This window comes from Copadichromis virginalis, linkage group LG3 (assembly GCF_057382275.1).
Source record: "Copadichromis virginalis isolate Kocher_CV1m ecotype Utaka linkage group LG3, C_Virginalis_male_GT1.1, whole genome shotgun sequence".
NCBI classification, from domain to species: domain Eukaryota; kingdom Metazoa; phylum Chordata; class Actinopteri; order Cichliformes; family Cichlidae; genus Copadichromis; species Copadichromis virginalis.
The window spans coordinates 31,464,940-31,571,673 of NC_140620.1; the positions used below are offsets into that span (position 1 = coordinate 31,464,940).

The window sequence follows — 106,734 nt, forward strand, 5'->3', positions numbered from 1 at the left end:
ACGCAAGTGAGGATGCATATGGCTCAGTCAGCTACCTACTCATGCGTAACACGAGCAATGAGACACAATGTGCATTTATGATGGGCAAGTCCAGAGTGGCGCCTCTCAGGCCTCCTACCATACCCCGTCTGGAATTGACTGCTGCTACAGTAGCCATTAGGATGGATAGTGTCCTGAGAAGAGAGCTACAACTGAACCTTGCAGAATCAGTTTTTTGGACAGACAGTACGGTGGTGCTCCAGTATCTCCGGAATGAGACCACGCGTTTTCGTACGTTTGTGGCAAACAGAGTTGCAGCTATTCTGAAAGGCTCTGATGTGGAACAGTGGAAACACATCAGCACAGACAAGAATCCTGCTGACTGCGCCTCAAGAGGGCAAAGAATAGATGAATTTATGAAGAACAGAACATGGATGTCTGGGCCAGATTTTCTTCGCAGTCCAGTAGAGTTTTGGCCTAACACTCCATTGAATTGTTCGGAAATCACTTCTGGTGATCCTGAGATCAAGAGAGCCACAGTAAACAAGATAGAGGTGGAAGAAAATGTTGCTCCATTCAAGAGACTGATAAATTACTTCTCAGCATTAGACACAGATTCATGCATAAATGCAATCTGGCACTTCATAGCACGGAGAGGACAAGTGAAGGAGATTCGCTCAGATAATGGGACAAATTTTGTTGCTGCCAATCGTGAACTGAAGGAAGCAGTCACTGACTGGAACACTTCACCATTTCAGCATCTATTTCAACAGCATGGAATTTAGTGGACATTTAACCCTCCCACTGCTTCACATCATGGCGGAGCATGGGAGAGGTTGATAAGATCAATACGAAAAGTGCTGAATTCTACTATGAGAGGACAAGTTCTGGAAGAAGAATGCCTTCATACAGTCTTATGTGAGGCAGAGTCGATCATCAACAGCTGACCAATCACCAGGGCATCAAGCGACCCAAATGATTTGGAGGCTCTGACACCTAATCATCTTTTGTTGTTGAAAACAAAACCTTCATTGCCTCCAGGATTGTTTGACCAGAATGACCTCTACTCACGAAGTAGATGGAAACAGGTGCAATATATGTCCAATCTATTTTGGAAGAGATGGACTAAAGAATACCTACCTCAACTTCAGGAACGTCAGCGGTGGGCCACAGCATCAAGAAACTTTGCAGAAGGAGATGTCATTCTTCTTGTGGACGACTGTGCACCACGAAATTCATGGATTATGGGAAAGATCATCTCTTTCCTTCTTTTCTTTCTTATTCTTTTTCATCTGTTCTTTTGGAAATGGACAGAAACCAGACTTAATATACTTTGCAAAGCTGATTGGCAAAGTATTGGACAATTCATTTGTCTATAAATAATATTTTGTCATGTGTTTAAACATTGGATATGTCTAACGTGGTTCATATTAAGTTTGTAAAGTTAAAAAACGTGGTAATTGTTCCAAGGCAATACATTATTAGAACAATTAGGGGCCGGTAATGTAAGCGCCAGACGTCTGCTTTATATTTTTATTTACGATTGAGTTCATGTTTGTTTTATAATTCATAGATTCATTACATAAGTCATCTTTTCAGGATTAATAAATGTGAAAATTTATGTGTTTACATAAAGTAATTTTAAGTCACTGTTTTGGGATTGGAACCTAAAAGGGGGTACCTCTCACTTTAAGTATGTAAGTGCAATAGTAGCATGAAACCCTGTGTGAGAAGGGGAGGAGCATGGACAGAGAGGTTAGGAGTCTCACGGTTTTCTGACCGTGTGCACAGGTAGTTCTGGATAACTGCTATTTTTTGGGACTTTCATGCTTTTTTAGGAAGGAGTTCATTGTTACATCTTCAGTTTGTAATAAATAAACAGTCTTCAAATCATAATGCAACTGGAAGCATTTCTTTTGGAAACCAGGAACACGCGTCAGCCATAGACTCTCCTTTTTTGAACTTGGTTTATTGGAAATTACCCTACACATATCATAATTTGATTGGTAGCAACTTTTGCCACTACAGTGTGCCAATCACTCATAATTCCTAAACATGTCAATCAGGCAGGAATGAAGTAAGACATTAATAGAAATAAAGAGTTGTATGTTGACATGTAGCCCTTTCCTTGCTTAAATCATTGTTAATATTTTTGACAAATTAACCTGTGATAAGACAGCATATCAAGATAAGATAAGATAAGATAAGATAACCTTTATTAGTCCCACACGTGGGAAATTTGTTTTGTCACAGCAGGAAGTGGACAGTGCAAAAGTTATGACGCAAAAATTAGAATACAATAAGAATAAATACAGTACACAACTGTACAGAATAGAATAAAATAATATACTATATACAGTAGAATAAAATAGAATAAAAATATACAATAAGATAAAAATAGAATACGAATGCTATATACAACTGAGTAAAAATACAACGATGCCAGAAAAGATTATTGCACTTAGTGTTATTGCACATGTGTGGATGTGTGTGTTTGTTCAGTTAAAGTCTTTGTTGTGGAGTCTGACAGCAGTGGGGAGGAAAGACCTGCGAAATCTCTCCGTCCCACACCGTGGGTGCCGCAGTCTCCCACTGAAGGAGCTGCTCAGTGCTGTCACAGTCTGCTGCATGGGGTGGGAGACGTTGTCCAACAGGGATGACAGCTTAGCCGCCATTCTCCTGTCACTCACCACCTCCACTGGGTCCAGAGGGCATCCTAGGACAGAGCTGGCCCTTCGGATCACCCTGTTCAGTCTCTTCCTGTCCCCAGCAGAGATGCTGCCGCCCCAGCAGACCACACCATAAAAGATAGCAGAAGCCACCACAGAGTCATAGAAGGTCTTCAGGAGTGGGCCCTCCACTCCAAACGACCTGAGTCTCCGCAGCAGGTACAGCCTGCTCTGCCCTTTCCTGTAGAGGGCGTCTGAGTTATGAGTCCAGTCCAGTCTGTTGTTCAGATGAACACCAAGGTACCTGTAGCTGTCCACAGCCTCAATGTCCATACCCTGGATGTTCAGTGGTTGCAGTGGAGAATGCTTGTGCCTGCGGAAGTCTACCACCAGCTCCTTGGTTTTACTGGCGTTGATCTGGAGGTAGTTCAGCTGGCACCAGTCCACAAAGTCTTGAGTCAGTCCTCTGTACTCCTTGTCGTCCCCATCAGTGATGAGGCCGACTATTGCAGAGTCATCAGAGAACTTCTGCAGGGTGGAATTGTGGGAGAAGTCTGCAGTGTAGATGGTGAAGAGGAACGGAGCCAGAACCGTTCCCTGTGGGGCCCCCGTACTGCAGACGACCCTGTCCGACACACAGCCCTGAGTCCTCACATACTGTGGTCGGTCGGTGAGGTAGTCCAAAATCCAGGTAGTGAGGTGGTGGTCCACTCCAGAGTTCTCCAGCTTGTCCTTCAGGACCGTGGGAAGAATAGTGTTGAAGGCACTGGAGAAATCAAAGAACATGATTCTCACAGTGCTTCCAGCGGTCTCCAGGTGAGCGAGGGAACGATGTAGGAGGTGAATGACGGCATCATCTGCTCCAATGCCAGGCTGGTAGGCAAACTGAAGTGGGTCCAGTGATGAGCTTGTTAGGCGCCGAAGCTTAGCCAGGACCAACCGCTCCAGGGTCTTCATCAGGTGGGATGTCAGAGCCACCGGCCTGTAGCTGTTGAGGTCCTTGGGGCGTGAAGTCTTTGGCACTGGTACAACACAGGAGGTTTTCCAGAGCTGTGGGACTCTTCCCAACCTCAGGCTCAGGTTGAAGAGATGGAATATGCTAGATAGAACCATATAACTAAAGATGAACCAAACTGTTTACAGTTTTATCTAACTCTCAGTTTTAATAAAGGCTGGTGACCCCTGTTATAGAGTCTGACAGCTGCAGGGATTATATACAAATATACTATACCAGAATATACTATACTATAGGCGAAGACGGCGATATCGCTGAAATCGGGCGTTTTCGTTCGCGTCTATCGCGTTCGGTGTGAACACACCGTAAGAATGACAGTTGTAGCCCTTACGGTTAGGTAATTATGGCCATTTGTTTGAGGAGAATCCTCACTATGAGAAATGGACGGCAAAATCCTGTTTCTCTGTGCTGCGTGTGTGTGTAAAAGCCTTGGTGCACCAGTTTTGGCAGGAAAGACCACACAGCCTCTCTGATTGGTGGAGTCAAATTGAGAAGCTCACAGCTGTTTGACTGACCTACAAACATGATGTCAACAGCCCCTGTTCACTTGCTGCTTCTGTTGTGTGTGTGTGTGTGTGTGTGTGTGTGTGTGTGTGTGTGTGTGAGAGAGAGAGAGAGAGAAAGAGAAAGACCCTTTTTAGGGCAGCATCTCGTTGTTGGATAAAAATATAATATATTCAGACTGGTTGACTGGCATAGACCCTGTGTGTGTGTCTCTTTCTGTGCATTTGTGTATCCATATTTGATTTTGTGTGTATCTGTTGGCTGTTCCTTCTTGCTTTTTTAATTTATTTTTATTTCTTTATTTTTTTTTCACAGGTGAATCATGTTCTGTTTTCTTTTTCATCTTGTCATTTTACTTTTCCAATATTTCTACTTCAGTTATTGCTATTCTGCTAAATCATAGTATTTCTGCTACTTTTTAGTATTTGTGCTAAACACAGCATTTCTGCTAAATCATACTATTTCTGCTATTTTATAGGATTTGTGCTAAATATTGCATTTCTGCCAAATTATAGTATTTCTACTAAATATAGTATTTCTGCTAAGTTTTCGTGTCTCTCTTTAATCACAGTATTTTTACTAAGATGTCATGTTAACATTCCAAATCATAGTATCTCTGTAATGTTTACGTATTTCTGGCTAAACATATTCTTTCTGTTATCTTGTACTATTTCTCCCAAATTCTTGTATTTTTTAAAACTTTTTTGGGTTTATGTGTGGACGAGGAATACGGAGTTCGTCATGCAAAGTGTGCCACGTCACGCTGTGCGCCACGTTATTGTTTACATGAGATGAATTGCAGAATGGCAGATAGTCAGATTAACAGTATTTTGTCTCTATCTTCAGGTTTTACATGCTTACATATACACACGCAGCCCTCTATTTAGAAAGGCAGAGGCGTCACGGTGTGATTATTTTACATGTAGTTGTTTTTTTCCTGTGTAATAATATTCAACATCGCTATCAATACATTTTTCAAAAAATGCCTCTCTGTGCAAAATAGGTTTAAAAACATAAACAGCTGTGGGATACTGTTTGTCTGTGATTTGAACCGGGAGAACAAATCGTGGCAGGATCAGCCTGATGTTATTTGTATCCCGCTGTAACTTTACTGTATAAAGAGCTAACATCTCCAAAATGTCAGGAGTAGTTAGTCATTACAACAAGTTTTTGTGAACTAAAAATCAAGAATGTGGGATACTGTTTGTCCGTGACAAGCCAGTGCTGCTCCCGACTAAAGGGAAAACCAATTCTGCAGGAGAGACCTATCTTGGCACTTGTGCAGGTGAAACCAAAGGGCAGATATGCTTCACCATATTTTCTAGTCTTTGGGTTAGAATGAAGTTGGTTTGGAAACATATTCAGCTATGCTTCATCTCCTGCTTTGCGTTTGTGTGGGCACCCCATGCTAGCAGTGTCCAAGCGTTGGGTTTTTTTTTTTTCCCCTTTTCATGCTGCGCCCCCCCCCCCCTGCAATGGCTCTGTGCCCCCCCTAGGGGGCGGGCCCGACACTTTGGGAAGGTCTGGGTTAGGGCAACTTACCCATTTTGAGTACACTGTACAACCTTGTTAGTTCCTAGAACTCAAAAAAACTATGTAAACTCGTTGCCTCAAAAAATTGAGATGACTGTTAGGACAACTTATTCATTGCAAGTCTGCAGTATTAAGAATAACTTGTTATTTCTGACTGTACAGTACTAATTGTTTACCTACTGACAAACATTTCAAGTTGAACTAAATTAAAAACAATTTGTGGTAACCTGAATATGATTAAAAATAATTAACAACACTTTTTGTAATGATGTTAAAATGAGCCCAACTTTTATTTTCAAAGACAACAAAGTATAACAGCCAACATACTGGACACTGTTCTGCTGAACAACAAACAATTATATTGCCATCACTGTTATAATCTTACAATGAAACAAAGTCTCAGATGTAATTATTCTGAAAATAAGTTTAGGCCTACCACAACTTTGTTTTGTACTTACTTATATAATCAAAATAAAATATTTGTTGTTCTGTCACAAGTGCAGTCTCTAATTTAAACAACACATTTGTTTTTCATTCCAACACAGGAGCTGGAATGTTGTAATATTTTAAGGATGGCTTGTTTCCAGTCCAGGCATTACTGCCTGAATGACTATCATGGATCGAGGTGATCCAAATGCAGGTGCAGAAGAAAGTCTTTAACTTCCCTTAAGTACAGCGGCAGTGGATGTGGGTTGGAGATGCAATGAGCTTGAACCTGCAGGCGACCATCTTCACTGACCACACCATCTGTGACGGAGGACTCATCTCTCCTGGTGTCCTGCAAGCAAACAATAAGAAATTAAATTAATAAAATTGGAACATGAACTTAATTGCTTTCTTAAAACAATTTTTTCTGCATTTGGTATAGAACAGACTTCAATTTAGACAATCTCAGGCTCCCTCCCCACCGGAGAGGTGACATTCAATGTCCCACTTGTCAGTCTGGACAGCCGTGACCACCACCCAACACACAATAATGTCATGAAAGCATCATTTTAAAAAGGGCTATGCAAACATGGCCAATGACTTTCATTCTAATGATGTGCAAAATGATTTGGGCACAAAACAAATTTTGCTGTTAGAAAACTTGCAGACTTCACTATAACTAAGATTGGGGGATGTGATCTTTCAAGAAATGCAGACCAAACTGTTGTTGTTTGTTTACTTACACAGCATGTCTTAACTGGAGTCACCAGCAACAGCATAGTGCAGTCATATCTCAAGTCTAATAACAGAAGACAGAAAAAGATCAGTACAGAAACAACTTCCCCAAACCAAAGCACAAATAAAACAATAAGGAAAACTGGCTGATTAAAGTATGATTAAAGTTCAGCCTGATTAATATAAATGTCACTGACAGTTGCTAATATATTGGAAAACCAAAATACTTACTGATGTCTTTCTGTCCAACAGCAGGAGTGCTGGTCCCGAGCCTCAAAGACAGTAAGAAGCAAGCAGAGGGAGAAAAAAAAGAAGATTTTTCAGAAGTTGATTTGATCCTCAATGGCTGTGCAGTCATTGTAACATAGAGTTTGTTTATGTTGTTAAATAAAGGTTAGATTTGACATTAGATATAGATGCCAAAAATGCCACAAAGCATGAAAAAAAAAAAAAAATAGACGTCTCCGAAAACGTTTGAGCATTTTTGCAAATATGTGATGTCTTGAAAAATCGAGCAGATACTTGAACTTTACACAGCTACATTCTCGCCTGAAAATATCTTAAAAGTTTATTTTGTGACCCAGAAAAAGTAATACAGGGAGTGCAGAATTATTAGGCAAATGAGTATTTTGTCCACATCATCCACTTCATGCATGTTGTCTTACTCCAAGCTGTATAGGCTCGAAAGCCTACTACCAATTAAGCATATTAGGTGATGTGCATCTCTGTAATGAGAAGGGGTGTGGTCTAATGACATCAACACCCTATATCAGGTGTGCATAATTATTAGGCAACGTCCTTTCCTTTGGCAAAATGGGTCAAAAGAAGGACTTGACAGGCTCAGAAAAGTCAAAAATAGTGAGATATCTTGCAGAGGGATGCAGCGGTCTCAAAATTGCAAAGCTTCTGAAGCGTGATCATCGAACAATCAAGCGTTTCATTCAAAATAGTCAACAGGGTCGCAAGAAGCGTGTGGAAAGACCAAGGCGCAAAATAACTGCCCATGAACTGAGAAAAGTCAAGCGTGCAGCTGCCAAGATGCCACTTGCCACCAGTTTGGCCATATTTCAGAGCTGCAACATCACTGGAGTGCCCAAAAGCACAAGGTGTGCAATACTCAGAGACATGGCCAAGGTAAGAAAGGCTGAAAGACGACCACCACTGAACAAGACACACAAGCTGAAACGTCAAGACTGGGCCAAGAAATATCTCAAGACTGGTTTTTCTAAGGTTTTATGGACTGATGAAATGAGAGTGAGTCTTGATGGGCCAGATGGGTGGGCCCGTGGCTGGATTGGTAAAGGGCAGAGAGCTCCAGTCCGACTCAGACGCCAGCAAGGTGGAGGTGGAGTACTCCAGGTCTACAATACTTTTCCTGCTGTCCTTCGAAAGCTCTTTGGTCTTGGCCATGGCGGAGTTTGGAGTCTGACTGTTTGAGGCTGTGGACAGGTGTCTTTTATACAGATGATGAGTTCAAACAGGTGCCATTCATACAGGTAACGAGTGGGGGACAGAAAAGCGTCTTACAGAAGACGTTACAGGTCTGTGAGAGCCAGAGATTTTCCATGTTTGAGGTGACCAAATACTTATTTTCCACCCTGATTTACGAATAAATTCTTTACAAATCCTACCATGTGAATTCATGGATTTTTTTTTTTCACATTCTGTCTCTCACAGTTGAAGTGTACCTCTGGTGCAAATTACTGACCTCTGTCATCATTTTAAGTGGGGGAACTTGACTGTCTCCTCTGTTTGTTTGTTTTTTTTTTTTTCTCCATACAGGTGACCCAGGAGTTTTTTTTTTCTTTTTTTTTTCTTTTTCTTTTTCTCTCTTCCCCCCCTTCTCACCATCTCTTCTCCCCTTTGGTTTTCTTTCATTCTTTCCCCCTGTCCTATCCCACAGTTATGTCTGTCCCGTTTGCAACTGAAAATAAAATAAATTCATAATTATAAAAAAAAAAAACTAGTTTATAGTTGTAAAATAGTTAAAAGAAAATGGTAAAAACTGGTTTTAATGCTACCTGTTTTTCATTGGGAGTGGGGGGGAAATACAGCTTTTATAGTTAACCTAGGCTCAGGTGTTAATAGTATTGGTTCTAAATGTTGTCAGATTGTATAAAAAAAGTGTGTTTATTATTTGTCAAACAAGATATTTCATTTAAAAATGTTATAACTATTAACGTCAGTGGCCATGATCGAATTGCACCACCAGATTTCCTGTTGCAATATTTTACACTCCCTTGTCTAATCTACCCTCACTTCACACAGATAATCATCGGAGAGTGGAAGGTTTGCTGCTCAGCTGCAATTCAGTTAAAAAAGGAGGCAGAAACTTCATCATGAACGCATCAAATGTCACTACAGGGGACAGGGTTTACGCTGGGGTCTTTGGCTGCATTATGGTGATAGGTCTGCCTCTCAACGCAGTCGCACTGTGGATTCTTCTTCGCCACCACAGCCTCCAATCGCCCAACGCTGTCTTCATGGTCAACCTGGCAGTATCAGACCTGCTGGTCATCATCTCTTTGCCCATGAGGATCTACTTTCACGCCACCCACAGATGGCCTCTGAGCAATATGGCGTGCCAATTCATCACAATGCTTTTTCGCAACAACATCCGCTCCAGCGCCTTCTTCATTACTTTCATCAGCGTGGACAGACTTCTGGCTGTGGTTTATCCTCTGAGGTCACGCCATCTTCGAACTTCATCCAATGCCTGGAAAGGAGCAGCAGTGGTCTGGCTATTTGTGCTGGTATTGAATGTTCCAGAGACTTTGGACTTTCTAAAAAATGAGAACCACAGTGGATGTTTTGATTTCAGTCGTGACAGGAAACCAGGTTTAACTAAAGATATAGCAAATGTACATCTTGTGTTAATAGTCACAATGCTAGCAGTCAACATTGTGTGCACCGTTATGGTGTCTTGCGTACTGCACAGACATCTCAGTGACTCTGCGATCAACAACAAGATGAATGTAATGCTGATATTTGTCATGAACTTGGTTTTGTTTACTATCTGTTTCCTACCTTTGTCAGTAGGTGTAGTTACAGTTAAACCTACTGAATTAAAGCCATTGATATGTCTTAGTGCTGTGAACTGTTGTCTAGATCCATTCTTATATTACTTTTCCTTTGATGGCTTCTGGAAGAAAAAAGAAGATGCGGATCTGCCAAGAGAGCAGTAACCTTAGGACATGCTATTTCAATGTATAATTCCAGTCATGTTATGATTTTCCTATTTTCCAAAAAAAAAAGTGATTGTGTAGCAATGGGACAGGTATTTTGTTCAACTGTATTGTTTGTTTTTTTTAAATTGTTTTTCAGTAATTGTTTAATAAAATGCTTCGCAAGCTTCGAACAGCAAAAAAAAAAAAAAAGTGGGGGAACTTGCACAATCGGTGGCTGACTAAATACTTTTTTGCCCCACTGTATGAATGTGGAGATATTATATTGGTTTCACTGGTAAAAATAAATAATTGAAATGGGTATATATTTGTTTTTTGTTAAGTTGCCTAATAATTGTGCACAGTAATAGTCACCTGCACACACAGATATCCCCCTAAAATAGCTAAAACTAAAAACAACCTAAAAACTACTTCCAAAGACATTCAGCTTTGATATTAATGAGTTTTTTGGGTTCATTGAGAACATGGTTGTTGTTCAATAATAAAATTATTCGTCAAAAATACAACTTGCCTAATAATTCTGCACTCCCTGTACATTTTTTAGCCGCGCTCCTCCGCCATTGCCGCGCTTACAAGTATGCACAGGCTCCGACAACCGTGGCCGACAAATGCAATCCTCCTTTTCCCCAGACTACCCTTTCTGGGTCACAAAATAACCTTTTAAGATATTTTCAGGTGAGAATGTAGCTGTGTAATGCTCAAATATCTACTTAATTTTTCAAAATACCACATATTTGCAAAAGTGCTTCCACGTTTTCGGAGACCTCTGTTATCCACCAGCGCCATAGCTGACGGGGAGGTCAAGGCTCGGTAGGCGAGCACAGCTAACTGCCAGCGTATTGTTTTCAGCCCCCCTGTGGTCTTTTGCTACTCAGGTTAAACATGATATATATATATTAGGAGTGCAACGATACTCGTATCAATATTGAACCGTTCGATACAGTGCTTTCGGTTCGGTACGTATATGTATCGAACAATACTAAAATTGTAATTTATTTTATCAACTTTTCTTCTCACGATGCTGTCTGTGTTGAGAGCTCAGTGGATCTGCGTTTGAGTACGCCGCCTAGGCTGCACTGTCGAGCGCAGATCCACTGAGCGCAGCGCAAGCTAGCAAGACAGAAGTTAAGCTCTTTGCAACATGGCAACTGCCTCAACCCTAGCCGAAATTGAACCTCCCCCACCCTCATTCAGATCTGGCGTTTTGAACTATTTTGGTTTTCATGTGAAGCATGACCCTGATGGTAAGTGCGTCATGGACAAAAGTAAAATATTATGTCGGATGTGACACGCAATGCTCAATTGGTGGGAAGTAGTGTGTTAGTGCAGTTAGCTCGTTAACGTGTTGACGCTGTCCAGCCCCACGGACGGGGCGATCCGCGGTAAGTCGATAACAGAGATTTGCAGCGTTATGGCATTAATGTCATTTTTCGCTCCTTTGGTCAACGCTCCTGTTGTAATTAAATGTGCTATATAAATAATTAAACTATTTTAACGAGATTAACGCTGACAGCACTAGTGGGAACACAACGAATATGACTGCACATTTACGCCGACATCATCCTCGTGCAAAGACAAGTGGAAGCAGACAAAAACAACAAGCACGCATGCTACAAACTTTACCCGAGTCATTTAGACAGCCATTAGCACATGATTCTCCTTATGGGGACCTGATATGTTTAATATGCTGCTGAGAATATAGCCCAGAAGAATCGTTTGGTATAACTTTTATTTTGGTAAGAGCCATTTCTCTGTAATAAACTCTCTTTTCCAAAGATGAGTGATTTCTCGATCAGATAGATTTATTTTTTTATTACTTTGTTGTTTCAGCAACATTACATTTAAAAACTGTACTTTTGAGTTAAAATATACATTTATAATTTTAATAAATGACAAATTAAAAAGGCATGAACATCTTTTGTATCGAAAAAATATCGAACTGTGACACCAAAGTATCGAACCGAACCGTGAATTTTGTGTATCGTTGCACCCCTAATAGTTAGTTAGTTATGGCTATAGATTGAAAATACCCCCCACACCCCTAACTGCTGCACCTCCAGAAGAATTTTGTCTGGGCTCTTATCTCACTTTTTTATTTCAAGCAATCAACAGAAGATTTCACAGACATATTTTTATACAAGGTTTTTAAGTCTGTGGTGTTAATTTTTAAGTAACATGAGCCCAGCGGCAACAGCAATACTAGGCTAACATTAACTAGCTAGCAAAATTATAAACCTGGTGCTAAACTAAGAGAAGCCACAAAATCAGTTTGAATAAGAGTAAACATTTACTCACCAAGTCAGTGTATCAGGTAAAGATCCACAGCAATGCCAACAATAATATCTTGAGCTGAAGCTTCTCCAGGTTTGCTCAACATATTCCATAAAAAATGCTGGCACCATGAACATGCGGACTGATCCGAGAGGGAGGAGGACGGTAGTGGCGTGGCATTTTCAAAACACATCTTTCATCCTTCCGCACTGAGAAGCAAAACTTCCAGCTTACTTAGTTTTTCTAAGTTAAGAAAACTCAAATAAATTGAGTTTATCAGCGTTTTTGCATAAAAAGTACTGGTAACTTATTTTATTACTAATTTTCTTTACTGTACCTTTCCAATGTGACGGTGTTGTCTCTTGTTTTTGCTCCCGGCTGTCTTTCTTTCCCTCTCCCTCCTGCTCTTGTTGTGTGCTACTGCTGTTGAGAGTGGGGGGGAGGGGCGCAAACGCAAGGCTCTGTTTGCCGTCTCTGCTCAGCGCAAACACAAGGGTGACTTGCTGCGTGAAGCGAAAAAAAGTGAAAGAGAGGGCAAGAGAAAGAAAGAAAAAACAAAAAACCCACAGCTCCCAATAAGGAGCCGGCTCGCATCGTTCACTTCAAAGATCCGGCTCTAAGAGCCATTTCTACTACATCACTACTACACTCAGGCTTCTCCCTACAGAGCCTACATAGTTCATGTGGAAGATTTGGAGCATGCACACCTTCAATGAACTGATCCCAAAGTGTGTTGGGTACTACATTAGGAGAGTGCTATATTGCAGCGTTGAGCAACTGAGAGAGTGCATGTGAATAATCTTGTAGGTCTTCCCCATCTAGTTGGCGCCGTGCATAAAAAGCATGCAAGAGCTGTGATGTGGTGTGCTTCTAAATGCCCCCCTCAAATGTGAAAAAAGATCACTAGGTTGCTGTCCCAGAAGGTGTTGGACAGGTGCTGGACTTGTCTCCACTGATGCTTGTAGAGGTCAGAGGCTCCAAACTCTCCTGGAGGAGCAGGAACACAGTTTACCTTCTGTGTTAGAAGAGCAGCTGGCGTAAGAATGAACGAGTTGTCGGGGTCAGTTGTTACAGGAACAAGAGGCCGGGCATTAATGATGCCTGCTACTTCTGCCATGAAAGTTACCAACACTTCATGGGTCAGCTTCCCCTTGAGCTGGAGGAACATGGAGTCAAGAATCCTTCTAGCCAGACCAATCATCCTTTCCCACGTTCCACCAAAGTGGGAGGCATGTGGAGGGTTGAATGTCCAAGAGCATCCTTGGGCTGACAGGTAAGACTTGACACCATTGTAAATGGTAAATGGTAAATGGCCTGTATTTGTATAGCGCTTTTCTAGTCCCTAAGGACCCCAAAGCGCTTTACACAACCTGTCATCCACCCATTCACACACACATTCACACACTGGTGATGGCAGCTACATTGTAGCCACAGCCACCCTGGGGCGCACTGACAGAGGCGAGGCTGCCGAACACTGGCGCCACCGGGCCCTCTGACCACCACCAGTAGGCAACGGGTGAAGTGTCTTGCCCAAGGACACAACGACCGAGACTGTCCAAGCCGGGGCTCGAACCGGCAACCTTCCGATTACAAGGCGAACTCCCAACTCTTGAGCCACGATCGCCATGTGGTCAACATTGTGGTCAATGTTAGAAGGTATCTTCAAGGACTGACAAGCACCCACAAAGTTAGTGCCTCTGTCTAATCGAATACTTTTGACCGGCCCTCTAACTGCTAGAAACCGCCTTAATGCGTTGATAAAGCTGGATGTGTCGAGGGATTCTATGACTTCAATATGTACGGCTCTTACGCTCATACATGTAAAAATCACGGCCCACCTTTTGCTGTGTGAGAAGCCTCCTCTAGTCCGGCATGCAGAAACACTCCAAGGACCAAACACATCAAGGCCAACATTTGTGAAGGGAGGGTCTGTTGAGAGACGATCTACCGGAAGGCTGGCCATTTTTTGGCAGCTTACTGGAGCTCTAAGTCTTCTGCATGTCACACATCGGTAGATGATGCTGCTCACTTTTCTCTTTCCACCAACTATCCAAAATCCAGCTGCACGGACGGCCCCTTCCGTAAAGAGACGCCCTTGATGGTGAACGTGTTCGTGGTACTGTCTAATGAGCAGGGTTGCAATATGATGATTACCTGGAATAATCACAGGAGTCTTCTCACTCTGAGCAAGACTCGAATAGTGAAGACGACCTCCGACTCTTAGTAGGCCATGTGCATCAATAAAGGGATCGAGACTTTTCAGAGGACTACTTCTGGGAACCTCTTTGCGTATTATGATACATTTGATCTCCTCGCCATAAACCTCATCTTGGACTGTTCGAATGATGATGTCTGAGGCTTGGGTGGATTCCTCAACACTAAATCCTGTCTTATAAAGATGCCAGCCCTTACAAGGTGTCAGGGGTAGACATTTGTTCAAACACAAATAAGAGAAATAAGACACTGCAGACCGACTCAGAAAGTTTTAAAGACGTGCGCACGGGTGAATGTCTCTGAGAAGACACACACACCGAGTGCAGGCTTGCTTGGTTTATTTATAGGGCAAAGCTGGTTACATAGTGTTGTGATATTTTGATACCATGGTAGCATTTACAGGATATTGTTTTTGATGATATTATACAAAGGACCCTGTTTCTGCAATGCCCTTTGTTTCAACCTCATCTCCTCTTGCTGTGTCAACTGAGGATTTTATGGTGTGAAACTAGATACTAAGGTTGGAGGGAAAACACCAACAAATCACTCTTTTACTTATCACTCCCTTGCAGATGTTTCTGGGTTGTGTCAGAATTCACGGATGTAGAAGACTTCTGTGTAAGATTTATAGGCCTTGTGAATGCATTTTTATTGCCCTTGCTGAACAAAGGATTCCAACTGTCGAAGGACACCACCCCACCCAGTGGGCAGGGTTTGAACTAAAACTTGTTGTCTGCCTATAAAAACTGCTGCACAAAGAATAAACTTTGAGTTAGTTTGGGATGACAATCTAGAACAGTCTTGTTCTTCCAAACTGCTTCCGGTACTCTGGCCGGTGCCGTAATTAACCGTTGATCATACTTGAGAATATTTTAATTGTTATAGGTTAAAGGATGAACTCTGATGATGAAAGCCCACGCCTCAGAGAAACCCGGAATGGAGTTTCTTACAATTTGGTGTCAGAGGTGGGATACGCTGACGAAGGTAAATACGTGTCTTTTTATTTTATAAGACTGTATTATACCTTTCTCAGTGACCGATATATTAAGAAATGGGATATGCTGACGAGCTTTCCTTAGTGGCCCAAATTATAAATGGGATACACTGACGAATCTTCCTTAGTCCCCGTATAAAGCCTGTTACTAAGTAAATTAAAATAGAAAGACACAGGAAGTTGCCTGTTGTTTTGAAACGCATGCTAAAAAAGTGAGAAGTTGCTCACTCAGAGAGCTAGCAAATAATTAGATTAACCTCAGATGTGCCATCCTTCAAGTGTGTAAACTCTACGTAGATGAAAAAGTGAGTGTGAATGTGTCTGACGTCACAGTGTTTTTGTGCGCTGTGTAAAAATAATTGTTTTTGATTGTGAGAGCGGTGATTCTGCAGATCACCAGCTATTTAAAAAAAAAAAAAAGTACAAACAAAAAAGAGTGAAAAAGAGACAAAATTTACATTGTAGATGAAAAATAATTATAGGAAAAAGGTTTTGTGTTGATCAACCAAGAACAACTACAATCTTGTTTTCTGCTTTTAAGAAAAGACAGTTCACAAAAACAGAGAGAGAGAGATGTGTGTTGATTAAGCAGTGATGATAATAATGAAAGTCTCTCAGTCTGTCGTTTACAGGTGGGGAACGGACCTGAATCAATTCTCCATGGGCAGTGTGTTGTGTCGGAAGAAAATTATAGGTTGAAATCATTAGAAAAAATAGAAAACACCCAGCCAGAATTTTTTGGCTGAATTGTTTTGCAGCTTCCCGTCCTCATCCCGAACAAGCAAGCTCCAAGGAAACGAATCTCTCCCTGAAGACACCGAGTGCAGTTTCAGAAGCACGAGCATGAACATCAACAGTGGACAGGAGTCCAAGAGACAATCTGAGCAGAGAGGTCCAGCAGCGCTGTGGGCAAACGGCATCAGAAAGAGAAGAACCACCATCTAGATTGGATGGATGGAGATGCGTTTCCAGCCAGCTGCAACCTCACTGTGTGTGAAGGACTTTTGAGAAGACTGTCTGAGTTTGACATTTGCCATGTTTGGAGTGAGATGGCAATAAAAGAGACAGTGGGACAAAGAGAGACACGGGACAAAGCTGAAAAAACTGACTGCCATTGGACTGAAAAGTGGGAGAGAAGGAAAGGAGCAGAAGAGGGCTGAGGCTGCTGTTTTAGTGTGGGGAGTCAAATTAGGTTAAGGAATCCGGGGAGACAAGCGACTGCCTGGAAGTGGAGGATTGACACAGTGTCCAGACCACCACAAAAGGGGGAGGAAGACAAGCACTGAGGTATGCAAGTGTACTGCTAGAAAAATGGAAAGTGACACGACACATACAGATAATATGCACCAGAGATAAAAAAAAAATCATACATAAAGTGTTACACATTAAGAGAGGGCATTTGTAGAAGGGGTTAACAACACACAGTGTGGTTGCCGATGGTAAATTGAAGTAAGCCTGTAGACACAAGTTCACGGCGTGCAAGATATCTCACAAAATCATTTGGGTTGGGACTGCCATAGTTGGCGTTAGGAGATATGGGATAGGCTGAGGGAAATGCACCACTATAGTCATTTTGAGATCTGAGATTCTGGGTTGGAGTAGCAGAACTGTGTTCAAATCTTACTTGTCGTGGCTCGTGAACATCTTCTTCCTTACAGATCTGGACTCCATGTGAGCTGGGGAACAGCTGTGATTTTGTTGGCGTAACACTTTCATGCCGCTGATGCTCTGTCTCTGATACTTTGCCTTGGTCCGCAACATACTGTTGTGTTCGTTGAACAGTTTCTAGACGGTCAGAATCTAGTACAAGGTCACAACTACGTCTTTCACTATTGATATCAGCTGCAGCTTCTAGCACTTCTGCCTCAGCAATGGCTGCAGCAGTTTCTTTCTTATATTCTAGCATTTGCATTGAGGCTTCCAATTTAGCCTTTTCTAGTTTTAGGTTTATTTCCTCCTCAGCATAAGAAAGACGAGCCTTTGCTGCTTCTGCACGTGCTCGTGCCTTGGCTGCAGCAGACCCAGTTGATGATGCATAGGAGTGCACAGAAGGAGTGTGCGAATGCGTTTTTGACATGGTTGTTTCTTCTGACTGGGACTGAACAATTTCTCAGCGAATCTCTGCTTAGATGTGCTAATTGTCCATTAGTTGATTGTGATGATGGTCTCCCTACCTATCTGTCGGCGTTTCCACGTTATCTTGCCCGTTAGGAAGTGTGGTTTCACTGTACTGCCTCTGCTATGGTTGGGCAGTCAGCTAAACCCCCTTCCCCACATCAAGACTCTGATGACATGATTCCCGGTTCACAGGTTTATTGACACAGGGAAAGGTGAAACTGTAACAAACAGTACAAGGCATAATCATTGTACTTATTCACCATGTACATATATAACGATGAAAATATATTAACCCAGTTTTTTAATATGTCAACATGCAATGTTCATATGAATTGCTTCCCTTTTTAAGTCAAATACAAACATCAAATTATGATTTTAACAAGTCTTACTATAATGAATGCCTCCAATTCGTTTGTCATTCCCCTTTAACTAGCTCCATAAGCAATTGCTAGCTTAAACTGCATAAGATTGGTTTTATCATTAAACTTACAGAAAAAATGAACTTATTTGAAAGAAAGTGGTCTATACATGCACATAAAATATAAAACAAGTCTATACATACCCACAATGCTACCAAAGGCATAGGATGTATGTGGATACCACTGGATTTATCTGGCTAAGGCCACCATGCTGCACATGCCTTCTCCTTAATTCACAGACTTACTTCCTGTTTACCGACAACATCATGTCCTATTACAGACTACGGGTTTTAAGGTGGCACCAGAGAGTTACAATTGCATATTTAAACATTTACCAAATCCAAGAAAACAGTCTACCTTAAAAACTTTTGATATCAGAACAGGAATTTACTGTCCTTGCTGCCACCTCCCCAGCAGATGACTGCACAAAGATTGCGGAGGCCATCACAGTGTCATAGAAGGTCCTTTGTAGTATTTAGCTCCCCCTCAAAAGACCTCAGCCTGCCCAGCAGATGGAGCCGACTTTGGCCCTTCTTGTACAGAGTGTTCTGTGACCAGTCCAGTTTATTGTTAAGGTGAACAGCCAGGATTTATACATGTCGACCACATGGATGTCCAAACTGTGGATGTTCCATTCCAGTCAGGTGACCATCAACTCCTTCCAGCTCTTCCCTCAGCAGGGCAAATACACTTCACTTCTGTTAGGGTTCTGTAGTTCCTGCTGCTTTCTATTGGCTGCTGTTTCTGCCAAATAGTTTTTTAAGCTCTTACATGCTTCTCATAGCTGATCATAGCTACAGCAGTGAGGACTTTATTTCTAGTTCTGGGTATTATTAATCTGTATCAGAGCTTTCTGTCTGTGCTGGTGGGTATAACTGCTCATTACAGCTTCCAGCTGCATCTGTTTCTCATTCTAATATATATGAGGATCTCCAAAAACACTTTAATTAGCCCCTGATTTGTTATGATAGTTTCATTTGTTCTCACGAAATTATCAAGTACCTGTTATAATCAGAATCAGAATCAGAATCAGAATCGTGTTTATTGGCCAAGTATATGTGCAGACACATACAGGGAATTTGGTTCTGGTAGATGGTGGCTCTCAAGCACAGCAATGTAAATCACACACACACACACACACACACACACATACACACACACACACACACGTGTCTATATATACACATTACACATACATACACAAAGCTGTGTAAACCAACTATAAGTAACGAATCTAAACTTATATACATAAAATACAGAAATGAATGAGGTGGAATAAATACTATAAAATGTACATAAGGTGCAGCTGCAGTCTGGCAGTGTGACAGGTCAACTGTTAAGAAGGGAGATGGCGAGGGGAAAGAAACTGTTCCTTTGTCGGGTGGTCCTGGTCTGCAGGCTTCTGTACCATCTGCCAGAGGGCAGCAGATCAAAAAGTCTGTGTCCAGGGTGTGAGGGGTCTGCGATGATTTTCCCTGCCCGTTTCCTGGTTCTTGAGAGGTACAGATCCTGGATGGAGGGCAGGAGGGCGCCTATGATCCTTTCTGCTGCCCGTACAGTCCCCTGCAGTCTGCTCCTGTCCTGTTTAGTGGCTGCACCGTACCAGACTGTGATGGAGAAGCACAGGACAGACTCAATGACCGCAGTGTAGAACTGGATCAGCAGCTCCTGTGGAAGACTGTACTTCTCCAGTTGTCTCAGGAAGTACACCCTCTGCTGGGTCTTTTTGAGGATGGAGTTGATGTTGGTCTCCCACTTCAGGTCCTGGGAGATGGTTGTACCCAGGAACTTGAAGGTCTTCACAGTTGACATAGGGTTGTCTGATAGGGTGAGGGGGAGCAGAGTTGAGGGATGTCTCCTGAAGTCCACTGTCATCTCTACAGTGTTCAGCTCCAGATTGTGCTGACTGCACCAGAGTACCAGCCGCTCAACTTCTTGCCGGTATGCAGACTCATCACCATCTTGAATGAGGCCAATGACAGTGGTGTCATCTGCAAACTTTAGGAGTTTGACAGCCGAGTTCTTGGAGGTGCAGTCGTTGGTGTAGAGGGAGAACGGTAGTGGTGAGAGGACACATCCTTGAGGGGCACCAATACTGAGGGACCGGGTTTCAGAGGTGATCTCCCCCAGCCTCACTTGCTGCTGTCTGTCTGTCAGGAAGCTGGTGATCCACTGACAGGTAGCTGGTGACACAGTGATGTGGGAGAGTTTGGAGGAAAGAAGTTCAGGCACAATGGCGTTCAAAGCCGAACTAAAGTCCACAAACAGGACCCTGGCATACGTTCCCGGGCGGTCAAAGTGTTGCAGGATGTAATGCAGCCCCATGTTCACTGCATCATCCACCGACCTGTTTGCCCGGTAGGCAAACTGCAGAGGGTCCAGCTGGTGGCCTGTAATGTCTTTCAGATGGGCTAACACCAGTCGTTCGAAGGATTTCATGACCACAGACGTCAAGGCGACAGGTCTGTAGTCATTCAGTCCTGTGATGGTGGGTTTCTTGGGAACAGGGATGATGGTGGAGTGTTTGAAGCAGGAGGGAACTTCACACAGCTCCAGGGATCTGTTGAAGATGCGGGTAAAGATGGGAGCCAGCTGTTCAGCACAGGTTTTGAGGCAGGAGGGTGAGACGCCGTCTGGTCCGGGGGCTTTCCTGGGCTTCTGTTTCTGGAATAGTCGGCTCACATCCTCGGTGTGTATTCTGAGTTTCAGGGAGGAGGAAAGGGGGGTGAGAGGTGTGGTGGTGGTCGTTGAGTCTGGATTGGGGAGGGTGGGGGTGGTCGTTGAGTCTTGATTGGGGAGGGGCAGGGTGAAGGGGGGAGAGGTGGAAGGTGTGTTGGGGGTCAATGTCTGAAGCAATGTCCCTGGGGAGGGGAGGGTGGGGCGTGGGAGTCTGTCCGTCTCAAACCTGCAGTAGAAAGTGTTTAACTCGTTGGCCAGGTCTTTGTTTGCTTCTATAGGGCTTTGGAGCGTGATGTCATGGGGGTGGGCGTGGAAAGGATTTTGGCCCGATCCGCCATTTTGGGGGTCTAAGTAAGGAGCGAAAGCATAGCCATGGTTCATACTTGCTGTGTGGTCGGCTGCAATGTTCGATCTTACGACCGGCACGGGAATAAGTTTGGATTGTCTTTTTATGCTTTCCCAACCTGGAAGCAACATGAAGGAGCTCATGCATCGGATATTACCGAACGAAGGCGTCTAGCCTGGATAGCAGCCGTGAGACGAGCTGATATCAAGTTCTGTTACGTCTCCAGATATCAGTTGGTGTGCTCAAGACATTTTCATTCCGGTAAGTTCTAAATATGTTCACATCACACTTTATAGCTGAATAATATCATCGTTGGTGGTCTCGGAAGTTATAAAATTTGCGATCAAACATCAAATGGAGTAACTTGATTGGTTGATGTAAAGACAATAAATGAAATGAGACAGGAAGGACACAAATTGGCGTTAATAATTTGCCCGATTATCAACATGTTAATTTGCATCTACTTTACAATTATGGGCATATAATATGATAACGATATTTTAGCAGTTCAATGATAAATGTATAACATTAATTATGGTGGGGGGTGGAAAATGGCTATTTCACTCGATGCACTCCAGCTGACTTACTTTGGTATTAATGACGACGTACTCAGAGTTTGGCGGCTTGAAAATAGCCAAATCTTGCACCCAGCCATTTGTAAATTTGATGTGCGCCTCCAGTGACTTGTAATTACGAAACTGGTTTGCTGTGTAAGCGCTTACTCCACAAACAAGATACGTGAAGATATCGAGGTAGGACAGTGGCGGTAAGTCGTCTGGGTCTTTACTCCACTGCCGTATTTCAAATGGGTCCAGATTTGCGATGCACTCTATTTTTTTCAAGTACCGCTGCTTCACCTCTGGTCTCGGTCTCTATACCGTCCGTTTTCTTTTGAGCTGCTTTTAAGCATGTTTCTTGTCGTCGTCGTTCCAACACAGTGTGTTTGTTTTGATTCGTAGACCCCGAAAATGGAGCTGCGCTCCCACAATGCATTGCGGCGTGACGTCAATCCAAAGTCCTATAGTGGGTGGGGGGCGTCTGTAGCTGGTGATTTCCTGCAGGCCCCTCCACACTGACGCAGGGTCGTTGGCTGAGAGCCGTTCTTCCAGCTTCTGGGAGTAGATGCTTTTAGCTGCTTTGATAATGTGATTAATGTAATTATGTAGCAGATTATATTTTAATATTTCATTTTTAATCAGTGGTTAGTTGTTAGTCACACTATATGGTGCTAGTAGTGGCAATCTGAGCAACCCTCACTCACCTACTATAGCTATATATAGGGTTACATACATGTATGAAAGTCTGTACAAGTCTTTGCATTACTGTCATGGTCCTGGGTCTTTGAGCCAGATTATAAATTTGTGTTGTGACTAGGGATGGGTACCGGTGTCCGGTGCCATGATGGCACCGGTTCTGACATAAACGGTAGTAACCAGACCGAAAAGCAGCGCACATTTCGGTGCTTTATTTCGGTGCTTTTTTTCCTGAGCTGTGATACACTTCTAGCCAATCATTTTACGTTTCCCAGGATAGTAGGCGGGGCCAGGTACGTACGTTCAGTTAGAGCAGAGCTACAGATTAAAAATGTCCAAGGCGAAGCGGTCAAAAGTCTGGCTGTACTTCACAGCAAAAGATGCAAACTCAGCAGCCTGCAACAAGTGCTTTAAGCTGATACTGTGATACTGTCAAAGGAGGTAACACCTCGAATCTGATGAAACACCTGGCGACGCATAGCGGTTTTTTTAAAAGCCGAGAAATGCGCCGTATTTGATAGCTTGCTGCGAGACCTCACACTGTGCACGTTGGGTGGGTTGCCAGTTATCGGACCCGGAGCAACATCCCCCAAAAACCTGAAGAATAGAGTCCTGGCCCCTAGCCCTGCCAGTGTAGCAGAAATGATGAGGATGATGATGCAGCAGCAGCCGTTCTTCTCTGCGTGAGTCTCTTAGTGTTGTTCGAGTGTAATTTACCTTGAGTAGGCTAACCACGTTATTACATTAATGCATGTAAGGTGAACTAGCAAACATCATCATAGTTACATGCGGCTGTCTTCTTGTTTGATGGCAGATGCTCCCTTCACCCTGGCCAAAAAGGCTAAAATGACCAAAGAAAAAGTGGGAAACAGTTAAACATGAGAGATTTTTGGACAAAGTTTGTGTTTTTTTTCCATTGTTTAAGCACTGCTTCCAACCAAGAGTGATACCATATATGCCCTATAGCTGCAGAAAAGGCTAACATTGTTATCTTTTTACAAAAAAAAATAAAACAGCTGAACATGAGAGGTTTTTGGACAAAGTTTGTGTTCTCCATTCTTTAAGCACCGTTTAAGCACCGGCACCGTTTCAAAAGTACCGATTTGGCACCGGTATCGGATAAAACCTAAACGATACCCATCCCTAGTTGTGACTCATTCTTTTGGATTCAAGTGATTTTCATATTCCTTTATTAGTCAGTCTTTAGTTTTGTATTTACTGTATCTCATTTTAATTCTTGTTGTCCTTACTTTTCACTATGAACAAAACAAACTTCACCTCACACCGCCAAACCAACCGTACCCCTCCCCTCCTACTGACCCCCCTCAATTCGTTGCATTTTCTATTTGTATTTCTCTTGAGTTTCGGTTTTAGAAATACTAAATTAATCTAAGAAAGAATTATTGGATATGTTTTTTGACTCAAGTACAGGATACCAAATTTCAGTTTAAAAAGGGAAATTGTATGCTTATTTAAACTAAACAAATGATAAAAAAACCCTCCACAGTTAAAAATGTTGTGTTGTTTCGTTTTATTTTATTTTTTTGGAAGAACTTTCCAAAACACTAGGCCATGCTTTTCAATTCTACACACCGCAGGATAGAGTTGTCTGTGTGATATGTAACAGAGAAAACATTTGCCTAGCTTCTGGGCGTTGCCCTGCCTGTCCGGTCAGACAACATACCTTTGATACAAGTTTTCTTTCATTTCTTAAAAAGCTAAACCAAATGCAATGACATGGAAATGAAGAATTTAAACACTCAGCTGAGATATAAAATGCCAATTCAAATGCAAATTCATTCAGGGTGGCACAACCTACTGTACACCTAGTTTGAGTCACAAGATTAATGTCCAAGACAGAGTCTGCATGTAGGTCTGTGAAAGCAACATAATGAACTTTCAGTGCTCGGAGCTCCACACCCACTTTAGAGATTAGCTGACCTTTTTGTTTCAACGCACCAAAAACAAAACATGCTGCAAAGTATGATGTCATCTCTCATTCAAAACTAACTCAATTTGAATGACATTTTCATAACGACCTTTTTGCCCCACCTCTCAAACAAGTTTCCACACGTTAAACACAGCAGCACGATAAAGTGGAAACGGCTGAGCAGCGAAACATCAGAGACAGAAAATTACACATCAGCTGCCCGTAAAAGACAGACATGGCCAGCAAATACACTCGCCTTGGTGAGTACATTTAAAAAGACTAATCTGTAACATAAATTTTATGTAAAGGGTAATAAAACTTGACACATGGTTCACAAATTGCCCAATATGAACTTCAGTTCTCAAAAGTTGAGTAAAAACTAGCACAGGCCAACAGATCTCTCTCTCTCTTTCATTAAAGCCTAGAGTCAGAAAGAACCTAGGGAAAGAAAATTAAAATAATTTATTAGGAAAATAATTGCTTTTGAATCAATGTCATCAACAGTTTCAAAGGCGTTTTGCTGTTTATCTGCTCAACGTTTGTTCCATTTACCAATAAACATTTAGCGCTCTGCAAGAGGAAGTGTAAGGAAACAAATACGTGTAAAACAATTATGAGTTGTTTTATTATTGCAATTTGCAATATGTATATATTGCTGCAATAAAGTATGTATCTATTTGAGAATTTCCCCTGTGGTTTGTGCAGCTTTCACACATTTAGCTTCTCGAATCACCAGCAGATTAATGCTCCATCCACTAAATCAACAAACCAAATTCCAAAAACGTTTGAAAATCGAACTAAAACCAGAATGCAATAATAAGCAATTCTCATGCAACAGGATTTTATTCACAGAACATAGAAATTTACAATATCTGTTTGCATTTTTTTTAATGGGAAAGTGGTGACAGTAGTCAAAGGGAAGATGGTGTGGAGTAGAGAGAGATAGGACCCAAATGCAGACGATAGAGACAAAGTGATGATGATAACAAAAGCCTTTATTCAGGGCTGTAAAAATGTTACAAATAAAAGTCAAGGACAGCTAGAAAGGAGCAAACAAAATCTATACTAGGAAAACTAAACATAAAACCTGAAACATAACTAGAAAGCCTGAGACATGGAAACACGGGGGGAAAGACCAGCAGAGAAAACATAGGGGAAGACACACAGCAGAACATGCAGGTGATCCAATACAGAACAAAGGGAAGCACACACTTTATGCACACACAGGGAAAGGAGGAAATGGTGGAGATGCAGGGAACGCAGCTGAGACTAATCAGATGAGACAAGACAGGGAGGAAACAAAACAGAATACACTGCTACAGGGCGTGGGACTGTCAAAGTAAAACAGGAAATAACACAAACATTGAACTAGGGGCACTAGATACAGCACAAGGAACACAAGGGAGGCACAGAAAACACCAAAACTATCAGGATCCTGGGTCTCTTGACTCAGTGTTATGAGTTCCTTGTGTCTTTATAATTTTGTATTGTGATTCATGTTTAAGATTCTCTTCGTTCATCTTAGTTTATTCCATAGTGTCTAGTGTTCTAGTTTAGAGTATTCAATAGGTCCCCCTTATATAGTTGCCCTCTGTGTGCCTGTGTTTATATTGTGGTGTTAGTTCTTGTGCCATGTTCCCAGTCCTTGTGTTCTGTGTTTTCTAATCCCGTCATGTGCTCCTCCATGTTCTCTTTCTCCCTCCATACTGTCTCGGTGTACTTCCTGTTTTATTTTGAAGGTCTGTGTCCTCTGTTAGTGTAGTCTGCTTTTGCGTCCTTGTCTCGTCAGGTCTGATTTCTCCCAGCTGTGTTCCCCTCCTGTGTTCCATTCCCTGATTGCACCTGTGTATCTTTAAGCCCTGTGTTCTCTCCTTCTTGTGGCTGGTCCGTCTATGTCGTCTCCCTAAGTGTCTTTCTAAACTTAAACAATTTTCTGGACTGCTGTGTTTCCCTTTATTTACTCAGTGATTTAATGTTTGGCCTGCACATGACAGAACAGAAAGTACACCTTCTATCTTCAGAATTTGAAATATGAAAGTATTAGCTTTAGTGAAAGGAAATGGTAAAATGTAACTTCATACACTTATTCTTCTTTTTTATACTAAGTTAATATACTGTGTTGTGTTGTTTGTTGCGTTGTGATGTGTCATATCGTGTCGTGTTGTGTTTTATGTAGTGCCGACGTAGGACAGTTTTTCCAATTTCATTGTACTACTGTACTATGTATGACTGTGCAATGACAATAAAGAGTTATTTTATCTTATCTTATGTTATCTTATGTTATCTTATCTTATACAATCATAAATAAAAGATGTTTTATATTTTTCAGCAGAGCAAGAGGTACCAGAGAAGGCAGAACTCAGGATTTTGCTTCTTGGAAAAACTGGAGTTGGAAAGAGTGCTTCAGGAAATACCATCTTAGGAAAAGGGAATGCTTTTAAATTGACATCATCAGAGTGTCAGAAGGAAACGGGAGAGTTTGGAGGTCAAAAACTGTCTGTAATTGATACTCCAGGTTTGTTTGACACCCATAAACCTGAAGAGGAGTTAACAGCAGAGATGGAGAGATCCATCTGCTTTGCTGCTCCTGGTCCTAATGTGTTCCTGGTTGTTATTCAGGCCAACAGATTCACAGAAGAACATCAAGAAACATTGAAAATAATGCAGAAGATGTTTGGAAAAAGGTCAGTATGTTCCACATTAGTCTTGTTCACCCATGGAGATGAGCTGAAGTCAAATGAAGACACCATAAAAGAATTAATCAGTAAAAATCCAGCTCTCAGTGACTTCATCAGTCAGTGTGGTGGAGGATACCATGTCTTTAACAACAGAGAAAAGGATCCCTCTCAGGTCAGAGAGCTGCTGGAGAAGATTAACACCATGGTTCAAAGAAATGCAGGAATATACTACACCATTGAAATGTTCAGAGAGGCTGACCTTAGGATTGTTCTTATTGGGAAAACTGGAGTTGGGAAGAGTGCATCAGGAAACACCATCTTAGGAGAAAAAGCTTTTAAATCCGCAGCAGGTTTTTCTGTAGTAACGTTAAAGTGTGAGAAGAAACCAGGTCTGTTTGATGGTCAAAAACTTGCTGTAATTGATACTCCAGGTTTATTTGACACCAGAAAAACTGATGAGGAGGTGAAGAGAGAGATCAGTAGCTGCATCCCCCTTTCTGCTCCTGGTCCTCATGTGTTCCTGGTTGTAATTCAGGCCAACAGATTCACAGAAGAAGAACAAGAAACTGTCAAAATCATCAAGAACATGTTTGGAGATCAGTCAGCAAGTTACACTATGGCCTTGTTCACCTGTGGAGACAATCTTGAGGCAGATGGAGTCACCATAAAAAAAATGATCAATAATAATCCAGTCATCTCTGACTTCATCAGTCAGTGTGGTGGAGGATATCATGTCTTTAACAACAGAGACAAGGATCCCTCTCAGGTCAGAGAGCTGCTGAAGAAAATCAACACAATGATTGAGAGAAATGGAGGAAGATACTACACTAATGAAATGTTCAGAGAAGCTCAGAGAGCCATGAACAAATCAGAAGCTGACATCAGGATTGTTCTTGTGGGGAAAACCAGAGTTGGGAAGAGTGCAGCAGGAAACATCATCTTAAAGGGAAAAGTATTTAGATCAACAGACTTCTCTTCCTCTGTAACATCAGTGTGTCAGAAGGAAACATGTCAGTTTGAAGGTAAAACAGTGGCTGTAGTTGATACTCCAGGTCTGTACAAAACTAAACTAACTAAAGAGGAGGTGAAGAGAGAGATTGTTAGATGCATGTCCTTTGCTGCTCCTGGTCTTCATGTGTTCCTGGTTGTGATCCAACCAAACAGATTCACCAAAGAAGAACAAAAAACTGTGAAAATCATTCAGAAGATCTTTGGTGAACAAGCAGCTGATTACACGATGGCCTTGGTAATCCATGAAGATGATGAGAATAAAGACACCATAGAAGAAGCAATCAAACATCCAGATCTCAAAGACTTTATCAGTCAGTGCCGTGGAGGATATCATGTTTTTAACAGCAGAAACAAGGATCCCTCTCAGGTCAGAGAGCTGCTGAAGAAAATCAAGACAATGACTGAGAGAAATGGAGGATTCTGCTTCACCACCAAAATGTTTGAAGAGGCAGAGAAAGCCATAAAAACAGAGATGGAACGACTTCAGAAAGAAAATCCAGAGATGACGGCCAAAGAAGCAAGATACAAAGCAGAAAGAAGGAATGAGTTTACCCTGGGGAACTGGGATGCTTTTTTTGCTGAAGCTGATACTGGTGCTAATGTTGGAGTTGCTGCTGGTGCTGGAGCTGGGGCTGGAGTTGCTGCTGGTATTGGTGCTGGAATTAGCATTGAAGTTGCATTTGGAGCTGGTGTTGGAGCTATAGGGGGTCCAGTGGGGGCTGCAGTAGGAGCGTTATTTGGAGCTTTAGTGGGACTTGCAGCTGGTTTCACAGTAAAATCTGTAACTTCGAAAAGAAAATTAAATGATTGTGTTACACAGTAACATTAAATGAAAAATTACATTTATCAGCAGCTTGTCAATTCTCCATTTACAAGAAAATAGATTTTTAAAAAAGTAATAGTAATAATTTTTGAGTATGTGCTGTTTAGATAGATGGACTAAAGCAGCGGTCCCCAACTCCCGGGCCTCGGGCCGGTACCGGTCCGTGAGTCGTTTGGTACCGGGCCGCAAGAGTTGAGGCTCAGGTGTGAAATGTATAGTTTTCAGGGTTTTTATCGGTTTTCAGCGTTATTTTGTTATCGCTTTTATCGTTAACTCAGTTTTTCTGGGTCTTTTCACGTGTGTTATGGATCGGTACCGGTACTAGTTTTATTTTGTTGTATTTATCCGCGACACCTTAAAGGCCGGTCCGTGAAAATATTGTCGGGCATAAACTGGTCCGCGGCGCAAAAAAGGTTGGGGACCGCTGGACTAAAGAACATAATATATGAGATGTAAAGAAGAAAGAAAGAAAGTTAAAGAAACAATATGTTTCTTTAGGACAGTTGAGTTGTTGTTGCAGTTGCTGCTCCACCTGCCACTGAAGCTGGTGTTGGAGTTGCAGTGAATCTTATTGCCACCGCTACAGTGACAAAGCCAGCATTTATTAAACACCGATGTTCACTATTTAGCAGTAACTTATAAAAGTCACATTATCATGAAGACAGAGTGTAATTGTAGTGTAACTATCTTTGCAATTCTTATTATTGTTAGTGATTTTTTAAATTAAATAATACATTTAATAACATCATGGTTTTTTATTAATTAATTGAATAGGACCATATTAATCACTACTGATTATTAGCTTGCTTATAATGATTGAAGTATATTAAATTCAACTCTAAACCAATCAGCTTGTCAGATTGTGTACAATGTATTTTGAAGCTGTGGTCTCACATATACTTTTATCTCTTAAATCATTAATTATGAATTAAATTAAATTTATTGATAACAGTTGTTTTTATTCTTGTCTTTTCTAACAAAAAAAAAAAACTGGAACAAACCAGTTTCCCATGAAAAGATTCACTGACATGTTTGAGCTGAGCAAATTGTGAAAGAACAGCAAACATTTATTTCATGTTTTCTCCACTGTGTCAAAAACATTTTTATTTGGTGATTATGGAACAAATTAAAAGGTTAACAGTCAAGTGAAAACAATCTGCACAGGCATTGTAAAACTGCATCAGCCATCATTATGAATCAGTTTGTTTGGTTTCATGCAGCACCACCTGCTGGATAAACTCTGACCTCCAGTTAAACTTCAAACGAAGTCAAAATATTTCTTTCAGCTCACACACTAAGTGTGTGATCATCTCTGCTGCTGAGTGATGTGAAATGGAAGACACTGAACGTGGATGGATTTTTTTAATCAACTGCTGCGGTTAAAATCAGCTCAAAAGTAATAAATTAATCAGAAACAATCTCAATGTTTTTGTGGGATTGTGTCATAAAAAAATCAGAGAAACTTGTTAATATGAGAATAAAGTGCAAAAAGACCTGAAGTTAAGGCTGGAACTGAAAACACACATTTATTAAAGAGAACTACAGCAATGTTTCAATCAGGGGTCTCAAACTCACATGAGCCGTGGGCCACTTCTGGCATCGTCATCTCATTGGAGGGCCACTTTACTGTTCAAGTAGTACAAACAAACAAACAAGAAAACACCCACTAATATTTCCTAAAATGTAGTATGTTCTTTTGTTTTTAAATGTCAAATATTGTACAACAAAACAAAACTGTAAACGTGAACGCATTTTTTTTTCTTAACTAACTGAAGCCTTTCACTGAACTACCAAATAAACTAACTGTTCCTCTCTTTCTGGCCAGACACGTGACAGCACTTCTGCTTTAATTTTGTTCATATTTAACTAAATAAAAATGCAGACATAAGTGTACACATTAGTTTTTACCTGCTAGTGAAAATTGTTTTCTTTCCAAATAAATCTGTCACTGAACTAACACAGCCGATCCCTCAACATGTTTGTACTCTCTTGTTACCTCCGACAGGTCCAAACCGTAGTAAAGGGACCTCTGGCTAATACTTTGGGTTCCGTGTTGGGCTCCTAGGCCGGAACTAGCTTTACTGTCTGGGTCAACTTTGCTAGCGAGAGACAGAGAAAGGGGGTTCCAACAGAACTTTACTGTTTCGGAGGAAAACACGAACACAATGTACAGTCGAGTCTTAACAGCTTACTTACAACTGGGCTCGTCAAGCACTTTTTTTGGCAGCAGTGGTTATTATTATATTTACATGCTTCCAGCTCCTGTTTCTGGTCAGTGACAACTCGTACTTTTTGACCTTCTTCCCTTCCTCCCTGACACTCACACAGACACACAACAGGTATGGCAGTCCATTCTCCCTGCAGCACGGACGACACTGCCCATGAGGCTACATTCATTACATCAGGGCTATAACAGATATATTTTTCACAGGCTGTTCTCCTTTACATCGCCTATATATAACAGAACCTGCTGTGCTGAATTAGGAGCGTAGTCCCTTTCCTTCATGTTGTAGTTTCAACACAGTGGGCAGCTCTTTTCATTTCCTGACTCCTCATGAAAAGGACAGAGGAGTGGTGTCAGCAGCATCTGCCAAATCAAAAAGTAGCGTTTTGCGGATCATACAACTCTTCTACTGGAAAAGATCCCTACATCACCTATACCCGAGGCATTATGTGACATGGCAGTTAAAAATCTATAAACATTACAAATGTTTATATGTTTATAAATGAAAAATTCGTAAAAAGGACAAATGGTAAATGGCCTGTATTTGTATAGCGCTTTACTTGTCCCTAAGGACCCCAAAGCGCTTTACACCATTGACTGTAGAAAACAGTCAATGGTCCCAACATCTATTGTACTTTGGAGTCACATCATCATGTACTTGAATGTTTGCTGGAGCTGTATTAAGGGAAACAAATTTTTACTAATTAGATAAGTAATTTACTTCTCGAGGTTTGGAGCTGGTTTTCACATGCAAGTGCTGCTATATTTAGTACTGTTTCACCACGTGGGACAATAAAGTTCCTTCTTATCTTAACACAGTCACATTAACAGATGAGGTTGATACACATTTCTATCTGAAGTGTATGAGTCCAATAGAAACAAGACACTGTAGGAGAATGGTGTTTTGAGCAAAGTCCCACAAAAATATTTAGATTATGACCCGATTTCTGTGCAGAAATGAGACTAAAACCCTGAAACTTAGTTAACTTCAGTTCTGCAGGTTTCAGCAGAAGAGGGCTCAGCTATAAACACGCAGGGTCAGGAGTGAGTGAAGAGCTATGGGTTTGTTTATTTTAAAGGGATTGTTGCTTCTTGGTTTTCAACATATAGATATAAAAGCATATCATTAGCAAACATTTGTTACTTACACTACAGGTACAAATTTCAGGTAAATCATTTATGTACAAACTGACCAACAAAAAACTTGAGGTACTCTGGCATTATTATAAAGTTTTTAGTGATATTTTATTAATTACTCACATGTTGTGATGAGAATAATGCAGAATTAAAAATTGAGCAGAAATAAGTGAAGCAGAGAGATGGCAACGTTGGAAAGACTGAGAGAAAAGACACCAGGGAGGGAGAGAGCTGTGAGCAGCATGGAAGAACTGATGAGGATGGTCAGACAGATGACTTCATATTCTTAAATTCATTCTGACATTTGATCACTTTGCTTAATTAGAGCTGAATGATGGTCAAACAAGATTAGAAACAAAGGATGACTCAAACGTGGCCAATGCTCTGGTGCTTAAACAAAACACTACACCTCTGACTGAGATGGACCCGTGCAGGTTCCCTGAGGAACTCCACACAGAACTTTACTTTGTTTCATACTCGACCTGTGCAGCTTTTAAATAAAATGTTCTGTTAAACTTTGTGTTTTCAGCCTCACGGGCTCTCCGTTGTCCTTACGTCTCCGGCCGTCTTCAACTTCACAGCCCCGATGTGTCCGGAGCGCCACCTTGAGGCCGCAGAGATCCTCGGTACCTGAACGCCTCACACTAGGCCATATTAGATTTAGTATAATAGAGACTGTGTGGAATGTCTACTTTATTTATCCAGCCAAACCAAAAGGTTTCCAGACTTCAATGAGCCAAATAAAATCACTCAGTTAGAAAAAAAGACAGAAATACACTGGAGAGGAACCTCCAACAACAACAGGGCACACAAACAGTGAAACATCAAACATCCAAGACAGTCAGCGGGACCTTAAATGCCTCCATTGAGAGACTTTTCAGTTATTTAAGAATATTGAAGGTATTCAAAAATAAGGTTTTTAAGGGATCTTTGTACCTTTTTAAAGAAGTCTAAAATAGAAAAAATCGAATTTTCTTTCTTTATTTTTTTGCAGTAGTAGCACTTTATTTCTTCAGCTATCAATAGAAAATATCCAAATTCACCAAAACTGCCATCACTCTTTAAAAATTGTGCAGTAACAGACTTTCTCTGTGCTATGTTCAGGTGCAGATATCCGGCAGGTGAAGAGGGAGGATGCGGGTGCCGTTCTGGCCGACACGCTGCGTCAGATTCTGTTTGACCTGCACGTGGAAGATGGACTGGGAGCTGTGGGATACACCAAAGACGACATCCCGGCACTAGTGAAAGGAACTATCCCTCAGGTGGGTCAGAGTCCCCCTTCATATGTGTACTCCTGGGTTAAACTGTGAATTTCTTGAGTCATCCCATATTTTTACATTAAGACATCAACCTCTCTCTTTTGATGTCACTTCTATCCCCAGTTTGCTTCCTTGTGACGATTATTCAAGACCTTAGTGCTTAGGGTGTGAGAGGTCCTGGGTTCACATCCTGGTCGAACTCAGAGGCTACTTGCTTTGTATGTTTTTCCTCAAAAACATGTGCAATTTGTTTTCTGGTTTGAATGTTAGAAGGGTATTAAACTGTCCAGACAGAGTGGAAGGCCCCGTAGTATTGTGTTTTCTCCCCATGTAATCTTTTAATGTGACCTTGTTATTCATAGACTTCTTTGATTCTTTGAATTAGCTGATTTCATATCTGCAAATGTGATGTAATGTGAGATAGTGAAGGACACAGGGTCAGGGTGGACCAGGCCTAAACCTGGTCCACCCTGACCCTGTGTCAGTGACCAAGCTGTCTCCCAGAGCGCACACGGTGGAGGATCTGAGTCGGCTCTTTGAGGGATCCATGAAGCTCTACTAAACTCAGCTGCAGTTCCTCACACAGCCACCAGAGGATGCCGTTCTGAGTCTAAAAACCCCTCACAGGCTCAAAATCGTTGACGTTTTTCGTTTGAGCTTTGATTAGAAGATTCTTAGGGATTATTATTGAGCTCATCCTTTAAATTCTTTGAAATGAGCACCGATTCAAACGTATTGAGCTTCTAACTGCTCATAACCATACTGCGTTCTAGTTTTAATTTGTGAAACTTTTAGAAAGCTGAGTGAAGTAATATTAAAGATATGGTAATTTTATGGAAATAATGAAGACAGAGTTTTGTTTTCTCACATTTAATCTGCTCCAACAGACAGATGAATTATTTGATAAAATCCTGCTTCAATATCAGAAAGTATCAGGTGTGTTTTAGATGTAACATTTTAAGGTTTCTGCTGCAGAAACTCCAATTCTGATGAGTTGCTCAGTCTGGTATAGTTCAAATAAAGAAGCTCAGCACTTTGAGCATGTTTTTCTGGTTGTTTTCTGATTTGTTTATTTTTTATTACAAGATCAAATTGTATGCATTTATTTCATATGTTTCACAATCCCGAGCCTACAATAGTACAGAGAAAACCCTAACATTTAAAGAACCTCCTGTGAGTAAGCACTTGGTGACAGTGGGAAGGAAAAACTCCATTTTAAAAGGACAAGACCTCCAGCAGAACCATGTGCAGTGAGGTGCAGTCATCTGCTGGTTGGGGATGAGGGGAGGAAGACACTCCTTCACATTTACACAAATGATACATATTTGATGTTTTAATAATTTAACAAGTTAATATTTTTTTTCCACTGATGGATTGATTGTTTTGCCAACTTGCCAAATTATTTTGCTTGCTTGCCTAACTATTGACTGATGCCAGTTAGTTTAATTAATATTTGTTGATCTGATTACTTGTGTCTATTTAAATGGTAAATGGCCTGTATTTATATAGCGCTTTACTAGTCCCTAAGGACCCCAAAGCGCTTTACACTACATTCAGTCACCCACCCATTCACACACACATTCACACACTGATGATGGCAAGCTACATTGTAGCCACAGCCACCCTGGGGCGCACTGACAGAGGCTGCTCTCTTTGATATTTAATCAAAGAGAGCAGCTTTAAACACAACATGTTAAAGTCTGAATTCTCACAAAAGGTGACTGAAACGCAGTTGATTGAAGAATGAGTTTGTCAGCATGAAGCTGCTGGTGTTTGATTGGTCGCTGTCAAAGCTGCTCATTAAAAGCACAGCGTTTTTCTGACCTGATTAGATTGTCTGGTTGTTTAGTCTCAAATTCTAGTTTATCATGTTTTCCTGTAAAGCTTCTTTCTTAGAAACCTTGATGTCAGCTTCTCACACTTCTCTCCAGAGGTTTGTTTTGGTTGTTTAGTCTCTTTCTCTGCCTTCAGTGAATTATAATTTTCCATAAAACCTTTCAAATATGTGTACTCCTGTGTTAAACTGAGTTTCTTGAGTCATCCCATATGTTTTTTCATTAAGACATTAACCACTTTTTTTTTAATGTCACTTCTATCTCCAGTTTGCTTCCTTGTGATGATTATTCACGGCCTTAGTATGACTATAAACAGTGATCTACCTGCTTGGCCTTTTTCCTCAGACTCCAGTTTCAGGCATCTTTCCTTGAAAGTTTGATAGATCTGGAGCCGTTCATTAACCACGTCAATTTGATTTTGTAGGTTCTCGTCTTTTTTATGGTGCAAATCAGCTCAGTGTTTCTTCACACAGGGGCGCACTTCTTAAAATGTAATGTGCAGCATTACATACAAGTGATGGAGCTGGAAGAACGTGTGTTTGGTATTGAGTCAGTTTGAAATCAGATTCATAGAATTTGTTACAACATCTAGGCTCACCTAGTAATCGTAAGGTTGTGATTTGGCGCTATATAAATTTGAATTGAATTGAATTGAGTTTAAACCAACCAATTATGGATTGTGTCAAGACTTCGAGTGCAGAAAGAACAGATTTCTAAAGGCACCACTGATGCTCTGTTTGACACAAATGACAAGACAACACTATCAAAGGACAAAGGGGGACGGACGAGGCAAAGAAGAAAAAATGTTTCAGTGTTTGTTCAACCTGTCTTTTTAACTTTTTCTGTTTCCTTCTGACCTGTTTGCCTCACATTTCTGCCACGTTTCCACAGATACAAACAGTTCAGAAGGATAAAGATGAAACTATACAATTGAAAAGCAGAACATCAGCAGAGACAGAAAATCACACATCAACTGCCCGTAAAAGACAGACATGGCCAGGAAATACAAACACCTTGGTAAGTACATTTAAAAAGACTAATCTATAACATTAATTTTATATAAGAATAAAAAAAAAATGCAAACACTCGGTTTAGCTATTATTTTTGTTTATGTCCTTGTTGGATCTCTTCCTCTAACAATTTGTCTTCATTATTAACATAACAATGTTTTTCTCAGCATTTGGTACAATCTGAACAAAGAGGAAATATAGGCATCAAAAATTCCTGTCAAACAATTTTGAGTTGCTTCATTGCTGCAATATGTAAAATGTATCTATGCAAAAACTTCCCCCTGTGGTTTGTACAGCTTGCACACGTTTAGTGACTGGAAAGTGGAAGTGACTTCTCTGGTGGGGAAGGAGCTTGGATTAGTGCGTGAGGTTGAGAGGTACTGGCTAGTCAGGCTGACCTCAACACACGGTCTTGGGCTCTAGCACCAGTCTCCTGGAGAGGGGCTGGACTCTGTCTCAGTCTGGAGTTGCCCTTGGTGAGAAGCGGCGGGCTGGGGTGGATATCCTAGTATCCCCTCGGCTTACTGCCTGTACATTGGGGTTTCTCCCGGTGGACGAGAGGGTTTTTTCCCTGCGCCTTTGGGTTGGGAAACAGATCCTGATTGTCGTCTGTGTCATGGTCCGGGTGAGTGCTGTGTTTTCTTGCGTGTCAGTAAATCCATCACTGGGCAGAGTCACCACACCCCTCGTTTGTGGCACTTGTGTGTAATTTGTTGGGAGGCTCTTAAGACCAGCGTTCTCAAACATTCCTTGTTGGAACGTCAGCTAACCCGCGTTAGTGAGAGTCATAGCTCGGTAAACCCTGTTTTTGTCACGCTAACCCTGTCTACTTGCCTCTGCAGCTTCACAGTGGATTGGATCTTGCTGCCTGTAACCACTCACTCCCCGTCGCTGGCCTGCTACTATTCTCGGCGCTATTCGCCTGCCTCCCTGCCCTACACTTCACAGTGAGTGTACACGAACCTGTTTAGCCTCACTCGGACCACTAATCCCCTCCTAGCCTCGCCGTCAACCCAGACAAGTAAGTCTGTGGTCGTGTCCAAATTCATGGGCTGCATCCTCAGAAGGTCGGGTAGGCCGGAAGTAAACGGCCGTGAAATTGGACGGTCTAGCCTTCAGATTAGCGTCACCGCTGTCTCCGTGGAGTTTAATAACTCAGCCGTCTGCTCCTTGCTATCTAAAATATAACAGGACACTGGCGTAAATTCTCGGGTGCTGGAGCATGCTCCACCTTGGTACTCTGTCATCCTACTGGTTATCCATGAAGGCCATAATAGGTGGCAGTCTAATGCCACACTAAGTAAGGGATCCTCTATGCTCAACTTCAGCGGCCTTTAGTAACATGTTCATATTTTATAGATAGGGTGCACCTCATGATAATCCCTTTCTCAAGCTTGTGCTAATACTAAAGTAATTTTCCTTGTAGAGACTTTCAGGCTAAAATTGCCGTAATAGTCGAGAATGAAGTTCTTGAACCTCCTTGGGATATGGGAACGAGTCAGTGCCTCTTCGACTAGCTTATTGTGTATGGACCCATAGGCATTTATGATACCCTGTCACCTTTGGGACTGCTCCTAGACTAAGGTGTCAATATAGGTGTTGTTAATCAGTTTCAGCTACACTAATATTAATGAAATTTAATAACAGGTGCACTAAAGGGATAACAGTTAGACTTGCAAACAGGAATGATGGCGACCACTGACATTTTTCCCTCCTATGGTGTGAATTCCTAGAGTCTTCTCACCTGATCTAGATCCAATAGAACATGTCTGTGACGTTATGTTTCGGTCCATCTGATGCTGCCAGGTTGCACCTCAGACTGTCCAGGATCTAAGCTTTCATTGTGAAGTACACTTCCTTAATATCATCTGTAAGATCTTAAAGTTATAATTGGTGAGGACAAAAACAGTTTTCAAAAGGTTGTGATCACTCGAGTACTGTAACGTATAAGAATGCCTCATTTTATCAGCTCAAAACATTTCTATGTAAAAAGAGCTGTAAATAAAGAAAACTAAGTATGTTTGCATGTTTGGTTTCTCCCCTTATATATGAAATCATGATTTAATAAGTGAAATTTGTATTTATTCAGATTAACTTTGACTGGGACTAAAATACTTTTTAAAAAGAAATATTCTCTTATTTGCAGAACACTTGAAGATTATCTTGCTGGGAAAATCTGGAAATGGGAAAAGCAGCTTGGCCAACACCATATTTGGAGAGATGGTGTTTGAGATGGGTCATGCTGCAAACCCTGGAACAAGTCAGTGTAGAGAAGCTACCAGATTGGTGAATGGAACATCTGTCTCTATAATTGACGATCGCACGTCTGAAGAGGATCTGAGGAATGAGATTACAAGGAGTGTCGTAGAGTGTTCTCCTGGACCTCACGCTTTTCTTATTTTACTGAAACTGGAGAGATTCACAGATCCTGAGAATGAGGAGAATGAGGTTATTACCAATATCATAGTCTTCATAGTCTTCTATCATAGTCTTTTTCTGAAGAAGCTTTCAGGTATGCTGTGCTTGCCTGTGACGATCTTCCTGAAAGAATGCAGATTGAAAAGTTTTGCAGGGGCAACAACCGTCTACGTGAGTTGTTAGAGAGATGCGGTGGGCGCTGCCATGTCTTTGATAACAAATACTGGAACAACCCACAGCATGAATACAGAAACAACCAGCTACAGAGGGAAAACCTGCTCAACACAATAAGAGATGGTGAGGAACAATGGCAGAGGCTGTTACACAAATGAGATGCTGCAAGAAGTGGAGAAGGCAATACAACAACAGCAAGAGCATTATCTATGAAGCGCCTTGAGGCGACTTTTGTTGTGATTTGGCGCTATATAAATAAAATTGAATTGAATTGAGCATTAGATCGTCATCAACAAACATGTCACAGGAAGAAATCAGAGAGGAGGCAGAGAACAGAGTCTACAATATTCTCAAGATGGCTGCTGGTGTTACCACAGGGCTGTTGTTGGGAGCACTGCTTGGTGTGCCGGGAATGATTGCAAACGTTGTTAAAATGCCGAGGACTTTGAAAATACCAGTGAAAATACCAGCAAGTGCCGTAGTGACAGGAGTGGCAACACAGGGAGAACTTCCAACGACTGGTGTTAAATTGGATACAGTTGCACAGCTTGCTGCTACTGCAGGAGCAATAGGTGGAGGTTCCATAGGATATCGTGAAGCTGATAAAGCAGATTCAATAATAGAGGCAGTTGTAAACACAGCTGAGGCTCTTGGTGTACTAGCTGTAGAAGCAGGAAGAACTCTCACAAACCCTAAAACAGAATGTGTTAATCATTTAGAAAAAGATGAACACATTTCAAGACACGTGCAATGCTCTAAACTCCTTATCATCATTTTATTACCATTTTAAAGTGTCACATTTGAACAGCACATATCTGTATTCATTCTTGATTACTTTGTTTGGCTAAGGCAAGTCTTGCTTGGTTGCTTGTGAATTTCACTTGTTGTTTTGTGATAAATGTTCTGTGATAATCCTTAATAATACATTTGTAATAATTCATGCTGCTGGGTGTGGGTTTAAATTGGTTTCATTTTTCAGTACATGTGTACAATAAATTTCCCCAGTCCTCTAATCAACGTCTGTGTATATAGAGCCCTTCATCCTGACATCCTTTTGTCTTCCATTATTCCTGTTTTCTCCCCCAGTGTGACTTCAGTTTGTATCCATGGACTTTATTTTGTCAGCAACAGAAAACAAAGTTTTGCCTTTGGTTTAATTCTGTCCCTGGAGTCATCAGTACATTAATACAGTAGCTCTCAGATACTGGAGTACCTGGAGAGAACCTGGGGAGACATTAACATTGCATTTTCAATCACTGGTTAGTGGCCAGTTACATTGCTAGTATAAATATTAGCTGTCATCTGAGCATCCCTCCATCGATCACCTGTTTCTGTGCACATCCAGATCAAACTCGGGTTTCTGATCACCTGACCTTCCCAGCTGTCACAGGTAGGAGTCACGTGTCCCTGTTGTCCTAATTGGCCATATTCTTGTTGACTGATGCTCCTCATGTCTTTGTATAGATCACCTGCGGATCGTTTCGTCTGAAGCCTTCTCTCCATCGATTGCTGGTATGTGTTTATTGTGTGACGTATGTTTAATTATTTTACCTGGTAGTAAACAGTATTCATAGGTTGGAGCTACAGAAGCCTCCTATTGGCCACTTTGTTTGAAAATCGGGCAGCACTTTTTGATCAGTATGTAACTTTGATTTGTCAAGATTGTTATTATTTTTTTCCCAGGGCTACATTACAGAAGCGCTGCTTTGACTTTCCCTTCTTTCGTTCGGGTTTCCTTCTGCCCATTTCAGTAACTGGTGTTAAAGAATAAATATATATTCTTAGTGCTTATTTTCTGATTATATTGTTTTATCCATTTTAATAATAAAGGCCTGTATAAAAGAAGGCCAGCTTTTACTCACAAACCAAGTTCTCAGCCAGACTAGAAATACAGGAAGTGCAGAGCTGCAGAGGCAATATATTAAGAACAGGAAACCAGACAGAAAAAGCCTAACTAAGTAACACACACACACACACACACACATCAAGTCAGGCCAGAAAGAGTTGTTTTGATCTAAACTATGTGTGACGTGCTAATGACCAAAATAACACCTATATGATACACATTTTTGGCTTCTAATGCTAGAAATCTGCAACTGGCTTTGGGCTGTGCACGGCTCTCTCTTCCGGAAGATGAATAAATGAATAATTTTAAATTGACAACTGAGTCGGGTTTTTATCTGTCAGTAAAAGAATATAAAGATCCAGATTTAATATTGGAGTAATTTTCTTTACTTTTTTGCTGTCGACTTCATCAACAGTAAAAAAAAAAAAAAAAAAAAAGGACAATGCTATGTTAATGGCCAACATTAACATTAAAAAAAAAACACAGACTAAAAAATTATTTTTGTTGCTGGAAAAAAAGTGGAGTTGGAACGAGTGCAGGAGGAAACACAATCATAGGAAAAGAAAATCGATATTATCAGCTCTTTATTTGTGACAAAAAAAGGAAAGTAAAATGAGACCTTAACACTTTTACAGTAAATCTGAAGTGAGGGCAATGAAATCTTTAATCTTGTTATCTTGTTTGTCTTCCTCTCAACGTTTATTGTTTTGCTAAACTTGTTCCTTCCCCTCGATGAAAATGTCATGTGTGGAGATAAGACAGGCTTTTGCAATACAGCAAAAATATCTATCTATCTATCTATCCATCCATCCATCCGAAATAACTATTAGTGACCCACAGAAGAGATACTAATTATCTGTATGTAACCTGGGCAATATTCTAATTACACTTCATCCAAAATTTGAGGACCTCTTGCACCCTAAAGAACGAGCAAACCAACTAGTCCAACATGCATCTACAAGTCTTACTTTAAACTGCAGATAGCATACACTGAAGACTTCAGCTGGACCAAGACTGGAGGACGCTAAAGTCTTGTTGACGTCAGAGGTAAAAGGCTTCTTTTGATAAATGCTAATGATACACTGTGCTTTATTAGAAGAGCTGATTTTTTTACTAACACGCTTTTTAAAGATGAAGATTTATGTAGTCTTTAAATAATAATGTAAGACTGTTGTTTAAACTGTTTAAAATAAGTATAACTAGATATACTAGATAGACTCTTTTGACCTCCTTTAAAAGGTCAAAAGATTATTTCCATTTTTGTTCCTTTCTTGGTTTATGTGATCAACAAAAACAGTTTGTTTAAAGGTTCATTTTCTTAATAATGAATAAATAAACAGGTACATGTGTATACACATTAAGTAAAATGTTCAAATGTGATAAACAAAGATACAGAAAATATTTGGAAACACTGCATAGTTCAAACAATACTATGTTATTTAGTCGACCTGTTCATGACAATTCAAATCACTTGCGTGACACAAATCTACAATCGTATAAAATAAAATAAACACACAGAACAAAGTTCATGTAAAAATCTTTGTTCTTTCTTTTTCTCTCTCTGTGACATCAGTGTGTGTGTTTTACGTTGCAGTTGCTGCAGTGCTCTGCGATGTGGTCACACTTTTTAAAAAAAGCAGTGCACCAACGATCACAGCTACACCTACCAGGACTTTGACAGATTTTTTGGTTGTGTATTTGGTCAAAAGCCTGTAGACTCTGTGGAGAGAGGCTGATAATGATGATGGTTTACTGCGCTCTTCTTGTTGTCTCTGCCAGTCTTTCAGCATCTCAGTGGTGTAGCTGCCTCCTTCATTTTCCATCAGCATGTTCTCTATTGTGTTGACCAGCTGTGTCACCTGGAACTGGTTGTTCCTGTAATCGTCCTGCTGGTTTTTCCAGTACTTATTATCTACAACGTGGCACCGACCACCACACTTGTCTACCAGATCTTTCAGAGGCTTATTATTTGTGATGAACTCCTTGATGCTCATTCTGTCAGGTAACTGGTCACCATCCGTGAAGACAACTGTAGAATATTTAAATACATCTGCAGAAAAACACTCCTGCAGTTTCCTGATGACAGCCGTCTCCTGCTCTGTGAATTTCTCCACTCTGAGCACAATAATGAAAGCGTGAGGACCAGGAGGACACTTTGTGACACAGCTTTGTATCTCATGCTTCAGCTCCTGCTCTGAAAATCCTGGGCTAAAAAAACCAGGAGTGTCAATCAAAGTGAGATTTCTTCCAACGACAGATCCAGACTTTGCTTCACAAACATTTGCTTGTGAGTCTGAAAAATTTTGGACTTTGAACTCATTCCTTCCTAATATAGTGTTAGCCAGGCTGCTCTTCCCAGCTCCAGTTTTCCCCAGCAGGACGATCCTCGTTGTGTTTGGAACTAGAAGAAAAAAAGATTAGTTACACTTTTAACACTTGTCTGACTGTAGGCCTAATTGTGCTGTTTGTAAATTGTCTCCTTTATTGGTTTTTGATTCCTGTTTTTAGCAGATGGTGTCACTTAAAGTGAGTTCCAGTTTTGCAGCTCTGTGTTTTGGTTCCTGTTTAACTTTATTAAATATGTAAAAATTGTGTATGTTTCTGTTCTGTGTCTTGTGTACTGTTTGTTTGTGGCTGTTACACCCAAAATTCCCCTTGTGGGACAATTAAAGAATTATTCTATTCAATTATTCTTATTCCTGTCCACACGGCAACTTTCAGTTTTTGGTTGTTTTGTTTTATTTTTTCTTCCCACTGAGCTGTTTTGATAGATATATTTTCATTTAACACCACCTTTCACTCAAATAATTCACTAGTCTTACTGTCCCAGTGTGTTTTACCACCTACTAAAGCTCTTTACACACAGCGGAGTAATGATAACATCCTACCACACAACCAGAAGAAATCAAAACCATACTTACATGTAAGGTGTGACACACACAAAAACTATATTCGCGTTGCGAAAGGCATGTCCACAATGTTACACTCATTGTGGACATGCCTGGAAATGCAAGTATATTGGACAGAAATTCATAACTATATTCATCATGTAACTGAGATTACACTTGATGTTTCTCTGGGATGGTCTTTAGCCAAAGTGTTTAAAGCACTGAACGTTTGGGTAGTAATGGCAATAATAATCGGACAAGTCTGTGTACGTCCTCAGTCGTCCAGCTCATGGTAGACTGAGAAACTTGGACAGCAAGCAGCTGGAGTTGTTATTTAATTATTGGAGCTAAAGAAGTCTCCTGGATTTTTTTTTTTTTTTTTTTTACTAAACTTACAGAAATCCAGTTGCTTTATTTTGCCAAGTTTCTAGGAATGATTGAAATGAATTCAAGAACGCTTCAAAGTGAAGTCATACATTTAAAAGAATTTATGTGTGGGTACAGAATGATGATGGATTGTATTTGACATTCAATTGTTTTATACAGATATATTCTTTATTTTATAAACTATTTAATGTCAATTGTTCTTTGATTTAGTTAACTACTTTTTGTTTAGATACAGACATGCTGGAGTACTGACTCTCTTTACATTAAGTTTTAATCTAAATAATAATTGCTTTTATTATTATGTGTAAAGATTGCCACTTTAACTAAAAATATATAAAGTTACATTAAAAAAAGGGACATTAGTAAAGGCTAATCAGGAAGAGGAAACATAAGGCAAAGCTCCACCAGCATTATTATTCCTGCAGCAACAGGTTAATATCAGTGGGCATAATACCCCCCCCCCCCTCCACTATCTGTTTATCTATTCAACCATCTACTTATATTATTCATATTTAGATTATATTTACTTACTATACTTTAGGGTATACATAAAACACACTCTTACTTGTTTCTTCTGTTTTTCTATGTGCTTTTTTTGTCCAAATAAAGCTCATGTTTAACTTTATGCTAAAATGTGTTTACAATAATTTTCTACAATTTCTTTTACTTAAAATCTTAACTTACAAAATATAAAGGTTCATATTTTAGTGAAATGGTAAAAAAGTGGATTAATACCCCCCACCCCCACCCTCCAAAAAAAACCAAAATTATCTTCAGCGCTCCTCCTAAATGAAACACTTACTGTGTATCTAAGATGGCTGCCATAGCACACTGAGGAGAAATGAGCATAACCAAAGCGAGGAACATGTTTTAGCTAGGATGTCAAAACACAGCCCACTGTGTAGCCTGTTAGCTATAACAGTATAAATAAGATTAGATATGGAGGAATGATTTAATGTTAATCATCCTTTGAGGTATGAACACGTTTGCACTGCTTTAAGAAAGACTTGAAAATAATCAGACTGTTTACACTGGTGCTGAATGATACTACAGGCACTTGTATGCATGTCTGTGTACGTCTAAATTCATTGCTCAGTGCATAAAAAAGAAGTTAACTAACTTACCATCCATGATGAAGGTAATCAGCGGTAGCTGTGCCTGAAGCTTATAATTAATGGCAGACTGTGATGTCGGTGTTTCCTCTCTGCTGTCGGACTCTGACTGTAGCTCGGTTTCATTTTCTGTTTCTGTCTTAAGCTGCAATACACCAAAACAACAAGCAGTTGACGGCCTGTGTTTAAAAGTCTGTAGCTGTATGGAAACTTAAATTATGATTAGGCTACAAATTTTAAATTACAATTTTATTAAAGCAGAATTATTTTTTGTCATGCATATCTCTCCACTGGAAGTTAGCAAAGACTAAACTGTCTTCCTAAATAAATACTAATGAGAATAAATGTTTCAGTGATGCTCAGTTATTTGTAATTAATAAGTAATTAATTCAAAAATCTTAAAATAATGTTGGTTAATGTTGGTTAATCTTTCCTCACAATTAAAAAAATAAAAATGATTTGAAATAGAACAATTGTCCACAATCATTCGATGTACATGAATGTAAGAGCAATATTCAGAAATACTCAAAACAATGGTACAGGTACTTGTACTTTACTAATGAGTTCTTTTATAACAATTAATATTTTAATGTCTCAGAGGAAATATTACAGCTGTACTTTTTACATAATACAGAGCCCCGAAAGGGATATTTGAGGGAAAAAAATTAAGATGAACTCTTGCGAGATCTCACAAAAGTTTTGCAAGATCCTGAGTTAGAGATCCTGCTACTTTTTAATAACGGGTCTGTTTCTGTCCATTCAGGAATGAGAAGTGTCCACGGAATAGACATGGAGGATTTAGGATTTAGAATGTTTCCTGTGGTCACGAGAGGTCTCACAAGAGGACATCACGCACACGCAACAAGACAAAGTATGTGTAAAATTCAGTAAGTGAAAGAACAAGATAGCATAAAACACTGGGGTTGAGAAGGCGATTGACTTGTAGAATAACAGAAGTCGTATATGCAAGCCTTTAATGTTAACTCTTGTAATTATGTTCAGGTTCATTAAACATAACTTGTTAAGTGCACATATGTTTTGAAATGTCATATTGTAATCTGTCTGTATTGTTACTATTCTAACGTGGACGAAGTCCTTCTGTCAACAAACTAAGTACAGCACGGATGAAGAGACTCTTCTGCAGAACCTAAGATATAAAATTGCAGCATGGAAAGTAAGATCAAAAACCAAAGGACCGCTGTGTGGTCATCAGGTGTTTTCCACAAGCAACGTGAAGGGATGGCGAGACAGTGAAATACTGCAGGAGAGAATATCTGCAGAAAAATTGACACCGTTGGCAAACTTTGTGAACAAACCAATTTGAAGCCCCTGAGATTTTACATGATGACAAGACGAAATATGGTCAACTTTTCAGTCCTCATCTGAAGTGGATGAATATAGGGAAGATTTCTTCTTCACAGTGTTTTTGTGGTGAGGTGTGGAGATTGGCAGCAGCTGGTTCACTAAAACATGTCCCTCTAGTGAAAACAAGGTTACGGGTTCAAATATTGAGGAGGGATACAGGAGGAATTCAAATCACAACACTGGTCCAGAAGGGTTAGGTCAAACGATGATTTTAATGAACACACGCGTGGAGAGATGAACACCGTCACACACTCAGCGTCGATCTCTCCCTAACAATACACAAGCAGTTGTTTTATATCATCAGGGCATTATTACGCCCCCTCTTGCGTTAAGCAAATACAATAAATGCAGAAGTCAAAACCACAAACGTTCCGTTAACGACTTTGACACAGTTTGAAAGAACATCTTCTTTGCCTCCAAGCCAGGTGCTTCCGGTAGCTCATCTCGCTCTCGCTTCTCCAAAACCTCAGAGGCATGCTCTGCAACAAAACTATCAATTCTGCAGGCACAAAAATGCAGTTACAAGCAAAATATGTCTTAACTCTTACCTAGAATATAAGTCTACCTACAGTGTGTGTATGTGTGTCCTGACCTCAATTGACACCCTGTATCACCTCTCACCTCGCCTACTAAAGCTCCCAACCATACAGAGGCCACTCTCAGATGTGTAACAATCTACTAAAACTATATATGTATATATTGAATAAATGCTTTAATTAAATGCCACTACTCAAAGCTTAATAAAAAAGAATATAAACGGATAAAAGATAATAATGAATAACCTAGTTATTCAAATAGCATCATCCCAACAGCTCCTCAAAATAACAACCAAAAAATGCACACTTTACAGAGGAAACAAAGACATTTCAGAAGTATACTTCCTGTCTTATTCTGAGTTATCTGTTACCAAGCACACTCAAACGCAGCACGTTGCCGAATACACTCAGGCCTTTGCTCAGCTACTATTTTACTGTAAGATTAACCTTCTAAGCTCCACGTCACTCATACTCTGCTTAGTTTCACTTTCGCAAGCACGCTCTGCAAAAGCATGCAGTTTCCTGTCTACTTTGGCACAGACTGTAGTCAGAGTTGGGCCTTTCTTATATAACCCAACATAATCAGCATATAAGCACTTAAGATTATAAATTTAAAGTCAACAGTTTAAAGTGGTTATAACTGCACCTGTAATAAAGGTTAATGTGATTATGATAACACCTGTAATACAAATTATAACATAATGCCAACAGCTTCAATAAATACTTTGATGAAATGATGATTGATGCAATGATAAAGATGATGGTTATGAACAGTAGCAGTAAAATAATTTCTTTAATCCTACAACATGTAACTAAGAGGCAGCTCTGCTGTCAGGGATATATAGAGAGGAGCTTGTGTGTGCGGTTTTTATAGACTTTACAAGGAGCTGGTTCCTCTGAGGGGACAGAGTGTGCATGCAGGTGTGTGAAAGCAGCAGCAAGGTCTATATTAAGAACAGGGTTTGTGATATACTGTCAGTGCTCAGAGCTCCACACTTACACAGGTTAAACAACCAGATTAGAGATTAACTCTCCTTTTTTTTCACCAAAACAAAACACACACAAAGTATGAACTCCTCTCTCATAGAAAAGTAACCCAACTTAAATGATATGCAACCAACAACTAACTGTTTCGGTTTCGCTTTCTGCCTCACCTCTCAGCCACGTCCCCACATGTTCAAACACCACAGAGCAATAAACAGGAAAGTGCTGAACAGCAGAACATCAGCAGAGACAGAAAATCACACATCAACTGCCTGTAAAAGAGAGAAATGGCCACTCGTCAAGGTCAGTACATTTAAAAGACTAATCTATAACATCCATTTTATATAAAGGGTAATAATAATAATAATAATAATAATAATTTCCTCTCTTCAACTAACAATTCTCTTTCGATGGTTTTCTAAGCACTTTGTACAATTTGATGCCCAACATGAACATCAGCTTTTAAACGCTGTGTAAAAGAAAACTAACGCAGACTTTTAATTTCTTGTTTCTTAAATTAAAACCCAGAGTCAGAATCTAGGAAAAGAAAATTAAAATGTTTTTTTCAGTAAAAGAATTTCTTTTAAATCAATATCATCAACAGCTTCTTGATGACACAAGACGGAGTAAAATACGATTTGAACACTTTTTACAGTTAAACCTGCTGAAAGGAATGAAGTGATGAAGGTGTTTTCTCAGCACTTGTTTTCTTCACTAACAGACATTTAGCACTCTGAACCAGGAAGTTTAGGGCAGCAAACTCCTGTGAAACAGTTCTGTGTCGTTTCATTGCTGCAATAAAGCATGTATATGTCCTCCTTGTGGTTTTTGCAGCTTGTACATGTCTACTTTCGCTTCTCTAATCACCAGCAGTTTAATTTCCACCCACCAAATCTACAATACTTGGTTGGAGACGGTGCCTGGATCTTTAATAGTTGACACAGCGAGAAGGTTTCTGGTTTAAATTCCGGCAGTGATCTTTTTTATGGCTTTTACATGTTCTCCTTGATCCTGAATGGGTTTCCCCTGTTACAGCAGCTTCCTCACACAGTCCAGACCAGTAGCGGTTTTTGATACGGGCGGTTGCCCGGGGCGGCATCGTGGTGGGGGGCGGCATCACGGGCATCGGCAAAAAAAAAAGAAAAAAAAATTGCTCGTACTCATGCTGCCCCGACATCAGCCAGCGCATATTGGGAATGGCATAGGCACCGATCGGTTTTCTATCGCCCATTTGCTGGGAGTAAGGGCGCCCTCCGTTTGCGAGGTGCGCCTGCAGCACAGGGAGGAGAGGGCGGGGCGGCGGGGGATTCTCTGGCTGGCTGGAGCAGCATCTAATGACCAACTCACAAAATAAAACAAAATAAAAACAAAACAACAAACATGAAAACAGCAGACATTATAATACAGACTTATAATTTGCACCAATGTTGTTTTCGAAATTCTATAAAGTGAGCGTGAGAGCCCTCGGTGCGCCTGCTCGCTGCTGAAGTCAAAGTAAACTTTATTGTCATCTCCGCTACATACAGTCCAGTATACAGAGAGACGAGACAACGAGGCTCCAGTTAAGTAAACAAACAATAAATATAAGAAGAGTAAGAAAATAAATATACACTTTAGGACAGCAACATCAGAAAGAACACAAGAAGCTGGAGAAATACCAAGGGCTCAGAGAAGAGCTCGAGAGGATGTGAAGGGTGAAGGTAACTAAGGAAATTACAGTTGGTCCAAGAAAATGACAGTAACAGACTGAACTAAATTAAATAATTATATATATTACAAACTTATATATAAAAAAAACACCCAGCACGCCCCTGCGGGCGGTTTATCCTTCAAGCTCGGGTCCTCTACCAGAGGCCTGGGAGCTTGAGGGTCCTGCGCAGTATCTTAGCTGTTCCCAGGACTGCGCTCTTCTGGACAGAGATCTCCGATGTTATTCCCGGGATCTGCTGGAGCCACTCGCCTAGCTTGGGAGTCACCGCACCTAGTGCTCCGATTACCACGGGGACCACCGTTACCTTCACCCTCCACATCCTCTCGAGCTCTTCTCTGAGCCCTTGGTATTTCTCCAGCTTCTCGTGTTCCTTCTTCCTGATATTGCTGTCATTCGGAACCGCTACATCGATCACTACGGCCGTCTTCTTCTGTTTGTCTACCACCACTATGTCCGGTTGGTTAGCCACCACCATTTTGTCCGTCTGTATCTGGAAGTCCCACAGGATCTTAGCTCGGTCATTCTCCACCACCCTTGGGGGCATCTCCCATTTTGACCTCGGGACTTCCAGGTTATACTCGGCACAGATGTTCCTGTACACTATGCCGGCCACTTGGTTATGGCGTTCCATGTATGCCTTGCCTGCTAGCATCTTGCACCCTGCTGTTATGTGCTGGATTGTCTCTGGGGCATCTTTACACAGCCTGCACCTGGGGTCAGTGTATAACACTGCATAAAAAGAGATTTCTTTTCACCCAAAACAAGTCTTAAATCCTAAAAAATTCATTCTATCTGCTCTCTGAGACATTTATTAAGATTTTGGACGGTGAATTATATTTTCTTATTTTATTTTTTAAGGAAGTCTTTGCTAAACTTTCATTGTAGAAAGTAGAAACATGCATAAACGTATCCTCCTTTATTTTATCTTTAACACGTTACAGTTGTAGGTGGTTGATGAGGATGCCAAATATGGAAAAAAAAATTCAGGAAGTAATTTTTCTCTTATTTGTAGATCCCCTGAGGATTGTCCTGCTGGGAAAAACTGGAAGTGGGAAAAGCAGCTTGGCCAACACCATATTTGGAGAGACACCATATTTGTTTGAGGTAGATCATACTGCAACCTCTGGAACAAGTCAGTGTACGAAAGCTACCAGAGTGGTGAATAGAACATCTGTTACTATAATTGACACTCCTGGTTTCTTTGACAATCGCAGGTCTGAAGAGGGTTTGAGAAATAAGATTGCAAGGTGTGTCGTAGAGTGTTCTCCTGGACCTCACGCTTTTCTTATTTTACTGAAAGTGGAGAGATTCACAGATCATGAGTACGAGGTTATTACCAAAATCATAGAGTCTTTTTCTGAAGAAGTTTTCAGATATGCTGTTCTTGTCTTCACTCGTGGTGACGATCTTCCTGAAGGAATGCAGATTGAAGAGTTTTGCAGGGGCAACAACCGTCTACGTGAGTTGTTAGAGAGATGTGGTGGGCGCTGCCATGTCTTTGATAACAAATACTGGAACATCAACTCACAGCATGAATACAGAAGCAACCAGCTGCAGAGGGAAAAGCTGCTCGACACAATACAAGAGATGGTGAGGAACAATGGCAGAGGCTGTTACACACATGAGATGCTACAAGAAGTGGAGAGGCTAAAACAACAACAGCAAGAGAGCATTAGATCATCATCAGGAGACATGTCACAGGAAGAAATCAGAGAGGAGGCAAAGAACAGAGTCTACAATATTCTCAAGATGGCTGCTGGTGTTACCACAGGGATGCTGTTGGGAGCACTGCTTGGTGTGCCAATAATGATTGCAAAAGTTCTTACAATACTGAAAACAGCATTAAGCCCTGTAGTGGCAGGAGTGGTACAAGCAAAATGTCCAATAACTGGTGTTGGATTGGGTGTGGTTGCAGGCCTTGCTGCTACTGCAGGAGCAATAGGTGGGGGTTGTGTAGGATATCGTGAAGCTGATAAAGCAGATTCAATAAAGGAGGCAGTTATGAACACAGCTGAGGCTCTTGGTGAACTAGCTGTGGAAGCAGTAAGTACTCTCACAAACACTAAAACAAAACGAAGCACACACCTGATTAAAAGAGATTAACATGTTTCTAAGAAACATGTAATACTCTAAACTCATTATCATCATTTTATAGCGTCACATTTGGACAGCATTTATCTGTTCTACTGCTTCATAACTTTGCTTTTCTTAGGCTACTTACAATGTCTATATAGGTTTAAAGCTTTTTTGTGTTATTCCAGTATTTCTTTATATTTCCTTTTAGACAATCAAAAACAATTGCTTGTTAATTTTATCTCTTAGTTTTTGAAAAATTTGCTGTGATAATCCTCAGTAAAAAGAATTGTCTTACATTGTCCTGCTAGCTATGGTTTAAGATGGTTTCACTCTTCAGTGTCTGCATACAATAAATGTTGAGTGTTGTACTTGAAGCAGATATTTCCAGGTTGGTTTGCAACTTGTATGTACAGTATAACCCTATGTTATTGGGTTATGCTGGGATTTGTTTTCTATTCCTGAATAAATAAAGTTTTGTATTTTTTAAAAATATTCTGTCCTTGGAGTCACTAGTAGAATAATATATTAGTTCCCAGATTTGTTTTTAAAGTTACAGTTAAAATAGTGAAGGGTTTAGAAATACCATTAAGCCCTGTAATGAGAGCAGTTGGGGTAATATTAATTGGTGTTGGATTGAGTGTAGCTGTAGGCATTGCTGCAGGAGCAATAGGTAGAGATTGCATAACATACCAGGAAGCTGATAAAGCAGATTCAATAATGGTGGTGGATAGAAACAAAACACACCCATGATTAAAAGAGATTAACTTGTTTTCTAAGATACATGTAATGCTCTAAACTCATTAGCATCATGTACAGTGGGGCAAAAAAGTATTTAGTCAGCCACCGATTGTGCAAGTTCCCCCACTTAAAATGATGACAGAGGTCAGTAATTTGCACCAGAGGTACACTTCAACTGTGAGAGACAGAATGTGAAAAAAAAATCCATGAATCCACATGGTAGGATTTGTAAAGAATTTATTCGTAAATTAGGGTGGAAAATAAGTATTTGGTCACCTCAAACAAGGAAAATCTCTGGCTCTCACAGACCTGTAACGTCTTCTGTAAGAAGCTTTTCTGTCCCCCACTCGTTACCTGTATGAATGGCACCTGTTTGAACTCATCATCTGTATAAAAGACACCTGTCCACAGCCTCAAACAGTCAGACTCCAAACTCCGCCATGGCCAAGACCAAAGAGCTTTCGAAGGACACCAGGAAAAGTATTGTAGACCTGCACCAGACTGGGAAGAGTGAATCTACAATAGGCAAGCAGCTTGGTGTGAAAAAATCAACTGTGGGAGCAATCATCAGAAAATGGAAGACATACAAGACCACTGATAATCTCCCTCGATCTGGGGCTCCACGCAAGATCTCATCCCGTGGGGTCAAAATGATCATGAGAACGGTGAGCAAAGATCCCAGAACCACACGGGGGGACCTGGTGAATGACCTGCAGAGAGCTGGGACCAAAGTAACAAAGGTCACCATCAGTAACACACTACAACGGCAGGGAATCAAATCCCGCAGTGCCAGACGTGTTCCGCTGCTGAAGCCAGTGCATGTCCAGGCCCGTCTGAAGTTTGCCAGAGAGCACATGGATGATACAGCAGAGGATTGGGAGAATGTCATGTGGTCAGATGAAACCAAAGTAGAACTTTTTGGTATAAACTCAACTCGTCGTGTTTGGAGGAAGAAGAATACTGAGTTGCATCCCAAGAACACCATACCTACTGTGAAGCATGGGGGTGGAAACATCATGCTATGGGGCTGTTTTTCTGCCAAGGGGACAGGACGACTGATCCGTGTTAAGGACAGAATGAATGGGGCCATGTATCGTGAGATTTTGAGCCAAAACCTCCTTCCATCAGTGAGAACTTTGAAAATGAAACGAGGCTGGGTCTTCCAACATGACAATGATCCAAAACACACCGCCCGGGCAACAAAGGAGTGGCTCCGTAAGAAGCATTTGAAAGTCCTGGAGTGGCCTAGCCAGTCTCCAGACCTCAACCCCATAGAAAATCTGTGGCGGGAGTTGAAAGTCCGTGTTGCTCGGCGACAGCCCCAAAACATCACTGCTCTCGAGAAGATCTGCATGGAGGAATGGGCCAAAATACCAGCTACTGTGTGTGCAAACCTGGTAAAGACCTATAGTAAACGTTTGACCTCTGTTATTGCCAACAAAGGTTATGTTACAAAGTATTGAGTTGTATTTTTGTTATTGACCAAATACTTATTTTCCACCCTGATTTACGAATAAATTCTTTACAAATCCTACCATGTGGATTCATGGATTTTTTTTTTCACATTCTGTCTCTCACAGTTGAAGTGTACCTCTGGTGCAAATTACTGACCTCTGTCATCATTTTAGGTGGGGGAACTTGCACAATCAGTGGCTGACTAAATACTTTTTTGCCCCACTGTAATTGTGTCACATTTGGACAGCATATTTTTTATTTTTTATTCCTATTTATTCTATTTATCCCCTTTGTATATTTTATTTATATTTGTCTCTGTTTTTATATATATGTGTGTGTGTGTGTGTGTGTATATATATATATATATATATATATATATATATATATATATATATATATATATATATATATATATAACAATTCTGTAACTGTAACTTCAGTCGTTGCTGTGCTTTTTTTTGGAAGTCGAATTTCCCAGAGGAACCCACCCGAGGGATTAATAAAGTTCTATCTTATCTTATCTCTTATCTCATATATCTGTTCTACTGCTTGATTAAATAGGTTTAAGATTTTCTGAGTTGTTTTAATATTTTATTTATATTTCGGTCATGGTATTTTTAGTCATACAATTCTTTTTAGCCAATCAAAAATGATTGCTTGTGAATTTTATCTGTTATTTTGTGGCAGATTTGCTGTGATAATCCTTAGTAATACATTTGTAATACATTTGCTGGGTGCGGTTTAAATTGGTTTCATTCTTCAGTGTCTGTATACAATAAATTTTGAGTGTTGTACTTTCAGAAGATATTTCCAGGTTGGTTTGTAACTTGTGTGTGTGTGTGTACAATATAGCCCCTTGTCCATTGAGTCTTCCACTGTAGCTATTTATATCCTCAGTGTGACTTCTGTTTATATTGATGGACTTTGTTTTCTGTTGCTGACTAAATGAAGTTTTGCTTTCTGTTTAATAATTCTGTCCTTGTCACTGATACATTAATTAGTACATTAATACATTAGGCATGACTTATTATAAACATTCATAATAGGCATATCAGTTATGTATGATGGCAGAACGTTGTATCTGTGAGGCAACAGTGTTGTGATCAAAACTTTTGGCAGTGGCAAAAACTTCATACATGTGCTTCATCCACGAGACAATTAAAAAAACACATCCAGATGTGCAGAAACAACTTTTTTGAATTGTTCAAAATAGTTATGAACAATAATAAATATTTCATTAGTTTCAAATACTTTTATTGGAGGTTAATGGATGTTCTAAAATAGAGGACATGCAGAGGGTTGGTGTGACAGAGGAGGATGCTAGGGATGCTAGGAGGCAGATGAACTGCTGTGATGACCCCTAAAAGCAGCAGAAAGGCTGCATTTTGCTCAATGCCAAAAGGACATCGTTATTCCACAGCACAAACCAGAGAAAGGAGTGGGTTTCAGAACATCAGGCTTTCTATGTGAAAGCAGCTTAATACATATGTGACCACTCTTTTTTCGTGTGAAATAAGTAAGAACTAGTAACTGGCATAAATGCCACCTTGGCTTGTCTGTGTCCAAAGTAATTTGAACCCAGGACAGCTAACATATGTGGACATATCCAAGTATCCAACTCAGAGGGTGTAACATATACAGGGTGGGCCATTTATATGGATATACCATAAGAAAATGGGAATGGTTGGTGATATTAAAGTCCTGTTTGTGGTACATTAGTATATGTGAGGGGGCAAACGTTTGCTTTTTCAATAGGAAGAGGGCCATGTATAATAATAATGTGTATGTGTTAGACCCCATAGGGAAATAGTTCTTCTGCATTTAACCCATTCACCCAGTGAAGCAGTGGGAAGCCACCAATGCAGCGCCCGGGGAGCAGTGTGTAGGGACGGTACCTTGCTCAGGAGTACCTCGGGGTAGCCATTCAGTGGAGTTGAACCCCCGACCTTCCGATCATGGGGCCACCACTCTACCTACTGAGCTATCCCTGCCCCATACTGAGCTATCCCTGCCCCATACTGAGCTATCCCTGCCCCATACTGAGCTATCCCTGCCCCATACTGAGCTGTGACACATCAAACTTATTGGTAATGTCACAAGAAAAACAATGATGTTCTTGGTTTCAACGTAACTTTATTCTTTCATGAGTTATTTACAAGTTTCTGACCACCTATAAAATGTGTTCAATGTGCTGCCCATTGTGTTGGATTGTCAATGCAACCCTCTTCTCCCACTCTTCACACACTGATAGCAACACCGCAGGTGAAATGCCAGCACAGGCATCCAGTATCCGTGGTTTCAGGTGCTGCACATCTCGTATCTGCACATCTTCACACCATAGACAATTGCCTTCAGATGACCCCAAAGATAAAAGTCTAAGGGGGTCAGATCGGGAGATCTTGGGGGCCATTCAACTGGCCTTGCTGGAAAAACTCAGGGAACGTGCCAGCTTCAGTGCATAAAGAGGGAAACAAATCATCATGTAGCAATTTCAAATATCCAGTGGCCTTGATGTTTCCATTGATGAAGAATGGACCCACTATCATTGTACCCCATATACCACACCAAACTAGAGATGGACCGATCCGATATTACGTATCGGTATCGGTCCGATACTGACCTAAATTACTGGATCGGATATCGGAGAAAAATAAAAAATGTAATCCGATCCATTAAATATCACGAAAGCACCTCACAAAACTTGCAACACGCCGTAACTCGCCTCAGAACGTTAGCACTTGGAGCAGTATGCATCACGTGATAGAGCGGCTGTGGCATGCGGGACCTGTCGGTGGTCTGGATAGCATGTGGAGCTTCGCTAGCAACCCGGCATTTCATCTCCGACAAAGTTATCCCCGAGAGAAGTAAAGCAAGTGTGTAAGTCCATCTCTGAATGTAAAGCATTCCTGCGTTAAGCTTAACGAGCGACTGCCTCTCGCTCTCCGGCTGCTACTTCAATCGTGAAACTGCTTAATGATCAGCTGATCGGCTTTTCTGTCGCGAGTCCGTCTGTCTTGTTTGTTTTTGGCCCACTTTGCACCAGAAAGAGGAAACCAGCGGCTGAACAACAGCAGCACGTTTAAGCTTGATAAGCTGTTGTTAGAATTTATTTAATATTACTTTCTACACCAGGATCTTTTTCTACATAGCTGACGCTGGTAACTGTGCAGGGGCGGATCTAGCAAAGTTTAGCCAGGGGGGCCGTAGGGCATTAACTGGGAAAAGGGGGCACAAAGACATACTTTTCTTTCTTATTCTCATTTAAAATGTCGAGCTTTTAATAAATAATTATCTGACACCCAAAGTTTTAATTTGACGTAAAATGAATAGAAGTCAATTACTGTATATAGTGACTATTAAGTCTAATATATACACCCTAGTAAGCTATAGTACTTTTTCCTTTGGGAAGGTACCATCTGTGCAGTCTGCAATTTTGTTGAAGAAAGATGTTGAATCTATTTAATATTTCTTGAAAAATAATTGATTTCTGTGCATTTTTTTCACACTTCATCAAATTAAGGTTGATTACGTCGATTAAGCATCATGAGGTGGAGCGTGAGGGGTGGTTCCCTATTTTTTATTTTTTTATTTTTGTTGTTGCTGGGAGTTGGAACCCTATTAGTTAGGTTTCTTAATATTTACGCTAAGTACTCTTTAAAATACCAGAATAGGGAGGATGGTGTAGGTCTAAGTTTATTAGATTGATCAGTATTGCTGAACTATGAAATATTTTTTTTGTATACAGGTATAACAGAATAGCTTTAGTGTAGTTGTTGTTTTAAACTTGAGTATGAACTTGCAGACTTGCAAAATGCAGCAAGATATTTTAAAAAACAGTTTTGTTGATTAAAAAACACTATATCGGATTCATATCGGTATCGGCAGATATCCAAATTTATGATATCGGTATCGGTATCGGACATAAAAAAGTGGTATCGTGCCATCTCTACACCAAACCATCACTTTTGTTGTTCCAACAGTCTTGGAGGGATCCATCCAACGTGGGTTAGTGTCAGACCAATAGCGGTGGTTTTGTTTGTTAACTTCATGTTGTGGAAGTTTTCCATTAATTAAAGCCTGCAGACAAGCAGTGAGCGGTAGCTAACATTCTTTAATCAAAACACAAAGAACAGACAACCAAGTTGGTGGAGAGCCTACATGACCTACATGACCATGCTAGTCTCACCTGAGCCTAGCATGGCTCTCAGTTAAATACCTTCTTTAGGAACGAAAGGCAGTACACAGCCGTTTCACACCTTAAGGTTCACACTCCCTTGCTACCTCCCAAAGTCATCAAAGAGACAAAAGATTCTTCCTGTGGAGTTGTCTGCTTCCCTTGTATGAGCTATTACTTTCATTACTGAAGGATTACCAGACCAAACATTCTCCGTGACATTTCAGTATTTTCTGAGTTTTACCTAAATTGAACTCATGTTGGCTACAAACACCTGTTGTTTTGTTTATGTTCACATTTTCCTGCCAAAGCAGGAAATGTGTACTTCCTCTACACCTTAACAAACCCTTTATTTTGTTTATAGTGTACATAAACTCCATCCACCTTTAATAACTTGCTACCAACTGAGATCAAAATAATTCTGAGTTTTAACAGCAGTACTGTAAATTTTATTTATTTATTTATTAACCTTTATTTAACCAGGAAGATCCCATTGAGATTAAAAACCTCTTTTTCAAGGGAGACCTGGCCAAGATAGGCAGCAGCAGATGTCTCACAGTTACAGAAATTACTCAAACACAGGCAGCAACAACACACATGCAACAATAAGTGAAAGAATACAAATAAAATTAAAATAAAATTCAATAAAATTCAAATAAAATAAAAAGTCAGTTAAAATGACAATCAATCTAATTGAAACAGTTGCATGTTATGGACTTGGCCTCAAGGATTCGTAGTTTAGATTTAAAATCACTTAATGAAATGAATTCAGTCATTTTCCATTCCTTCTGCAGTTTGTTCCAGGCCGAGGGTGCTAAATGGACAAAAGCTCTTTTACCAAGTTCAGTTTGGGCAAATGGAACAGAAAGCAACAAGTAACGATGCGGACGAAGAGAATACCGCCCAGCATGTTTCATTACAAGCAGGGAACATAGATAAGAAGGCAGCAACCCAAGTATCGCCTTATATATAAAACTGTATAAATGAGAGTTCCTCCGACTTACCAAAGCAGGCCATCCTACCTGAGAGTATAACTCACAGTGGTGAGTCTGAAATTTACAGTTTTGTTTGTCTGCAAGGATAAAGAGGGTGCAAGAATATGCATGTAAGTCACATTCATCCAAAGTAATTTCAATGAAAGCAGAACTACACACAGAAAATAAAGTCCTTTACGTCTTCTTTAGGCACACTGGATTTAACTCTGGACTGCAGTACTCCCCATCCAAGACTGGAAAACTATGGTGTTGTATGGTGTTGTAACTAGATCTTACAGTCCCTGATAATGCATTGCTTTAAATGGAGAGAATCTTGAGAGATGGCAGCCCAGAAACTTTACCAGCAGCTCACATCGTTTGGTCTTTTACCCAAGCTAATCTGCCATTTTTTCTTCCTTGGTTAGGTTAATTCATCAACTTGCCCAGGTTTCAGTTTATGTTTGTTTTTGTCAAGGACCAAATAAATAGACTGTTGATTGCAAGATGCCACAAAACCGGAAGCTTTTTTTCTTTTCTTTCTCGTGGCTGCTCCTTAACGCTATCCAGTTAGAGGACTGCATTACAGGTGTGTCTAAACATTAAACATCTTAAGTGTGTGGAAAATTATTATGGTATTTATATTATGACTTAATTTTTCCTTTAAAGTAGCTATGTTCCAATGTGCCTTTTTAAAGCATTTTTTTGGCCTTTTAATAGCTTAATTTGCTATTATTCATATAGTCCAACCAATTCATTCCACTTTGTGGTTTTTGGTCATATAGTTAATACTGAAGTTAGCTGGATAAATTTAACATTCATTTTTTACTCATATTGCTTTAATATGTTTGAATTGGTGGGTGCAACTGCTAAAAATTAAACGTTAGCCATTTTGACATGACATTGTAATTGACTAAAGATTTTGCCAGTGACATTACTTAAGTCATTTCTGTATTTATCCACGATTTCATGTTAAAATGTCAGGTGTACAGTTGGTTGTAGTTAGTAATGTAGGTACTGTTTTAAACTACTACCTAAACATTCTGCTAATCTGTTCAACTGCTTTTTATTATGACTGTATTTAAGTTGTTTTTCTTTTCTTTTTTTTCTCCCTCCTACTTAGTATCATGCCCAAACTGAAGGACGGTGTCTGCTTCAGGACAAACAAGATAAAAGTAACACGGAAAACAGTCAATGGCGTAAAATTTTTATATCTACAAATGAAATCCTCGCCTCCCAACTTTTTTTTTTTTTTTTTTTTTGCCTGTCCCGTTTGGCTCTTTTGCCCTCAGAATTGTTGTCTAAAGGCAAAGAAAGATGCCCAACGGATTTACTTTACCAAATTGACCATCCCAGCCTTGCCGTAATGGTCCATTTGATTCACCTTTTATTGTTTATTTTATTTTCACTTACTGAATACGGGACAGACTTGACTGGGGGAAAGAAGGGGAGAAAGAAAGAGGGAAAGAGAAACAGCTGAGAAGAGGGACGGGGGGGGGGGGGGGGAGGGCAAAAGACAAAAACCAACAGAACGGGCAGAGAAAAAAAATGCATATATCAATCACCTGGGTCACCTGCTGAGAAAGAAAAAAGAAAACAAGCAGAAGAGAACAAGAGTAATAGAATAAACAACATCACAATGATATATGGGAATATGACAGTAAATACTAAATGTTAAACATTATTGTGCAGCACATAAGATCAACAGAACACAGTGTGCTTTGAGGTAGGAGCCAAAAAGGGTGTAGTTTGTGGGTGTGATCACCCGTGTGTACACCTGTGAGCATGGACGCGCTTGTTTGTTTGTTTTTTTAAAAGGTTCCTTCATGTAATGATCTGCTAGAGGGTGTGGGGGGGCCACAGTCCCGTCCTCCAGGGCGTGAAGCAGGTATGGAGGAGATCAAAACTCCAGACATCCAGAGGCCCCCAGAACACAAGAGACCAAGGAAGACCAACAGAGGGGCAGCCGCGCCACTGTCCCAGAAAGAGCTGAGGAGAGTCCCAGATGAGGGCTCACTCATCAGCCGCGGAGCAGAAGCCAGGGGGAGTTGCAGTGACGCGCCCGTGAGCGCCGCCGGCAGCCAGCCGCGCCTGAGTGACCGAGCCCCAGGCCGAGAGGCCGGGGGCACCCCACCTCCGAAGTGGCCCGAGCGAGCCCCAGGCTCCAGGCCCCGATAAGCGGCCGCCAAGGAGTGAGCCGGTGTGTACCTGGACGCCCACCCCCAGACACAAAGAACCACCAACGCACCGATGTCTGAGGGGGTCCGCCACCGGCAGGGGAAGTGGTGGTAGGGGGAGATAGGCCTCCAAACCTTGGAGGGCCTGAGATGTCCCCAGAGAGGTGGCGCCTGACACCCAACCTGACATATAGACACAGACATACAGGCACACACAGACACAAACATCCATTCCCACCCTCATGCTCTCATATGCACTTACTCCACACTCAACCAACGTGGAGACAGACATAAAGAGACGTTGTACACACGATCACACTCCCCAAGCATACTCTACAAACCGGGTCTAGGTGCCCCTGCCCCTGGAGGGGGGAACTGCACCCAGACCCAGGTGGTGTTTCCCTTTTCCCTGCGGTGGGGGGAGGCAGACCGCCCCGACTCCGCAGCAGCAGGAAGGCTCCACACTCCAGACCGCAGTCGGACGGCCAACTCCTCCTCCTAGCCCCCCCGCTCCAGCAGGTCGCAGAGAATGGGGGTGAGAGAAGACTCCAAACCTCCCTCCACCCACTCATTGTAGTGTTGATGCATTTGTGTTCTAAGGTGCAATTAAAACCCAGGAGGGCATGGAGCTACCTGCCAGAGAGCAGCAGGTAAGCGCATGGTCCCTCCTGCTAGCCCTCAATGTCTACGTGTATTTAAAATTGAGAGGTGGGCAACGATGCCAGGGGTGGGGTGTACACCCTGATGGTACTCGCCTCCCAACTTAAGTCAGACAGATTCACCTGTCCCCACACCAGTCACACCACTGGCTGAGAATATGGATAATGTGACTTGCAACACATTTGGTGAAGAGACAGCATGCAGTAAGGCAACGACAAAAGAACTCAGCCTGTGGGATTCAGTGAAACATCAAATTTTGCAAGTGTCACATAAATTCTCAGCACTATCCAAAAACATTTGCACTATTTGCAAAGAACATGGAGAAATAAACATGTATATTGCAAAACGTGTATTAGGAAAACACACAAAAACTCCACCTCCCAGAGAAGTGGAATGTAAGTACTGTAGCTAATTACTACTTATATTCTTAAATGTTTTTTCTTTTAAAATAGTTCATAATTACTCTAAAATAGATATTATCTTTGCTGGAGGTTTTTGTGTGTGTTTTCCCATATTACTTGTCTTTCTACAGGAAACCTACTATGAGAAGGCTTGGCTTGAGTTAGAGCTACATTTACCAGAGGATCACAGTACCCATGCAGTATACACAAGAGAGATAAAAAAATTTGTGAACACAGATTTGTTCTTAGAGATTTATTACTTAATGCCTTACTATTTTGGTATAATTTTAAAATGAAATATATCAGATTATGTGTTTGTGTTGTGACTCATTCTTTTGGATTCAAGAGATTTTCATAGTTCAGTATTAGTTGGTCTTTACTTTTGTATTTTCTGCATCTAATTTCATTCTGTTAGTCCGTCCTAGTTTCATCTCAGTGTTTTGTGCCTGTGCCTGTGCGTTTTACTCCTTGGTCTCACCTAGTTCATCATGTCTCCATGTCTCTATTCTGTCCCAGTGTCAAGTTCACGTGTCTTAGTTTGTATGTGTCTGTGTGTGTGTACTTCCTTTTTTATTTTGATAGTCTCCCATCTTGTGTGTTTCATATTCAGTTTTGCTTCACCCTGATTCCTCCAGGTTCTGTGCTCCCCATGTGTGTCCACTCTGACCTGATCTCCTCCTGTGTGCTGTTTGTGTCGCCCTCTGTTCTGTCACATTATAATTATATTCGTGGAGCTGAAAGTTTTCCTCTCTTTCGTCCACTTTTGTCTCTACGCAACGTTACTCTGCCTTGCCTCTCTCCTTCACTGAACACAACTCCCCCTCCCCCATCGCTTCACCTGCAGGCAACAACAAGATGGACACGGCAGCTATCAAAGAGGAGCTGGTCGGTTAAAAGAAAACATCTGGAAATGACTATTTTAGTGCTGGTAGCGTTAAGCTCGTTAAAATGACTTTAACGCTATAACTGCATTTACGCGGCAAATGTAAACTTTTAGTTTACATTTTGACTGCACAATTGTGAGCTTTTTTTATGCACAAAAACAACATTGTTTTATTTTATTTATGGAGGATTATTATTTAATAAATGCTGATAATTTATTTCTGAGTTGTTTTTTTCATGTACATCTACGCTGGATGTTAATAAAAGTGCCTGTGTGAGATCTGGGACACAGCTTTGACTAAGAACTCTCTTTTTGTTCTTACTTTATGGCTTTAAAAAAAGCTTGAGATATATATCGTGTATCACCATCCAGCTAAATAATATCGAGATTTTTGGGCCATATGTAACGTAACATTATGTAACATGCTATGCTCTTCAGTTGTACAGAATGGAGGCTAGATTTGGCTGTGTGATATGTTACAGAGAAAGTATTTGCCTAGCTTCTGGGCGTTGCCCTGGATGCCTGGTCAGATATCATACCCTTCATATGCTCTTTCTTTGATTTATTAAAAAGCCACCGTGGGCAGCATGGTGGTTAGCACTGTTGCCTCACAGCAAGAAGGTCCTGAGTTTGCATGTTCTCCCCGTGTTTGTGTGGGTTCTCCATGCAGTTAGAGGGGTTAGGTTAATTGGAAACACTAAATTGCCCATAGGTGTGAATGTGAGTGCGCTTGGTTGTCTCCGTCTATGTGTCAGCCCTGCAACAGACTGGCGACCTCTCCTACCTCTCGCCCTAAAACACCTGGGATAGGCTCCAGTGATCCTGAAAAGGATAAGCAGTAGCAAATGGATGGATGGATATTCAAAAGCCAAACAGAAATATGATGACATGGAAAATAAGAATTTAAACCCTCAGCTGGCATATATAATGCTGATTTCCATTCAGGGTGGCACAAGCCACTGTACTCCTAGTTTGAGTCACAAAGTTAATGTCCCAGACATCTTCATGCAGGTTTGTGAAAGCAATAGAAACATCAATATTAAATACGGAGTCTGTGATTAACTGTCAATACTCAGATCTCCACAATTACATAGGCTAAAAACTAGGATTTGAGATTAGCTCTCCTTTTTTCTTCAATACACCAAACACAAAATATGAACTCTTCTCTCATACAAAAGTAACTCAACTTGAATCACATGTAACTAACAACTAGCTGTTCCTGTGTCCTTCTCACCTTTCTGCCCCACTTCTCAGACACGTTTCCACACGTTCCAACACTGCAGAGCGATAAAGAGGAAACTGCTGAGCAGCAGAACATCAGCAGAGCCAGAAAACCACACATCAATTGCCAATAAAAGACAGACATGGCCAGCAAACACACTAGTCCTGGTGAGTACATTTCAAAATACTAATCTATAACATTAATTTTATATAAAGGCAAATAAAAGTCAACAGCCACTTATTAAACCAAACATGTATCAGATCCTAGACATTATTTTAATTTATGTCCTTGTTTGATCTATCCCTTTAACAATTTCCCTTTGTTATTACTACTTTTAATGGTTCTTTGTACACTGTGATTCAAATCAGAATTTTAGTCTACAAATCCAAAAGCTGGTTCATGAAATGCCCAACATGAACATCAACTCTCACAAGTTAAAAGAAAAGTTTGACTGAAAAGTTATTTTCTTTTATTAAAGCTTAGAGTCAGAAAGAACGTAGGAACAGAATTGTTTTTCAATTAATGTCATCTGGAGTTTCTTGATGACACGAGAAGTGGGAAAAAAAAGATTTGAACAGTTTTTCTACAAAACTACAGAGGAACAAAACAAGGAAGGTGTTTTCTTGTTCGTCTCCTTCAACATTTGTTCTGTTCACTAATAAACATGATTCTTTACCCCGCTTCAGATTAATGGTCCACTTACCAAATCTACCAAGACTTAATTTCCTCGTTTGATCCAATTTCATCCAATTCCAAAATATTTGTAAAATCTAAATAAAGCCAGATTGCAATGATTAGAAAATCTAACACCCAGATTTTATTTACAATAGAACATAGAAAACACATCAAATATTGAAACTGAGAAAATTACAGTATCTGTGTGCCTTTTCTTTATTTAATTTGATGTAACAGGGGTGACAGAAGTCAGGCACCTACTGGTTTGGAGTCTCTAAACAGTTAAATATTACTATACTGTAGGTATCATCATATATGGCGCACATGAAGAGGAAGTCATACAGAGGTTGAAGGGTGAGGGAGAGATGGTGTCTTGACATCATGATCTATAATAATTGACACAGTAAGAAGGTTACTGGTTCAAATCCTTCTGGGATCTTTTTATTTTTTTCCTGGAGTTTGCATGGGTTTCCCACTTCCCAGCTTCCTTCAACAGTCCAGAGACACACTTGACATAATAGAAAATACATATTGTTTGTCTTCAGAGTTTGAATTGTGAATATATTGACTTTAAATTTTACCTTTAAAATGTTTATTACTCTTCAGCTAAACAAGAAGAACCAGAGAAGCCAGAGCTCAGGATTTTGCTTCTTGGAAAAACTGGAGTTGGAAAGAGTGCATCAGGAAACACCATCCTAGGAAAGGAGAATGCTTTTGAATTGACATCATCAGAGTGTCAGAAGGAAAGAGGAGAGTTTGAAGGTCAAAAGCTTGCTGTAGTTGATACTCCAGGTCTGTTTAACACCCGTAAGCCTGAAGAGGAGTTGACAGCAGAGATGGAGAGAGCCATCTGCTTTGCTGCTCCTGGTCCTAATGTGTTCCTGGTTGTGATTCAGGCCAACAGATTCACAAAAGAAGATCAAGAAACAGTGAAAATTGTTCAGAAGATGTTTGGAAAAAGGTCAGCATGTTCCACATTAGTTTTGTTCACCCATGGAGATGACCTGAAGTCAGATGGAAACACCATAGAAGAATTAATCAGTAAAAATCCAGCTCTCAGTGACTTCATCGATCAGTGTGGTGGAGGATATCATGTCTTTAACAACAAAGACAAGGATCCCTCTCAGGTCAGAGAGCTGCTGGAGAAGATCAACACCATGGTTCAGAGAAATGCAGGAAGATACTACACAGTTGAAATGTTCAGAGAGGCTGATCTTAGGATTGTTCTTATTGGGAAAACTGGAGTTGGGAAGAGTGCATCAGGAAATACCATCTTAGGAGAAAAAGCTTTTAAATCCTCAGCAGCTTTTTCTGTAGTAACGTCAAAGTGTCAGAAGGAAACAGGTCTGTTTGATGGTCAAAAACTTGCTGTAATTGATACTCCAGGTTTATTTGACACCAGAAAAACTGATGAGGAGGTGAAGAGAGAGATCAGTAGCTGCATCCCCCTTTCTGCTCCTGGTCCTCATGTGTTCCTGGTTGTGATTCAGGCCAACAGATTCACAGAAGAAGCACAAAAAACTGTCAAAATCATTCAGGATATGTTTGGAGATCAGTCAGCAAGTTACACTATGGTCTTGTTCACCTGTGGTGACAATCTGGAGAGAGATGAAGTCACCATAAAAAACTTGATCCATGATCATCAAACTGTCTCTGACTTCATCAGTCAGTGTGGTGGAGGATATCATGTCTTTAACAACACAGTCAAAAATCCCTTTCAGGTCAGAGAGCTGCTGGAGAAGATTAACACAATGATTGCGAGAAATGGAGGAGAGTACTACACCAATGAAATGTTCAGAGAAGCTCAGAGAGCCATGAACAAACCAGAAGCCGTCCTCAGGATTGTTCTTGTTGGGAAAACCAAAGTTGGGAAGAGTGCAGCAGGAAACATCATCTTAAAGGGAAAAGTATTTAGATCAACATCCTCCTCTTCCTCTGTAACATCAGTGTGTCAGAAGGAAACATGTCAGTTTGAAGGTAAAACAGTGGCTGTAGTTGATACTCCAGGTCTGTATGAAACTAAACTAACTAAAGAGGAGGTGAAGAGAGAGATTGTTAGATGCATCTCCTTTGCTGCTCCTGGTCCTCATGTGTTCCTGGTTGTGATCCAACTAAACAGATTCACCAAAGAAGAACAAAAAACTGTGAAAATCATTCAGAAGATCTTTGGTGAACAAGCAGCTGATTACACAATGGCCTTGGTAATCCATGAAGATGATGAGAATAAAGACACCATAGAAGAAGCAATCAAACATCCAGATCTCAGAGACTTTATCAGTCAGTGCGGTGGAGGATATCATGTTTTTAACAGCAGAAACAAGGATCCCTCTGAGGTGCTGAAGGAAATCAACAATCTGACTGAAAGAAAAGGAGGATGCTACACCACCAATATGTTTGAAGAGGCAGAGAAAGCCATAAAAACAGAGATGGAATGACTTCGGAAAGAAAATCCAGAGATCACGGCCAAAGAAGCAAGATACAAAGCAGAAAGAAGGAACAAGGTTACTCAGGGGAAATGGGATGCCATTATTGGTGGAACTGCTGCAAAAGTTAGTGCTGGAGTTGCTACTGCTGTTGGTGCTGCTGTTGGTGCTGTTGTTGGTGCTGCAGTTGGTTTTGTAGTTGGATTTTTTGCTCAAGGAGTGAAAGGTATAGGAGCTGCAGGGTCGGCTGGATTTGCATCAAGAGCTGCAGTGGATTTCGCATTAAAAACTACAATTTTTAAATTGAAATTGGGGGATTGTGTTACACAGTAATACTCAGTGGAAGTCAACATTTAGAGTGGGGCAAAAAAGTATTTGGCAGCCACCGATTGTGCAAGTTCTCCAACTTAAAAAGATGAGAGAGGCCTGTAATTTTCATCATAAGTATACCTCAACTGTAAAGAACAAAATGAGAAAAAAAAAACTAAAAATCACATTGTCTTTTTAAAGAATTTATTTGGAAAATAAGTATTTGGTCAATAACAAAAGTTGATCTGAATACTTTGTTATATGCCCTTTGTTGGCAATGACAGCGTTCAAACGTTTTCTGTAGTCTTCACAAGGTTTTCACACACTGTTGCTGGTATTTTGGACCATTCCTCCATGCAGATCTCCTCTAGAGCAGTGATGTTTTGGGACTGTCGCTGGGCAACACAGACTTTCAACTCCCTCCACAGATTCTCTATTGGATTGAGGTCTGGAGACTGGCTAGGCTACTCCAGAACCTTGAAATGCTTTTTAAAAGCCACTCCTTCATTGGCCTGTCCCCTTTGCAGAAAAACAGCCCCAAAGCATGATTTTTCCACCCCCATGCTTCACAGTGGGTATGGTGTTCTTGGGATGCAACTCAGCATTCTTCGCCCTCCAAACATGGCAAGTGGCGTTTATACCACATAACATTCTCGCGGGTTTTGTCCCTGTGGCCTTAGACAGCTCTCTGGTCTTGGCAATAGTGGAGGTTGGAGTCTGACTGTTTGAAGGTGTGGAGATGTGTCTTACTGATAACGAGTGGAGGATAGAAGAGCTTCTTAAAGAAGAAGTAACAGGTCTGTGAGGGAGAGAATTCTCGCTTGTTTGTGGGTGCTAAATACTTATTTTCTGCACCATTATACAAATAAATTATTTAAAAATCATAAAATGTGATATCCTGGGTTTCTTTTTTACATTCTGTCTCTCACAGTTGAAGTGAACCTATGCAGAAAATTACAGGCCTCTCTCATCTTTTTAAGTGGGACAGCAATCTGTGTCTCCCAAATACTTTTTTGCCCCAATGTATCATCAGCTGGTAAACAAGGAATTAAATGAAAAATAATAAGAGTAATAGTGTGAACCTTTTTTCAGTATGTGTTAGAAAGAGAAACAGAGTATATTGTGGCGAGCTTATACAAGGAGGAGACAGAGGTGTCCTTTGGTCTTGCTTCCTGCGAGTTAGCCAGGGAGCAGAAACAGCACACAGCATCAAAAAGGCGTTCTCTCCACCCAGAAACACACAGTCGCAGAGAGAGAGAGAGCACTACCTGTAACCATGGCAACATAACGCTGCCGCCTGGAACAACAGAACATAGCTGTCATGACCCCAAACAGCCCTGACCTGCTACAATATGTTACCCAAAGAAGAAGGACATGAAGCTGAAAGAAACAATCAGTTTCTTTGGGACAGCTGAGTTTTTGTGATCATTTAGCAGTAACTTATTAAGGACAATTTATCATAAAGACAGAAGAACATAACCACAGCAGAGCATAACTGTCTTTATAAGTCTCTTTTTTAATTTTTTTATGTGAAATATAATCTTCAATAACATATTTTTGTTCGTTTGCTGAATAGAAACATGTTAATCAACACGGATTATTAGCCTACTTGTAATGATTGGGGGAATTTGAATTTTGAATTCTACTTTGTACATAATCTGACAGACTTATTGGTTTAATGTGTCTTGAAGCTGTGGTATCACATTTAGTTTGATCTCCTGAATAATGTATCATTAATAAAACAGATTAAATGTATAGATGGAGGGTTTTTTCTTGCCTTTTCTAACAAAAAAACCAAAAAAACCTGGAATGAACCATGAAGAAGATGAAGATTCACTGAGGTGTTTGAGCTGATCAAATGATGGTGTTAAAGAACAGCAGACATTTATTTCATGTTTTCTCCACTGGGTTAAATACGTTTTTATTCAGTGATTAGATGGAACAAATTAAGAAGTCAACAGTCAAGTGAAAATAATCTGCACACGGAGGGTTGGAAAAAATGCATCAGCCATCATTGTGAATCAGTTTGTTTGGTTTCATCCAGCAGCACCACCTGCTGGACTAACTCTAACCTGCAGTCAAACTTCAAACGAAGCAGAAATATTTCTTTCACCTCTGAACTTTAAGTGTGTGATCATCTGTGCTGAGGGATGCGAAATCAACGAGACTGAATGTGGATGGATTTTTTAAATCAACTGCTGCTATTAAAATCAGCTCAAAGTAATAATTAATCAGAAATAATGTGTGTGAATTGTGTCAAAAAAGATCAGAGAAACTTGTTAATATGAGAATAATGTACAAAAACACCTGAAGTTAAGGCTGGAACTGAAAACGCACATTTATTAAACACAACTACAACAATGTTTAAATAATAATAAAACAAGACTGATGCAAACACTGCAAAAAACTTAAGACATTACAGTAATGGTAAGACACCATAATAGTTTTATACATTAATTTGACTCTAAATTAAACTTACAGTTGCTTTACTCAAAGGGGGGGAGTTTACAGGCTTTATCCTTTGCCTGTTGAATTAGGAGTGTTGTCCAAATTCAAATTGTAGTTTCAACACAGCGGACAGCTCTTTTCATTTCCTGACTGCAGTTCCCCTACCCTTCTTTTAACCTCTTATTCCGGTTAGGAAAAAGAGGTATCGCTTCAGTCTGTCTGCAGATCAAAGTTAATGTTACTGATTGAACAGGTGTTCCTGGTGTGTGTTCGCTGTTCAAACAGCTGCAGGTACAGCAAAATGTAAGCGAGGAGAATAACATTTAATACATTTTCCAAATCACCACATTAATACACACACAGGTCGGTACAGTGCGTATGTCCTGGTTCAGCTCATATAATAAGGCGCATAGAACAAACTATAAACCCGCCTCCTCTCCCTGCAGAGGGCTGAGGAATCTTTCATTAATGATGACGCTGTGTTCCGGAGACCTGATTGGTCGGTGGGCGGTGCTTTCACACCTGTTGCTCTCTGATATTTTACTTAACCTGCTCCGGAGCAGGTAGATCTACTGCACAGGTTATCATAGCGATTTATGTCGGTAATAAGTGAGCCATCTTCATAGTAGGCCACGGAAGTCACCCGGATAAACCCAGACCTTGCTTCGTAGTAGGAGTAGATCTTTGACGTCGTTATGGCATCCGCTACACGGAGAAACAATGAGACCTCGTTAGACGAATGTCAGTCATCGAGCAAGATGCCGCGAAATGCCAAGAGTCACATAGCAGCTTTAATTTTAGCTCGAGGTGGGAGCAAAGGGATCCCGCTGAAAAACATCAAGATGCTGGCCGGGGTCCCGCTCATCGGGTGGGTGCTGAGGGCCGCCGTGGACTCGGGAATGTTTGACAGGTGAGGAAGGACAAGAGCTTTTATTGTAGGGTCAGATGAACGAGCACCAGCAGCCAACTTTAATGTCTTTTCGTTATGAAAACATCAAATCAGATTTGATTATATTATATTAACCTACTTCTGTCCACATGTCATAACGGCCTAAAGTATTCTGCACATCAGTAAAGTCAGGGAATATAAAATGCATCAGTTTGCTCCCTGATCGCTAAGCAGCTGCTGAGCAGCTCTGTGCTCAGCTTTAAGTGTGACGTGGAGGAGTCCCACGCGTCCTTTTAGGATGTTTACTTAAACAAAGTCACAAATGAAGAAAACTGCTCGCATTTATCTACTATATTCCACTTCTTTTTTTTCATCGGCGTGACTCCGCAGACATAACCTGCACATTATGAGAAACATTTTCTAACATTTTTGTCAAACTTATTTTGACTTTACAAACACTATTACGATCTGGAATTTGTCTCTTCCTATTAAAGTCACCCTCAGCTGAAACATAACTACTCATACACTTAAACTGTGAGTTACAGCAATTCATACAATTATGCAACAAAACCCTAAAACGTCCAAACTGCCAATGAGTTATTGCACTGTGAGCTCAGTTTAATTATCCGTTAACAGTTTAGTGCCGCTGCAGCCATCGTTTAACCAACATGAGATCATTCATCAAAAAATCTGCTTACTATAAGTGCAGGTTTGTTTGTTTGTTTGTTTGTTTGTTTTTATCGTACATCAGATCCGTTCATAAAAAAAATGGAGCATGCGCACTGAGCTAGGGCATAATTTATATTCCAGCAAAAAGAACAGCAATTACCAGTTATTTAGTCTTCCTACAACTGGTTTGTTCGTTTACCGATAAGCTTGGAGGTACGTGTGTCACCAAGAGGCTGGCAGGTTGTGTGCGTGTGGTTAATTACAGACACAAATTCTCATTTTGTTTTGTTAGCTTTTTGCGGGTCATGTCTTGTTTTCTGATAAGGTGAGACTTCTCTGCCATCATTATCACAGCTGGCTGTGTCATTGTCGACAATTATACTGGACACATTTATTAATATTAAGCCCAGAATCCCTCTTAAGTCGCCCCAACAGGTGGATACACAGATTTGATTTTGCAAATTTCCTGATCCTCCCCCAATTTGTTCAGTGAGCTTTCATGTGTTAAGTAAAAAAAAAAATGTGAAGAGACTGAGTCTCAGTCTAATCTCCTTAATTATAATGGATCACATCCATAGACCAAAAGTCGATATCGATATAAAAATGTCGACATAAAAATTAAATAAGCAAAAAAGAGACGGAAGAAACACCCTTCAACTATATTACGAGTGTTGACTGTTCAAAGTTCCAACTTCCCTCTTGCAACACCACAACTTAAACACACTGAGCCGAACAAAAACGGGAGTAAACAAACAATTAAAAAAATAAATAACACATGACAATTGGTAGAGAAATTAACTGTTTTGTATATCCAAAAACAAAAATATCGGGCGATATATCAGAGTATTGTTTTTCTCAATCGCTTACATTGGACGATCTCTAATCACTATATCTTTGGCTATGAGGACAAAATACAGAATGTCTAGTAGTGTTATGAAAAGAGACTGTTACAATTAATAATAATGATTATGCACCTTCACTTTCACAGTGTGTGGGTATCAACGGACCATGATAAAATTGAGGAAGTTGCAAAGGCATGGGGTGCTCAGGTGCACCGGAGGAGTCCTAAAGTCTCCAGAGACTTTTCCTCATCAGTAGAAACCATCCAAGAGTTTCTTGAGCACCATAAAGGTAGGAACGTGTTTCTAAGATGGTCTCAAAGCATTGCCCTGCTGCCACACAGTGCAGATTACTCTGCTTTTGTTTTCACAGAGGTGGATATAGTTTGCCACTTCCAGGCTACATCACCGTGTCTCCACCCGTTCCATGTGAAGGAGGCCTTGGAGAAGATCACGGTGCACGGTTACGATTCAGTCTTCGCAGTGGTCAGGAGACACCAGTTTCGCTGGAAGGAGGTTAAAAAAGGATGTAAGTGAGCAAGTCTGCACATTTGACCTCTGATCTCACGTTTACCTTTTACAAAATGTGTTACTGTCTTACAGAAAGTATTATGAAGAGAAAGAGAATGAGCTGCCTAGTTAGTTAGAAATATACTGTAGTATATTTTTATATAATAAGCTCAAGTTATTCATCTATTATCCATTACGTGCTCCTACATGTTTGTATAACTAAACATATCAATGCCTCCTTTATCTGATTCTTATTGCACTACAAACCTCTTAAAATGCATTTAAAAACAACAAAGAACATAAAATTAATGTAATGAATGAGGTTTGTGCTCTTGGAGTGCTTCTTATATTTCAGCTGCCTAAAGGAAAGTATTTAAACTATTTTTAGAGGGTGTGGTTATCCTTTTCATCTTGTTTGTCTTCTCTTCCAAATAGACCTGTGTGTTGTTTTTTTACACTCACTTTCTCAATTTTCACAAAAAGGTCAGATTTCTTGTTGGTATGTTAAAGGATTCAAATGACAGGGAGGAGCAGCCATTAAATAGACGATCTTTGCACCTGCACCTTAGTAATTATTAACTGCGATAAACAAAATCCAACAGATGCTTCACTGGACAAACAATGAATCCTTACAGTGACAGTCTTTCTTTTTTATACTTGTTTTTTTTAACTGCTTGGTGTTTCTAAAAATGGGATTGGAGAACTGGTCCCAAGTTGAGAACTGGTTATTTGAGCTATTACAGTACTAAATTTCCAAGCTTATCAGCTCTCTTCATCTGATAATTATTGATCTGCATGCAAGCAGCTTTCAGTTTTGATACTTACTCACACTTGTGCTTGTTTTCCACCCGGGGGAAGCACAGAGGCAGTTGTTAGGCATTCATGGATTACTCGTCTCCCTGCAGAGAGTGTTTACAAAATGCAATATACTGCCAAAAGTATTTGCTTGTCTAACCTTACATGCATATGAACGTCCCATTCTTAATCCATAGGGTTTAATATGATCTCTGCTGACGTTTTGCAACTATAATGGCTTCAACTCTTCTGGGAAGGCTTTCCACAAAATTTAGAAGTTATATGGGAAATTTTTTTTAATGATTCTTCCTGGGGCACATTTGCAAGGTCAGACAGTGATGTATGATGAGAAGACCTGCCTCACAATCTTCTCTCTAATTCACTCCTCACATAGTGCCTCAGTATCTGCTGACCCTGCTCTGTGATTATGTGTGCCCTACCACTTTTTGGCTGAGTTAAAAGAGGTACCAATAATTAAGTCACTGCACACTGTGCCTGACATTTCTTACCAACCTAAATCAGATGCAGCAGATTCATGTAACAAAACAAAAGTCAGGTACTTGCATCATTTCCCAGTATGTTGATAGCTTAAACAAATAACATAACAAGACACTGATCTTTTCAATCTTGTTCACTCTCCATAGTTATACTAATAATAATCCAAAACATTGCCGGTTATCACGGCTGTCACTAGTTCATTTTCCACTTTTCTTCATTTATATCTTGCATTCACACAGAGTGCCAAAGAGGAGTGCAGCCATCTGTCAGGTGCGCAGCTCCAGGTAGTGGCTGGTGGCATTGTCACTTTGAACATCAAACTGCTGCTGTGCATTAATAAAACAAAACTAATAACAGCTAACATTTAAAAATCTACCTGACTAGTCCCACACTTTTGTATTTTAAAAGAGGCATGAAAGACCCAGAATCTCTCAGAAGTGAAGGGTTTTTGCAGGAACAGTGAATCTCCTCAGACAAGAACTAAAAGACTCTTAAGTTCCTACTGTCACCATACGGAGTGCTAATATATCCTGATGCGGTGAATCATAAAATCAAACTTTAAGTCCTAATTTAGTTGTTAATTCCTTTTCACTTGCTTACTTGTCACCAATAAGACATTTTGAACCATGCATCCTGTTTTACTTGGCATAAAGTCATTTCACTTTGGCACATGCATGTATTTCTAAGTTGTGTTTGTAATTACCCACATGCACACAACCTGTCAGTGCACTTTATTACACACCTACCTCCAGGTTTACAACCAGTTTAAAGGTTAACTCATAAACTGGTTGTTGGAGGTATAGATCGTGACTGTTGTTCCTTTTACTGGAATTTCCTTTCCATCCTTCATCGTGCACACTCGTGTTTCCTTTTTTCATTAGTTTTATGAACAGATCAATACAACTCTTAACATGTATTTGATAAAAGACATACAAACAAACAAAGCTACAGAATTTAACACATTTCTCACAGATTTGGTCACCCACCTACTATGATGGCATGAATTTCCCTTCAATGTCTTTTTAAAAACTCAGTTCACTCACACACTGGTTACTATGTCAAGAAGCAGACAGCTTCTCTGTGTAAATAACTACTTAATGGAAAGAGGAGTTTGCATTGTTATTAATGGATCCTGCTTCTTTCTAGCTGGTGAGCAAACAGTGCCATTCAATCTGGAGCCAGCCAAACGGCCACGACGTCAGGACTGGCCAGGGGAGCTGTGTGAGAATGGCTCATTTTACTTCGCCAAAAAAGAGATCATTGAAAAGGAAGGACACTTGCAGGTAAAGGTGGTGGTGGTGGTGCATATATGGTTTAAAATGACTATAATGACTTTATAATAACTGAAAAAACAGCCCCAATGCCCAACAATTAAACCGTGCCTTTTTTTTTTTTATTCCTGGTTGGCACCAACATTAAACACACACCTATAAGACAGCAGCAGATGAGATTGATGACAAATGGATCAGATTTCATCAGCTAAGTTGTCGAAGAGATTGTTCAATCCCTATTGCTGTAAAAATATCTCGGCATGCTGTCTGCAACCTTTTGAAATCTCCAGACTCTTTATTATGAAAAGGAGTCCTTGGACTGCAGGAAAAAAGTCTGCTTAAAACAGGAACAATGTTATTTTTATAGAAAAAAGTTTCATTGAATAAGAAGCTGAACTTAACTTTGGGAGGAAGTAAAGAAAAAACAGACTTTCTGAGCTGGATTTCCTGTGTTGAAAGTTTAGTTAGTTGTGTTCTATTTTTGTGGGATTCTTACTGAAACTGTGTTACGTTCCCCTGAGGGGTCTAGGCGATGAGGGGGGAGTAACAAAAAGTGACCGGGTTAGAAAAAGGAGTCAAGGAGGCAAAAGGGTTAAATCAAAGAGTTTTATTAAAGTTCCCTTTCAAACTCGACTAAAAGAGACGGACAAACCACTGTTTAAGAAAACAAACAAAACTCAGGCGTGGTCAATAAAGTAAAACGTAAGCCAAAAAGAAAGAGCAGCTCACTAGCTGAAAACCACCAAAAACACTAACACAGCTCACTAGCTACTAACACTCAGCTCACTAGCTACTAACACTCAGCTCACTAGCTACTAACACTCAGCTCACTAGCTACTAACACTCAGCTCACTAGCTACTAACACTCAGCTCACTAGCTGTAACCGCACTCTGGCCCAGAGCTCACCTTTCCCTGGGCTTAAATCTCCCTGATTACTGACGGGAGTCAGCTGTGTAAAAGGGAAAGGTGGCACCTCAGGCAGAAGAGGTAGTGGGACACGCCCACACAGGCACCTTCAGGAGGAGGCCCTGCTAGGGCCGTAACAAACTGATATTGGGTTCAATTTCATTTGATACTCATTGTCTTGCGTATTTCTCTCTTTAATTGTTGTGTAGTTTGATGTATTTAGGAGAAGAATCTGGCACAAAACAAAACCCAAAACATAAGGACAGAGATCTGGCTGGTACCCAACAAGGGGAAAAAAAATCTATAATAAACCAAAGGACCAAATTGGACTGTGACAGCTCCACGGCTTTTCCAAACCCTTTGTGTAACAATACATCTAAGTCATGCTTGTGTTTTCACCTCTGTAGGGCGGTAAGTTAACCTACTATGAGATGCTGCCGGAGTACAGCGTAGATATAGACGTGGACATCGACTGGCCTGTGGCAGAACAGAGGGTTCTCAGGTGAGAAGCGCCGAAAATAATGTCTACCAGTCAGCTTTTAATCAACTATCCATTCCCTTTCCTGATCCAGCCTGTGTTTCTCCAATCAGGTACGGTTACTTCGGTAAGGACACACCAGAGGTGGTCCGCCTAATGTTCTGCAACATTTCCGGCTGTTTAACTGATGGAAAGATCTTTATGTCTGTGTCGGGAGAGGCAATGGTGTCTGTCAACACCAGAGACACAACTGGGCTTCGGATGCTGCAGGAAGAACAAGTTGAGGTTGGATTTTTTTTTTCAGCTGTCTGAACAGAATTACGTAAACTGGCCCATCTTGTGGAACGTCGCTCACAAAACTGCACTCTGTCTCGCTTCACCAGGTCATACTGTTGACCACAGAGAAAGACTCCATTGACCCAGCTTTGCTTCAAAAACTTGAAGATAGGATAATGTGCAAGGTTGAGAAGGTGGGAAAGGAGCCGCTGAATGATTTGCAATCAATCGTTGAGAAGAAGAAGCTGGAATGGAAGGATGTGGCGTTCATGGGTAAAACTGTATTTTTATTTGTTAACAGTTTAATTGGCAGGAATTGGAAACATGTTGAGGCTACTGCTTTAAAAGGTGGTGTATTTAACATTTATGTTAAAGTGCTGTTTTAATCAAATCTGAATAGTGTCTGGCAACAAATTAACAATTAAAGATGTCTGACTGTTTGTGTTTGTGCAGCCAATCTCTGCAGCTTGTTTAAGTAAATTATTATAGGGACTAATGATCTTCTGTTCCCCTCTCAGGTTTTGATCAAGCAGATGTGAAATGCCTGAACCTGGCAGGGCTGAGTGCAGTACCCGGCGATGCTCCAGCTGTGGCTAAAAAGGCTGCAAAGTACATCTGCCATTGTGCTGGGGGATCGGGAGCCGTGCGGGATTTCACCGAGCACATTCGGCTGCAGAAGCAAATGGCAAAATCTCAGAGGGAGCACGACCGCATCGACCGCCACAACTTCTAATCTTAAAAGAAGTCTACATGGAAAAGGTTGAGAGTAATAAAACAAAATGATGCACATGCATGTTAGAAATATTGAGGCCAGATTTACAGTAGCCCACCCTCTTTCAATCTAAGGTTTTATATATCAGGACATCAAAAAAGTCATGTGGTCTGTACATAAACACAAAACACATTAACACATTATAAAACACTTTTGTTTTAAAAAATAAACTACAAGGGAACTGTTCCCACTAAAGGTCCAAACAACAAACTTGTTGCACCAAAAATGTCATTTTTTTTTTCACTATGGCTAAGTGACCTCTTGACCTCTTAGGTTCTCAAAATTGTCTTCATTTTTAACACTAATAGAAGGTTTTTTTCGGTTGATTTAATAAACCTGGTCAAAAATATTCCCTGGCATTCAAATCCAACTTGGCAGTAGCTGGGTTAAAGCAAAGAAACTTGCACACGGACCTCATGCAGTGAAGGTTTTTGTCCCCCCTCCCCACACACGCGCACGCACACACACACTATGAATAGGATTCTTGCACATGGAATAAAAGAAGAAATTTTGACAACGCTTTGAATTTCATACGTTAAATCAGATGTTAATTTACGTTAGGGTTGAATTCCATCACACAAAGTAAAGCACCAAATGTAAACATAACGCGTTAAGCTAGCACTAGCAAGGCTGCACTGAACTGTCACATTTACTACAAGGACACTGGAGGACTGTACTAGAAAGCAATGTTTGGGGTCAACTCTGAAGCTACTGTCTAAGCTCTCTCTGTAATCACAAATCTACAGATGGCGTCACTGTTATGTTTTTCTTTTTTGAAACTGGCAGATAGTGCCTCCAAGTCCTGGGAAGAAGTCATGCAAAAATCCAAATAATTACAAGGTCGATGTGAAAAAGAAATGAAGTCCTCTATCACCTCTCCACTCAAAAACATGTCACAGTTATCATGCATCTGTTGTTTATGCCGCTGATATCCCCTGCTGCCCTGCTTCAAACATAAGGGCAATGCCTTAAATAAAACTGAAGTTTGATGGTTTCTTGGTAAGGTTTGGAGGTGAAGCTAGCTGGATTCTGTCACTTTCCTCTTTTTGCAGGCTTTATGCTTAGCTAGGTTTCTCCTCACTGTAGTATACTCTAGCTTATTCTAGAATAGGGTAAGAAAGCAAACGTATTCTTTAAAAATAAGAATTTAACAGTGTTTGTGAGGGGGGGGGGGGGGTAAGGTGGGGTAAGGTGTATGTGTAAAGGTGTATTCTTTCCATTTTTAATTCTGTTATTCAAAGATTTTGCATTGCTTTTCTCCTGTGCTTGTTTTGGTTAAATGTCATTTAAATCATTCTCTGGTTTTAATTTGACTGGATTATGATTATTTTATAATTATTTTTAAATTAATAAAATATTTCAAGTTAACAAAACAAGTTTGGGTACTGTCATCATTATCCATTTTCTTAACAGGAATGTAGTTGGACAAAGACAATTTAGGTCATCACAAAAACTCAACACTTCATGGCATTTGCTAATGTTATTTTGAACATCGGACAATTTCTCTGCCAAAAGAAATTCTGGCACGGGTCAATTTTGGTCTCCACCCTTTTCCAGCTGAGGACCATGGCCTCAGATTTGGCAGTGCCTTCCACTGCCAAATCTGAAAGTGGTGAAAGCCTTCCAGCACTTGGCTATGCCTTGAAATTCTGTCCTCAAAAATTACAAACAGAATCGGTGACAGACATGATCTCGTTTCTGGTTGAGTCAGACTTATTGCCGGCCCACAAATAACCCATGATAGGTGAAATCCGCGAAGTAGCCAGCTTTATTTTTTACAATTATTATAGATGTTGTAAGTCTGAAAAACCCCACAGTACACACTTTATACACTTTTCTCAGACAGGTATGAACATTTTCACACTTTTCTTTCTTCTTTAAAAACTCTCAAAGTTCAAGCCTTCATAGAAAAATAAGGTCAGTATTATAGAATGAAACCAAAGATCAATGTTTTCAGGTCTAGAACATGGGAAACATGGGGTTAGTATCTTATCTTAGTATCCAAGAACATTTGGCATGCAGACTGGAGCAGCCTGGGACCGAATCACCTGCATCTAAAATGCCCACTGAAAAACAAACAGGCTTAAATGTGCATGGAGTTTATTTCAAGATATTGTAAGTGCCAAACTGTCATTGCTAGAATTTCTTAGTGCAGATGCTTTTGTCTTGTTTTATTAGAAGTTTATACAATGAAAATCTTTGAATATGAAAGTTGCAAATCAGGTTTGTTCATTTGCATCAAAGGTCATGCCTTTAAAGACAGAACTAACTGTCAAACCGTCCCTGTGCCTTGAGTGTTGCCTTGCCACTGCTTTGCCCTTTTTGCCGTGTGTCATTTCCATGCCCTTTCTCATTTCATAGACTGCATATCCTTGATTCCCCTCTTTACGTCTTAGTCCCAAAGAAGATAAGGATGCACAAATAATTAACTGACAGGAATAAATCCTGCTTTTTTTGTGTCTCCACTTGCCTGCGCCGACTCATCTCTAAAGTATTCATCTACTTGTCACAAACACACCTGACTGAAAAATGTCACCAATTCCACCTGTACAACCAGATAATCAGGATTTCCACACCTCCTAAGTCAGGTCAATGACATTTATTTGTTATTGTCTGTTAGTAAATCTCTTAAAATGAATGGATGAATGAAAAAATGAAGGCTACAAAATGTTTAAACGGCTTTAAATGTGTCAGCAATGCAGAGATAACAACCTGCTCCTGAATACATCCAAGAAAAAAGAACTGATCACTGACTTCAGGAAGAAAAAAACAAGACAATAAGCCTTTAAATATCACCGGGGGACTGTGGAGAGGGTCACAGACCTCTGGTTTCAGGGACTTTACATCAAAGAGGATCTAACCTGGAGTGTAAACATCACAGCAGACATAGCAGAGACTATACTTCCTGGGGGTCCTCAGGAAGAACAAGTCTCTCTGAGATTGTTTTGTCCTCCATAAAGAGCTTATTATTTACATGACTTGAATCTTCTTTAATGGGGCATCAATGTACGAGCATTAAACACAGCAGCATCTATTTGAATCTGCTCTGTGCACAAATGGGTTGGGAATAGCTGTTGTAATTTTTTTCTGTTTTTATATATTATGTAGCTTATAGTTTCTTTGGGTTTTTTTTATGACCGCTGTGAGTGATCTTTGCACTGTTGAGATCTTTGCACTATATTAAGTTGCACACGTTAAACATTACAGTGAGAATAAAGACACATTCTAACTGACACTGGTAATGAGGAGGCCTCTGTGCCCGTCCAGCATGCTGACAATGAGGCTCCCAATGCAGGAATATGATGTTGGATATAGTGACCTGTCTCTAGTAACACTGTGCCAAAGATCATCTTTCTGTTACACACAATCAAAGTGAACTAACAGAACTATGCAAACTGAGACACACCGATGATATTAGTTGTGAATGTACGAATGCAATACGTTTGTGTATTATCTGAAATCAATGGGTGGGTATTTTAGCAAATGTGCAATGATTGTGTCCATAGTTATTGTGTAGCAGCTTATTGTTTTCTTTCATGGTCCTGGGTCCAGTAATTTAGAGTTAGTATCTTATGTTAAGTCTTGGTAATATTAGTATGTTGTTATTTTCCCTGATCATGAATTATATAAACTTTTTGCGGTCTGTTTACTCTCTAGTCTAATCTCTTTTTGCGATTCGACGTCTGTCTCCCCAGTCAGGTCCCGTGCCTGTCTGGTGTTGATGTTCCTTTTTACTATCCCTGTCTTGTCAGTTAGCATCTGTTCAGCTGTGCTCCAAGGTGTGTCCATTCTGCCCTACTCTCCTACTGTGTTTATATCTCTTTGTCATGTCCACCCTCATTGTCTGTTGGTCTGGTCTGCTCTGTTATTGTGTTTGCTTTTGTTTTCTTTGCCTTTTGCTAAGAAAATAAAAGCTGTCATTGTAAGTTTTTGTCTGCTTGCCAAACCCCCTCCAGCACATTTTTAATCTTTGTGCTTAACTAGATCAGCCTGCTTTATCAGTACATCTCTGGGCCCACCTCTACTGAGATGTTTCTTTACTATTAAGAGTGTTTTCCCCTTCAGCAAACATCAAACTCACAGAGTTTACTCTCCAGAGTTATGCAGGGAGTTAAAAACCGTCAGGCTCACTGATTTTCTTTTGGATACCCAGATTCCTGTTTCACAGACACCTAACCTTGTAGACTATACAGTTGTAAGGAGGTCCAATACTTTATTTAATCATATTTTTTTAAAAACCCTAAACGTCTAAATTTTATTTTAATGATTCTTACTGCGTTTATTTTTACAAGAGGTGTCATAATCCTATAAAGAAGTCTTCAGTCCCTTAAAAGGCTTTACTACTTTCCTTTAAGGATGTGCGTAAATGGCATTAAACTTGGAGCCATCTGGCAAGGATTTAACCTTTTGATCTAACCAATAATTCCTTCTCATCTCCTCATAAGTTAAACCGTCATCAATTCATTGAGAGCTTTAAATGGACAAACTCATCCCTGTGGCATGCAGACAACTGAGCACAGGATAAACTCACAGGGAGGAGCCGGAGGAACAAAATTGCACACACACAGGACTGACTGGAAAGTGCAAAGAAGTGTAAGTGAAACTACTCTGGCTGGGTGAAACGGATAATGATGAAGGAAGGAGAACAAAGGTGAGGAAGAAAAACAAAGCAAGTTACCAGCAAACATTTTTAAAAATAAACTGGAGACACCAGAGACACCAGAAACGATGATTGAATACAGAAACTAAATTCTTAACAAATGCTGACGTAATGGCAAATCTTTTTTTTTTTTTTTTTTTTAGCTCTAATTTAATTTTAATCCCAAAATGCACAGAAATTGAAAACACTTAGCCTATTGTCGGCAAACCCAAGCCTTATAGTGGCAAATATTCTTTAAAGCACTCATTAAGTAAAAGGCACTTGGAGTCCTTTTTGGTAGAAACTACAGTTCCCAGTTATTTTGGGAAAGAGAGCTATTTGTCCTTCTATCCAGCTTCCCTGATGTGATTTTTCAATATGACAGATCATCAACATTTGGTTGTTTCTGCATGAAGAACCAATACTGAAACAGCAAAAGTGACAATTGTGCTGTTTATCGTTCATTTTTTGTGCAAGTTGCCTGACGACTGCAGGTGCATCCGCAAATGTCATTTACCAGCCACTTTATTAGGCACACCCTTGCCAGGTTGGAGCTTCTTTGTGGCACTTGACATGACAGCAGCTGACAGTTATTGCAGATTTATCGGCTGCACATCCACAATGAGACTCTCTTGATCCATCACATCCCGAAGGTGCTCTAGTGGACTGAGATCTGGTGACTGTGGAACAAATGTGATGGACATGGTCAGCAATCAATTCTCATGTAGGCTGTGGTGTTTAAATGATGCTCAATTGGTACTAAGAGACCTGAAGGGTGCCATGAAATATCTATCAACATCATTACACCATCATTACCAGCCTGAGCTATCGATAAAAGCTAGGATGGATCCATACTTTGATTTTGTTTATGCCAAATTCTGTCCCTACCATTCAAATGTATCAGCAGAAATTGCGACTCATCAGACCAGGCAAAGTTTTTCCAGTCTTCTATTGTCCAGCTTTGATGAGGTTGTATCAATTGTAGCCCGAGTTTCCTGTTTTTAACTGACAGGAGTGGCACTTGGTGTGGTCTTCTGCTGCTGTTGACCAGACCAGAGATGCTCTTCTGCACCAAATGAGTGGTTATTCGAGTTACTGCTGCTTTCCTGTCAGCTCAAAGCAATCAGGCCCCTCTCCTCTGACCTCTGGCATCAACAATTCCTCAATTTTGGAAATTTTCTCTTTTCAGACCATCCTCTGTAATCTTTTGACATACTCACACCACTAACTATGTCAAGTTCAAAGTCCCCTTTCTTCCTCATTTTGATGCTGGGTTTGAATCTAAACAGGCTCTGTTGACCACTTATGCCATGTGACTAGCTCATTAGATATTTGGGTTAACGAGTAAATGAAAAGATGCACCTAACAATGTGAGGTGTGAGGTGTAAATTACTAATCTATAAGAAAGTCTCTCTGAGGTTGTGTGTGTTTGGAGATATGGTTGAAAATCAAACCTGCTGGAGTCTCTATAGGGCTGCTTCCAGAAAGATTAGTAAAAACACTTCATGAGACAATGAAGTACACGTTTTTTTTAAAAATCAGATGTAATATCCTGATCAATGAAAGGAAATGGGGTTGTCTCTTTTAAAAATCTAAATAGATTCATATTTCTGTATACACTGGATTCAAACAGAGGCTTTTCGCTTTATTTCCCTCTGTCCAGCTGCTATGAGAGGAAAACCACACAGAGCAGCAGTGGTGCCTTTCTAAATTCTGTTTGCACTGCAGGTGTGTGCCTTTGACTAGGATGTTTGAGTCAATATTTAATTTTTGGCATGGATGAATGGTGTTGTCTGCAAGTCCTGTTCAGCAAGTGTCCGATGGCTTTGTGATAAAAGGGATAAATTAATGATCTACTACAGAGAAATGCATGTAGCCTAAAGGAGAGGTATGAGGAAATATTACATAATGACTATAACAACAAGAGCACCCAGAGAGCACAACTGCCCTTGAAGGGCAAGAGCTAAACTAATACTTGGATGTTTTGGGATGTTTTCATTACAACATGTTGACATCCGCCTGTTTCAATTAAAATATGATAATTTCAGGTAGTTTTGGCATCACCTTGATGTTGTATTACTCTTTACAATTTCTTGAAAATTTTTTCAAGGTTAGCTTTGAACTTGGGCACTAACAAGATCAAATGCTTAGCCAACGCAGGGCCTTGTGTCCTCCAAAGATGAATATGAAAATAGTATAAAATAGAATGATTTTATTCTATTCATCCCCACCAACACTGAAGGGAGGGAGCATGCAAACATGCTTCAGGTGAACACATTTCTCACATGTAAGGGTAGGCATCCATACTAGTGGTGTGGATCAGTCAATCAGTAACTCGTTCCCTCCTGGCATACATCTTGATGTCAGAGAGGATGTGGCTCAAGACTGCTCCATTCCATAATCGGTATGTGTAGCCACTCTTTTCAGTTATCTCGCTGAGGGTGTTCAGACCTATGTAGCACAGCAGTGGGGGCAGAGCATTTCCTCAGTAAATCCCACACTTGATGGCGACTTTTGCAATTGGCATGATTTTTATATGGATTTTTTTTCTTCAAAAACCTGGATTAATTCCATATTCAATTTTGAAGCAATAAATTGCACCAAAAATGCCAGATGTAGCAAAATTGATACAAACTAAAGCTCCTATCTGCAAACTGACTGAGGGGATTTAATAAGGCCAGTGTGTCAACCCCAAACAAACTACCGTGTAAGGGAAATTCAGGTGAGAGGAATGTAACATCAGAAAGCAGCTTTAAGTCGATTTTTATAGAAATGAATACATGTATATAAATATGCAATCGTTTCTGTCTTTACTGCGGGTCACCTGCAATACCTTCGCGGACCACTAGAAGGCGCGTGCACACTGGGGATGACTGCTTTTACATGCTTCCTGGATTTTAAAACAACCCAGCAGTAGGGTTACAGGTAGACGGAGAAATGCCAGGAGACACGGACAAGATCATCCAACACAAGATGTGCTTAAACCCTGCTGGGAAGAGGAAGGAGGGATAAAGAGCTCTGTGTAGACAGTGAGTATCATTTTAAACTTGCATGCATGGGTCAGTTTTACAGTTATGTCCAAATATATACAGATGCACCACAGCCAACAAACCCAGCTGGAATGGCATTTGTTGCGCATGGTTTTCATGCCAAAGCAGGAAAAGGATCAGTGTTGGGGTCAGTGGCGGATCTAGAGAAAGTTTCTTAGGGTGACAAAATCAAAGCCATTTCTTTACACATATGCAGGTGTTATATTCTTTGTGTACTATATCATTGGTTAAAATACATCAAGTACAGCAAGTATACACATACACAGAAATAATCTTTTTTTTTCATGCTTAAATTTACAAAAAAATGTCAAATCTGTCATGAACAAACCTCATTTTTTCATGATTTATTAGGTTAATAACTCACACCTTCATGGCTTTTCCAGAGTTTAGCAATCAAGCACCTCTGTTGTAATCTAAATTGCCAATGATGTTGATTAATAAATAAATATAGAAATAAAAATGTTTCTATATTTATATAAATATAGAAATAATGCAGTTTCAGACTATGCGCTGAACCATTTTTTTTTAAATGGGAGACAGTAACATAATGCAACATATGCAGTTTTTGAATTCATATTCTGCATTAATTGTAGCTAAGCTCAAAGTCTTAGTGCTAGCTTATATTAATAAGCAATATTGTCATATGCAAAACCTGGGTGCCACACACCACCCCAGTATATCGGCCTCTGGTTGGGGCATCAGTATACACAGGTGAAATGCTTTCAATACCTTTTACCTACTCAATAGAGAAGACACAAGGCCATAAAGAGCAGTGATATGCCTAGAGTCAAGTTCATCATTAACCGGTTTACAGTGCTGTAATTCAGACAGCAGAGCAGACATCCTGATAGAAATTCACAAAACACTTGATTTGGCTTAAGGAGACCTTTTTTGGGTACCAGCACACTGTGGAGTTAAAGCGTATGAAAGCCACAAAAAGTCTTTCAGAGGATGTGGTTATCGGTGTCAGCGGGACAATGAAAAAGGGCATAATAAAGCAGAAAATGAAGAAAAGGTGGCAAAAGCAATGGTACGAAGAAAGAAAAGGAAGATGGTTTTACAAAATCCAAAGGAAAACAGCAGAGATGAGACAGTTAAATCACAACTTAGATTTGGGCAGCAGGTTATTTTTAAGAGGAAAGAGCCATACAGGAAAATGGGACTGTAATATGGTAAATGGTAAATGGCCTGTATTTATATAGCGCTTTACTAGTCCCTAAGGACCCCAAAGCGCTTTACATATCCAGTCATCCACCCATTCACACACTGGTGATGGAAAGTTACATTGTAGCCACAGCTGCACTGACAGAGGCGAGGCTGCCGGGCCCTCTGACCACCACCAGTAGGCAACGGGTGAAGTGTCTCGCCCAAAGACACAACGACCGAGACCTTTACAGCGAAGCGTGACTGCATGTTTTATTGCAGTGTCAGAAGCACGATGATGAAAGAAGACAACTGATCAAAAAGCTTGACGATATTAAAGTAAAACTGGACTTGGTTGATTTATTTCGCAAGAACTCAGTGAGTGAAAGCTAGCAGGCCATATTTTCGTTTTTAAGGCAGACTCGTTTGTTTGGGAGGATTTTTTTTATTTATTTCTCTGTCATTTCGGTCCACACTCCACGCCACTTGGTGGCGGTAATGCACCATTTTGCTGTTTGCTAACCGCCAGTAAACCCTATAAAGAAGAAGAAGAATTTGTTTCCAGCAGCTTCATTTCCTCCCTTTTGCCCCAAAAGTCTGTTTTTAACCACAAGAACCGCTTTAATGTCCGCTAAGCGAAGACACGATGACAACGATGCGGACGGAGCTGCTTCTTCCGACGTGAAACAGAAGAAGAGACAAGTAGCTGCTTCTTCCAACAAGAACCAGAAGAGACATGTAGCTGCTCTCATTTTGGCACGGGGGGGAAGCAAAGGCATTCCGCTTAAAAACATCAAGCCCTTAGCCGGTGTCCCCCTCATGGGATGGGTGCTGAGGGCTGCTGTGGACTCCGAAGTGTTTGATAGGTACGTTGCAAATGTGTGACGGTGATTTCAAACTAAATTAGAGCTGCAAGGAGCTCCTATCTCTGTGTCTGCTGGACTCGAGACTCCTCCATGTCCCTGTGGAACCACCAGTTCAAATTAGATCCACATGGGATGATCATTGTACCCTACTGCGCATTTCCCTGTTTCTTATAGGTGGCTCTTTAAGTATTAACGAATGGCTCATCAATCTACTCTGAGTCGGTGTTCCAGGCTAACTGTTTTTTACGGGTTATTATTACTGGTTAGATTTATTTACATATTCCACTCTCCGTGTTGCATCCACAGATTCGTCATATACACAATCAAGAGGGATTTATAAAAGAAGAGAAAGGGAGAAATTGGAGAACAAAGTGCTTTGAAGTAGCGCAAAGGACTATGTGTGTGTGTATAGAGTCCATGTGTGAGCGGTCTGAGTGATGGGGTTACTCAGCCGACTTATTTGTTGGTGGATATGTTTGCCCACTGTTATCAATTTGTCCATGTGTCAGTATGGGCCTTTATAGTGTCCGATAAATAAAAATGAAACGTGAAGAAGAGAAGCACCCTTCAACCATGCTATGAGTGTTTATATTGTGTAGTTTTTTCACCAGAGGGCTCTCTACAACTTTCTTGTTGTTGCAACATGCCTCTGTGAAATGCAATAAAAACAACAACAATGCGTCTTTTCTTTCACAGTGTGTGGGTATCAACGGACCATGCCGAGATTAAGAAAGTTGCTGAGGCATGGGGTGCTCAGGTGCACCAGAGGAGTCCTGAAGTCTCCAGAGACTCTACTTCATCATTAGAAACTATCCAAGAGTTCCTCGAATACCATAATGGTAGGTACACCTGCAACCCACAGCTGCCCCTCCCATCACGCAAAACTGCTGACGTGTCAAAGAATCAGTTTTTACGCTGTTGTTTCACGAGCATCATTCTTCTGCCACACAGTTGAAAATTCTTTGGCTTTTGTTTTCACAGAGGTGGATATAGTTTGCAACATCCAGGCTACATCCCCGTGCCTCCACCCGTTTGATGTGAAGGAGGCCTTAAAAAAGATCACAGAGGACGGCTATGACTCCGTCTTTTCAGTGGTCAGGAGACACCAGTTTCGGTGGAAGGAGGTAGATGAATTATGTAAGTTAACACATGTTTGACTGTTATGTGCATGCTGAGTTCACAGACAGTTGTTCATAGCATGCACTGTTCTTGAGCTAGTCTACAGGCCATGTTAGGTTTGGAGGTCTGAAGCGATTGGCAGCCTCTGCACACTGTGTGCCTCACCATTAGCTGAGCCTGCTCTGTGATTTTATGTGGCCTACCACTTTGTAGGCGAGTTGCTATCTTTCAGTTGCTTCCACTTGGATATAAAACCACAAACAGCTGACTGTGAAATATTTAATAGCAAGGAAATTTCACAACTGGACTTGCCGCACAGGTAGCATCCTGTAGGTGTAATAGTAGGTGTTTGATTTTATACACCTGAATTCAATTATTTGGATAAGTGAGTGAATAATATTGACATTATATTGTATCTGTAAATGACATTACAACAGCCTATTCGAAGTAATTTTAGACAGTCTTGGTTCGTTGATGTTTTATTTGTTGTTTTGCTAAATAGATCTATGTGCATATCTTTACAAGTTGCAGTCTGTCAGTTCTGCAAAATCTTTTTTCTTTTTTTTGTCAGTGTGGACCTACTTTGAATGTGCCAGTGGACCTCCACCTTAGTAACTTATTAACTGGGATGAAACAAATCCTACCGATGCAACTCGAATATTCTCCTGTCTGAACAAACAACTGATCACTCACATCCTTTGAATTTTAGATGTTAGAGTGACATCAATTAATTAATTAGATATCAGTTGGTATGGTGGTATTGTGTGTAGGTTGTCTGTCACAGCAGGCCCAACTTTACATGCTAAAGTGGTTTACTGTCTTAGAGGGACTTGGCCTCAAATATGAGGAACAACCATCTGGCTGTTTTTGTTCTGTTCCTCTAGTTAAAGCTCTTTGCATTAAACAAAGAATTTTGCTCCCTAAATTCCCACAGTCATCCTCACTGTCTAGTCAAAGACGTATAGCAATGCAGGACTATAAATGTTGCATTAGTTGATGTCTGGAAGATCAAGAAATCTTTTTAGAGTTGCTTGTTGTTCTTCACTAGAAATCTGAACTCCTGGTGTAACTGCAAAAGGCTTTCAGGAAGACTGGCGGACTGAGGAGTGGCAACGTGCTGTTCTCATTTTCATGGAAAACTTATGTACACAAGTACGGATCGGGAATGCTTTGGGCTCATGTTGTAGCTAGTACCACTTCACCAATAGAGGAAAGAATGGATTACCTGAAGGTGAAACTAAAAATGGAAAGATCGGCGAGATGAAGATCCTAGTCCTGAGTGATGAAGGTTTTGCCTTGGCTTTTAAAATTCTGGATACATGAAATACAGAAAATGAGCACTCACTATCAAATTGATAACAACCGATAACTCTGTTATTAGGTTCATTTTATGTTTTTCCTCTTTCCAAATTTAGTTACACGGCTGCTGCAATGATAGCCTGAGTTTCCACTATGTTTGATTTTTGAAACTCTATTCAGTCATATGCTTTTAATCCTTCAATTTATGTAATTGAGCCTCTTTCCTCCTAGCTGATGAAAAAACTGAGGCTATAAATCTGGACCCAGCCAACCGGCCGCGGCGTCAGGACTGGCCCGGAGAGCTGTGTGAGAATGGCTCGTTTTACTTCACCACAAAAGATCTCATTAAGACGGGACAGTTGCAGGTAATGGGGCAAAACTGTGCCTCAAGTACCAGTGCATGAAACTACACCATCTTTCATTCAGGTAACTGCATATTTTTCTCACCCTTGCATTTTCACCTCTCTAGGGCGGTAAGTCGATCTACTATGAGATGCTGCCGGAGTTCAGTGTGGACATAGATGGAGACATCGACTGGCCTGTTGCAGAACAGAGGGTTCTCAGGTGAGAAGCGCCTCTCAGTCTGCTTTTAATCAACTATCCACTCCTTTTTCTCATTTAATCTGTGCTTCCTCAATCAGGTACGGGTACCCCGGTAAGGTAGTCCGCCTGCTGTTCTGCAATGTTTCTGCATGTTTAGCAGAAGGAATCAACGCTCTGTCTAGTAATACCAGAAACACATCTGCTATTCACATGCTGCAGGAAAAACAAGTGGAGGTTGGCTTTTTTTTTTTTCATCAGCTGTCTGAACAGAATTGAGTAAACTGACCCGTCATGTATAACATTGCCCACAAACTGCCCTCTGTCTTGTTTCACAAGGTCATTCTGTTGACCTCCAGTGATGACGCTGTGGCCCAGTCTTTGGCTGCCAAACTTCAAAAAAGGACAGGGTGCCAGGTCATGGAGGTGGGAAAGAAGCCGCTGAACGATTTGCAAGAGGTCATGAAGAACAAGAGTCTGGACTGGAAACATGTGGCATTCATGGGTAAAACAACTGCACTCTTATTTCTTGAGAGTTATCATTTCAGTTTAGCCTCACTATGTTTTTCTGTTCCCCCCCTCAGGTTTTGATCAAGCAGATGAGAAATTGCTGAAGCTGGCAGGTTTGAGTGCAGTACCCGGGGATGCTCCAGAGTTGGCCTCAAAGGCTGCAAAGTACATCTGCCCCCTTTCTAGGGGATCAGGAGCTGTGTGGGATTTTGCTGAGCTCATTCTCCTGCAGAAACCAATGGCAAAACCTCAGTAGGACCACAGCATTTGTAAGAACTTCTAATGGCAGATTAATTTTGATAAATGGAAGAAATCAAAATAATTAAAATTAGTCATGTATATGTTAGAAATGTCAAGAGACGGGTTTGTAGTAATGGTAAAAAAGCAGATCCTCATTCAATTCTAAGGGTTTTTTTTTTTGTTTTTTTTTTTATCAGGACATAATAAAATAATCATCTGGTCCTCACCAGTTGTTAAAAATGGGGAAAGGCAACTTTGGATGTGTAAAAACACACGGCCTACTACACTTTGTCCCAATTTAACAGAAGCTAAGCCAAAATGCAGGAGGTTAGCAGCACCTGCTAGTCAAATTCATTTGATTAATTTATCATCAGCATGTGTGTGGACCTCTATAAAAGCAGAGGTTTGACCATTTTTAAGGTCCAGAGCTCTCACCTGTGAGTTAACACAATGCCACACGCTTCCCAGAAGTTGACGTCTCATGATCCCAAGGTCGGACTGTGCGATGTTCAAAGAGTGCAAAAAAACAAACAAACAAAAAACAGAAAAAGACTTGACGAGTATGGCTTGTTTGGAAGGGTTGCTAGCAGAAAGTCTCTTCTGCTTCTAAAAACAATGTGACAGCATGGCTTAGGTTGATTAAAGTGTATCTGAACAAGACTTCTGACCCGGCCAAGGTGGAGATGTTTAGCTATAATGCACAGCACCATGTTTGGAGAAAACGAGCACAGCATCAGCAGAAACACGAATCAGCTGTCAGACACGGTGGTGTGGTCACTGAGTCGACCATGACCACCTCTGTGTACCAAACTATTCAAATGTGAGGCCATCTGTCTGTCTTTACTGAAACTGGGTCTTGTGTTGCAGAGAGTTAAAGTCCAGCTCTGAACCCTTTAACTGTGTAAAGAACAGTGAGCTAAAATTCCTCTACAGTGATTTGAGGCTGCTAAAGTGCATACGTAGTCATTCCTGCTGAAGGTGGTTCTACAAGCTACTGATTCATAGACTGCATTTGTTTTTTTGTTTTTTTACACATTGTTTTTGCATTTCGGTTTAGTTTTATTAAACAAACAATGTCATGTTGTAATATGTCGTGTTTTTGTTCATCTGATGTTGCATTTACCTAATTTTAAGATCTGGTAAGGGCCAGAAAAGTTTATTACATCCTGATATGTAATTTTTTATTACCATCTCTAAGCAAGAAACCTTTCCTGTGTCAAGCAAGAGGAATGTCAGCAGTGTTTTGAAAATTAAATCAAATGTTAAGAAAGGCTGTGTTTGCATATGATCACATAAAGTGAAGTATAAACAGGAAGGATCACTCATTTTACTGCAAGGACACCAGAGGCCTAGACTATGGAGCTGAATCTGGGTTTTATTCTGAGTTTCTGTACTACGAAACACATTCACATCTTATCAGAGAACATCACCATGGTACCACATGATGTAGAAAAGAAGGTGAGGTGCTAAAATCAGAATCGTGTTTATTGGCCAAGTATATGTGCAGACACATACAGGGAATTTGGTTCCGGTAGATGGTGGCTCTCAAGCACAGCAATGTAAATCTCACACACACACACACACACACGTGTCTATATATACACATTACACATACATACACAAAGCTATGTAAACCAACTATAAATAACAAATCTAAACTTATATACATAAAATACAGAAGTGGAATGAATACTACAAAATGTACATAAGGTGCAGTTGCAGTCTGGCAGTGGGAGCAGTGTGACAGGTCAACTGTTAAGAAGGGAGATGGCGAGGGGAAAGAAACTGTTCCTGTGTCGGGTGGTCCTGGTCTGCAGGCTTCTGTACCGTCTGCCAGAGGGCAGCAGATCAAAAAGTCTGTGTGCAGGGTGTGAGGGGTCTGTGATGATTTTCCCTGCCCGTTTCCTGGTTCTTGAGAGGTACAGATCCTGGATGGAGGGCAGAGGGGCGCCGATGATCCTTTCTGCTGCCCGTACAGTCCGCTGCAGTCTGCTCCTGTCCTGTTTAGTGGCTGCTCCATACCAGACTGTGATGGAGGAGCACAGGACAGACTCAATGACCGCAGTATAGAACTGGATCAGCAGCTCCTGTGGAAGACTGTACTTCCCCAGTTGTCTCAGGAAGTACATCCTCTGCTGGGTCTTTTTGAGGATGGAGTTGATGTTGGTCTCCCACTTCAGGTCCTGGGAGATGGTTGTACCCAGGAACTTGAAGATCTTCACAGTTGACACAGGGCTGTCTGATATGGTGAGGGGGAGCAGAGTTGAGGGATGTCTCCTGAAGTCCACTGTCATCTCTACAGTCTTAAGAGTGTTCAGCTCCAGATTGTGCTGACTGCACCAGAGTACCAGCCGCTCAACTTCCTGCCGGTATGCAGACTCATCACCATCTTGAATGAGGCCAATGACAGTGGTGTCATCTGCAAACTTTAGGAGTTTAACAGCCGAGTTCTTGGAGGTGCAGTCGTTAGTGTAGAGGGAGAACAGTGGTGAGAGGACACATCCTTGAGGGCACCAATACTGAGGGACCGAGTTTCAGAGGTGATCTCCCCCAGCCTCACTTGCTGCTTCCTGTCTGTCAGGAAGCTGGTGATCCACTGACAGGTAGCTGGTGACACGCTGAGCTGGGAGAGTTTGGAGGAGAGAAGTTCAGGCACAGTGGTGTTAAAAGTCGAACTAAAGTCCACAAACAGGACCCTGGCATACGTTCCCGGGCGGTCAAGGTGTTGCAGGATGTAATGCAGCCCCATGTTCACTGCATCATCCACCGACCTGTTTGCCCGGTAGGCAAACTGCAGAGGGTCCAGCTGGTGGCCTGTAATGTCTTTCAGATGGGCTAACACCAGTCGTTCGAAGGATTTCATGACCACAGACGTCAAGGCGACAGGTCTGTAGTCATTCAGTCCTGTGATGGTGGGTTTTTTTGGGAACAGGGATGATGGTGGAGCGTTTGAAGCAGGAGGGAACTTCACACAGCTCCAGGGATCTGTTGAAGATGCGGGTAAAGATGGGAGCCAGCTGTTCAGCACAGGTTAGGCAGGAGGGTGAGATGCCGTCTGGTCCGGGGGCTTTCCTGGGCTTCTGTTTCTGGAATAGTCGGCTCACATCCTGAGTGTGTATTCTTAGTTTCAGGGAGGAGGAAAGGGGGGTGAGAGGTGTGGTGGAGGTCGTTGAGTCTGGATTGGAGAGGGTGGTGGTGGTCGTTGAGTCTGGATTGGGGAGGGTGGGGGTGATCGTTTGGTCTGGATTGGGGAGGGTGGGGGTGGTCGTTGAGACTGGATTGGGGAGGGGAAGGGTGAAGGGGGGAGAGGTGGAAGGTGTGTTGGGGGTCAATGTCTGAAGCAATGTCCCTGAGGAGGGGAGGGTGGGGCGTGGGAGTCTGTCCGTCTCAAACCTGCAGTAGAAAGTGTTTAACTCGTTGGCCAGGTCTTTGTTTGCTTCAATAGTGGGTGGGGGGCGTCTGTAGCTGGTGATTTCCTGCAGGCCCCTCCACACTGACACTGGGTCGTTGGCTGAGAGCCGTTCTTCCAGCTTCTGGGAGTAGATGCTTTTAGCTGCTTTGATCTCCTTGGTCAGTGTGTTCCTGGCTTGCTTGTACAGGGCCCTGTCACCACTTCTGTAGGCGTCCTCCTTGGCCTTACAAAGATGTTGGAGTTTAGGAGTGAACCATGGTTTATTGTTGTTGTATGTGCAAAAGGTCTTTGTTGGCACGCACACGTCTTCACAGAAACTGATGTATGATGATGTATGAGTTTCTGGAAGTAAAATTAGTCAAATGTCACATAGTAAGGTATTCAACACTCAGTCTTGAAAGGTTTCTTTGACTGTGTGCTGACGTCTAGTTCCAAGACGGACAAGAACATATCTGTAGTCCCTCAATAACCTCAGGAGCTATGTAAGCTACACTATATTATGCTGGACAACATTTTCTATCAAACATAATTAAATCTAAGGAGCTTGGAAAGAAAAGTTTCTGTACTTAAGTTTCTTGAAGACGTTTCACCTCTCATCTGAGAGCTTTCTAGAGTTCTGAAGAACTATGATGACCTGGATGGGCCAGGTCCATCCAGCATTAACTACAGTGTCTTACTACCTCTCCTTATTACTGCAGCACCTTGTTTCATGCACTTTTAAGGTGACTGTCGCTGTGTGCGCATAATCTTATTGTCCACGCACTTGCAACAATAAGGAGCTGTAGCGAAGCATTGAACTGACAGATAGGTCCTCTGAATCCTTGACAGAAGACATGCAAGAAGCGAACAATAAAAAGGTCAGTGTGGGAAGAGAAAAACATTTCACAGTTATCATGCTGCTCATATCCCCTTATAGCACTGGTTCTCAAATGGGGTTTGCAGGGCTCAGAGTTATTCAGTCCATTTTCTCCTAATTATCCAAGTCATCAGAGAGACAGACGTTCATACCAACAGTCAGTTTAGAATCACCATCTTACATAAAGCCATGCATGTATTCAGGAGTACCCAGAGAGAGAACACAGATATGTGAACATGCAGACTCCCCAAGGAAAGATCCTAGAGTGAATTTGAACACTGGATCTTTTGGTTGTGAGGCTGTAGTGCTAACTGCTGTGGTCCCCTTTGCAATCAATTGTAGACCCTGTGCATCTCCATGATTGGCAGGACAGGCTCAGGCAGCTTTTGTTGCAGACCTGAGTTCCTCTAGAACATTTCTGTGTTTAAGATTGAATTTGATAAAGTAAGGCTGGAGTTCTCAAAGTTCTTTAATATGCTGCTTTTCCTGCTGAGAAGATTGCTGCTAGCTACATCTACTAGCCCGTTACACTTTAGCCTAACCCAAAGACCAGAAATGACATGGTGTGTGCTGGAAAGACCTTCATATATAACCAAAGGTTTTTTTGTTGTTTTTTATATTTTTGTTTTTACTTGGTAAAGTTTAGACTTCATGCGGGATTTTGCCACTTCCACCCACATTGAGGCTTTATGCTTGGCTAAACTGCTCATGATTTTGTTAAAAATGTATTTTTTCTGTTTGCAGTTTCATTTCTCGGAGGCGTCTGCTTTGTTGGAAAATCTCATGAATCATTTCTGATTTTAATTTTATTGAACTGATCATTTTGTGATTCTTTTTAAATCATCAAATAAATAAACTTGCTGATGTTGACGGGGATATAGTTGACATAGTTCCATCATTAGATTTAGGTTTTAAACAGCACAGTAAAACTAATTTGAATTATAAGTGTGTGTGTATATAATCTATCTATCTATCTATCTATCTATCTATCTATCTATCTATCTATCTATCTATCTATCTATCTATCTATCTATCTATCTATCTATCTATCTATCTATCTATCTATCTATCGATCGATTGATAGATAGATAGATATGGTAGGATATTGACACCAGTTGAAAGTGCAGTCAAAAAAATAAAGAAGTTTGTTGATTCAATTTCCAAAATGACCAGTGATGGACTTTAAAGCTGTGCTTTTACATTTTATGTACAGATGTATGCGATAATTTGCAGGTTAGCCAGCAGGTGGCAGTGTTGACCTTTACTAACTTTCTGTAAACACAGCGAATCGTTCTCCAAATCGTCGGGATGTTAAGCCTCGGGAGTGAGAACGGCCTGCTGTAATTTCAGGGAAACCGCGCTGAACTTAGTCTTTCTGTCTCATGTGGAAAAGCATACAAGTTGATGTAAATGCTGATTATTAATTATAAAATCAACTTTTGTAATATAATTAATATAAATAAATGGTCTGGTGTGAAAGACTCACAAACAAAACCATTCTGTAATGTTGACTCCTGAACAGTCTCTAAAATGTTGAATTATCACAAATGTTAATTTTCGTACATCGTCATCTGACCTGTCACAGTGTAGTTATGTAGATTAGTTAGAAACAGTCAAAGGATAAAATAGTGTAGACTTTAGCTCAGGCAGGAAGTGAAAACACTGTGTGGATGGAGGATCTGTTGATCTGGGTTAGCTGTGGAGTAACACCCACAACAAATTCACAGAAATAAGAAAGTCATGTTGATGAGTTCTGGTGATTCACAACTGAGCAACTTTTCTCTGCATTCACTTTTTTTTTGCTCAACAGCGCCACCTTTTGCTTTTGGACCGACGAGCAAATCTGCTGTTTTCCTGGATAATGACTGAATTTGTGGACCTTCCCTTTTTCCTTGCACATATAAGTCATTATGTTTAGTCATGTGCTGCTGCAGTAATAAAGGCTACTATCCTTTTGTATGTGGTTAGTCATATAATCTAGAAACAACCTGTCCACAAATAATATAGTTTCTTCCAGGTTATTGTTTATACAGCCTTCCTTTTGTAATTAAAATAAACAGTGTTGTGATGACTGTTGAGATTTTCAGACTGTCTTGTGTTATTAGCAGAAAACTACTTTATCCTATATTATGTAGGACAGTAGTTGCTAATTATGCAGAGAAATGTTGTTTTTAATATAACAGTGATGTAACAGTGAAATCTACTCTAACAGCTCCAACAGGAGAAGAAGAAGGAAATTGGTTATGTTCTAGTTTATCAGAGTCTATTAGCGTACCAGTGAAATACTGTGATTATTATTGGAGCAGTCCTAAAGATTTAGACTGGGACACTGTAGTATACACTTCCTGGCCACTTCATTAGGTACACCTTGCTAGTACTTGGTTGGACCATTTTGGCTTTCAGAACTGACCTAATTTTTTCATGGCATTGCTTTAACAACATCTCAGAGGAAAATCTTCTCAGAGATTTTGGTCCATATTAACACAACAGCGTCACACAGTTGCTGCTGATTTATTGCCTCCTAATCCGTGCAGAAGAGCATTCAGAGATGCTCACTGCATACTGCATGCTCACGTTTTCTTTTTCAGATTCAGATACTTTTGCTGTAAACCCTAGAGATAGTTTTGTAAGAAAATCCCAGCCTGTTTTCTTCCCGGTTCTGATGCTCATGTGATTGGTTGACTTTGTTGACAGAGAGTCTAATAGAGTAACCACTAGTGTACACTTTAGTCCGTATTTTGGTCTTTGGTCTCTTTTGTCAAAATTTCCTCAACAGTGTGAAGTGTTTGAATTGGACTGACTTCAGTAATCCTTCATGCACATTTATATTATATTCAAAATGAACAATTTATTGCTGAAGCAGTTTGTTTTTTTCTTTCTATGAGGCAGAAATAAAAAGAAGAACAACAGAGGAAAAGCTTATCAATGCAAAGGTTTGAATAAATACGCCATAGTGATTCTGATTCAATGCATCACACTGCAGAAAGGAAATGAACAAAAAGGGAATTTGAAAGCATTTAAAAGACACAAATGACACAAACACTACAGATATACAAAGAACTACAAGTCTTTACTGATGGATATATAGTAAATGAATTAATAATCAGTTAATAATCTAAAGATTTATGGCCTGACAACCTTGTTGACCTTTTACTTCCCAATAGAAATATCACAACACAAGATTTCTTTTACTGAGTCACGGAGACTGCAAAAATATGAGGATTAAAGTAAATTCCTCTCCCTTACAGTTTAAGTTTAGCCATTAGTCGGTTTTAGTTTGTTTTTGTAGAGCACCACACAGACGTTCATAAATCCCACATGAAAAATGACGTATCTAAGAAGTGCTGACAGTAGCCGGTGCCTCTTCCTTGTAGCTGTCGAACTTGTTGTTTTTTTCTTTTCATTTCGTTTCATCTCTCCTGCAGGCCCTTTGTTACATTTCTTCTCAGGATTAAAGAGAAACATTGTGCATCTGTCAGTCAAAAACCAAAATATACTTCACCGGTGCTACACCCAACACTTGGAAAAATATGCTGTGCCACGGCAGGCTTTTCTTGTCAACAACTGCACACACACACACACACAGGTATGCTACCTGACCAGTGCTCCTACCTATGGTTATATATATAAAAAAAAAAAAGCAAAGGCTATAAATATGAAGTACCCAAACTGACCTACTGCAATAATATATGACGGGCAAAGACGATTAAAGAGGATTAAAAGTAAAGAAAGAAATTAAAATAAGTAGGTCAGTAAAAATAGTGGCCGTGATGAGCCTGAAATTGGATTCACCACCTATAAAACACCAGAGGGAGTATTTTTAAATATTAATAATTATTTTATATTTTTGCTGTAGCTGACTGAAGATAAGTGGGATAACTTACAAATGGCGTGTTCAGATATCTTAAGTCTTAGTTTAGCATCTCACCTTTTGGGAGCAAACACAGGAAAAACCAAGGACACTAACTCCCATCATCCTCTGATATGTTAACACGCTAAACCAACATTGTTCAGATGCTTTCTGGTGGGATACACAAGCTTGAAGGTGTTCATGTCATACATTTCAAAACCGATCAACAATAAAAGATGGATCAATGTTCTCTTACATACATCTTACATCTTTACATACATACATACTTACTTGAATAATGAGGCCCCATCTTATCTTAAAGACCTCTCAAAACCATATCACCCCTTTAGAGCACTTGGCACTCAGACTGCTACCTTGTGGTTCCTACAGTATTAAAAAGTAGAATGGGAGACAGACACTATCTCTACTTTTAATATTAGGCTTTAAACTTTCGTTTATGCGACAGCATATAGTTAGGGCTGGATCAGGTGACCCTGAATCCTCCCTTAGTTATGCTGCCATAGGTCTAGGCTGCTGGGGATTCCCATGTTTCTTATACATTCACTTTTCTTCACCCAATATGTGTTTTTACACTTCTCCACATTTGTAACAATTCTGCAAATATGAGTGGACCATTATTCCTCCACAGAGCTGTAAAAAACTCATCACTTATCACAAAAAAAAGTTCAAAACTATAGTAAAAAAAAAAGAGAGATCGGGTAAAAAGAAAATATAGAAAGGAGAAAATCTCTACAAATCAAATTCTAAATATGACACAATGTGAAGCTTGGGTCCTAAAAGAACGCAGGTTTTCAGCTAAAACGTGGGTTAGACAACACGTTCAGCTGTGTGTCCATTAAGCGGTTGGGACTCATTAATTATCCACAGCCACTGACGTTTGGATGACTTCTGCATTAGCTGATGCCGAACTGGCTTCAAACACCCACAGGAATAACAGATTCCCTCAGCAAGACATATTGATGCATTCCAAACAGGTGGCAGTTCAACATTCAACCCACAGAAACGCTCCTTCACAGTAACACATCTAGGATTACACAACCAGTGTTGTCCCTCCATAATTCATATATCCACTCTGATTAACTTTCACTCTGTGACACCTACTCAGCCACAACAATAAAAAAAACATATTGATTAAAATCTTGTTAGAATACAAAGCTCTGCTGGGAAACTTAGTTCCTGCCAATAATGTGGATGTCACTTTGAAAAGTACCACCCACGTAAACAGAGACAATTTGTTATAGGCAAAGCACAAACCCCAGTGTGGCAGTATGGCAAAGGACATCACAAAGATCCCAAAGTGTCAAAGGGTCCCCCCGATCCATGGAGGCCACGGGGGAAAACTCCACAGCACATCCCAAAAAAGTCAGACAAGACCCTGTGCAGGTTATAAGTTTGGCATCAGTTGTATGAAGAATTACGCTCCCCAGGTCATCTTAGCTGAAACTTCTCCACAGCCTCAATAGCCTCTGACATTCATGTATTACAACTGTTGACTGTTACTTCAGCTGCTGTTGTCCGGTCATCATCTTTGGGTTTCTATGAGCATGCACATCTGTATTTTTGTGAATCATCTCTTTTGAGACGCATGTGAGTTCAATAGTAAAACGTAAAGTTAGCCAAAATGTGACATACATTCTCAGTAAGAGGCATAAATAATAAAAATGCTGTGCAGTCTCACATAAAGATGGATGCCAGGTATGTGGGCTTGGTGCACCTAAGCAAAGGGGAGGGATCGGGCTATTTTCTGCAAGAAAATCAGCATACTAACACTTTGATTTGTATCTTATTTCCATGCTCTCCGATTTTTGCCACTCAGAGCTGCTGAACTTACACATTAACCAGTTTTAACACATGAGGCCTTTAAACTTACCAGATCAGGTCAGTCGTGTATGGAAAAGCACACTGTGAGGTGTCCTGACACAAATGATAGCAAATCGAACAATCTAATATTTTTACTCATAGTTTACACAGAAGAACAAAACTTATGGGAATCTCTGCCTGTTGTGTGGTAACACACAGTGAGGGGGAAACTCAACAAATTAATGTTCACGCGGAGGCGGACCGAGAAATTACAAGGCCGTTGATCAGGTCCAACTGGTGTAAAAGTTGGCTTTGATCCCTCTGGTCTTGCTGGTTTGAGGTTAATGGGCAACCAGGAAAAGTAACGCTGGGATTTCAGGTGATAAATTGGGATAAGTTGCACCAAAGTGTAGTGTAGTCTACACAAGTGTAGATGGCAGTTATGAAGAATGAAAGTAAAGGAAGAGAGGGGAAGCCACCCCAACCCATCTTCTAAAACTCCTCCAACAGCACGGGCGACATACCGCTCATTCATTTATCCTGCACCACTCCTTTTCTTCTTCTTCTTCATACCTGGGTCTGATTTCTCCTCCTCTGTTCAGACACTGCGTAAGTTTTGCATAGGTTTATTTTTGGATGGGAAAGGTTTTGTTTAGGCGTTTTGAGGGCGTGCAAGGTAAAGGAGAGGAAGACATCCCAGCAGAGGTGGACAGCGGAAGGAAAAAAAAGAGTGAAAATGGCACTTGGTAGTAAACAAAGAGGGTAACTGAGCTGTACATGACAACAAAATGTGTGCGTACAAGCCTTAAAATATTTGCTTTGAATAAATTCTTACATTTAAAGACACGTAAGCTACCAGGAAATGAAAATGACTTCTGCTTGTGACATGTGACAAAAAAGGGTTTCTCAGGTAGTTCCTCTGATGCATAGTTGGAAATGATCCAAAACAAACACAACCAGGGTTGCATCTATCAAAGGCGACTCTTCTTGGAACACAGTTTGTGTCCTTTGACATGGAATTCATGAGCTGATTTTACATGTCAGTCACATCGCGACCTATTCTACATCCAATGACCAAACCTTTAGTGACATCACAGGTTTAAAGACTACTTAAGTATAATGTTGCTTTTAAATCTGTGCGATTCAGAGGTGCTGATAATGTGATTTGTTTTTTAACTGCATCTGTGCCCAGATGCAGTCAAGCAGCATTCGGTGCTCATTCACAGATCAGTATGTCGAGTGCCAGTATGTTACTGTTACTTTCAGTTCAGTACAAACACTTCCCGTAATGTTTATTGTTCAGCAGCCTTTTATTTATGACAGGTATTGCAACAACATTCTTTATGTGGTTTTCAAAGGCTTTTAATGAACTAAATCGATCACTGAGCCTTCAACTAATTTATACTGAAGCTGTATGATTTTCCAGCATATTTTATAGTCCATTGGTTTTTGGCGAGTGACCTATATTTTTGGCAATTTTGCCTCAACTCGCGCAGCCCGGTACCATGAGGCCTCACCGACCGCTCCATGGCCCGGGGGTTGGGGACCGCTGAGGTAGGATTATCACTGTCAACGTCTACAATCAAGAGACACATTCATGAATGTAAATACAGAGGCTTTACAACAAGGTGCAAACCACTGGTTACACTCAAGAACAGGTCAGATTAGAGTCTGCCAAGGTTATCTTATATTTTTACATGCTGTAGAGCCATTTTTGGGAGCATTTCAAGTTGTTATACATCAATACAACCGTTATAGCCCAGATTTTAATAAGATGTATGCATTAAGTCCATAGGAACTACATAAATTGCAAAAAAGTGCAATAAACTACAAAAAAAATGAAAATCGTTTTTGTTTTGTTTTTATACATATATTTCTAGTTAGAGAAATGTAAGAGGTTTATCTCTCAAAACTGTAAATACAAAAAAGGTGCACAAAATAGTTTCCAACCACAGGAAATTTATTTTGGGTGTCTTCGTAGTTTTATTTTTGAGATACACCAATTTTTATACACTGCAGGAAAAACAAAAATAAATATTATAATGCAAAATGCAAGAAAAACATCATATGCATCAAAATAAAACTATTTCCAGCAGTGCAATTTAAGTTCTAAGCATCCCAGAAACGATACAGAAAAGCATAAAGTCGAACATGACTTCTAAAAACACGAGTGTAGGCTTACAAGGTCCTGAAGGTTTAAAAAGAAAAATGACATCATTTCCGGTTTCTGGCAAGTAATGGCGGACATGCGATAGTAAGCACTGACATCTATTCCAGGGTAGGACGTTTTATGAAGAGCTGATCAGATCGGCAAAGCCTGTTTCTGGAATATTATGTTGTTATTGCTATAAGTGCTTTTTATGCAATTTTTGCAAAGCTATATGTGAAAGGAAACTGTGACAAACTGATGGCATAAGATGTAAGTGCAACTCCTCCAGTTTCATATGCAAAAAAATTTATTGCGCTAGCTTATGTGGCTGCAGTTCTACAGGGATTTGAAAATAGTTACGCAAAACGGAGCGTGCCCTTGATAACAGTCACTGTCATTCGGATTAGAAATACTTAGTAATCCATTAAAGTTTAAAACACTGCATAAAAGTTTAATGTTCTCTGTAATATCCATGAATGTCCTCCAAGGTCTACATCTTTTCCTCCTGCCATTTCTCTGTGAGTGCTCCAACTTCCTCCCACAGTCTAAAGACATGCATGCATTTAACTGAACCGCGGTTACTCAATGGCTTTGGATAAATGGTTAAATCTGAGATGGATGGAGGGTCCAGATCAGCAGTTTCTGTGTTTCTGTGTATTGCCTTTAGGTTTCAGTTTTTTCAAGCAGCCATTAAGAGACTAGGGTGGGTCTGAGTGGGTGTGTTAGACTACTTAAACTCCAAAGATGAGGGAACAGTGAGAAACCAAGAGGGGGCTGTAAACACACAGCAGGGATGGAAAGGTGGGGGGCACACTTGCAAATTTGCATACCTAAAGGCTGAGGTTTGTCCCTTTATTAGTGATAATGTACTAGATCAGTGGTGTCAAACACAAGGCCCGGGGGCCAGAATTAGCCTGACAAAGACCCCAATCTGGCCAACTGAACAGCTTTGAAACGAGGGCACAGATTTTGGACTTTTAACTGTACTTTAAAGGTTTTACAGCATTTCCTACTTTCTAAAAAACTCCCCCACTACCATTCATACTACAACAAATTAATTAAGTAACAGATAAACAAAAACAATCAAATCACAGAAAGGTTCCTGTTTCGTTCACTATATTCTATTTTACAGTGGGTCCACAGGGGGACAGGGCATTTTCTGTTCAGTGAGCTACGGGAGCTTTGGTCTGTAATTTTACGGATTTATTTATTTGTGCTGACAGATTTCTTTCATTTAGTATGGCAGCATTTCTTTATTGAGTAGAAAAACTGAGGAATACTGTTGATATTGCACTGCTCTTTATATTGAAGGGGGTTAAACGTGTAGTTACACATCTTTACACTGACAGAAAGGGCAATTTTGTAGTTTCGGCCCACTTAAGATCAAAGTGGGCCGTATGTGAGATGTACTGCACTAGATCAGCGGCCATGACGTCACTGTCACACTGCTGCTGTGGATATGTTGATGTCTGCATGATTATTAAACAGGGAAAAAACACAAAACATAAACAGGGTTGCCAGGTCAGTGGTTTTCCACTGCGTTGAGCCACTTTAAAGTGTTTTCACAGGTTAATTGTTTTGTCCATTGGTTGTGAAAATCTATTTGGCATTAAACGTAGTAAATATTTGTTATCCATTAAAATTATCCTCAGATCATAACAATTTAAACGCCCATGATCTCAAATGACAACGTGCCGCCCACACACCCACACAGACAATGCAGTTACATGGCATTATAGCGTGTCTCCTGTTACAGCCAAATAAATACTTTGCGTACTAGTTGTCTTGAGAAGCATTTCTTTTGCTATTAGTCATGAGAAGAACAGACAGGTAAGACGTGAATCTCGCTGTACTGGAGTTTCCTGTTGTATTTAAAGGCAGCGTGGAGAGAAGAGACTCTTTACACCCCGAGAGGTCACCGCTGATGTCCCTAACCTTCACCCAGCACCTTCGTGATGTGTCATTTTGATTCTTTTTTAATTATTTTGCCAAAGTTGTTGCAAAATTTTGGCAATTGGGGCACAAAACAAAGTTCTGACACACATCAAAAACTGGCTATGGCAAGTTTGCTGTCACGTCTCTTTCATTACACAGAAACACAAATTATAACATCATTACATGAGGTCCTGGTGTTCAATATATTATGCAAATACATGTGAGTGATCTGATCAGGCCTGCACAGGAAGCCTTTTATAATGTCACAACCAGCCAGCACACCTGTGCAACCAAAGAGAAGAGTTGTTTAAAAGGGAGCTGCAAGCCTGCATCAGCTGATTAACAGTAAATGGAGAGGACAAAATAACAGAAATATAGGACCACACACTACATATTCCAGAGCATTTTTAAAGGTTTGAATATCAAGACTGTTCACAGTAGAATTTACTGTTTATCTGCTCGGACTGCAAAATGTTTTTGCGTGTTTTAATAATAATAACTGTCTGGGCATCATTTTTATGATTGTCAGACAGGACGGACTACATGCTGCTCCCTCCATCAGTCATCGTGTCTTTGTTTTTCTCAGTGTGCGTGATGTCAGGAATGAGTTACTCAGTGTACAATGCCAATCATGTTTAATATCATCAAAAGTTTCCAAGACTCTGGCTACAAATCAACACTAGATGTTCACACTGGAGGGATATTCCGGTTTTCACAGCACTGCCTGGAAATGACTACATGGACACTTTAACACAAGTAAAAGCTCCATCATCCAAAGAAGAAGCCATATGTGAGCATGATCCAAAAATGCTGCCATCATCTCTGAAACAAAGCTTAGTAAAAAAGAAAAGAAAAGATTGAAGCAACTGTTCTGTGGTCAGATGGGTCAAAGTCTGAAATTCTTTTTGGAAGACCAGATTAAAGAGGAGACTGGCTGCTGGGCTTGTTTTCAGCACGTCCCAACAGGTTAATTCTGGTCATCTGGACGTAGCGTTTTCAATGGAAGAAACGTTTCGTCACTCATCCAAGTGACTGCTTCAGTCTCAGCTGGATGATTGAGTATGCATCAAGATGCTTTCAGCAACGTTTTCAACAGGCCTATCTCTGCTGGTACGTAGGCA

General features: G+C 40.5%; 7 protein-coding genes and 1 pseudogene across 7 annotated transcripts; 7 read left to right on the forward strand and 1 right to left on the reverse strand.

The window, feature by feature from the left end:
- The first annotated feature begins 9,200 nt into the window (after nt 1-9,200).
- LOC146714068 (lysophosphatidic acid receptor 6-like) lies at nt 9,201-10,055 on the forward strand. The gene has a single exon (XM_085452712.1). The coding sequence runs from the start codon at nt 9,201-9,203 to the stop codon at nt 10,044-10,046; it is 846 nt and encodes a 281-aa protein (XP_085308838.1). The 3' UTR covers nt 10,047-10,055.
- A 14,419-nt stretch (nt 10,056-24,474) lies between these two features.
- On the forward strand, nt 24,475-29,709 carry LOC146714069 (GTPase IMAP family member 8-like). Its single transcript, XM_085450673.1, has 2 exons — nt 24,475-24,530; nt 26,600-29,709. The coding sequence occupies exons 1-2, from the start codon at nt 24,506-24,508 to the stop codon at nt 28,780-28,782; spliced, it is 2,208 nt and encodes a 735-aa protein (XP_085306799.1). The 5' UTR covers nt 24,475-24,505; the 3' UTR covers nt 28,783-29,709.
- Nucleotides 29,710-36,229: 6,520 nt separating this feature from the next.
- Nucleotides 36,230-39,052, forward strand: LOC146714070 (GTPase IMAP family member 4-like; annotated as a pseudogene).
- A 2,200-nt stretch (nt 39,053-41,252) lies between these two features.
- LOC146714071 (GTPase IMAP family member 9-like) lies at nt 41,253-45,394 on the reverse strand. Its single transcript, XM_085452713.1, has 2 exons — nt 45,085-45,394; nt 41,253-43,086 (listed from the first exon to the last, which is right to left on the reverse strand). The coding sequence occupies exons 1-2, from the start codon at nt 45,089-45,091 to the stop codon at nt 42,269-42,271; spliced, it is 825 nt and encodes a 274-aa protein (XP_085308839.1). The 5' UTR covers nt 45,092-45,394; the 3' UTR covers nt 41,253-42,268.
- Nucleotides 45,395-50,632: 5,238 nt separating this feature from the next.
- On the forward strand, nt 50,633-52,021 carry LOC146714072 (GTPase IMAP family member 7-like). Its single transcript, XM_085450675.1, has one exon. It carries the CDS (start codon nt 50,638-50,640, stop codon nt 51,769-51,771), a length of 1,134 nt encoding a protein of 377 aa, XP_085306801.1. The 5' UTR covers nt 50,633-50,637; the 3' UTR covers nt 51,772-52,021.
- Nucleotides 52,022-64,470: 12,449 nt separating this feature from the next.
- LOC146714073 (GTPase IMAP family member 8-like) lies at nt 64,471-67,682 on the forward strand. The gene is made up of 2 exons (XM_085450674.1): nt 64,471-64,592; nt 65,707-67,682. Exons 1-2 carry the CDS (start codon nt 64,568-64,570, stop codon nt 67,533-67,535), a joined length of 1,854 nt encoding a protein of 617 aa, XP_085306800.1. The 5' UTR covers nt 64,471-64,567; the 3' UTR covers nt 67,536-67,682.
- Nucleotides 67,683-70,700: 3,018 nt separating this feature from the next.
- On the forward strand, nt 70,701-79,361 carry LOC146714074 (N-acylneuraminate cytidylyltransferase-like). The gene is made up of 8 exons (XM_085450676.1): nt 70,701-71,190; nt 72,827-72,969; nt 73,051-73,206; nt 75,627-75,763; nt 77,066-77,160; nt 77,250-77,421; nt 77,520-77,685; nt 77,931-79,361. The coding sequence occupies exons 1-8, from the start codon at nt 70,976-70,978 to the stop codon at nt 78,143-78,145; spliced, it is 1,299 nt and encodes a 432-aa protein (XP_085306802.1). The 5' UTR covers nt 70,701-70,975; the 3' UTR covers nt 78,146-79,361.
- An 8,173-nt stretch (nt 79,362-87,534) lies between these two features.
- Nucleotides 87,535-92,677, forward strand: LOC146714075 (N-acylneuraminate cytidylyltransferase-like). The gene is made up of 8 exons (XM_085450677.1): nt 87,535-87,882; nt 88,579-88,721; nt 88,864-89,019; nt 90,532-90,665; nt 90,770-90,864; nt 90,942-91,077; nt 91,180-91,345; nt 91,425-92,677. The coding sequence occupies exons 1-8, from the start codon at nt 87,641-87,643 to the stop codon at nt 91,604-91,606; spliced, it is 1,254 nt and encodes a 417-aa protein (XP_085306803.1). The 5' UTR covers nt 87,535-87,640; the 3' UTR covers nt 91,607-92,677.
- Nucleotides 92,678-106,734: the final 14,057 nt, after the last annotated feature.

What these genes read in the sequence shown, in the direction of transcription:
- LOC146714068 (XM_085452712.1), top strand. Translation starts at nt 9,201, where the DNA reads ATGAACGCATCAAATGTCACTACAGGGGACAGGGTTTACGCTGGGGTC.
- LOC146714069 (XM_085450673.1), top strand. Translation starts at nt 24,506, where the DNA reads ATGGCCAGCAAATACACTCGCCTTG. An exon ending in CAGCAAATACACTCGCCTTG is followed by an intron (nt 24,531 to 26,599) that starts GTGAGTACATTT and finishes TATATTTTTCAG; the next exon opens with CAGAGCAAGAGGTACCAGAG.
- LOC146714072 (XM_085450675.1), top strand. Translation starts at nt 50,638, where the DNA reads ATGGAAAAAAAAATTCAGGAAGTAATTTTTCTCTTATTTGTAGATCCC.
- LOC146714073 (XM_085450674.1), top strand. Translation starts at nt 64,568, where the DNA reads ATGGCCAGCAAACACACTAGTCCTG. An exon ending in CAGCAAACACACTAGTCCTG is followed by an intron (nt 64,593 to 65,706) that starts GTGAGTACATTT and finishes ATTACTCTTCAG; the next exon opens with CTAAACAAGAAGAACCAGAG.
- LOC146714074 (XM_085450676.1), top strand. Translation starts at nt 70,976, where the DNA reads ATGGCATCCGCTACACGGAGAAACAATGAGACCTCGTTAGACGAATGT. An exon ending in GTTTCTTGAGCACCATAAAG is followed by an intron (nt 72,970 to 73,050) that starts GTAGGAACGTGT and finishes TTGTTTTCACAG; the next exon opens with AGGTGGATATAGTTTGCCAC. An exon ending in GAAGGATGTGGCGTTCATGG is followed by an intron (nt 77,686 to 77,930) that starts GTAAAACTGTAT and finishes TTCCCCTCTCAG; the next exon opens with GTTTTGATCAAGCAGATGTG.
- LOC146714075 (XM_085450677.1), top strand. Translation starts at nt 87,641, where the DNA reads ATGTCCGCTAAGCGAAGACACGATGACAACGATGCGGACGGAGCTGCT. An exon ending in GAAGGAGGTAGATGAATTAT is followed by an intron (nt 89,020 to 90,531) that starts GTAAGTTAACAC and finishes CTTTCCTCCTAG; the next exon opens with CTGATGAAAAAACTGAGGCT. An exon ending in GCAGAACAGAGGGTTCTCAG is followed by an intron (nt 90,865 to 90,941) that starts GTGAGAAGCGCC and finishes TTCCTCAATCAG; the next exon opens with GTACGGGTACCCCGGTAAGG.